This window comes from Diceros bicornis, chromosome 36 (assembly GCF_020826845.1).
Source record: "Diceros bicornis minor isolate mBicDic1 chromosome 36, mDicBic1.mat.cur, whole genome shotgun sequence".
NCBI lineage: Eukaryota > Metazoa > Chordata > Mammalia > Perissodactyla > Rhinocerotidae > Diceros > Diceros bicornis.
This window is the reverse complement of record NC_080775.1, coordinates 29,002,056-29,146,234: the sequence shown is the minus strand read 5'-3', so window position 1 is coordinate 29,146,234 and position 144,179 is coordinate 29,002,056. Positions and strand designations below refer to the sequence as shown.

The following is a 144,179-nucleotide window of genomic DNA, read 5'->3' as shown; positions in this document are numbered from 1 at the left end:
GCCTGTTGAAAACTAGTAGTTGTGTAACACTGACTAGGTAATTTGAAATTTGCCCTTTGGGATCTATATATTTTAATTTCAAGACTTTAATTCATGAGCAAGTTTATTCAATGAGGAACAGGCGTGGGGAATGGTGCAGAGGTGCAGAAATGTCTACCAGGCCAGTTTACCAACTGTGGACCCTTAACCACTCTGGTGCTGGGTGTGTCATGCCTGTAAAAAGTGCTTATCATTTCACCATTTGATTTGTGTGTGTCAGGGAGCAGGAATTTCTGCTTTCATTCAAGTTGATTTATTTTTATTTTCCTTGGTAATTGTTGAAAAACAAAATAAAACCTGCTGTGAGCCTTTCAGAACTTCTGGAAAAGTCTGTTTGCTGAGGATGGCTGAATCTGAGAAGAGCTGGGAGCAGAGCTGGAAACCACTTCTCACAGCCCTTCTTTCCTGGGGTGTGTCTGGGTGCACGTGGGCTCCTCAGGATGCTGTGAGCGAGCAGGAGGCTGTCCCTGGGCAGTCAGCAAAATAAACCAAACCAGATAGGGTTTGTGTTGGCAGGAGGCACAAGAAAACCTTTCTGATGGCATGAAAGGATGGCTACATCATAATGGGAACGGAATTCTCCTCCTCACCTCTAATTACAAGGAAGAAAAAAATCACTAAAAAAAAACATTTAAAATGTCTTAATATAAGAATGCAAAAGCTTAGTATAAGCTTTGAAGGCCAAGTCCTTTGAGGCAGTTTCTGATTGTAACTCCACTTCGGGGGGATTTAAAGTGGTCATGGTGAGGGTTCTGTTCCAGATAAGTGTCCCAGAGTCCTGGGTAGGGCTCATGCTAGGTGGGGAGCCTTTTAAAAATGAAGGACAGACTTTATTGGAGTTGTTTTGATCAGGGTAGAAACTGTCTTTAGGCTCCCTCTCCAGCTAACGACCAGTGTGTCCCTGGCTCTGGCACCATCCTTTTCATTAGTGACCACCGAGGACACCCAGCTGTCCTTTGGGGCTTGGATCCCAGTGCCTGCCTGACACAATTCCTCAGCGACTTGCACACTCATTCTTCCCTACAGCTCTCCGGTTTACTTGGGTGCTGGAAGGGATGAGAAGCCCTTGTGATGTGAGGACAGAGTGAGGACGATTGTGGCCTCAAAGCCTCCCCACACTGGGCTCTCTGTGACCCTGTAGGGTGCAGAAACTTCCCAGCTCTTCAGAATCCTATCTCTTGTGTTTCTATGTTAACTCAGTTGATTGCCTTCAGCTGGACCCTGAGGCGACTGCAGCGGATAGAAGACAGGACTTCGTGTACTAGCAGGAGGAGGACTTGGGGGTCAATAAGGGTCATTCGGCACTGGTGTGGCCCCTTAGGCAGGTAGGAGATCTTCACATGGTCCCTTACGCATCTCATTTCAATATCTCTGACGTCATCTTGACCACCCCAGCACTCTTCTCTTCTGAAGTCCTGCCTTACTGTTGTCATTGCTACCCAATGGTTCATTTTTGACATGGGGACTTGCATTGTTTGGGATCTATGTGAAATCTTCCTCTGAGACCAACCTCCTGCTCATCTTTGCCTCCCCCGCCCCCACCTCCTCAACCTCGTAGGGCCTGGCATAGTCTCCTGCACCTTGAAAGTGAGTAACGAACATGTGCTGAATCGTTTCCTCTTATTTATTTATTTATTTACACCCACCTTCTTCTAGAAAGCATTTAAGGTGACTCATAAGATGTAGAAAATACAGCTAGATGGACTAAATTATTTTTTAACTAAATGAATTCCAGTGCTTTCCAGATCTGAGAACCTAAGAGTTGACACACGCGAGATCCCTTCTACATAAAAATATACACATAAACAGTCCTGAAATATACACGTAAAGAAGCGGTCCTGAGTGCCACACTCCTGAGTCTAATAAGGAGACCCACCACCTGGGGCGTTGCACTTGGTTACCTGGCGACTGACGGCATTCTCCAGTTTCATACGTGTAAGTCTTTTTTACTCACTGGAGTACGCGGCACTTGAAGAGATGTGTGGTCAGTGATGTTTGTGTCCATCAAAGGGCATCCTAAAACTTGGGCCCACAGGAGGTGTGTAATCGAACATTTGGCCTCATTTGAACCCAGCCCTGGAAATAGCTGCCGGTAAAGACTACAGCCAATGACATGATATTTTCATTACTCACCCCACGGTGGGAGCAAGTTGCTACATGCCCTTCAGTCTTTTTAAATGTTTGTAGCCTTTAATGGAATACTCAGTTTCTGTACCAGTTGGAGGTCTGGATTTCAAACACAGAAACTGACTCTGGTTGTTTCTACAGAAAAGGAATTTCATGGAAAGATAGGAGATAACTCACAGAATCTGTGGGAAGTATTGAGAAGCAGACTCTGGAAATGGCAGAAACAAGGGGGTTGGGTAGCAAGGTCACCCTGTGGGGACTTGGTCCCATTGCTGCTGCTGACCCACCACTGGCAGGGCCTTGCCCAGGCCCCCTGGGAGTCACAAAACTGCCATCGCCACACCAGTGTCTCAGATAGCTCAGTGTCTGTGGCTCTCTCCCTTAAGAATTAAGCCCTGGGGTTTCAGACCAGGCCTTGAGGAGCAAAGCTGGTGACTTGGCTTTGTCTTCCTCTCCAGCTGCGCAGTTCCTAACAGCAGCCACCTCACCCTGTAATCCCTGAGTCCTCCATGCCCTGAACACTGTTCTAGGCAGACCCAGTCCCGTCCCCCAAGCCCTGCCCTCAATGAGCACTTCATTTCAGGCTACCTCAGGTAATAATTTAGCTAACTATTTTCCCATTGTGGTTCAGAATCCCATCTCTGAGCAATGGAATCGCTCTGCCCTCAGCCAGAGAACAATCCAAGTTCTGCCTCATTTCCCTTGGTAACCCACTCACAGTTAGCAGTGTCTCCCCTACTAGACTGTAAACTCCATGAGGGCAGGAACTTTACCCATCTTGTTCATTAGTGTGGTGCCATTGGCTGGGACATTACCAGTCCAGCAGCAACTATTTGATAAACGTGTTGAATAAATGATTTCAATAGCATCTGCATCACAGAGCTATGCTTAGGAAATCCTTTCCTGTAATTCTAAAATCCTCCATGAACAGCCAAGATCAGCCACCAAAGAGCCATGTATGGTTTTTCAGGAAGCAGCAGGATCCTAGATAGGATGGTCCTCACTTGAAGTCCCAAGAGTAACCAACCCCAGGTTGTAATCCTCATGCCCATCACTGTTTCAGATCTGTGATGGCACAAGGAATGGGTTTGGTTATTTGGCTCATCCATGCTAACTGGGGGTGGGGGCCAGATCAAGCGCTTCTTCTTGCTTACAGCCCTCAGTGAAGTAGATTCAGGAATGGCTTGGGCCTGTGGGTTCAGGTAGAAACTCCTAGAACTTCATGCTAAGTTATGGCCTCTGAGTATTCACTGAGACCTCCGAGAGATTCAGGTTTGTATTTGAAATAGCAATTATTTGCAGGGCATTGCTTAGAAATTGTTATCGATAAATGATGGACTTAAGTATTTTGATGAGTCTATGCTGAATGATTACTTACAAGGCATTGTTTAGAAATCGTCCAAACAAAATTCCCTCAGCTCTGAACACACATTTCTTTGTCTACGTACTAACATTATAAGTAGTGTTCACAGAAGTTTATTCGTTGGTGTCCCACTCCTTCGTTTCTGAGGATACTAGTGAGCCGAGTACTAGCCAAGGGAAAGTTATTATGTGTTAGTGCGTCTCTGTAGAAAGCTGCTTAATACTCAAATGGATCATAGCCGAATTTGGTGAGTCTTAGAAAGAGCCGACCTGAAAGGGACCTTTGAGATCATCCACTCCAGCTTCTTAATCTAAGAGGAAACTAAGGCCCAGACAGACTAACGTCCTCTGCCAGACTGGAACTCAGATGCACCTCTTCTTAGAACTTGAAGACTGTTGGTGCTGGTTCCGGCCGAGGAGACTGAGAAGTTAGTGACATGAACAGGGTTCTGAAGCCCAGATGGTACTCAGCACTTTCTAATGCTCCGTGGTTTCTCCTCTTCTCACTTGATGTTTGCTTTCTCGATGGCTTTCTTCCACAATGTGCTAATGCTGCCTCGTTCTGAGGAGCCGCACAAGGCTCTCCGGACTTGGCTGGGCCCTCTTGGTGCAGAGTCTGCATCTGGCTCTGACCCACCTGTTCTCCCTCCTGTTTCCCGGCTGACCCGATGAAGGAGGGAGGAGTTCTCCTGGAGTGGGCAGGAGGCAGCCAGCAGGCCAGAAACTGCACAGCTGGGATTCATTCAGTGCAAGCCTGGGGCAGGCAGCCCGGCCCAAAGTGGAAACTTGTTCTCCATCAAACACGGGCCAACTCCATCTGCCCCACACCTTCTTCACACGAAAGTTTCTCCCAGTTTCTTTGGAAAGTAACTTTACACTAGCTTGTCCAAGCTGAGGCAAGGAGTTGAAATTTTAGCATAGGCCCATTGGGAAGCAGGAATGAAAATTAAACAGCTCAAGATATTATCCTTTTTGCCCATTTCAACACTGATTACATGGCCTCCAGCTGGAATGTAGAGCATGTACCATGGAGCACACACTGAAACAGCTGGAATTTATCAGTGGACCCCATATTAACCCATTGGTTCCAGGAGTTGGGATTTCCTGAACCCAAAGCACTAATTTTTGCACAGTTTTAACCTTTCCTTTCTGACTTTTAAGGAAGCAGAGAGCATGTGTAGGCAGAGAGGCCAATTTGGGTAGCAGCGATTGCTTCTCCGTTTGCCACATGCAGTGAACTTAGGAGCTCTGAGAAAGGAAAATACAGTTAGAATGGCCCATTTGTTTATTGTTCCTAGCAGGTGTGCTGAGGTCTCCACACTCCTGTCCAAAGTCTACCTTTGCCTCTGGCTTTTGGAAAACAAGACCCTAAATAACGTTGACCCTCATCACCTCCCCCATGAACTGATTAAATACACTTGGACTGGAGAGGCGAGATTCCCACTCTCCCAGGAGGGACGCTATGAGGTCCCACGAGAGCAGAGTTCCCCCTTCACCAGGACCCAGGAGTAAGGCGAGTCAGGCATGCATGAGCTGGCGGTGAGGGGTCAGACGAGGCCAGAAAACAGCAGGCCAACTTCTTATGCTCTTTAGCTGTTGGCTTAATGTTTCTCTTGTCTCCTCTTCAGAGAGCTGCACGGGGCCCACCCCTGGAAGCCTGCTGGTAGTGAGACTGTAAAAGGAGACTAAACTACAGTGAGATGGAAGGCAAATTCCCAGCCAGTTGGTGTTTCCACCTCTGCGAATCAGCCACAGCACCCCTAGTTCACGGGCCCTGGTAGGCATAAGGGAGCACATAAGTGAGAACTCCTAATCCAGTGCCAGGCACGGTTTAGGATCCAGTCAATGGTAGTTCCTGCTGCCTATTCAAGATCTTCTACATCTTATGCTCGTGCAGAAATTTCCCTACAAAGATCCTCACAAGGTACATGCATGTCAGCCGCCGGTCAAGCAGCTGGTGGGTAAACAGTGCTGGTATTTTCCAATGAGTTGCAACGTTCAGAACTCCGGGACCGAGTCTGTCCATATCCAGCACACATTTGCCCTCCTCTCCCTCTGCTGCCCCTTTCTTAGACGCCCTGACTCTCCCTGGTGGATCCCTGCCTCAGCCCAGATCGGAGGCCTCTGTTTCCAGTTAGCACATTGGCTGGGTGGGACTGCCCACAAGACCCTCCAAACATCCCTCTGAGGCCTGGGGGAGTAGGGTGAGGTGTCCAGGATTTGAGAGAAAAAGCAGAGGCCATGGTTCTGGCCTTGTAGAGTAGGAGGGGAGGGGACGGACAGGTCATTCTCTCACAATGTGTGGGGCCTTTTCTAAACTATTATCTGGGGTCTTAGGGTTTCAGTACCCACATGCTTAAGGGAAGGCAGCTGTCTGAAGACGAGGACTGAAGTGAATGCAGAGGACACCCCATCTTCTTGCTGCACGATGGGATGAGAGGAGAAAGGAGGGAGGGCAGCAGCGTTGGTACCACCAGCTAGGAGAGGCCCAAGGAAGGACACAGGAAGAAGGAGGGCGCAGGCACTGCCCATGGGCCTGGAACAGAGGCCTCCCGGTGATGTTCCCAGTGCTGTGATATAACGGACCCAGGAAACAGCCCCATGCTGCCCTCCATTCTGGAAATGGTACCATTTTTTGGAGCCAGACAGTCTCATATCTTGTGAAATGCAAGTTTCCCCAGGAAGGGTGCACTATCAAGAGTCCGGTGACCATTTTCCTCTAGCACAGGAGCCCCTGGAGTGCTGACAAGCAGGAGGAAAGAAAGAAGAAAGATGAGATGGTTGCCATATTTTATCTCCTTTACAATTATGCTCTGGGCAGCCCAGAGAGCAAAGGTAAAGTGGTCTTTAAAAAACAGTAAATAAGAAAAGGATACAAGGATAGCTAATACTCTTTCCCTTAGACCTGCCTCTCATTTGCTTATAAGCACCCTGAAAGACAGCCCAGATTTATGGAAAAGGCCAGGATGATATATAAAGAGGTGGAGAAGCAGGTGGAAGCAGCAGCTCAGGCAGGCTTGGAAATGAGAAGGAGGAAACCCGACCTCGCAGCTGCTAGAGGCTTTGCTTCTGCGCTGCAGGGACGGGAGGTCTCCACAAGAGGCCTGGAGACAATGAGGTGGTGCCAGGAAGGCAGAGGGCCGGCCACGCCCACAACGCCCAATGCCAACTAAAGAAACAGCACCCTGCCCCCCGTTCCCCGGCTCAGTGTGCTGTGGGGAGAGCCCACGGTGCTGCTCCGGGCGCGCTCTGATCATTAATAGAAAGGAGAGGTGGAGAATATTGAATTTCTGATTAGGACTGCTGCCTGACGCTCATCAGCCCAGCTCTGATTCCTCATGGGCCACGGATCATTTTTATGACTGGTGAAAAAATGATTGCTATCTACATAATATCATTTCCACACAAAGGGCCGTGCCTGCAGTGACTCCAGCGCCATCCTGCGGGCCTGGGGAGGGCTGGCATGCTGCCATTTGGTGCTCCATGGTGGCTCCAGGGCCACCTGGCAAAGCCAGACCTGGGAACCTTGTGAGTGCAGGCAGCCAGGGCCTCGTGTTCCTTCCGGCCAGCCAGCGGGCTGGGCTTAGGAAGGGGCAGGGAGAGGGGTGGGGGTGAGGTGCTTTCCTGTGTGTAATTGGCACTGAGTCCGTTCTGAGCCATCACGGCTCTGCCCACACTCCTCATACCCACCAAGGAGGCAGCAGGCCCCTAGCCTGTTCCCGGAGGAGGGGAAAAAATCCTTGTCTGAATCACCCGTTTCTCCAGCAGAAGCCAGGCCCTCCTTCTAGCAGGTGTCCAGTCTCTAAGGCTGCCTGCAGGCGCGGGGGCAGGGCCTCATCTGCGTTGAGTTGGAGTGATAAGGGGCTGCTTTACTGTTTGGTAAGTGGCTGGGCACGCATCTTCCTAAATGGGGTCCATCACAGCATTTTCTTGTCCTGCTGTCCCTCTGCGCATCATCTCTGGACCCAAGGGCAGCGGAAGGCACAGGCTGCCTGCCGGGGCCTGATAACACAGGCACAGTGTTGCAGTCACGTTTAATTTTCCTAAGCTGTCATGTCTCATGGGCCTGCCACCTTTGGAGGACTCTGCTCCCTGGAGAAGGAGATCTCAGCCTCGCCTTCGTGGTCCCCCTCCTGTGCGCCAAATGGCTGTAGCTCCTGACGTCTGCACCGGCCGTCAATTAGCTGGTGAAGTCAGAGAGTGGACTGCCAGCCCGCCTGCACCCGCTCCTGATCCTTCCCGCTTCCTCCTCAATAGACAATTTCAGCTTCAGGATTCCCAGCGGGCAACCCGATACAAAGAAAAGACCCAGGTGGGGCTTCTAAAGGCCAACACGAACTCCGTGGGCCTTGGCCCCGAGTCGGATGCTGCCTCTAAGGAAAAGCAGGGCTTCCTGGTCCCCAGCCCCCTCCCGGCCTGCAGTTTCCTTCCTCTGGTTTTGTAATCTCCATTAATTGCCAGGCACTTTCCATTGTGTGTGACTTCATCGTGGACAGAAGGCTCCGTCAGTTCTGCAAGCGGGGACTGAGCCAAATAGTTTTCTGATCAACTTCATCCTCCAGTGTGCTCCGGGCTGGCTTGGCACAAACAGGCGTTTCTTTCCCTGCCCGCAGCCCTGGCTCCCCGACGAGCCTGAGGCCCCCTCTGCCGGCGGCCGGCCTCCACGGCAGCCAGCGGAAGGCCTGGGAGGCGGGACCCCTCAGGCCCTGTGTACCCAGGGAAGCAAAGTCAGAAAGTTAACAGGCATCTTTCTTGGCACCTTAAAATAACTGATAACGGGAAATAAAGACAGAATTTGTCCAGCTGGTCATACTTAACTTGGTAACACCTGCTTTCCTAAGCTGAACTACCAGCACTTGGTTGTGTCTACAGTTTAGATGCATTCTTAAGGAGGAGGAGCTATGTAGTCCTGCATCACACGTGTGCCTTCCCACCATGCTCCAATGAGCTTCATTGTTTTAGATCGGTTTTCTCTTTGCTTCCTCACTCAGAGATCCTCCTGTGATCCAGTGTGGAGCATGGAGCCCTGCACACCACAACCGTAAATGTTTCTGAATAAATGTGTGAACGACCCTACGAATGACTCAGTGAGTGGTTTGCAGCTTTGTGGGCGAAAGGTCTGGTTTACTGAAATGTTGAAAAATAAAAAAGGAGTGGTATCTTATGGCCCCCTGGGCCAGTCACCAATTTCTCTCAAAAATTGTCCAACCTGGTACCTCCCACGCAGACTACCTATCACCATTCTCTGACCTCTGTGAAGGGCCCACCAGAATTTGCAAGCTGGACATTCTCAGAGCACTTTGCTGATGCACGTCATGCTGGATGTTGGAGTTCTCACAGGTAGACAGTGGTACAGGCACATAAGCACGAAGTCAGGCCGTGCAGAATAAAAATAGACCAATGACCTGCACGGTGTTCTTTTTTTTTTTTTTTTTGCTTGTCTCTCTGGCCGGATTTCCTGAGGAGTAGGAGTGCGAGAGCTGTGAGCATTTGCTGCTTGCCTCAGGAAATCCTGACTCCCCAGATGGCGGTTAGAGCAAACACCTCTGTAACCTCCCCCTCAGAACCGGGAAGAGGCCCAATCAGAGGCCCTTTTGCTTGTTGTCTTTGGAAGAGGACAATGGCCTCTGTGGTCTTTGGCCCATCTTAAGGGGAAGTCATCAGCTACGACTTCTGAGCAGAGTGGGGCTCAGAGCTGCTGACTGTCCCGGGTCAGTGCTGGGCACACGGGTGCCCCACTGCCCCCTAATCCTCACCGAGAGTTGTGGACATGGTGCCTTTCTCTCATGGCCCAGCTTGTTTGTGATCAGCTAGAACAGGCCAGTTGTGAGGACAGCTGGTGGTAGCCAGTGAAGGCCCCTCCTTCTGTCATGGGGGCCCTGTTGTTCCAGGCAGATCTCCTCACACAGGCCTGCCTGCACACTCCTTCGACCTCCCCTCCCACGGGGACCAGCCCTGCCTGGTCCTCAGGCCTGACTTCTTCCAGCATCAGGTCCACACTGCTCTGACGGCTCCCTGAGGCCTGTGTCCTCTCACCCCATACCCCATCCAGCTTCCTTCCCCCCCACACACACAGTGGGCCCTCTGTCCTCATGGCGCCCCATGCAGGCCCCCTCCCAGCCTTTGCCTCTTGTTCCTCAGTGGCCACACCTCCCCTGGTCTTCCTCTGTCCAGTCTTCCCTTAGCCTGCAGCACCCAGGCCACAGGCCATCTCCTGCCTTCATCTGTCCTTGTCTAATCGGAACCTTATCTCAAATGCCCCCTTGTCTAAACTCCTATGACACTTAAGCATCAGGCACAACTTGCTGGCATTTCTGTCTCTGCAATAAATCCTTTGAGGAGAGCTGCTGTGGTGAAGGAGGATGAGTTACCTGCAGGCAAGGGGCTCTTGGGCTCTGGTCCTTGCTCCGTCTTCCTCATCGGCCCTTTGACAAATTACCCCACCTCAGCGTATCTCAATGGGGGAGCAATTTTGCCCCACACGGACATTCAGCAATGTCCAGAGATGTTTGGCTGTCACCACTGGGATGGTGCTACTGGCCTTTGTCGGATAGAGGCCAGGGATGCTGCTAAGCCTCCTACAGTGCACAGGACAGGCCCCCCCAACAAAGGATTATCTGCCCCCAAACGTCAATAGTGACAAATAGCACCCCTTGCTTACCTTCAGTCTCCTCACCTGCATAAGAGGAAGGTTGTGAAAACTCAACTGAGACGACACGTGTGAAGCAGATGAAAACTGTAAATGCTGTCAATATTCTGCTCTCTCCACCCCTCCTACAGTGTTTCTGTGAAGTAGGGATAGTGTAAGGACAACAGCCAACATCAAACGAATGCTTGTTATGGATCACCTCATTGGCTCCTTGTGGAGACCAGGCTGCACAGGCACTAGTGTGGTCCCTACTTCTCAGAAGAGAGACAGATGCTAGAGCCACGGAGGAAGCAGCCCCAGGGCGCACACTCAGTGGGGAGCTGGGACTTGTGAGCTCACACTTAATCGCTGGTCGCACCACCTGGAGACAGTGTAAGAGCATTGGATGACATCGAAAGTGTACAAATGCGATTGTGATTCTCTGTCTGTGATCCCTCTTGTGCCGCCTCCTTCGACAGCATGGTGTTGGGCATGCAGTTGAGACCCAATAAATACCTGCAGATTAATTCAGCGTGAATTACTCTGGTGAATCAGGAAAGGCTAAAAAACTTAAGGCTGTTGAGTGGCCGGAAAGCCAAATCACCAGAACCTTGGAAAATGCTAGAAGCTAGGAGGAGTGTCAGTGGCCCCTGAGCTGGAGGCCTTGTGAGTAAGGGTGACCCACCACCCCACCCGGCCTGACAGCCATTCTCCGAGGATGTATAGGTCCTGTGCACTTGGCCAGTGCGCTGTGCACTCGCTCATGCAGCTGACAAACGGGGTCAGCAGTCAGGGCAGCAGCAGTGTGTACAGAGCTGCGGTGCTCACACCCAAGGTGGGGGACGGAGAGCTCGCAGGAGCGGGTGGCCCACATCACAGTGTGGTGTCCACAGCACGACTCTGTCCCCTGCAACAATGCCATGTTCTCCAAAATCCAAGGATTTTTAAGCTCCAGGGAGAGGTTGCCAAGTTCCCTGTGGGGACACATGTCCATGAGGATGGAAGGCTCAGCCTCAGCTGCCCACCACCTACTGAATTACCGTTGTTAACCATTGTCTTCCTATACTTAAAGAGCAGAGGAAATCATTGTGGCTTGCCTATCATGACCTGGCCAGCTTTGGGGAACAGATTTACTCATCACCGTTCATTATTTCTTCTTGGTTATTCCATTTGGGAAGTAAGAGATTAAATTTGTATCTGAAAGTCTCTTTCCAAGGTTCTCCAATGAAAATAATTCTGAGATTAGGAATGGTTATCCCTGTGCCCTGGGCCTTAAAACCTTTAAGACTAATGACATTGACAAAATTCTCTGAGCAATATGCAGAAGGCAACATAATCTTTCTGGTAGGAAAAGGATGGTAGTTCTGTGAGAAGATAACATACTGCCCATTCCCCTGTAAATAAAACGGGCCACATCAATTTCTCTTCTGCCTGTGAATGATGAACAATTTATCAAGTATACACTGAATAATGATTTTCCATGGGGGCAGCAGCTCTGATGATAAAGTGTTACTGCTCTGCTGCGTTATTATAAACAACACCCAATTTATGGAGTTAGGAAGCAGAAGCATTTCTCAGTAACGTGTCACCATTATCTAGAACGAGCCATAAAATCTAGGCTGTCATGTATTTTCTGGCTGCAAACTTCAAATAATTAATATTCCTATAAAACAGTCTTGATCTCAAGCCCAATTTAGAAATTAGTTGTTCAATATGATGATTAAATTCGAGAGCTGGAACATGCTACGGCCAAAGTTGAATAGCCAAATGTGACAAGTCTTATCCAACTTTTCAGACGGAAGGAACTGTTTGAGACATTGGGGATTTTTGGTGAATTTCAAATGAGGCACCTTCACCTTAGGAGAGTGCCATAATCTTGCTCAGCCTTCCAGAGGAAGATGAGTCACTGGTATTTTCCAGTATCAAATACTGTGGCTCTTCCCTAGGCCTGAGTCAGTGCTGCGGAGGCGGCAGACCCTTCACCTTGGTGGATGGCAGAATCTCAACAGTGCTCTCCCTGGAAGGTCTTAGATGAGTACTCCCTTGTTCTTCCCCAGCTCAAGGAAACCATACAGAGCTGCAAGCTTCTGGGACCCTAGATGAGAGCTAGGAGACATGAGACTGTGGGAGAGTAAAGCTTCGACTAATTTTTGAAAACATGACCCTAGACTATAGAGTCTATGCCACTGGAGACTGAGTGGAAAGAGTGATGAGCGATGGGGGCGTTGTTTCTGACTAATAGGCTATTTTAAATATACGAGCAAGGCCATGCTTGAAATTTTCATCCGTAATATGTCAGCAAAATAGTGGTGTTCTAGCATTTAGTTTGCAAAACCTATTTTAGCATTCAGTTTGCTTTTAAATATATCATTTGTTTCCTTGGTCATTTCAGAAGTGCTGTCTTGCATGTATCTGTAGGCTCCCCAGGATGGTGATGCATTCTGAAAATGAATTTCACTATGCTGAACATGGCCCATTGCATTTAAAATTAAAGAGCTGAGAAGAAAGCATTCAATGATGGTAAGTGTCTGGGGAAATGGACACTTGTACACCCTGCTCCTGAAGGTACACACTGTTAGGAAACTTGCAAAAGACAATTTGGCAACAAGTATCAAAACCTATATCATTGGACCCAGCCATTTCACTTCCAGGAATTTTTTCTAAGGAAAAGAGCTAGTGGCGAATTGCTGAGCTCAGCATCACTTGTACTTACAAATGTCCAGCATAAGGGGATTGGTTAAGTAAGTGTTGGGACATCTGTGCGATGCAATGATATACAGCCATAAAAATCCCATTATGGAACATGTGATGGACATATTTATTGCTCAATGCACAGAGCTACTTACAAAGCAAAATATATCCTATGATCTCAATTTTGTATAAAAAAGAGTATATTATATATCCTTGGAGGAGAAGAATCACCGAAACCTTAATAACGATTTTCTCCGTATAGTGAGTTAGTGAGTGATTTCCAATTTTTCTTCTGTGTGCTTTTCTGAATATTCTGTAATAAACATGCATTACATTTGTTATCAGAGAAAAAGAACAATGTGATTGTTGAAGAACATTAGGCAGTTAAGTTAGGAGAATTCTTTTAAATACTATAAGAATTTGTATGTTATATTCTATTAGACCCTATTATACTTTAAGTTTCTATTAATCATGAGGGGACGAGTCGGAGGCTTCTTAGCTGTTCTAGTTTTGATCAGGTGATCTTGAGGAGAAGCGGGAAGGGAAAGCCAGAGTCAGTTGAGCACAAGGAATTTTCTAAAGAATATCATTTATGATTATCTCACCTTGGAAAGAATGTGTAAGAAGTATACTGGATATGTTTGGTTTGGAATTCACCATATATTAGAGAGAAAATTGTCAAGTTAAACAGCCCATAAATTATCTTTGAGTCCTGGTAGCATTAATTAATTGTCCATGCAAGAGAGAAAAGTGAAGCCAACACTAATTATGCCCCCACTGCTCAGAGTGGGTCTTGTGCCCTAAGAACCAATAAGAGAGGAGCCTTGCCTGGGGAGCTGGAGTTGGTGATGTGCATCTATCCTGTTGGTGGCTCCATGAGGCCCAGCCCTAAGCCTCCAAGTTTCCCCAGACAGAAGCCGAGGCAGGGAGAGTAAGGACTGATCATCCTCATCTAGGACCACATATTAGCACCACCTCCTTTGCCAGCCACTGTCCATCCACCTGTGACTGTGTGTGTGTGTGTCCCAGCCTCAGTCCATCCATGTGTATATGTGTGTGTGTGTGTCCCAGCAGCATCCATCCACGTGTGCCGGCCATATCCATCTACATGTGTGTATGTGCTTGCCAACTAGAGTCCATCCACATGTGTGTGTGCATGTGCACGTGTGCCAGCTGTAGTCCAGACTGTGAGGGTATTGCTTTGTATTGGCACCAGGACTGGTAAACCCTGGGTAAACCTAGGATGAGGCAGCTGTTGGTGCCACTGCTTTGTTCTCTGTATCTTTTTTTTTTTTTTTTTTTTTTTTTGTGAGGAGATCAGCCCTGTGCTAACATCCGCCAATCCTCCTCTTTTTTTTTTTTTTTGCTGAGGAAGACGGCCCTGGGCTAATATCTGTGCCCATCTTCCTCCACTTTATATGGGACGCCGCCACAGCACGGCTTGCCAAGCAGTGCATCGGTGCGCGCCCGGGATCCGAACCAGCGAACCCCGGGCCGCCGCAGTGGAGTGTGCGCACTTAACCGCTTGCGCCACCGGGCCGGCCCCTGTATCTTTTTTTTTTGGTGAGGAAGATTTGCCCTGAGCTAACATCTGATGCCAATCCTCCTCTTTTTGCTGAAGAAGACTGGTCCTGGGCTAACATCTGTGCCCATCTTCCTGTACTTTATATGGGATGCAGCCACAGCATGGCTTGATGAGTGGTGTGTTGGTGCGCGCCCGGGCTCTGAACCTGCAAACCCCGGGCCGCGGAAGCAGAGCGCACGCACTTAACAGCTGCGCCACCCGGCCGGCCCCTCTCTGTATCTTAATAAACAGCTATTTCCTCTTTTCATGGAATCGAGTGCTCAGTTCCTTAGAATTGTGGGGCTTGTTTAGGGTGACATGTAATGGTATTATGCCCTCCTCCACCCAAAGTGCCTGTGGTATTTTTCAAAAGAGGTGCTATTGGCATTAGAGCAAGAAAAACTTGGGTTGCCTGGGATTGACCCAACACTGAAGCACTTTTAGATTCCCTGGCGTTCCACAGGAGTGCCAGTGGGACTGTTTCTGACCCTTTGATAACCAAGAAGGCCTCTACCACTCTTCCAAAGCCACTGCAGGAGCCATTCTGAAACCAGAGATTTACATTCCGCATAGACTTGGAGGGATTCTCAAAGCCTTTGGACCCAACTCCTCTCTGTCGGTGACCTCTCCTCTAAGAGAGCGACTTTGAATAACCACACATTTGCATAATGGCTCTCCTACTTGTTATTCCCAGCTTCACAATACCCCATCCCTCTGATAAGAACCTATCGCTGGTGATATGTGGAACTTGTGGCCTCGACCTATTTTGTGGTGTCATAAATCTTAGAATATGAAAGGATGAGTCGGGGCCCCAATATTTCAACTCATTCACTCATTCATTCATTCATTCAATCAATATTTGTTAAGAACCTACCTTTAGTTAGGCACTGTGCTAAGGTGCTGGGACACAATAGTGAGCAGAGATATCAGTCAAGCAATCATCATAATAATACACTATTGCAAACTGAGCTGTACATTCTGAGGAAGGGAAAGGATAAGGTTAAAGGGGAATTTATTATAAAGGAACCACCCAGAATGAGCAGTCAGAAGGTTTTAGTGAAATGATGTGTGAGAAGAAATCTGAAAGCCACGCGAGGGCTAACTAGACGAAAGGGTGGTTGATCATTTGATCATTCTAGATGGAAGGAACAGTGTGTGCAAAGGCCTGTTTGAGAGGGCCGCTGGGGCATGGGAGGAATTCAAGAGGCCAGTGTGGCCAGAGCACAGAGAACAAGGGCCGTTTGAATAGGGGCTTTGTAGGCTTGTTAGAGAATTGGTTTTTATTTTAAAAGCAGTGGGAAGTCCTTGGAGGGCTTTAAACAGGGAGCGCTAGGATCAGCCATGCATCTGGAAAGATCACTATAGATGCAGCGTGGGGATAGATTGGAAGAGGTGGTCACCACAGTGGTCCAGGCAAGAGAGACAGGCAGCCTGGACTAAGGGGGAGGCAGTGGAGAGGGTGAGCAGTGGGTGGATTTAAAGATATTCAGGAAGTGAAATGGTCGGTGCTGGGTGATGGGCTGGTTTGGGTGGTGAGTGTAAAGGAAATGACAAAGGTGACTTAGTTTTCTTTCTTGTGTCACTTCAAGGATGGGTTGATGCCTTTTACTGATGTAGAACCTCAGGAGGGGTCAGGGAGGCTGGCAGCCAGGGCTGGGAAGAAATCCTGAGTTTACTTTTGGACAATTTGGGTTTGAGATGCTGAGACAATGTGAGAAGTCCAGCAGGGAAATGCCTTGGCTGGGGGAGGAGTGGGCACAGGGAGGAGACCAGAGAAGACGTTGCAATAGTGAGCTTACAGATCTTTGTGAACATTTATTTTCCTTTTCTTGATGGTTCTGTCAGATGCCGGGGCAGCCATCCAGTGCGACAAGCAGTGAGAGATGCTTCAGAGTCTCACTGGCATGTCTTGAGGAAAACAAGATAAAACTAGAACTCCTCTTTAAAGTTGTGTTCAAAATAAGATTAAAAGTAATCTTTTGTCCTTTGAAAACCTGAAATAATAGCATAAAATGTACATAATCTAGGATCTTTTAATGAACCAGCAATACCTGTATTGATGAATTAGGAATTAAAGTTTTGGGGAAAAAAATGTTTACAAGCATTCTGACTTGTTAGGACCCCCTAAAGTGCTCTAGTGACGCTGGCTCGAAGGGAAAGATGAGCCTGGGCTCTTCTGATATGAGACGAAGGCCTATATATATCTTCTGGAAGGTTCTCAGAGGCTTCTGCCTGGGGCCATTCATTAAGGAGATAGTGCTCGTGAGTCTCCCTCACTTCCTGGGGGGTTCCCGGTCACTTTGAAAGTTTAGATGGTGGGGTGTTTTCCAGTGCCAACAACCAATTCTCTGATTCTCCCAGCACAACTGGGTGTCAACAGTTCAATTCAGTTCTGACACTAAGTACCCAGAGTTAGGGCAGACCCTGCAGGTCAAGGGCTCATTCTCACAGGACTGCCCCCGCTTCAGACGCCAGTCACAAGTCCTGGGCTTCCCACACTTCTGACCGATTGGCTATAATAAGTCAGGGATTCCCGTGATAATTTTCTAGAATACCTCACAGAACTCAGGAACGCACTTTATTTACGTTTATCAGTTTATTACAAAGGATAGGGCCGGCCCCATGGCTTAGTGGTTGGGTGCGCGCGCTCCGCTGCTGGCAGCCCGGGTTCGGATCCCCGGCGCCCACCGCTTCTCCGGCCATGCTGGGGCCGCGTCCCACATGCAGCAACTGGAAGGATGTGCAGCTATGACATACAACTGTCTACTGGGGCTTTGGGGGGAAAAAATAAATAAATAAAATCTTTAAAAAAAAACAAAAAACAAAGGATACAGATGAACAGCCAGATGAAGAGATACCTAGAGCGAGGTCCAGAAGGGTCCCAAGAGCAGGAGCTTCTGTCCTGTGCAGTTGGGGTACACCATCCTCCCAGCACATGGATGAGTTCACCAACCTGGAAGCTCCCTGAACCCCGAGCTTCATCAGGTAGATATGACCAATTATTAACTCAATCTCTAGCCCCTCTCCCCTCCCCACAGGTTGGGAGGTGGGGCTGAAAGTTCCAGGCTTCTAATCAAGGTTTGGTCTCTGTTGACCTGCCCCATCCTGAAGTTATCTAGGGGCCCACCAAGAGTCGCCTCATTGGAACAAAAGATGCTCCTATCACCCAGAAAATTCTGAGAGATATAGGAGCTCTGTGTCAGGAACCAGGGATAAAGACCAAAGATATATATATTTTTTATTTGCTCTAGGTGGCTAGTCCACTCCCCAGGAGGCATTTGCAGCCGAACTTCAGCAGCAACTGCCTCCTGTCCTTTCCTGCCCTGAGCACCGCCCTTGCCTGCCTGCAGAGGGAGCCCATCTCTGACGCACCCACCCCTCGGTCCCAGGTGGGTCAGGAAGCTCCACACCTGCAGCTGAGGACCCGCCAGTGTGGGTGTGGGATGGGAAGGAGGCTGTGTTCCTGCCACAAGTTTGTGTCTCTGGTGTGCGGTCGTCTCACAAAAGTGGGAACTCTTCCATCCCAGGCACGCTTCCAGCAGGAAGAATAGAGTGATGCTCGCCCCTCACTGAGCTTCGGATCTGTGTGAACATTTACACACATTGTTGCTACTCCTCGAACCCCGGAAGGAGGCTTAACCATCTCCCACTTTATAGATGAGTAACTGGAAGCTCAGAGAGCTTTGAAAACTTGTCAAAGGCACAGTTAAGTGGCAGAGGCAGGATTCAAACCCACATCTGTTGGGGGGACAGTGTCTGTCCTGTGCCCTCTCATGATGCTTCTGGGTTCACGTTATGGGGGCAGAAGCCAGACCCAAGAGCTGATCCCTGGAGGCTGGCCAGACCCAAACAACAGCCGGTTGACTTACCCCATAAACTGATTCAGGGAGATGAGTACTCAGAAATGCCCTAGCGATTGGGGTCACGGTTTGCAGCAGTATGAGGTGCAGTCGGCAACTTCCACTGCTCTGGCAAGATGGATTTCCTCCACTATTTCCAAACTCTCATTCTGGTGTCTCCAGGACCCTATTTGGAGGCTCATGTGTGTCTTCATGATGCAAACTTTCTGGGCAACAGAGAGCCCTGGCATGGGCCCCCTTTTCCCTAAGACACAGCCAGTCGGGATCCTGACCCCCATCACATGTAGGTGTCTGGATAGGACTCAGGTGAGAAGCTGGTAGTAAGCCACCTGCTGGGTAGACCAGCCCTGATGCTCAGTATACAAACAGCTTTCCCTCAACTCGTCTCCCATGAGACAGGTAGGCCACCCACTGCTCTCCCTTACACACTTCTCGTCCTACATTTAATAGCATTTAACTCACTTTCTTTGGTTAAAGCAACTGACGGGGGAGGAGAACCCAGGTTGTCCCATTGGGGCAACACCGCTCCCCTATTCAAACCCGCAAATGGTTCCACATTTGCTCAAACACCATCCTCTCCGCAAAGCCTTCCTCTGCCCTCTGCTCTGTACCCCACTCCCTTCTCTGAACCCCTCTAGTTGCATTGTTATCTTTTTAAAACACCAGCTGCTTAAGCAACTTGGGGAAAAAATAACTGATGAGTATTACACTTAACTACTTCCATCCCTCCAGTTCCTTTGTAACCTCCCTGGGTGGCTTCACATCTATTTACCCATCATGGCAAACCGTGTGCACACGCCATCTTGTGACTTCCTTCTGGAAATGTTTATTTCGGAGACTCATGTCCATGTATGGACATCAGTGGCATGCCTGCCATTTCCAGTGGCTCAGCAGTGGGCTATCATGTCACAACAGTTCAGCATTTGCTTAGTCATTACAGGACTGCTGGGCATTTGGGCGGCTTCCAGCACGTTGCTATTATAAATAGCATTGCTGCCTCCCAGTCACTTTTGCATTCAATCACCCACTGCTTAGCTGTTTAGCTGTATCTTGGGGATCATCCTACTTCACCAGAGGAGGGATGTGGTTTCACCTTTTGTATCCGCCTTACTGCCCACAGGGGTGCTGAGCCCAAGGAAGAGCTTCATAACAAAGATAGCCATTTCTTGAGCCCTTGCTGCATGCCAGACACCGAGGTGAGCACTTTCTCATTATCTCATTATTATCTAATATTATCTCATCTAATCCCACAGCAACCCTGTGTGGTAGGTACCACTATGATTCTCATTTTATAAATGGGGAAACCAGCCCTTAAAGTGATTGAGTCATTTTCTCGGACACATAAGCAGTAAGAAGTGGGGCATGGATCTGACCGAGGCGATTGGTCACACACACCTGCTTGATGCCTGTGCCCTCACAGTGCAACTCCTGGCTCGTCCCAGGCTGACATGCAGCTTGGTAAGAATGTTGAAGATTAGCCCCATGCAGGTCATGTGACTGACAGTTACTCATTTGTCTGTGTTGCTAATTCCAGGTAGAAGGCCTTTTGTGGGTGTCTGCCCTGTGATGGCCTGTCTGTCCCACCAGGCTCAAAGTGGACTCTGAATTTCCATTTCAGCTCCTGGGTCACCAGACTGAGTTTTCAGAACCAAAGATGTGGTCTTCCTCTGATTCCTAGGAGCGAGGGGAGAAGGGAGGCAGGAAGGACACGGAATTCTGCTCATGGATCCTTTGCACCTCACATATTTTCGAGGAAGAGAACTGTAGACGTGCCCTCTGCCTAAGAAGGCCTGCAGGCCAGCACCAAATGGCCCTGTGATGAAGCAGAGTTGGCAGGGACACAGCCTGAGAAGAAGAAACAACAGAGCCGGTCCCTTCTGTTCCTGAAGCTCCTGCCCAGAGAGTTAGCTCTGGCAGGCCTGGTCGGGCTCAAGGCAGCTGCAGCCCTTGAATTAGTCCTGTAGTGTCACCTGCTCAGTGCCATGATGTGGAGAAGCTTGTGGCCTCTGTCCTCCTTGTTTCTCTAGACACCCCGTCCTAATCGCATATGTCCGTACTCCGAGAAAAGTGGCCTCACTGAGGAGGCTCCTGCGAGGTCATCAGAGACCAAAAGGCATCAGGGCTGGAAAAGCCTTTCGAATCGCACCTGATTTGGCCCCTGCCTTCAGACAGGTGAAGATTAGTATCCCCACTTCACGGGGGAGACTGCTGAGGTCCAGAGAGGAGAACCAGAGAGCTCAGTGATGTGCTCAAGATTTCACGTCTCAGACACTATGGTGGGGCGCCACAACTATGTAACATTGGATACGCTCTGGAGTAGCAACCTACCAATTATCAAATGTCCTTTAAAATAACATGATTTTTCTTTCTGACTAGAAAAACAGTACATTCTCATTTTAAAAACTGTCAAAAAAGGAAAATCAAAACTGTCCATTATTCCATCACTTGGCGATAACACAATATTAACACTTTGAGATATTATACACTCTTCTTTATGCACATGCTTTTTACATAATTATGTTCATTTACATAACATTTTTGGTAGCATACTTTTCTCACTTAACATTATAAACATTTCCCCTAGTCATTAAGAGATCTTTGTAAATATGATTTTCATAGCTACATACATTTTATTTGATATTGTGCCAAATTTTCTTAACTATTTCCTTATGTAATAGTTGCTTAATTCCAATTTCTTCTATTATAAATAATTCTGCGATTAACATTTTCAGAGTAAGATTTTTCTGTATTTTTGTGAATTTCCATGATACAGATTCCCCAGATGTGGAATGACTGTGTCCAGCGATGTGAGCACTGTGAAGGTTTTGGGAAAAGTGCTCTTCAGAAGAGTTGAGTCCTTTTACACTCCTACCAGCACTGCCTGCTCCACCCCACCCTTCCCAGGTTGAGTGGCATCATTAAAAATTTAAAAATACTTAATAAAATGATCAAAGCCCATCATTGTCTTTAGTCATGATTTTCTTTGTGGCTTCCAGCTCCATCAGTCATGTGACTGATAATGACTACCTTTATGGAGAGTGTCCTATATACCAGCCTCTGTGCTGAGCACCCTACATGTATTATCTCACGTGATCTTCCCAGCATCCCTGGTCAGGTTTTACTATTGCCTTTGCTTTGCAGATAAGAAACCTGAGACACAGAGAGGTTAAGTGAGTTGCCCAAAGCACACAGCTAGTAAGCGGTGAGACTTCAGTGGAAGAGTCTGACTCCTGTTCCTGTGCTCCTACCATCAGCCCTGAATGCCAGGGCTAACCACGGGCCAGGCCTGGGCTGCTCTGCCCTGCACGGATCTCATTCCTGGTTCTGAGTGAGGAACCCATGAGGAGCTTCTTAACTGGTTTCATGATGATGAAGTCAAAGGGTAAACCCACCAGGATCAAACCAACAAAACCAGCAGCAGCCTTCCATTCTGCCTAATATATTCAATTCCACAAAGAGTTGAGCTATTTGTGATGTGTCAAGCTCCCTGCAGGATTTAAAGATCAGAAAAACATCATGCTTTCCCTCAAAAGCTTACAAACTAGTTGAGGGGTGAAGATAAATATGTAAATGACTGTTTTATAAGATGGGATATGGTAAAGGCCTTAAAAGAGGTAAGATTTGAGGGTCTTGGGTATTCGGAGGAGGGAGTGATGGCTGGTTGAAAGGCTCCATTGAGGAGGTACCATGTAAGCTCCCTAAAGGGTGAGGAGAATTTTAGTTGGCAGAGATGGTAAGAGGGGACCCTGGGCAGAAGGCTTTGAGTGACCCAAAGGACGGAAGAGTATGGAAGGAATGATGGGGAGTCCCATGTGGGAAACGAGAGAAGTTGATTTGAAGAGTGGTGTTTGCCAAGTTCAGGGGTGTGCTCTTGATATAGGCTGTGGGACTGGAGGTTGTGTCCACTGTCCAAGGGGACATTGCCATATGCCCATGGGAATGGAGGAGAGATCTTGAATTCAGGCAAGAGATGAAGAGACTTGAACAAGAGAGATGGGTATGGGAATGGAAGTGAAACAACAGACTTGAGAGAGTGTGTAGAGTGCAATTTACAAGACTGGATGATGGGACTCAGAGTCATTCATGATTACTTGAACCCCTGACTCCTCTCTTTCAGAGAGGACTCTGCCCCCACATCAATCCAGTAGCAGTCTCGCTGGCTCCACCTCTATAGCACACTCTAAGGGCATCAGTTCCCTCCAGCTCCTCAGCAACCATCCCATCCAGGACCCCATCATGGCTTGTCCACTTCACTGCATTCACTTCCAACTGACCTCATAGCCTCCATGATGGTGGTCCCCATGTCTTCTCCTTACCGTGGCCAGAGGCAGGGAGATCTTGTGATTGTGATTTTTGTCTGAACCATGACATTCTTGAAAGTGAAAGGAGGTACTATAAATACACCAGGCAAAAGGTATAAACCAGGACTGTCCCGGGGAAAACTTGGACATAAGGACTCCCTAGTAAGAGGGATCATTTGCAAACATAAGTTACATCAGATCTCCCATGCTTAATGGCTTCCCTCTGCAATTAGAATAAAGTCTTGCACATACTCACCCTTGATGTCTGCCTGAGGTCACCCTCCCCCTCCTCTCTCCCTTTCCCTGTGCTCTGGCCACACAGGCCTTCTTTCAGTGCCAAGAACTTACACCTGCCAATCCCGATGGTGATCCTCCCCTAGATCATCATGGGGCTGGCTCCTCCCCACCATTCAAGTCTCCTCCACATGCTGTCTCCTCAGACAGGCTTCTCATGACCTTGCACTAACTCTTTCCCATCTCCACAGTCCATTCTCGAGCATTTCTCACTATCTGAAAGTAAGTTATTTACGGAATTCTGGTTTCAGCTCCAATATGTAGAGCTTGGAAGTTTTCACTCCCATCCTTACAACAAGAAAAAGCTGGACAAACAGAAAATTAATGACTTCTTTTGGACTCAGAGAACTGAGGTTGCTGGGCAAACCACCGCCCTGAAATCTGCAGAGACAGGCAGATGAGAGAACCACAACTGAGATCTGATTATCTGAAGCAGAAGCAGCTGGCCCCATAAACTGGTAGAAACACGTCAATGGTCATTTTGATGAATTGCTAGAGGCTAAGTGTGGACTAGTGTGAGAGCAACAAATTCTTGGGGGCTGCAGCCTTAGGAGGACCCCATATTTCTTTGGGCCTTACCTCCAGGAACCCCACCAGATCATCATGGTGAAGATCTGGGAAAGATCCATGACTCTGGCTGGGGTGAAGGAAGAGTAATCCTTGTGAAATATACCAGCATGTTCTCCATAACAAAGGCCTACCCTCAGGGGAAAGTCTTTACCAGAGCCCTGTCCAGGGCTCCTGGGAAGGGCTGTCTTCCCACCCCAGCCTCCTCTGGCCTTCCTGCCTCACCTAAGCGGGGAGAGTATGACACAAAAAGAAGCACTTATGAAGGTCACAGACAACTGGCCCATGTCCACAAAAGGACAGAGATTTAACTGGAAGATAATAGTATCCGCTCTGTCTTCTATGTAAACCTTTCCACACCAACAGGGCTCCATGGCGTAATGGTGGGTTGCAGCTGAAGGAGCTGAGGAGGAGAACTCTCTGAGGAGGGGTACTTAGGGAAGCCCAAAGTCAAGAGGAGAGACAAAAACCAAACACAAAGACATCAGAGGGATTTAAAGTCTCTACAGAAAACATGAAACAGAGCCAACTCCCAGCCAGACTATTGTAAATCCTTACATAAGAGGCCTATTTACCTCAGTTCCTACTACCGAAGACAGTATGTCCAGCTTTCAACAAAAAATCACAAGTCCCACCGAAAAGCAAGGAAAAATACAGTCTGAAGAGACAAAGCATCAAAACCAGACTCAGCTATAACACAGATGTTAAAAATTACCATTCAAGGAATTTAAAGTAACTATGACTAATGTGTTAAGGGCACTAATGGAAAAAGTAGACCACATGCAAGAACAGATGGGCAATGTGAGCAGAGAGATAAGGGAGACTCAAAAGGAAATGCTGCAAATGTAAAAATCACTAACAGAGATGAGGAATGCCTTTGATGGGTCCATTGGTCAGCTCAACATAGCTGAGGAAAGAATCAATGAGCTTGAACATAGATCGACAGCAACTTCCCAAACTTAAGTACAACAACAAGAAGAATTTTTAAGAATCCAGAACATCCAAGAACTGAGACAACTATAAAAGATGTAACATATACAAGATTGGCATATCAGAGGGAGAATAGAGAGAGAACCAAGCAGAACAAATATTTCAAGTGAAAATGGCAGAGGCAAAATTAATGACGCACAGCAAACTAGAGATGCGGGAAGCTCAGTGAAATTAAACTAGCTCCCTTTGCGCTTGTGTTTATTGCCTGTCCCCCGCTAGTGCGCAAGCTCCTTGAGAGCGTCGGTCTTGTTAATCTCCGTATCTCTGGAGTCCCGACACGGCCCAACACATAGTAGGTACTCAGGAAATATTTACTGAATGAATGAAGGAGTCAAAGTGGTGTTGAGCCTGAGTGCCTGCATGCCGAGTCCACAGCCGCAGACGTGCGGAGGCCCCACAGCTCGTGGGACTTTGACGCCCCAGGGGTCTCTCTCTTGGCCCTGGCATCCTTCATTCAGCTGAACACGAAGGTTTCTGATGAGCAACAGGTAAATTGCATGGGTGGAGGGCCAGGTCAGCCCAGCTCACCAAGTGTCCCCATAGCCGGGCATGTGACCTATGGTCTGTGAGGTTCCCCCATGGTCACCACACCAGGTCCGGCCTCCATCACCGCCTACCTAGATTACAACAGCAGCCTCATGACTCACCTGCCCCATTCTAGCTCTAATCCCTTCAATCCATTTTCCACACTTCAGCTAGAGTGGTCTTTATCAACAAAAATATCAATCCTTTTCTCTTTTCAAATACTTCAACAGCTTCTTATAAAAATCCCAATTCCTGAGCATGGCACACAAGAGAGTTCAGTATTTTACCTGCTGTCCTCGCCAGTCCCGCTTCTTGCTCTGGTCCCAGGACCACGCCCGCCCCCCAACCCTCAGCCCTTTGGAATTATTTGCAATTCTCAGACGGTGCCCCCTCAATGCCTTTGTGCTGATTTCTTCTGCTTCCTCCTTCCCATCCCCCCGACCCTGCACCTGGTTAACTCAACCATCCTTTGGCTTAGGTTGAGTCCATTTCCTGGGGAAGCCCTTGAGCCCCCACAACCCCATCTGAGCTCAGTGCCCCTCTTATGGGCTGGCCCCTGTTGTGGCCTTCGTCACATAATATTTTAACTGCCTGTTTACTTACATCTCTATCCCACTAGAATGTAAGCTCCCCGAGGAAGTATTAATTATCTGAAACTTGGGAGTGAGGCACAGAGACGACTTCTTGCCTAATACCAGTCAGGACACCACTCAAAACAGCCTGCCTGTCTGGCTCTCTAGGGAATGCCATCTTGTCTACAAGTGTGCTATCGATTAGGGCTCAGACGCTAAAGTTACATGTTAACTAGTAGGAAATGGATAAATTGCAAATGATTTTTGTCCAGTAGAGGTGCAAATGATTTCTGACTGGTGGAAAAGAGTAACCGCCAATGTTAATGGTTTTATTACCTTGTGGGACATGAACCAGTTTTGAGCATAGTTGTGAAATCTCATTCTCTTACTCCCTTCCTACCGCCTTCCTCTCTCTATATACATAAACATATATGTGTCTGTGTATATGTGTATTTTTTCTCCTAGCCTCTTCGGAACTAACGTTACCGTCCTGTTGGTTCCATCACTAACCAGCTGTGATTTCCGTAAGTCTTTGGCGTGTGCTGTGGTGGCCATGGAAGTGCCTGCTCAGCATCTTTCAAAGACGGCCTGCTTTGAGGACTGCGGTCTGCTGGCAGCTTCTAGGGGTGGCGCCTTCCGGATCCACCGCAGCTTTCATGCCCCGGTCAGGTCCGGCCAGTGACCCAGCCCAGCGGGGTACTTCTGCCCATGGCCTGGAAGGGGCAACCTCCACTCCAGGCCTCCCCATGGGCTGGCCAAACCCTTCTCGGAGCTGTCCCTCAGTCTGAAGCTTTTTCTTCCATCCTCCTTCCTGCCTCCTCCCTTCCCAGGTGTCAGACCTCCGTCGTTATCCCAAGGCTCTCCCTGCCTCCTCCTGCGCCTTCTGTTTTCCTATCCCCAGTGAATGTCCCTCCCAAGAAATGTCTTGCACATCTGACCCCATCTTGGTGTCTGCTTCCTGGAGGCCCCTAATATGTCGCCTGTGTTCACCATATATCTGTAGGGGGGTTTTGTTTTCAGCTCTCTGAAAATTATGCTTTGCCAGAAAGTCGAAGACAGTCATCTGTCCCACTTTAACATGCAGCTCTGGCATAGAGTTTATACCAATGGCAGATGCTCGGTAAATATTTGCAGAACGAGCGACCGAGAAAAGAACAATTTTGTTTTTAGAGGCTTGCGTGCAAGCACACCACCATGGTCTTGGTTGGAGTGGAGCTCTGATCTGAAGGGAAACTGGGCCATGTTGCTTTGAAGCAACTGGAAATCCCTCTGAATCACCTTCAACTCTGGCTGTTTGGTGCCTTTCATTTGAAAGTGCCCGTGCCTGGCACATGACCTAATTTCTCCCCACGGAGTCCCTTCCAGGGCAGAAAGGGGCAGGCATGCAACAGACAGGACGTGAGGACACTGACCCGAGTGGAGGAGATACTGTGACCTGCCAGGACGGAGAGGAGCTCGGGGCATGGAAGCGAGGCCTCCGGACACCAGGTCCTGGATGCAGCTGCTGGGCTGTGGGCCGAGTGAGGACCCCACCAGGCGTGAGGGTGCAGGTGAGCCCTAGTGGTTACAGCGAATGGGCTGGGTGGGAAGCAAGCCTGTTTCTTCCGGGCCCTGGGAGTCAGGGAGGAATTGGAATGCTAATCGAAAATTCTCTCTTATAGTCCTGACAGGCACAACATCTATGAAAACCTGTATTTAAAATTATGTTTCTGATCATGCCATTTTCTCTGGTTATTCAGCAAGCTGAATAGGTGATTATGAATCATCCCCCAAATGTGGCTGATTAAATATTTGATAAATAGAATTTAGCACTTTTCATCTGCAGAGAGCTTTCCTGACAGGAGCTAATTGATTCTAAGAAAGCTATCACCTTCATTCTATAGATGGCAAAACTGGCAAAGGGAAGAGATTTAAAGAAGACCAAAAAAAAAAAAAAAAGTGTGTATCAAGGAGGGGTCCTTATAGCGAGACATCGGTGGCCCACAGAACCCCCCGATCTTTGGGCAGTTTCCTTTAATTGTGCGATTTCTCATTGCTTTTACCACTGCAGCGCTGGCCTCCGTGGATTTGCTTCTGGGGACTTTCCTGGAGCTCCGGCAGGGACAGAAGGAAAGGAGGCAGCAGGACGAACTCCTGACCCAGGGTCACCGGAGTCAAGTTCTTTGTGCTGGAAACAAATTAGCGAGTGGCGATGGGGTCACTCCGGGTGAGCTAGGGTCTAGCGGGGAAGGTCTTGTGTGTCTTCGTGTCGGTCGTGCCCCCCCTCGCCCCCGGTGCCTAAAATCTGACGCCCGCTGCAGCGATGATGACTCAGGTAGGAGGCGGAAGAGGCTCGCAGGCCCGGCTCCTCGGCTTCTGCCGCTGAGCAACAGCGCCACCTGCTGGCCACGCGGCTCTTCCCTTAGCCTTGCTGAGCCTGGGCCAAAACCCGACATTTTTCCTCTGTGATTTCCGTATTTCCTGTAATTCCTTCCCTGGCCAGTCCCAGCTCTGAGTTCTGGCTTCTTCAGCCGGAGGAATGCAGCTGACAGGTTATTTCAAAATTAATGTAAATCTCTCAGAGGACCATTTGGATATAACAGCAAACATTGCACCCTAACCCTATCACCCCTGGATTAAAATCGGTGTTAAGAAATTTAAGGCTTGATTGACCAGCTAGTGGGAATGAGGTCTGACCCTATACCGGTGGAGGCTGAAGACTTTCTACCCTGGAGGGGCTGGGGGAAGCTCTCTGGCTGGGGGTGGATTGCAGGGGACTTGTCTAGAAGTAGTGTTTGCATAGCAAGCATTGTTTTCTTCCCTAGGCTGTGTGCTTGTTTGGGGATGTCTGGGGAAAGGCAGAGCTGATGGAGATGGTGGGCCTGCACAGCCACTCAGCTTGGCTCTGTGGAGACCCCACATGAGGCATCTGCTCATCCTGCCACTACTCCCACTCAGGCAGCTGTGCGGGTTCCATCTGAATATTTTACTCCCTCCAAGTGAAGAGAGATGGAGAAACCTCCATTTTTTCTCACGAACGGTGGAAACAAGTTCTGAATTACTCCTCAGGCCTGCGCATCCTTTCTCATACAGAGCAAGGTGACTCGGCTTCTCGTTCCCACGCTGCTGCGCAACAGGAGGTCAAACAAGACTCACTGACTGTGGACACCCTAAGGAACCCTGTCTACACAGAAGTCCAGGCAGGGGACTGGGGCCATTAGGATTCTAAAGTGAAGTGAGGCAAAACCCTTCTGCAGCCGGAGTCAGGAGAGAGAGGCTGCTCTCTGGCTTCCACCCGCAGGAACCAGCAGAGTTCAGTCTACAGGGCGAGGGAGTTGGAGCCTTCCTTGCTCCATCCAGCTTCTGGAGAGGATGGATTCTCCCGACAGCTCTCTGAGGTCTGGAGCCCTGCATGGAGGGTCTCGCCTAGAAGCGGAGGGCCCGCCTGAATGGCCCGTGAGGACAGCTGGCCCATTTCCCTCCACCTTACACACGGTGGAGTTGTACTGGAGATGAAGTTGTCAGGGATGCAGCTTTAGACTTCTAAGACACGTCAGGCTGAGTCCTGCAGATGAGGGCAGTGTTGGCCATCGGCTGAGAAACACATGCCACGCCACCAGCTGAGTACCTATGCAGATGATTGTCCCACAGTTCCTGCTGGTGGAGTCCTGGTCCCTAGCCCGAGACCCCAGGAAGCCTGAATGTCTGAGGCTGCTGAAGCATCAGTGGGTTCCCCATCTTACTCCTCTAGTGCATCGAGTGCTCTGCTGACATGGGCCAAAGATTTTCAGGATTGCAGCCTTCCTACACTGTTGAGCAAGTGCTGTGTGGCAGCACAGTGCTTTGCACACATTCTGTTATTCCAGACAACCTCCTATGGGGTGGGCACTGATATTACCAACCCCATTTTATAGACGTGAATGAAGCTGACGCACAGAGAGGTCAAGGAACTTGCTCGAGCTCCACAGCCATACGTGCAGGGCGGGGCTTGGGAGTCTGAGACCCCGAGCCTGTGCTCCATCCTCCCTCCCCGTGTTACTGTATTTGCAGCACCCACAGCCCTGCAGTGATCTCAGCTGCCAACATAGATGGCGATGGGTAGTAGGATGGGTGGGCAAATTGGGACACTTTTCTACTTGAGTCAAACTTTGGGTCAGAAATTGTGAGAACTAGCATCCGCTTTCTTTCGGTCATGTGGAGGCAGCAGGATGAAGTGGAATCAGGCAAAATCACATTCCACCTCTGCCATTTACTACCAGTGGGAGGACGGGGGAAGGAACTCGACTTCTGGGGCCCCATCTGTATCACGGGGGTAACAAGCCCCTCACAGGCTGCGTCTCAGGACAGGATGAATCGCGTGGAGAAAGCTGGTACAGGACCCAGCGCGTGATTCCTCTCCCTCCCTTTCCCAAGTGCGTCCTAATGGAGGAGACGATAATGGGCTTTTTTGGTCTCAGTTATTCAATAATAATCAGATACAGATGGAGCACAGACAGATCTGGGTGCAGTCTTGCGCTGCCTCTGCATAACTACGTCTGCCATCTCAGCCACGTCCCTGTCGTTCTGGACGCCTCGGTCTTTTATCTACAACATGCCCAATCTATCTCACAGAGCTATTGAAATATACATATTTTAAAAAGGACCAAAATTTAAAAAGCACTTACATTTAACATTTAAAATAGCAATATAAGCGCAAGATTCAGAAACTTTAAATGTTTTCAATGCAAGAGAATCGTTTCTTGTCGTCTTGTGTGGCTTCTAAGATTAAAGCCACATTTGGCAGAGCAACCTTGTGGTCGCTGGATATCTGCAAAAACTGGGACTGTTGTATAGAAAACCCTAGGCCAGCCGTTCCCAGGAACTATGCTGTCTGCTAGAGATTTCAGAAATATCTTCATCAGGAGACTAGACTAGAAGGGGATTGAGACAGTCAACACCTCCAGTGATTTGACTGTAAAGAAAGATGGAAGTGTTGGCACACAGTATAAGGTAAGCAGGTAGGATGAAACCAGACACAGACACACTGGGTCACCATGAGAAAGGGGAGCAGCCTGGAGACCAGGGAAGTCAGTCCCAGATTGACCATCCTCATACCTGAATACGTCCTTTGCCCTGGGCCCATCAGCCTGTCCATTTCCAGCTTTGTTCTCCCTTTTCTGCACCTTCACTTCAGCCATGAAGCCCTACTTGCTGTTCCCTTCTCCTGCCTGTGCCGTAGCTAGGAGACTTGCGTGCCCTTCCTCTCCATCTCCCGCTCTCCAAATCTTCCCCTTCGGAGCTGTGGCCTGATGGGCTGATGCCCAGCTGCAATGAGAAATCCCACTCGTCCTTCCAGGCCTTCCCAGATGAGGCTTCCTCCATGGAGCTGCCCTGACTCCTCCTCTCGGTCCTCTCTCCAACCAGAAGTCCCCTTTGCACACTGTGTAAATTTCCTAGAGCTGCTGTGACAAAGTACACAGACTGGGAGGCTTAAAAAGCAGAAATGTATTATCTCACAGCTCTGGAGGCAAGAAATCTGGTGTTGGCAGGGTTGGTTTCTTCTGAGGCCTCTCTCCTCAGCTTGTAGATGGCTGTCTTCTCTGTGTGTCTTCACATGGTCTTCCCTCTATGCATGCCTGTCTCTGTGTCCGAATTTCCCTCATATAAGGACATTAGTCATATTGGATTAGGGCCCACCCTAACGATCTCATTTAACTTCATTACCTACAGACTCTCCAAATAAGGTCACATTCTGCAGTATTGGGAGTTAGGACTCCAACATATCTTTTTTTTTGTGGTGGGGAAGGGTGCACAATTCAACCCATAACAGACTCCCATTGCATATTTATTTATGCTTTTTGGTGCATTATCATCATTCTCTCCTCTCCTGGAATACAAGCTCCTTGTGGGATCAGAGCCCAGATATAACTCATATTTGTATTCTCTGCTCAGCCTTACACTTTGCACACACTCAATAAATATTGAATGAATGAGTAGTAAATACACGCGGTTATGGATGAATATGGACCAGTGCCAATATTGACAGGTCTGGAGGCTACAACACTTATACTATGAACACACTTCAGCAGATGATGTGGCTGCCACTGTGGTCAGATCTGACCTGTGGAAAGACCCTACCCAACAACAAGAAAAAGATATTTCCCATCTGGACCTGAAATATCATTGGTAAATGATGCTCCATGCTAGCTTTTTGTGATTCTGATTTAAAAAATAGAAGGGCCTCCTTCAGGAAGCACAAGTGTTTGGTGGGGAAGGAACCACTGGAGATGTGGATGGAGGAAGCAAGGGAAGACAGGAGGAGGAGAGGTAGGGTACCTATTTGATAATCGCCTCCTGGGATGGCTCTGACACTAACAACGTCTTAGAGTTCCTAAGTGCATTGTTTAGTTGCTTGCTTTTTTCATACGTAGAAACCACTGATCAGAATGTACCAGTTCTGCTTGTCTCTCTTCCCTGTCCCATTTCATGGTTCTTTGCTTCTACATCGGCATAAGGCTCCTGTTCAGTGGTTGTTCAATATTTCTTTACCTTTATGGAGATACATCCTGTTACAACCATTTCAGGACAGATGCTAAAATGGTGTTAGATGGTAAAGTTGGACTTAATAATTCAGTGAGATTTAATAACAGGCAATTTATGCCAATTTCCAGATAATACGAGTCAGTTCCAATATATATCCCTGAAGAGACTTCCAGAGCTCCACGGCATTAGGTGTCAAGAACATTTCCCACAACTCTGTTGAGACTGTGAAGGAACGTTAAGGCTGAGGTATTTGGGACACTGCCTTCCATTACTTTAGCTAGTATTCATTTCTGCTCCTAACAGCTTTCCTTTCAATCTCAGCAGCATGATATAAAAGCTCAGTAGATGACCAGTTCATCATGAGAGATGAGGGACGCTGGTCTGTTAATCTTTCTTCCCTATTAATCCTCAAGGGTCAACATTATGCACTGTGCATTCAAATGGCGAAACCTGTGGGGTGTTTCCAACAAGCTCAACACTCGCAGCAAATCAGGGTACTGATTGTGGGAACAGAAAGTCTGATGTTTCCCCTTGCAGACCATCTTTTTGAACTAACTCTTGGCATACATCTATTGTAGGTTGTCTGAAGCAGCCCTAACATCCTTTCTCTGACACAGAAAGAGCAAGTGCATGCCAAGGCAATGCACTGACTTTTTAAAAGTAAAGTAGGAGTTTTTCTTTGGATCAAATGCCATACCAATACACAGCCATGCGTCGCTTACCGACAGTGACACGTTCTGAGAAATGTGTCATTAGACGATTTCATTGTTGTGCGAGCACCATAGAGTGTACTTACACAGAGCTAGGTGGTATAGCCTACCGCACACTAGGCTGTATGGGGCTGATCTTACGCGACCACTGTTGCATATGTGGTTTGTCATTGACTGAAACGTCGTTATGCAACGTATGACTGTATTCAATTTTCCACTACAGCTGGTCCCCGACTTGTAACGGTTCGACTCATGATTTTTCAATATTATGATGGTGCAAAAGCGATATGTGTTCAGTAGAAACTATACTTCGAATTTTGAATTGTGATCATTTCCCAGGCTAGCAATGTGCGGTCCGATTTTCCCGTGATGCTGGGCAGCGGCAGTGAGCGCAGCTCCTGGTCAGCCCCGTGATCACAAGGTGAACAACTGATACACTGACAACCATTCTGTACCCAGACAGCCCTTCTGTTCACTTTCAGTACAGTATTCAATCAGTTACATGAGATGTGCAACACTTTATTATAAAATAGGCTTTGTGTGAGATGATTTGGCCCAAGTGCAGGCTAATGTGAGTGTTCTGAGCATGTTTAAGGTAGGTGAAGCTAAGCTAGGATGCTCAGTAGGTTAGGGGTATCTTAGACTTGTATTTTCAACTTACGATGGGTTTATCGGGATGTAACCTCTTCATAAGTCGAGGAATATCTTTTGCCTTTGAATCATCACCTTGATCTTTGATTTGTCTTCCCCCTGACTCTTACTAGTCACTCACTGCACTGCTGTTCAGAAAGGCTTTGTACAGAGGCCTGTTTTGAGGCTTCTGGCCTTTACTCTAGATCTGAGATCAAGAAAGGCCTGTGAAAATAAATCCCCAAATCCTTTCTCTGACCCTAGCTTGAGGCTGCCTGCCCTCAGGGAGGAATGTGGAATGGCTGTGGGGAGGGATGGGTGGGGCTGGGTCCCCACAATTGCTGATTTAGGCCTTGACACTGGGCCTCATGTGATCTCAGAACCTCACACACACCCGGATAAACATCCAAGGACCAGGGTCTGAGCCCTATTGTTAACAGAAAAATTTAGATGCCAAAGAACAAATGCAACTTTTCTCTTCAAAAAAATATAAGCATACATCTCTGTTAGTAGGTGTAAAGAAAAATCTAGAAGACTATAAATCAAATTATTGAAGTACTTGTATTTGGAAAGTGGTGACAAAGATGCTCTCCTGACCACACTGTAGTCAGGCTCCTCTGAGCCCGACTGGGTCCTGTCCCTGGGCATGTCTCCAAGAGCCCACTAGTAGCAAGAATTCTGTCAAGTGGGTTTAGCCAGATCCTGCACCCAAGTTACCTGATCACCCTTGTTAGCTGATTGGGTTCCTCCTCCACCACCATCCCGAGGGTGATGTCCGACCCCCTGGCTTCCTTTAGCAAGAATCCTGTTAGGTCAGTTTAGCCAGAATCCCCCCTTACCCCTCACATTTCCACTTAGTAATGTTCCATCCACTGACCCCTCCTGCTCTGCTCCTGGGCTATAAATTCCCACTTTTTCTTGAGTATTTGGAGTTAAGCCCAATCTCTCTGCCCTACAGCAAAACCTCCTTGCAGTGGTTCCTATATCTACTGCAATAGTCCTGAATAAAGTCTGCCTTACTGTCTCAACACGTGTCATGAATATTTCTTTAACAGTGGGAATATCTATATTTTTAATTCCTAAATTATATATCCTTACAATGTTTGCATTTTTCACATAGATCAGTGTTACTATTTTTTTTTTTTGTGAGGAAGATCAGCCCTGAGCTAACATCTGATGCCAATCCTCTTTTTTCCCTTTCATTTGCTGAGGAAGACTGGCCCTGGGCTAACATCCATGCCCATCTTCCTCTACTGTATATGGGAGGCCGCCACAGCACGGCTTGTCAAGCGGTGCATCGGTGCACTCCCGGGATCTGAACCTGCGAACCCCGGGCCTCTGAAGCGGAGCGCGCGCATTAACCACTGGCGCCACCGGGCAGGCCCCAGTGTAACTAATTTTTTAAACAGCTTTCTTAAGGTATAATATATATGCCATAAAATACACCTATGTAAGTGTACAATTCAATTAGTTTTAGTACTTTTATAGAGTGTGCATCACCACAACCCAGTTTTAGAACATTTCCATCACCCAAAAAAAATTCCCTTGTGCTCATTTGCAGTCAACCTTCACTCCCATCTCCATCTCCAGCCACCATTGATCTGCTTTCTGTCTAAATGGATTTGCCTTTTCTGGAAATTTCATATAAATGGCATCAAACAATATATGGCCTTTTATATCTGGCTTCTTCCACTTAATACCATGTTTGAGGTTCATCCGTGTTGCCGCGTGTATCAGTGGTTTGTTCTCTGTATTGTTGGATAGTATTCTGCTGCATGGATGGACCACATTTTGTTTATCCATTTCTCAGTCGATGGGCAAGTGGGTTGTTTACAGGTTTGGGCTATTATGAATAATGTTGGTATGAATATTCGTGTGCAAGTCTCTGTGTAGACAGAAGTGTTACTTTTATAATTAGAAAGAAAGAAAAACAACAAAAGCAAAGGACTACAATGGATTCACAAACTGTTTCTGGAATGCATCTCCTTTTACCCAAATGGGAGCTCTACGAGTGGGGCTGAAGTTTTGAAAAAAGCAGAAGGAAGTGAGCCCCTGACAGCCTTCCCTTGACCCTGACATGGGCACAGCCCAAGAGGAACAAAGAAGGACGAGGGTTCCACTCCTCTGGAAACTGCTTATACTAGTCCGGTTCCTCCAACGCCTCTGAAGACACATGACATCTATCTCATTATCCCACTGCAGCTCTGATGTCAATCTCAGCCCAAACATCAGGTCCCCTCTTTAAAAGTCCTTTGGTTCAAAAGCAGCAAATTAAGGCCACACCAATTACCTGACTCTGCCGTGTTTCATAAAAGTTCACCAGGGCCGTTTGCTTCTGGAGTGGCTCTGGAGAGGGCCTGAAGCTTTGGGGCAACTTATTGGCTGAGTTGTTAAGATTTAGCAATTCAAGTTTTTAGCTGGGTCCTTTCCCAGTATGCAAAGGTCACAAGTTGTAGCCATGAAGGGAAAAAGATCAGAAAATCCACGTAAGAGAAGATCTAATTCTGTAAGTAGGAAAGAGATGCGAGAAACATCACAGAGGAAAAGAGGCAAAAAGGAAAATGGCATACAAGACGGGGTGCCCGGTTTGCAGAGAAGAGGCGAGAAGCAGACTGACAGCAGCCTCTGGGGGACAACGTTTAATGCAAGTAGATACAGATAATTTTAAAGCACTTTGGGACAATGTGGTGGCAATGAATATTGCTGATGACACTCATCTTACCTATTGTCCACAGCAAGCTCTCCATTGGAAGTTCTTATCCCAACCGAAGTTACCTTCTGTGTATATAAGGATCCAGGTGACTCCTTTGAACTGTCACCGATGTAGGCAGCCCTGCCTCTTTCTGACACTCCACTGGTCGCCCTACTGGCTCTATGAATCCTTCTCTGCTCCTCTTTGCTTACTACCTACAGGACCTATACTTTGAACTCCTCTCTCTACTTTTCCTTCTACACTTAGATCTTTGGATGATTCTTCTCATCTTGGTTTAATCTATAATTTCTGAGTATGTGACTACATTCTTTAACTTCAACTCTCATGCTTTCCTATGTCAGCTACCATAACAATATTAACACCAGCAGGTATTAGCACTTGACAGTATTCAAGAAACTTCCACTGGATCCTCACCAAGAATCAATCCTGTGATGTGGGCAGCAGAGCTAGTCTTCACTCCTATTTCAAAAAAGAAGAAATTGAGGTGGGAAAGTGCAGTGACTGCCCAATATCACACAGTCATAAAGAGGTGAGTTACAGGCCCCTGACCCTGGTGCTGTCCCAGGGTGGGGACACACAAGTGACAAAGTTTAAGGCAAATGTGCTATCATGCTATAACTTAGACCAAAAGGGGAAGGGCTAACAACTCATAGTATGTCTATAGAATTTGTTCAAAACCACAGATTTGGGATTTTAAGAACATATGAGCTTTTGAGGAGTTTTCTAACTCATTTTCAAGTTTTCTAAACACCTTATATATTCAATCTTTTTAAAAAGGCACTGAGATCCTGAATTTGAGATGTACATACAGTTGTAGGGGAAAGAGTTTCTGTTGAATGATGATTTGCAAAAATATGTCTTCAACATAGTACTCAGAACTAATTTTATGGGTCGAATATCTGTCTATTTAGTCTTATGACCTTGTACAAAATCTTGCCCTAAATTAAAAGTTACAGCAGTTAATAGTTAATGGTGAAATATTAATACTAAGTTAACATTTACAAGAAAATATTTTTCAGAAAGGAACATGCTTGGAATTCAATGTGAACCAATCAATTACTTGCTGTGTTTATTCTGAAGCTTTTATTTTGGAGTCCTACATCGCAAAATGACATGTTTAATGTTTACAACAGGAATTAGAAATTGAGATGTTTTTTTATTTCTACTATTTTAGAGTAAAATTGTAGATAATGTTCCAAACCACCATCAAAAAATGCAGAGCAAACTTTTCTGTATATAAACTGTACATAAAAACAAGGCACTATACATTTTGGGGCGATATTAAGGTAGAATGGTATATTTGCACAGATTCTTCAGAGCCCATGCTGGAAGTACAAATTCTTTGTTCATTTTAGCACCGGAAGCAGCACTCAGAACAAGCCAGACCTAATGCCGAAGGAGACGTCTCTGAAAGTGTGTGAAGAAACGTGTCGGTGGCAGAGCTAACTCTGTAGAAGCAATTCCATCTACTTTTTAATATTATTTTGACACCAAAAAAAAAAAAAAAGAAATCTTAAAAGTGAATGAATATATATTGCTTTGTTAAATACATATTTGATTTATATGGTGTTTATATAAATATATATATATTTTAGAATTCACAAACTATCAAAATAACACTTTATAAAGAGAACTGCTTCAAAAAATGTAGGCAACGCTTAGCTGGAACAGGAGGGCAGTGCTGGAGTAGCCGCTGAGGAGCTGCTTGAGTGCACACCAGGCTACTTTATTAACATGACCCGCTGTATCGTGGAAGGAGACTTTCCAAAGAGTTCTCTGAAACATTTACAAAATACACAACTCCAGGACAAGCAGTAGAGCTCATAACTTCAGGTGTTGAAAACTCTGATTAAAAAATATTTTTTAAAATACCAGTCCAAAACAATCTCCATTTTCCTGGTCCAACGGTATTGAAAGTGAGGACAGCGGTTCGCCCAGCATCTCGCCCCTAGAACAGACCTTTAGCCTTCTTCAGGTTCGCCTGCTTCCAGGCGGGCAGTGCGTTGTACTCGTCTCTTGTCATGTCGAGTGCAAGCTGGAGGAGCGGGAGAAAAGCCCAGCAGCTGAGTAACAGGACTCTCGCCCCAGCCAAGCGTGCTGCCTAGTTGCTATCCCACCTGCAGAAATACTTACCTCAAAGTCTTCATCGGTGAGATAAATCTCAAGCTTTAGAGGGTCAACCCCCTCGGGCAGTGGCCTGGCGAGGAGATCAGCCAGTGGATAAATGGTTTTACAGAGCTTGGCTAAGACATCCTCCACAAGGGTGATCTGATTCGAAACTTCTGTATCCTAGAGAAGAGGGGGGAGCAGAGAGGAGAACTCTGTGTCCCAGGTCTGGACACATTTGATCACGTGCCTGCAAAGACGCAGCGTGTCCAGTCCCCACCCCAGCCTGGAGCCCACAACTCGGGGGTGAACAGGGCTCTGACGGGGAAAGGAAATGCCGGCAGATCTCCCAACTTCTAGATGTCTTCTCACCCAATCCACCAAGTTTCAAATAAATCTGGTCTCAGGGCTGCCTCAGACAAAATGTCTAGGGACTATTACATGAGTGAATTATTGCATAAGATTATTAAATTTGAACTCTAAATGCCAGAAGCACCCAAATAATGGAATTTGTTTAAAAATATTTGAAAATAATTAACCTTAAAAGGAATTGCACTTCCCTCCTCCCCCAAGACCCCATTTCTTAATCCACAATAAAAAAAGAAGAAAATGCATCTAGAACATGCTGGGGCTGAATCAAGATTTTTTTTAAACTGCTATGTGCGTTTGATTTGAACGGGTTATTTTTATTCCTGGAAAATCATCTTCCTCCATTAACTTGGGATCCCAGATTGGCTGCCTTCCTATTGGGTGGGTGGGTGGGGGAATGAACGGCTGATAGCGTTGCCGCATTCAGCAGCATCTGGTACAGACTAGTGGTCCAGAGGCGGGTGCAGAGCGAGCCTGTGCCTGAAGACCTGGGCAAGCTATTTCACGTGTCTGTGCCTCGGCTCCTTCACCGGTAAAATGGGGATGATAAGACGAATCTTAATGGACTGTCGTCAAAATTAAAGGAGAAAATGAATGACAAGTGCTTGGAGCCGTGCCTGGTGCAGGGAGGGCTCTCAGTGAATGTTAATTATTATTACAACTTGCTGGCGTGGGAGGCCCGCCTGTCCACTGGCTGAAAGCCCGAGAGCCTGCACACGACATTCTACAGCCCGCTGACGGCCCCCAGGGATCTCGATGCAGGAAAGTGGCAGTGATTTACGGCCCTGAACCGAGCCGGCAGCGACGGTGTTCGTAATCTCTAGAGCTCTGAGGTTGGTCGACCACATATTTACAGTGAACATGGCCATCGCACTAGGTCTGCTGGAGAGCAGGCTGCCTTAGTGAGTTCATTTTAACATAATATACATGTTAATCGTATGCCTATGACTGTGCAGAGGCTGCCTTAGCCCCTCCTGTGCAGATCAAGTCCATCCGGCCACAGAGAGAGGTCACCGTCCGCAGCGAGGCACGCCCCTCCACACAGGCTCCCTCCGTTGTCAAGCAGTGCAGCAGGGAACGTTTGTTTGTTTGTTTAAACTAATTCAGACCTCCTATAAAATACACTCATGTCATCTCCCCCAAAAAAGCAGCCCTCCTGCACAGGAAGAAAATCAAACCAGAACAAACCTCTTTCCCACTAAAACCAAAAACACCCCTGGAATTGCTATTGCTAGCAATGTTAAAAACTCATAAATTAAGAAATTCCGCTTAGCTGTAGTAAGCTTCCTTTTTTCTGTGTGGATGGAAATGATAACATTCTGGTTAATAATATGTTTTGGTAAATAGAGATTATGATAAATGCTTCCTGTGCTAATACCAGGTGGTCTCATAAAAAAGAACGTTAATGAGATATTGAGCAGGACATTCTCGGGGTGACTCACAATACATTTGCTCACTGAGTTACTTGAGCAGGTTAACTCGTCACAGGTTTATTCTGTGTCTCCTCTGACACAAGGTGAATGTCTGAAACATGAGGATTTTGTCATGCCTTAGACGGAGCTTGAGAAGCAACAGACTTTTTATATATATTCTTCAGATTAATTAAATTCATCTTTGCTTTTAAGTTTTTTTAATTTGAGCATTATGTGTAGAAAATTACCCCAAGAGTTCAACTGATTTCTCCTTAGGCTTTTCCTCTTCCTAAGCTGATTCTATGAAGACTTGTTAACATGTTGTAAAAGAAAAAAACATTTTCTCACTTCGAAAATGCAACTGGATGCTTCTCCCCCAGGTAAAGTGAACCCACAATCCATAGGCGGGGGAGCCATCATTTCTGTGGACGCGTGCTCACCATTTCTGTGATTTCTGCAATGTCTTCTCTGTGCTCCCAGCTGGGAAACATGTTGGTGAAGGTCAGGGGTTCAAGACCAGCGTGGATAAGGTAAGACTTGGGGGGCGGCCTCTTGATATTTTTTCCTGTAGGTACACGGAATGCAAATGTCAGTAGACCCAGGGTGGGCCTGAAGACCCTGTCTTTCTCTGATTTCCCCTGAAATGTTTTCTTCTTTGTTTGGATCTCTTGACTTCATGCTTAAAACAGAAGTTAGGAGCAGTTCATAACAACACATGGATGATGTTTATATAAAATGTTAATTTTATGCCTATGACTAGGCATAAAATTGCATGTAATCGACCTGACTCTATACTTCCTGAACCCAACAAAATGCTTCTGGATCCCTGGTGGATGGAAGCCTCTCTCTGCAGCTTCGGAGTGAGACATTTTTTCCTCCCGCACTCATGGTAGACGTGTTCCTCTGACTTCCTAAAGCAGCATTCAGTTCAGTGTGAATTAAATAGCTCATGGAGGCATTTTACAAGCCATGTTAGCTTAAACGTGGTGGAAAATTTAAGTTATTTATTACTACAGAGCTTTTCAAGAGAAAATCAACTGTACAAACTCAATGATACTAAACTAATCAACAAAACCTTAAAAATTCAGATAAGAATTAATAACTGGCATCCTCATTTTATATAAAATACCACAAATTTCAGGTGGACAATATAGTACGAATCCATAAATTGACTATAGATCTTTCTTTTCAGATATAATACTAAAAATAATCATGAATGATGATAACAAGGTGGCCGCTGGCTTTCCAGCCCCTTGGGGGGCTTTCCACTCTTCGCCAGTGTGGGTGTGGACGCACGCGCGGGTGAGGCCCGAGTGTCCTGCAGCATGGCCGACCCCGGGTGCAAAAGGATTTTAACCCGTCGGGGGCATCCCACAATGCAGCCTTTAACCTCGAGGCGCACAAGTCAGATGGCCTTGTACTATAAGAGAGAAATGAATTCTCATCCATGCTGGCAGCCGAGAATGCACTAATCTCGAGATTAATAAGCCTCAGAAAGGTAAAGAAAACATAAACTAGTTTCACTGCTGTCTCCCAGGCTTTACCAAGGCTGGTGGCACACACAGAAAGGGCAAGACTGGTCTGGGACTCTGACCAAATCTGCAGAAGACCCTCAGGGCACAGCCTCTGGAGGGAAGCTTGTCTGGGGCAGAGGGGCTCCCGGCCCGCCCCGCGGCCGCGCCCGCTCCCTGCCCGCCTGACCTTTGCAGTACTGGAGCACCGTCTCCATGGCGCTCTTGCGGTCGGAGGCCCAGCGAATGCGGGCGGAACCGGTGATCTTGTTCTCGATGGGCCACCAGCCTTGCCAGAGGTACACCTCGTGGTGATTGTCCACGAGGAAAAGTGCTGGGAGAGAGAGGACAGAGCGGACAATCAGGAGCTCCTGCACGGACACTTCTGGGTCACTCTTCCCAAACCCAGCGGATGCCTTCCCTCCCTGCTGCCTTTGTCCATGGGGCCAACCCCCTTGGCGGTTAAATCAGGGGTGAAGGAGCAAATGAAGGGTCTCCACGACCCCTCAGCCCCGTGAATGCTAAATCAGGAAGAGCCTCTAAGCAGAGAGGAGGTACTGATGATGTGGGCATCTTTCCTTCCCTCCCCCCATCTCCCCTCCAATTCCCTCTCCCTTGGCCCCTCCTCAACCGTCGCCTGCCAGCAGCCCCTCTGGGCATGAGCAGGTGCTAGGAGTGGAACGGATCATGCGATCATGCATGTGCCTCTCAAGGGTCATTAGCCCCATTTATCTCCAAAGCGCATATTCAAACTGGAGGGTACATCACACCTGCCCTCCAGGTGACTGATGTTCATGACCCATGTATGACTGCCTCGCAGGTGATGTAAGTCCGTGGTTCTTTGAGAAAGAAATGGGCTCTAAAAATCAAGTGTTTCTCGCTTTTTGTCTTCATCAGACCGTCAGCCTGACTCTTACTCCATGTGGCACAGGGCTGCTACACCTGCTAGCTCAGCCCGCCCCGAGGCCCTTTTCACAGTCCTTTTCTGAGGACTGTGAAAACCACATACTTGAAAAGCCCTGTGGAGGGTGATAATCATCCTGAGCCACAGGATGGAGAGGGTGGGGAGCAGCCTCTTTTAAGACACTTGCTAATAGTTCCCACAGTATGACAGGTGCACCAGTCAAGCTTTTAAGGAGGTGCCCCGGGCTGCCACCCTAAGGCGAGGTTCCTGGCTGCAGCTCCAGGCTGTGTAATGTGAGGGGGAGAAGCCTTGAGGGCAAGGGCAGCTGACCTCAGACTCGACTGCAGGGAGGGCAAGAGGGTCTACACAGCCTGTTCTCCGGTGACTGTGACTGTCCCAACCAGAACGAGAGCACACAGGTTCTGTCTTGAGGTGGTGGGCTGTTCTAGCGGGACCTTGGGATCAGAAGACACAGGCGAGAGCCTTGGCCCTGCTGTACAGCCTTGGTATGGCAGACACCCTGCAAATACTCCCAACCCCCTGCTCCTCGACCACTTGCTTTCCCAGGCTCCCTTGCAGCTGAGGGTGGCCACGTGACAGAGCTCTGGCCAGTGGGATGTAAGCAGAAGTCTGCTGGGGGCTTCTGGGAAAGCTTTTGCTTTATCTGATATAGGGAGAGACATGGCCATCACTGCCCTTTTCCTATCCCTTTCTTTCTGTCTTGAATGAAAACATGACGGCTGGAGCAGGGGCAGCCAACTGGGGACCATGAAGCAATGAGACTGAGGGAAGGCTGGGAGAACAGCAGAGATGCCAGGCCTGACACTGTTGTGTTCAACCTATTCTTAACTGATATATTTGGTGAGTTAAGTAACTGAGCCTCAGTTTCTTATACTTTTTTGTAACAAGTGGTTGATGTCACCTTCCTTTTGGGGTAGGTATGAGGATTAATGAGATAATATAAGAAAGTGTTCTGGGCAAATAAAAAACTGCTTAATAAATACGAAAGTAAAATAAAAAGGCTTTTTGGAAGGTGTATCTTCTGCTGCTTGGCACAACTACCCGCTTCTGTGGGCTGTACCTGGCTGCGGTGCACTATACAGATCCTCCTGCAGGAAGGGCATAGAATTGACCACAGAGGGGTCTCGGGCAGGATACATGAATTCTGTGGCTAAGAAATCGCCAGAGGAACTGCTGAGGATGAACAGGCGGGGTGTGAAGTTAAAATTTCCAGGATCTTTGAAAGAAAAGAGAACAAAGCTAAAGACAAAATATGAACTGAAGTAAATTCCAGATGGACTGAAGAATTAACGTAAAATCTGAAATAATCAAAGAATTAGTATAAAAATAGGCAGAGTTTGGGGGCCGACTCCGTGGCTTAGCAGTTAAGTGCGTGTGCTCTGCTACCGGCGGCCCGGGTTCAGATCCCAGGTGCGCACTGACGCACCACTTGCCCGGCCATGCTGAGGCGGTGTCCCACATACAGCGCCTAGAAGGATGTGCAACTACGACATACAATTATCTACTGGGGCTTTGGGGAGAAAAAGGGGAAAAAAAGGAGGAGAACTGGCAACAGATGTTAGCTCAGGGCCAGTCTTCCTCAGCAAAAAGAGGAGGATTGGCATGGATGTTAGCTCAGGGCTGATCTTCCGCACACACACACACAAAAAGGTAGAGTTTGTCTGAGCCCATTGGAGGCGGGGAGGCCTTTTTAATTATAATTGTAAAAGAAATCATCAAAGGGAAGAGATTCATGCATAGACAGCATAAAAATGAAAAATTACATTGCAAAAAACAAACAAAATGAAGAGGTGAGTGACAAAATGGAAAATATGGAAACTTGTTAATATCCTTAGTATATAAAGGAATATAATAATGAAAAGATAAATATCTCAATAAAAATGGGCAAAAGGCAAAAACATTCACCAAAGCAGAAATACAAACGGCTAAGAAATACATACAGAGAGTGTTTACCAGTACTTCTAATTTAAAACATTAAATGAAAACAGTGCTTAGGTAGTAGTTTTCCCCCATCAAATCAAGTCTATGACTGTGCTGAGAAATGCACACTTTTGTACATCGCTGGTGAGAATAAAACTTGGAGCAGATGTTGTGTTGACACACTCATTGACACGTACTATAAGACTTTCATAACTTTTACACAGCAGTTCCATATCTAGGAATTCACTCTAACTAGGAATAAATGCAGATAATTCTTATAAAAATTATTCACAACTGCATTATTATATAATAGAGAAAAGTTGGAAATAACTCAACTCTGCACTATAAGGAGACAAGTAGAGAATGGCATATATTATAGAATATTCATAGAATACCTTGCAGCCATTAATAGTCTAAATATTAACAACTTGGGAAATTGTTCACAACAAAGGGAAAAAGTTAGTTACAAAATGGTATGTATAATGCTATCCAAATTTTATTTTTTAAAAATAGCTATGTATATATAACAGATAGAAATGTTCATTTTGGTCATCTTTGAGAGATGTGATTATAAGACTTACTTTCTTTTTTAACTTCTCTGTACTTTCCAACATTCTCCATCATCAATACGAATTATTTTTGAAAAGCTATATAAAAGTTTATAAAAATTGAGAGGCAATGTAAAGGAGGGGTTATGTGTACACTCCATTGTTGTACAACCTTGGATAAACGGATTAACTGCTCCGTGCCTCAGTTTCCCTGTCTGTAAAAATAGTAGAGTGTTGGGTTGTGAGAATTAAATGAGTTACTGTGTATCGGGTGCTTGGACATTGCCTGAATCATCCGAACTGCTTAATAACTGTTAGCTTTCTTCTACGTTACTCTGTATTTAAGTGGATCTGTAGTTTGTGTAAGAAATATGAAACTGACATACTCTCTAATTTAAACTCCACCACTTCCCTGCACCCTGGAGCCTGGCCAAACTGCGAGCATCTTCTTCCATAGGTTCACACCGTGCCACTGCTCATCTGTCTCCTGGAATTTTCTTCTCTTCCCTTCTCTTCAAGTCGTACCTACCTCCGAGGCTCCTCGTAACTGCCGCATCTTTTGTGGAGCTGTCTGTGAATTTTCCTGGCAGAAGTAATCTTTTTTCCTTTTTAATTCTCAAGGCCTCCTCCTGTACCTCTTTTATAACACATAAACTTTTTACTTGGCATTATAAGTAGTCACACATAATATTTAGCCTTATTGAGCTGGAGGCCCGTGAGGACCTAGCCTAGGTTGACTCACTGTGTGTTGTACACAGTACATGCCAATAAACATGTACTGAATTAATTAGCGATGGAAGGCCGCGGAATGTTGCGTTACCTTGAAGCATGCAGTCGTAGGCTTTCCTATCTCTCCTTCCTAACGCGTCCCAGAATCCCAGGGGCTCGGATCCTTCGTCACACTCGTGTATGGTCACTTTGCTGCTACTATGCAGGCCTGCTTCCAGGGGACATCTGCACGGAGAAAGTCCAGTGGTTTTTACAAGCCCGGGAAGTGCTGGCAGCACAAAATCATTCAAGACTAACTCTACAGATGGGTTCACCATCTCTCTTCTACTTTCTAACTAACACAGGTCTTACTAGTGAAGGTAAACAAGCTCGGTAGTTCATGAATGTGTTTGGGCGGAGGCCCGTAGAGAGGAATGTACGATTACATGTGTCATGAAAGTGACATACATTTTTATATATAACATACATATTTTCTATTCCTTGTCCTCTCCATTGAAATATAAGCTTCATGGGGACACAGACTTGGGATTGCTCACTAGCAAGTCTCTACTTCGTATATCTGTATCTGTGCTTGGTACCAAGTAGGTGCTCAATAAATACTGGAATGAATGAATGTGGGAATGAGTGCTTTGTTTTGTTTTTTCTCAGTGGTCCCAGTGAGAAATCTGATGGGCCATGAATGCCTCTGGACACCTCACTGGGCGTCATTTATCATCCTGCCCACTCCCTAGCCCTCAGAACGATGTTTTGAGGGGGAACAGTTTGCTTCACAGCTGTCTACCAGGTGGAAGGTCACTCGCCTTCTCCTCTCCACCCTCTCTGTGTAGCGCTAGGGTACAGAGCGGTCACTAGGGAAGCACGCCCCCACTGCACTGTTTTGGTGCCCAGAAAACGGGTTTTACCAAGTTGCACTTGGGTGGTATGCTGTGGCCCTGGGAAACTCCTCATTTTTAGTGTACAGATGTCACTGAGGTCCTCCTAGGTCTCAGCCTGAGGAGTCTAGGCACCTCCTGAGTGACTGGGTGACCCTGAGATTTCTTTGGCTGCTTGCAATCCCATTTTGCACGGGCTGCTAGGAAGTGCAGAGCCACAGCTGCAGCCTCCTCCATACAGGTGACGGGCAACTACAGCCCTCCTCCTTGGATGCCTTCTCTTTCTCCTTGCTTCAGTCTTACTTCTTCCCCCGAGGTCCTCACGTAATGCTCTGTCCTAGTGGGCTTTCTCTGTGTAAGCGGTCAACCGTGGGTGCCTGCCTGGGAGAGGAACAAGACCCAACACCTGGTGTGCTGCGCCTGAGAACTGCCTGTGGAGGCCAATAACTCGCGGTGAGGCGGCTGCCCTTGAGAATGTGGAAACACAGTTGTTCTCTCAAAAGTCTTACAGTTTGTTACAGTTGGTGGATTCCCAAACTCTTCATTAGCTAAAGTCTTAACATCCCACTGCTCAGACAAAACTAAAACTCTGAATCCCTAAGATATCTAGAAATGTGCTCTCTTTAAATAACAAAGGACTCCAGGCTTGTAATTCCAAAGCTGACTCCGCACCTGAGAAGAAATTAACGTAGTTGTCTGGGTCCTTTCCCTGGCTCCTACTCTGTCTTTTATGGAGGTAGGTGAATCTTCAGAAATGGGGGAAGCCCTCAAAGTGGAGGTTTTGGCTGAGCTGTGTGTCACATCCACCGGGAACGTCAAGAGCGCCTGACAACTTCATAACTACCCCTTGTTGAAGTCACTTTAAGCACATCAGGGCATCCCCTGGGACCCTGGGGTGGCCTTTCCGTCTTAGCCTGCGGGTGCCCCAGGGAAGCCCCTTCCAGGAGAGGTCCTCACACACATACAACACTCACTGTTCTTTGATTTTATTTGCTGCTGTCCTTCCAACCTCCTTCGTGTGGGCTTGGGCTTTGCATCCGTGCCACAGGTAAATGAGGGCTTTATTTACGTTGAGGACGACCATGGAAGTCCTGGACCTCAAGCTACTACAGTGACAGGCCACTTCCAGCAAATTTCCTTCGACGGGCACTTCTCCTCGCACACAGTACAGCCTCCACTCACCTGCAGGGGGCGTCAGCGGCACAGAGTCAGGGGGTGCTGCCCTTCTGGGTCCCCCCAAGGCCGTCAACAGCAAACACCTTCCTGGACTTAAGTGAAGGGCGAGCCTGAGGCCAGGCCATGGCTGAAGTCAGCGGCTGTCTGTCTTACTGCCGGCCCAGAAGGCAAACTCTTTTCGAGTTAGAAGCAGGTTGCAAAAAGTTCATGATGCAGAAAAACCATTTTTATAAAACTTATAAATACCTAAGTAAGTCATATAACAGGCATATTTTAAAACAATCTAAAGCTAAGATTTTTTTTTTTGGACGTTGGCCAACAAAAATCTCATAATTTATAATAAAAGATCTACTAATGTTTTTCCCCTCCTTAAAACAGAGTCACTGTGAGGACTCAGTTTAAGGTGAAGTAATCTTCCAGTCTCCCGCAGGCGAAGTTGGATGTTGAAGTCAAGTCTGCGACAGGGGGAGTTATGAGCCCCCATAAAGCTGATTTATAGGGCGGAGATGAGGAGGCTCTCGGTGGTAAAGCCACAGCGATATGAAGAGAGACGGACTGTAAACCCCCACGCCTATAAAAATACTTTCCAGGAGAGGAAAACGAAAACCTAATCCCAGCAGTGAAAGGACTTACTTTGCGCATTTTCTTCCTCCTCTTCCCGTCTCCCAGAATGCACCACCATTCCCCCCTGGAAACACTGCAGAAAACAGGGGGGCTCCTTCCCCTGGAGGACCTGGACCTTCCAATTTAAACACATTAAAATAAGTAATATGCACTGGTTTTTCAAAGTCATAAAAATAATACATGCCTATTGTGGGACATCTGAAAAATACCAAGAAGTACAAACAATAGCCAGCGATAGTATTATCTACAGAGAGCCACTAATAAAATTCTAGTGTAGAGCTTTCCTTTCAAAGTATTTTTCAGGTATATATTTTTCCCAAACAAAAATAGGATTGTTGTTTTACGTTGCTTTATACCCTGATTTTCTTCACTTAATATTTTTGTCATTAAATACTCTTTTAAACATGAATTTTGGTATTTTAATGGTATTCCATGGTATAGATGTAACATGATTGATTTAAACACATGTTAAAGTATACCTCTTAGCATTGAGAATGACCAATCATTCACTTAGCAATTCTGGGGTAAGAACTGCCTCTTTTGCAACCATTTCAGTAGAGTCACGTGCCGACCACCCTCAGCGCCCCCTGGCCTGTTAACACGCTCTTCCTTGTCATCATAAAGTTAGGGTGGGGTCAACTCACTCTCCCTTTGGCAAGACATTTTCCCTTAAGGAGGAAGCTGTGAGCCTGTGGTCAGGGAGCTGTGAAAGGCAGGAAGCATTTCCCATCATGAGTTAATTTATCAATCTCACAGCCCATTTTGTATAATTAAGCGCCATTTTGTGGAAGTGTTTTAAATGTCTAAAGTGATTTTCCATCAGTTGGACTGATAAAAAATGAAATGCTCAAACTAGAGAGATTAAGACTCAAAAACTCAGAGGATGATTTTGAAGGCATGATTAAAATATTCATTCATGGTCTTTACCAAAAAAAAAAGGCAGTTGAAATTACCCACTATTAGGAATAAATGAAAATACAAGGGTCAGTAACAACTATTTGTAAAATACAGCCCCTAGTAGAAAATATGCATGAAATATTTTTTAGGGAAGAGGACTGGTCTTTAGAAATCTGGAAGGCTGTGAGTGTTGATCCATTTCTGAAGAAAATTCCTCTGCTCTCTTCACTCATGCTATTGTGAACTATTCATCCAAGACAGTAAAAATATTTGCACGTGGTGTCATGTTTTCCAAAAACCCCAGAGTCAACTCTTTATCACTGGTGCTAAAGGATGGGACCTGAGGCACAGATAATCCAAACGCTAAAAAAGAAATGTTTACACAACCTTGGATTGGGGTAGTAGTACCTGCCAGGCATTATGCAGGCCCTGAGGTTATAATGATAGATAAGACCAGGACAGACATGGTCCCTTTCATGCGTGTGAGAGAAGACAGATAATAAGTAAACAAAATGTATAGGAAATGTAAACAAAATGACAAAAGGCATTGTAGTTGTAAGTAGTGGTAAATGCTATGAAAAAAATAATGCATAGGCAAGGGACAGAGAATGGGGAGGGATTTGGAGAACATAGGGAGGCGACCTTGAAGAGAAATCTGAATCATATGAGGCTGAGAGTTACACGCGGATCCAGGGGAAGTGTTCCAGACAGGGGAAATTGCACAAAGGCCCTGCGGTGGGTGGAAACAGGTATGTTTGAGGAATAGCAGGAAAACTGGAGCAGCCTGGGCAGGGGGCAAGATGCGGGGCTGATCACGAAGGTGCTGGCAGACCACGAGGAGACCACTTAGATTGCAGTCCAAGTGTGATGGAGAGCCAGGGAGTGACACGATCTGACGTGTTCTAGAAAAGTCACTGGGGCTGCTGTGAGGAATGTAGAAGATGGGAATACTGACTTTTACATTACTCTCTGATATTTCTTTAGGATAGATTTGTGTAAGTGGAATAACTGATCAAAGCTTATGAGCTTTTTAAGGTTCTTGAGCCAAAACTGCTTTTCAGGATGGCTGTGTAAGTCACACGTCCCGATGGAAACATGCGTGCTACCCATCCTCCTGAATCCTGGCCAGCCCCGCATCCACGCTTTAAAAAACCTCTACCAATTTCAGAAGAGGAAAACAGCATCTCTTTGTTTTATCTACAATTCCTTGATTATTAGTTAAGTGGAAACTTTAAAAAAAGACTCATTGGCTCTTTGTCCTTGTTTTGTGGATCTCCCATTTGCAGACATTTTGTTTAAGATCATGTTACAACAAGTGGCCTTCCTGGCTGAGTGGTGGGGAGCTGAAAGGGGAGGCACAGCCTGAAACCTGGAGAAGCCAGACGGGGACTAAAAGTGCTTTGGGTGACTTGTCTTGGTTTATTAGAACTGGGTCTCCAGGGGACCAGGCCACACACCCTACGGCTCCCCAGAAAGGACATTTCTCTCATTTCTGGTGCAGCAGCTGTCTAGGACTTACCTGGGCACCCCTTTCTTCGTCCAGCTCCACCGTCATCAGAGCCGACGTGCCCTTCTCACTCACAGTCGACTGCCGGCCTTGCCAGAAGAAGTAGACACACTTCTCCTTGCCAGCCACCCTGATCGGATGCTCTCCCTTTTGCCGACTTCCCACTGCAAACACACGACAGCAGAGGGCTTAGGAGGAGGCGGCTGAGAAACCAAAAGAAGAGCAGATACACGGCTCCCTTCTCCAGGCTCTCTGAGGACAAACTGTGAAGAAATAGCTTTTGGGCACGGGGCTGAGGAGAAATCATTCACTACTGGAGGGAATGTAAATCATATCACAGGAGAAGGGAAAAACCACCTTTCTTCCAGTTAACTGATCCTGAGCCTCCGAAATGGAGAAAAATGATCTGAAGGGCCCTCTGGATACCCTGAGAAAAACACCTGTCACCTCAGAGGAAGGTGGCAGATCACTCCAAGTGTGTGACATTGAAAGATGGGACCACCAGTGCAGGACCAGCGGCTCCCTAAGACACAAACGCGTTTTCCATATGACCCCACTCTTTGGCAAAAGATTAGCTGGTAGAGAAAAGATATTGAAAACAACAGCTGGGCCAGGTTTAAGCATAAAGGGAGAAATTTAGTCTGTTAAAACTATTCTAGTGAAAAAACACTTTGAAGTTTCCAAGTTCTGTCAGAAATGGAAGAGAAATTGCTGCCATGTCACTTTCATAAAATAATCTGGGATTTAAATAGTATCTGTCGCCAGGGCTGTACTCAGGATTAAATGCTGATTATCCGTACTGTCCAGCCCCTTGCAGGCACTGGATAAACTCAGTAGCACACAGAAGATGGCTGTCACTAAAGAGCAGTCACAGAAGGTTAACTGGTCAAGTGGGTCATTTCAGACAGTATTTCAGACTTCAAAATTGCTTCCTTTAGGAATATATCTCACTCTAGACTTCTCTCATCCATTCGTTCAACAAATATTTATTGAGCACCCACAATGGCCAGGGACTCTTCAGGATACTGGGACTACAATGATGAGCAAGACAGACAACTTCCCTGCTTTCGTTCTAACAAATAAATATAGTCACGTGCTGCATAACAAAGTTTCTGTCGATGACGGATTGCGTATACGACAGTGGTCCCATGAGATTAGTACTATAGAGCCTAGGTGTGTAGTAGGCTATAACGTCTAGGTTTGTGTAAGCACACTCTATGATGTTCACACAACGATGAAGTTGCCTAACGACGCATTTCTCAAAACGTATCCCCATCGTTAAGTGACACGTGACTGCAGATGAGCAAGATACTGTCAGAGAGTGATGAATGCTATGAGGGAAACAGACAGGGGGATGCAACATGTGGCAGGGCGAGTGTTGATGGGATTGCCTTCCTGCAAGTTGGCTGAGCAGGGACCTGAATGACCTAGACACAGTCTCTTCTGGGCTGAGTGAGCGTCAGGAAGCCAAGTTATTGATTCAAATGCCCCGGTGGTCCCAATGGATCCACAACGGGTGGATACAGGTCTGTAACACCCATGCACCTTAAAAACCAATGATAATAACTGGATTCAATGTTTCTCAGCTCCAATCCCATTTACAAAATCATGCTTGTCTTGAGGTTTGAAGGCAAGAAGAAAGTTCATTTGTTTTAAGTTCTTAAGAGGTTAGGGGCCATATTTACTTGACTTCTTTGGCCCTTTAACAAAGTACCCTAGGGCTGGCCCCGTGGCTTAGCGGTTAAGTGCACGCGCTCCGCTGCTGGCAGCCCGCATTCGGATCCCGGGCGCGCACCGACGCACCGCTTCTCCGGCCATGCTGAGGCCACGTCCCACATACAGCAACTAGAAGGATGTGCAGCTATGACATACAACTATCTACTGGGACTTTGGGGGGAAAAATAAAACAACGAAGTACTCTATGACAGTTTCATAAATGATTATAATAATTCTTAAAATATTTTGACTAAGCACAGCCTTGAGTGCCATCTACTGTGGACCTGAACTGGTCAAGTTTGTGTATTTTTAAGTGGGCAAAGTGAAGAGGAACCATCAGTGACTAGATTATAAATATCCACAATTAATTTGGAAGCCACTCAATTGAGATTTCTACTAATTTAGATAGGAACAAAAGTTTGCCTTTGATTAGCCATCCCCTTCTTCAAAGTAGTGAAAATTAGTCATGTCAACTAGATTATTGGGAAAAGACATACTTAAAATAGATCACAGCAGTTGATACATATCTTGGGATTTGTTAGCACTTAAATACACTGTATAAATATATATCCACACTTAAATAACCAATGTTTACCTCCTAACATTCTAAAATGGACTTGAGTGTATATACCTATAATAGAATTGTATTTCCTTAAAAATATTTCATAAAACAGACTTTTCAAGTGATTTTCCTTGCAATTTTCTTCAACATACCCAAATTTAATCCTATATACAACTTAATTTTAATTCATTTATTTATTTTTAATTTTAGCAAAGATTAAACTTTTATTAGTAAGAACTTCTGGATGTAATCTTTATAGCCTTGGTCTAATTTAAAGTGTTGATGCATCATGAAATCAAAATACCTCCCAGAGTAACCAGTTACCAGTGGTGTGTTTAGGAGTAACAGGACTGAGGTTGAGGAACTGCTCGTGGGCAAGTGGTCTTGCAGCAGACCCCCATTTCCTGAGCCCTACTATAGCAACTCGACCTGTAGCATGCTCCGGAGTGACCTGACCCAGCGTCACTGGGTACCTCGAGCAGCTTGTTTCCTGACCCTGTAGGGGCACAAGCCATGCCCTGCCACACCTGAGGTGGTCACTAGGGTGGGACACCACTGAGGCCTCTAGTCTCCCTTCTCTGGAGGCCACGATTCACATCCCAAGGAGCCAGCTTCCCTGTGTGCCTGTGCAGGCTGGCCAGCGTCCACCAAGAGGATGGCTGCACTGTCTCTACAGCTGCTGATTTCTGTCCTCTCTGTCCCAGAAGAGCATCCCAAGCTCTGAGTTCAGGCTGTCTGCAGGGTATGAGTGCTGAGGAGCTGGCCTAGCAGTCACCAAGGGGCCAGTCTTCCACGATGACCACGGAGCAATTACAAATGCCATCCGGTTATGCTTTTCTGCTCCCAGAGGGACAGTCTGGAATCTGAGTGCTCCCTGCTCTAATTTAATTCTCCACAGCTGGACTTGTTCATATTGTAACTTTGCTCATAAAGATGCTGCTGGATCTGGCTGTGAAACTGCGTTTATGGGGAAAAAATATAGAAAGTATTTGCCTGGGGCAAATCATTATTTCTTAGGGACCTCCAAGTAAATAGTCTATGAAGTCTCAAATCTTATATTTATTTTTTAAATAAATTCATTTTAATATCATTTTATTCATTTATTCACTTACTATTACTTCTCTTTTATAACTAACAGCTAAGGTAAGGCAACGATGAAATTTCAAACTGTAGTGTCCTCGTCCTGTTTTATGAAACATGCAGCTTCCTTTCTGTATTTTAAGAATGGGAACTACGTATGCCTTCAAAGGTTGTTCCTTAAAGTTCCCACAACTCCAAAGGTGAGTAGATTTTTTTCCCCACTAAATTCCCCGTTATTGTCTTTACTGCCAACCAGCAACACAGATGATTGTTTCAGCTTCCTGACTCTGCATCAGATCCTGGAGTTTAGACCTACAGTAGTGACTCTGGGAATTGCTATTATTTTGGGTAGATCCACGTTACCCTCATCTTCAAGTTAAATACAGTAATTACGCTGTTGCTGCCGAGAACGGCAGGGACGATTATTTCCTATGCTAAGACGCGAACACGTGCCAGGCCGTGCTAAACACCACACACACCAGAGTATAATATTCTGTGAGCTGGGTACTATAATCTCTATTTTCCAGGTGAGAAAACTGAGCCTTAGACAGGTAAGTAACGTTACCCGACTTGCATCACTGGCATGTAGGGTTTGAGAGAAGATTCAGACCCTGGCTCTATGGCCCCAGGGCCTGTGGCCTTTCCTCCAGGGGACGTGGCCTCCTTAGAAAGGGAAAGGGGTGTTTAAGGGTCCAGCTCTGCTCTCTGCTAGCTGTGTGACTCAAGTGGGTTACTTAATCTTGGTGTCCTGTTCCTTGTCTGAGAAATTAGCATAAGGACAGGACACGTCCCATGGTCCTCCGTGAGGCACTCAACCAGAGCACGCAGGGGAGCCCCCAGTGTGTGCCTTGGGGCAGGGTGGACCTCTAGGCCCGAAGCTGGCTCCACGCACAGGGCAACCTGGCACAGCCCTCCCGCCCTTGCCAGCAATGACTGCCCATTGGCTGCCCAGGTCTTGGTTTGTTGGGCTTTTCCCACCAGGGACAGATGCAACCTCAGGGAACGGAGCTCTCCTCCTCCAGCACGGAGTAATTCCCTCCCCCTGGACTTGCCTTATTGTTATTTATGCCATATGCTTCCTGAAGGCACCGTCTGAAATATTTACTCAACCCTTTTAGAAAAACATGCCTTATGCATAGGGCAGGAGCTCAATAAATGCGGTCAGTTGACTAACAGACTTATTTTTGATAAATTAGGATAGAAATCAAATGGTTCCAAGCCTGCAGGTGTTTGAATCATCAAACCTGGGGTAGCCACACCTGGATGGCCAGGGGGCTGTGCACAGGTGAATCACTTCTCTTGGGAGTTGAACATTGAAATCACCGAGTTGTCACACAAACTCTCCCCAGTGGGCAGGGATGAGGGGCACTGTGGATCATCTGGATAACAGCTACTTCTGGGCGAGGAAAAGGGATTCTCTCTCCAGAGGTCACTCACTCTCCCTCACTGCTCTAGTGCTAAGCATACAATTGAGTGTTTTGCTACAAACAGTATTTCACTGACAGAAACTATGAGGAGTTGTGACTGTATTTATTCTCCCAGATCCATAAAGCACTGTTAGTGCTCTCAGCCTCGGAGGAAATAGCTTCGTTCATTTTTCATAAATCTTTTGTGCATGTATTTACCACACCATTTGGTTTCTCTTCTGAATCATCCAGAAATGCTTTACTTAGCGACTTTAATTGAAGCAGCATACAGCCATGTGGTAAATACCATTTGGAGGCAAATCATCACTTTCCTAGAAAGCCTCTGGGGACAGGGCAGGGGAGGGAGTGAGGGCAGTAGAGAAGCCTTAACATGCGAGTTTAGCTTCTATACGGAAACATACAGATGTTAGCAAGGCCAGGCTGTTAGGAACCTTCATCTGTAAGGTTTATTAAGTGGTTCTCAGAGCGAATGACTAGACTGGCCCTGCACCTATGCGGCCGAGGGGCAGGCGTAGGGCACAGGGCATCCTGCTCTGGCAGCGCCGCAATGCCCAGATGGAGCTGGGGCTGGGCGCGTCTCAGTTGGAAGAAAGGGGAAGCGCTCACTAACCTGCGGTGCTCACCATGTACTTCCACTTGACCACATAGGCATCGCCCTCATGGAACTGCCCGATGCTCTGCTTGGGGAGCCTGCTGTAGTCGAACTCGAGGATATGCCAGACATCCACAGAGACACTGGCAATCTCAAACTGCCGCTGGTCGTCCCCTTCCACCAGGCCGTAGCCGCGGCCCACGTTCACCCCGTCCAGCACGGTGCCGGTGGTCGTCTGGGGCACCGGCACCATCCGGGTCACGTCGTACGGCTTCACGTCTGCCCTGGGATCTTCCTGCGAGGGAATAGAAACATGTTTCTTCCGTTGCCTCTGTGTCTATAGCGTTTCTTGTCACGCTCAATGCTGTTCCACTGTTAAGGGGACAGCCTAAAAGTACAGCTTCCACGCTTTGTCTCAGGGCATCTAACTGCATTTAGGAAAAAGCTGCATTTAGGCGAAAAGGCGAAAGGTTCGGGAGGCCTGAATACCATCCCACAACAGTGAACGGGATGTTGAAAACCTGGAGGCGCGCACAGAGCTATCTTCACCTCCTGGAGGGAGAATATGATTGGAAACCGGTTTGCTGTTCTGCTAGTAAACCCTAGGGAGGCTTTTAGCTTCAAGGCCACTTTTATTGGGACCCCAACCAAGCCCTGAGGTTTGAGGCCTAATTATCCGGAATACCTTCTGCTGGGCAAGTTCTCCGGCGTTCTTCTCATTAGGTCTCTTCAGTTCGGTCCAATCGAGAAACTTCTCTTTGAACAAAATCGTCTCATTGTGTTCTGTAAGTCTCCCAAATATTGCCCAATCAGGCCGCCCCTGTCCTTTTCTGTGGGGGGTCGGGGAGGCAGGGCGTAAACAGGAAAAGAACCAAGATTAAGCCATGCTAAAACCAAGGAAAGGAACATGTGGCTATTGAAAAGAACTCAGAATACATAAGTGGAACCTAGAATGAATGGTTTATTTTCACTTATTATACCAAATAGGTGACATTTTACTATTTTAGCCAGAAAACTTGCAAGGCTTTGTGTCCAAGGAGTCGACATGCCTGAATGCGATGTGAACCACGTCAGGAACGGACTTCTCTTGCTTTCTAGCAAATTCTTGTACTTGGGATCCCCTGGGGGTGGTGCACTAGAGTGGAGCTCAGCAAAGGCAGGAGCCACATGCACTCCTTCCCCGCCCATATAGCCGCCCACAGGCACCTGCAGGTGCCCACCAAGCTTCTGTCAAGTTAATGAATATGTGGGAGGAAGACGGAGCTCACCCCGAATTCCCTACATTTTAAGACATGTTACAGTGAAGCTCTAGGAACAGGGGAGATTCTCCTGTTACTAAAATGAACCTACTTTCATATATCATAAAGTGAATTTCTGCATATTTATTTCTAGGCCACTGGACAGGACAGCAGGCAGGGACAGCCCAATGACCCAGAAAGAGGAGCAGCACAGCCCAACTGGAAGTCTAGACCTGCCTCAGGATCTCAGAATGGAAACTGTGCTGGGAAAACAGATAACTTAAGCAGGTAAACCCGAGAAAACACATGCTATAGAGGGTTCAGCCCTGAGGATAATGTGTAGGTGTTTCTCATCCTTCCAAAGCAATCTTTGGGTGTGAATTGGGACTGGGATGCACGTATCCCATCAGACTCCTGCTTCATCACTTCCTGGTTGGTCAAGACCACACTTTCTGACATCACAGCTAAGGCACGTCAAAGAGGCTGCCTGTGTCAAAGGAGCTTGAAAGGATAAAGCACAGGATACAAACACTTCCTTCCACCTCTACTCTCGAGGGACTTAAGGAACCAAATATCAGCAACTATGGGAAACTCAGGATGACCGTGAAAGGCTGGGGTCTTTATCAGAAAATATCTGAATGACTGTCTTTCGTATAAATTCTACTCTGCAGACTTGCTAAGACGCCTAGAGAAGGAGCACTTGGTTTCAGCTGTAGAAATGTCTCTTTTACGTTGTGAAGTTGAGCAAATGTGAGGGGCTGAAACCGGGAGCAGGAATGGGCATGCTTCTCCCCTCCATGCTGACTTACATGTGTGAACTGGGCCCAACCTTGACACCTCAGTGGTTCAGCCTCCTCATCTGTTAAGAAGGGCTGGTTGCCTAATCTTGGCTGCACCTGAAAATCCCTAGGGAGCTTTTAAGCCCATGAACACATAAGCCCCACCCCATATGAACTGAAAACACATCTCTGGGCCTGGGCCTGGCACATGCATGTTTTTAAAGCTTCTCAGGTGATTCTGATCTGGGAGACGTTGAAAACCAGTGGGTTAGGTGCTTACTCATCCACTTTCAGATCCGTGATTATGTCACTACTAAATATACATTGTCTATCATACAGATTTTATGCTTCAGTATTTTTTCTTTTACTATACCAAGTAAAATATTTTTAGTCTTAGCTTCAGTCCTTAAAAGACTAGTTGTTATAGTACTAATTTTATGCTAAATATGCATTTGTTTAAAAAGGATTTGCAAACTTTTCACCTACACTGACAATTTTTAATTGTTTCTATGATATTAATTAATAATTAAATTGATAATTCAATTCTAAAACAGTAAACTAGGTAAGAAAGTTAAAATCTGTATACTTGTTCAATGGAAATATTAACATGCAGTTGCATGATACCCAATGTTCTATGCTATTTGGTGGCACATCAACTTCTAACCTATTACATGGCACACATAATTTAAAAGCACTTTTTTTTCTGGTAGTTCAGACAACAAGAATCCTTTGCAAGTTAGAATTCTTTTTTCTCATGATCATATTTGTTAGAGTTTGTGCATATTCTGATTTGCCAAAATTACTTTAAAAAGTCCAGTACACTGTAGGAAATATTAAAATTACAATCATTTCAATACCATATCCTCCCCATACCCCGCCCCCTAACTCACCCCAAAAGGCATAAACATCATGTAGTGCCAAATAAATGGTAAAACCTGGAACTCAAGGGCTCTGCTGGGAAGGTGTGAAATTAGAAGGAAATGGGTTGCTTTTGCACCTTCAGACCAATGGCTGAATTCCAGAGCCTGGGAAGCTTTTCAGATCAGCATGTAATTTGTTTAAACAGTTGCTGCCGCAACAGCACCTGGAATGCTGCAGGTGGGAACAATTTGTTCAATTTAAGGAATGAAATATAACACAAACTTCTTCCAGAAGGCTACAACATCCATATTGCTGTACTGGGTAAAAGCTAAAGAAACGTTCTTTTTGTGAATATTCATGGTACTGCATGTAATCATTTACGAAAACAAAAACCTGTGAAGAGTGATAGATGACTGTGGTGAGAATCTGCGGAGGGAGCTGCTGGCTCTGCAACGCCATCAGCAGGCCACAGGAGTACCTGGGAATAAGCGGGTTGCATTCTCCAGGATCCAGTGGGTTGATGTCACAATTCTCGTAGTCAAAGGTTCCATTCCATAAGTGCTTTGCCAGCTGGAATGCTATTTTCCGTTGTGCTAATGTGACTTCTTTTCCATGCCACACGTACACTTCACTCCCAAAATCAAACACGAGTACCTGGAAAATGGCGCAGAAGAAGTGGTTAATTTCAAGGACACGCTCCATTTGAATCAGGATCTCTACTGATAGTGAGTCAAACAGGTGATGATACAAATCCTAATGGAGCAGTCAGTCCAGACACAAAAGGGTCACAGGATCTGACCAGCTGGCACTGCCAAGCCAGCTTCTGCCCCGGGGTGTGACTTCCGTCTCATTGTCCTAAACACCCAAATTAATGTTCCCTCCTCTGAACTCTCAAATCATCTAAAACTTCTGATTCATAAGAGTTATTTAAGTACTTGCTATCTTCCTTCCTTCCTTCCTTCCTTCTTCCTGCCCTCCCTCCTTTGTTCATTCATTCACACAGCACATACAGGCCACTCACACATGCCAGGCACTGAGGACCCAGTGATGCCTTCTCTCCTTCTACAATTCCAAGGCCCTCAAGGGCAGAGGCCATACCATACTTACATCTACAGTAGGGTTCACTAAGTGTTTGCTGAATGAATACATGAATGTCATGCTATTATTTCCACGCCTGTGCTTTGTTCTACTCTTCCTTCCTAGAATAATTTCTTCCTTCATTTCCAGTAATACAAATTCCACTTAACTCCAAGCTTGGCTCATTTCACCTTCTCTTTAAAATAATTCCTGATTATTTCTTTTTGTGACACTTTTTCCCCATTTAAATGCCCATACATATCCTATAATCAATCTACCTTTAGATTACATTTTTCTAATACTCTTCTCCCCAACGAAATTTAAGGTGCTTTTGTGTCTTCCACTTTTTTCTCCACCCTTAGAATACTTCACGGTATTGGAAATATATATATTTAATAAATACTGGTGTGAGAGAAAAAACCCAGCACGTTACTTGGCAAACCAATACATTATATATACATGGATCTATTATTCCTGAAACTTAAGGACTGAAAAATGTTTAATGTTTATATAAAAATCAAGAGATAGGGCTAAGTAATATTTACATTTTGCCTACAACAGAAAAGCCTTCAGCGATCCATGCCTCCTTTGAACAATATTCTGAATGCTATATTAGTATTTAAGATGGCAGTAACGGTTTGGAATTACAAATAAGTATCCTTTAAAAAGATGTCACTGTTGATGATGAGTACTAATACTGGCTAATGTTTACCAGGCACTCACTATCTGCTTTACTGGGCAGCCCTGTGCAAAGTGCTTTCTTGCTAAAGGAGGGAGCCCACTCACTGTACCTCTTTTGATTGCAGAAGGGAGCATTTGGGAATTTTCCCCCAGTAGTCGTCATCAGGAACAAGTTTGTCCTCCATCAGACGGTAAATACAGTTTGTTTCTATGATGGCTGTTTCATACAGTTCATCTTCTTTTGGGTCTCCAGCAGCTTTGGGATGAGAACAATAAGACGGAATTACATTTATACTGAAAAGTGGCTGGTTAGAATTAAGTAGGGGAGAAGAAAGGATATTCAAGTCTTGTCATTCCCTGAAATACAGTAAAAGCTTACATTGGTAACTGGTTTGGCCACCTAGAAGCTTCCAGAAGTCTTTGGCTGCATGCGTGTGTGTATTAATTCCTTCTTCGATAGTCTGGATATAAGTAGCTCTACATCCAAGTTCCCTCTTCGTCTGAATTAAAGTTGCAAGTTCTGAGGCCTGAAAAAAGGGAGTAACACAATTACCTGGGTAGACAAGCCCAGGACTCGGTGGGGTGGCACGTGCTGGAATCAAAGAAGAGAAATGGTGTGTCTGAAGGAAAACTTGGTGACCACAGGGCCAGAGGCACTGGTTGTGGGGTATTTTCAACAAAGTCAAAAAAATGTAACTAAAGGACCAGGGGTATCAGTTCTTTAGAGCAATAGTTCTCAATCTTCAAATTCAACAGATCACTCGTGAAGCTTTTAAAAATTACCCATTTTCTGGGCTTTTCTCCATGATAGTCTCATTCAACAGGTCTGCAGCAGAACTTCATAGGTACGTGGGATAAACAACTTCGAAGCGATGTGCCAGGAGTAAGAACAAACCCAGGACTTAAAAACTCGAGGTGGGGGCCAGCCCGTTGGTATAGCGGTTAAGTTTGCGCACTCCACTTCGGTGGCCCAGGGTTTGCAGGTTTGGATCCCAGGTGCAAACCTACACACCACTTATCAAGCCATGCTGTGGCGGCATCCCACATAAAGTAGGGGACGATGGGCACAGATGTTAGCCCAGGGCCAATCTTCCTTGGCAAAAACAAAAAAAAGGAGGAGGATTGGCAATGGATATTAGCTCAGAGCTAATCTTCCTCAAAAAAAAAAAACCCCACAAAAAAACAACTTGAGGTGTAAGTTATAATCCTTCTAAAACATCCCACTTAAGCATTTAATGAAAATCTGAGAGACATTCAAGATAATAAATACTACCTTATCCCCTCTTGCTTGAATGAAACACTGGACGTTTGAGAAGCTTTCTAATGATCTGGCAACTGGTAGAACATTCTATTGGCGTATAAAGGAAATGCTTAACTAAACTATTTTTATTTTTCAGATACCAACCTTCGCCTTTTCTATGACATTTGCAAACTCTCCTACCCACAGGAAGCAGTAATGGGGAGAGAGCAGCAGGAAGCAGTCTCCACTGTTGAGTGATGAAGCTCGAGGTTCAACCAGCCTTGTCTGCACGTGTCTTCTTCCTGAACACGAGGCCAAGAGTCACCATCTTCCCAGAGAGAACTCTCCGAGTCACAGAAGGACCAGGAAGCACCCCACATCTGAAGCATCCTGCTACAGACTCTTCCAGTTCTCAAGAGTCTCGTCTACTAACACTAGTTCCCGTGACCCGGAGTGGCGGAGGGGGATTTACAATGACAGCATTACAGACTACTTTCCCTTGTCAGTGCTTTTCCAAATGTCACCATGTTTCTTAGGATCACCATCGGCATCCTTTTACAGCATGTATATGATGGATTAACTAAGGTTCCCTCCTCCAGGTAAGTTGGCAAACATGCTGCTTTCCGCTCCCTCACTCATCTCCTGGTCTCTTTCTCTCCACTCGGCCCACCTCCTACATTTAATAACCTCTACTGGCCATGCCGTGGGGGAGGGCAGCCCTTCCTATAGCACCTGCTTCCCTCAGGAGTTTTCACTCTAAACCGGAGTGAGCCTTGAGAAGAATCAGCTTACAAGGAAGCAGGCCCTTGTGCTGCTTGCAACAGCTTCTCCTAAATGGTGGTTGATTTAGATCTTGCCACAATCACACCGACAGTGTAGTCTCTGAGTTAGAACAGGGGACTAGAGGTTGGTTATTTGCGCCTGTCATGGTCTTTCAAATGCACTACAAAGGACAGTAGTTATGCCGAAACACACTGGAAACCCTCTCAGAAGTAGAGGATGTTTCACCCATCCTTCTCTTGATGATCAATCTATAGCATTGCCATTGGGAGGCGGCTAAGTCACTGTCCTCGTAGCTCAGAGTGTCCCTGGTTGTTGGCTAAGTCTCCCTTGCTACTGAGAGAAAGGTGTTGGAATGGAACCGGGTCCACTTCACTTGCCTCTGCTTTCCCTTGATTCCTTCTCCAGGAACGCGCATCTCTCCCTCTGGACTGCACTGATGCTGCTTTACCTCAGTGAGGAGAACTGAGTGGCGAGAACCACTGTGACGACTTAGGGGGCATCTGGTAACTGCATGGCAGTGTTGTGGCAGGGATCACGGGGCAAGAAGCTGAGCTTCTGGAATGGGAGAGACCTGGTTCAAATCCACTCTGCCACTCAAGAGCTGCTGTGACCTCAGGCACATCACTAACCTCTCTACACTTCAGTGGGCATCATATTCCTCCCTCAGCGGATTTTGTGAAGCTTTACAAAGCTTCTGTGAGAGGAGGTACTCTCACAGTACTCAGGAGGAGGTACTCAGCTCCTGGCACACAGAAGGTTCTCTTAAAGCATTTGTTCGCTTTCCTTTACAGGCAGTTAAGGGGCAGGCAGGCCTCCCGATGTTACAGACCGAAACCCCCGGTCTGTGTGTAACTCCTGTCTGCTGCTCTGAAATACCTTTAACCTGCAACAACATCAGCTTCTTATAGGGCACCGCGCTGTTGTTGGAATTCTGCTCCGTCAGATTGATGCTCCGCAGGCTGACATTGCTGAAGTTTTCTTTACTGGCTAAGCCTGCCAGGGTGACTTCTGAGAAGCTGGAGTTGGAGGACACTGGGCGGGTTGAATAGGGAAACACAACGAGGGGGAAGCCAGATGGTCAGGTGAAATGACAATGCTTACAATCAGAAATTATTCCTAATTGACTCACCACCTTTTTAAGGTTAATCCTGAGGGGGAGAACATACGCAAGTTTGACTGTCCAGTTCAATGAAGAACCACTGTGTTAGGAATTAAACACAGTATTCAAAGTATAATTGTCTTGTTGACACGTGTCAACTCATCATGCAGAGACCAGAACTGAGTGACAGTGTGGACCAGCGACTGTGGTATAAAATCAGGAGCTGGACTCACTTACTGCAATTCCACTGAAAGCTGTTATAATTCCCAACGATGTTTAGATGTTGAAAACACATCTCCACAGAAGACTGTTAGATGTCTTTCATCACAAGTCTCTATATGCAGAAAAGCAGGCACTCTGAAAGGCATGGTGTAGTTCTAATCTTTTTCTGGAGGGAAAGTGATCAACTAGATGATCCCTTGAGATCCTTTGCTCTCAGACTTAAGATTGTGATAAGATGCTGGGTTTTCAGCGTGGACCAACAAACGTATATGTGTCAGGCATCACAAAGCCATCCCCCCAGCCCCCAGAAAGTGGAGGTAGAGTCAAAGAACATAAAATTTGTGCCAAGACACCTTTACTTCTCCAACTCATCGTTTAAAACAATGTATATGCTGGAGAGAAATTCAAGAAACTTATTTTGCTGGGATTAGGTTCTAACACTGGAGAAATGTAACATGACTTGACAATTCATATGGCATAGTGATTCTGAAACATACTTTCTTAGTAAACCAGTTATAATGAAAAGACTCAACCACTTCATCTAAATACTATATTTCTAAGAAAAACTTTAGGAAATAGGTTTATGAGTGCTATTGGAAAATAAAAATTATAGCAAGAACATTCAAAATAGCAAAATTATGCATGCCATTGTCTCCACCAAGAAAACCACTGTTTCAGAACTATGGAACCCCACATTATTGGGCAGATATAAGCGGAATGGCTTAGCCTGAAGTAGGACAGAGACCCTGGAGCCCACCTCCTCTCTCTCCATTCACCACCACATCCCAACTCCCCCATCCACCCAGCCCACATCCCAACTCCAAGGAGGCCGAGGATCCCGAGGATGTTGTCAAAAACAACTTGAAAAGCACTGGTTTTTGTATTAATTAACAATATAAAAGTCTGTGGTTAGGCAAAGCAGTGATCTGAGACATTTTGCCATGAGAGATCAAATGATTTCCTCTTGAATAAGCTTTAAGTGGAGAATTATTACATTTGGGCTCTACAGAGCTGAAAATGGATTGAATCACGAAGCCCAGACACATCCTTTTCCTCCAACCTCTTGAAAGAAAACTCAGCAAAACAGGATAATTTGAATTAACCAAGTGAACAGATGCTCCAGCTGTAAGAATTTCTGTGAAAAGCCTTTAAATTCCAGGCAGCTTTTCTGCAGGTGTGCGTGTTCAAACTTACTCATATTTGTTTAATGAGTGTCTTTTGAGCACCATTATTGGCCTTTGCAAGGCAGAAAAAGGAGAGGCTTAAAATCACCTGACCACCAGGTCCAAGCACAGAAGCAGGTGGTGGTCCCAAACACTCACTCTTCTCTACTTTCATCCGCTTTGACTCCATGAAGGCCACGTTTAGTCTCTGCTCAGTGTACTCCTGAAGGAGATCTTCTCTGGCCGCCAGCATCTTCAACGGGTTCTTGGAAGCCTGAACCCGGCGCTTGGGCCTCACTGCGCGCTTGTGCTCGGCCACAGAAGACGTCAACCTGAGGGACAAAGCAGAGCTGCGGCCTTGGTGCAGAATCCCCCGCTCCTGCTTTACGTGTGGGGCTTTGACCTGCAGCAATGGGCTCCACAATTTTATTTCCTGATTTCATTATAAATCTTACATCTCCTCCTCCTGCCCTCCACTCCCCTGACGTGGAGTCATAGAATCCTGGAGATAGAAGGGAAATTCAAGATCCCAGCCAGTTTCAGAAGCCCCGACTCACACCTCACCCTGGGTCTCTGCCAGGAGGAGCTCTAGTGTCTATTGGGCAGCTCCTTTCACTACTAGACAGCTCTTCCCTATCCTCATCAAACCCCTGCACGCGTCCTAATTCTCCCTTTGAAATCATACGCTCGTCTACTTCTGTTACTAGCAAGCCCTTCAAGAAATTATAGCCAGGCACTGCTTCTCAATTTAATCCTCCTTCCTCCAGATGAAACTTTCTCTTCACACAACAGTTTTTCTGTTCCCTCAACAACTCCCCCATAACTAGCCTCCTCTCAACCCACTGCCCTCCTCTGAAGAATAACCACTATTTTGAAGAATATATTGTAATAAAATAGGCACACAAAACCAACTATGATCACCATACACTGACAGAACTCTCTGGGTAGGACGACTAGACCTAGGAGGTGGGCAGACCCAGTCACGTGATTTCCCAACAGATTCCGGCTGCTGCTCTCAACTTCCAATCACAGACCTCCGTGCCTGAAAGTCTTCATATGTATCATATTATCCTGTGTGTGAGTGCGTGTGTGTGTGTGTGTGTGTAAACACACATATATACATTTATATATAATGATTTAAACAATGACATTTGGGTTGGGAGAAGATTGAGAAATGGTTAAATAACCATGAATGCAAATACCTAAAATACTATTTAAAGGTAGGAAATGGCAAATTGTTCATTTTTTTAAGGTAGCAAATTGAAAAACACTGAACAAATTCAAATATGCAAAAAATGTATCAGTGTGGCTTAAGAAAAAAATCTACGATGACTACACAGACTTCTGGAAGAAAATGTCACTTTGATAAATTTGTAGGAAATAGATAAATGTGGTTGATAGCTGTGGCTTTAGCCTGCCCAGCATGTTCTCCCCTGCCTCTGGTAGGAGCACCCGACTCTCCTTTGGGGGAACCACCTCACTCCACTCCGGTCCCCCAGCCCAGCTCTGGAGGGGATCCAGAGACCAGCTGTGGCCAATCAGCATCTTCCATCCCCTTGGCCACAATGATTGCATTAGGGATGGACTCAGACCCAAAAAAATCAAGCCTGGAACTTCTGCTGGAATTACTTGGAAGAGAAGCTACCTGGGCTGGGATGGCCATCTTCCACCACATGGTTACAGCCTGACTGAGAAGGAGCCAGCCCAAAGGAAACTAGCCAAGAGAGAGGCCTCATTTCAATGAGCCTCTGGACCTGAGTTCACGCCTGTCCTGTTCAATGAGCGAACCTAGACTTATACATAAATCCCCTACACCTTTCTTTTGCTGAAGTCGGTTTGACCTGGATTTGTTTCTGGCACTTGCAACCGAAGGAATCCTAATACCATAATCAATCACTTTTCTTAGGTGGTTTAGTCATATTCCTGTGTGAAGACAGACCCTTGGGCATCACTGAGAAAACCCTCAGATCTATTGATTTTCTAAATTATTGGAAGCTGAGTAACATCCTTTACTGATTTTCTAGTTAGTTGTATTAATTTGAGCCCATGTGATCCAAATATTTTTCAGTCATGAGTAAGAATTCAATGTACAATGAAAGACAGATATAGAAATCTCTGCTAAACGACGTTAATTCTAAAAACCTGCAAAACCATATTTGAGTTACGTGAAAACTATTTTTAGGAACATGACAAACATCTGGGGCACGTGCTGTGTAGGCAAGACTTTCTGCCTGAACGCACATCTGTTCTGGACTACACGTTTTATCTACACATCTGGCTGTAGAGGCTAATAACGTGGCTATAATGAAGTTCCATAGCAGAGAAGATAACACAGTGAGAGAAGATCCTCGTGAAAGTATTGTGTGGAGGCCAATGAAGGAACCCCCTCTCAGTGGGTGAAAGATGGAGACTGAAATAACTCACTTGGGTGCATAAGGATCGAAAATAACATCGAAGTCCTCGTCTAGCTCCACAGGGCTTCTTGGTACAGTATAATCCATGCTGCGGTAAAATTTGGCAAAGGTTTCATCATCGTCCAACTTCATCACCTCTTTAACAGATTTGCCGGTGACAGTGAGCACAGTTTCTTGCGTCCCACCAACTATCAACAAACAAGCAAATAAATGACATAAGAGTTGTGTAAAAACATTACTCCAACTACTCCTCACAATAACTTAAAAATTATTTTCCCCCTAAGTTCCAGGAGTGAAGAAAACGTAACAGTGATGCCCAGGGTCCTGGGGATGCTTCCTGGGCCTTATGTGCCTTCTCACGGAAGAACTTCCCGTCCGAACACAGCTTGTGCCAGGAAGTGGCAGGAGAGAGGGAGGCTAGCCTGGCTGCACACAAGCCCACTGAGCATTTCTGAACTTGTTCCTTTTGCCAGTGGAGGCAGAACTAGCCTCAGCCTCATTCTAGATCAGGGGTTGGTGAAATCTTTTCTGCAATGTGCCATGTAGTAAATCTTTTAGGCTTTGTATGGGAGGCTATATGGCCTGTGTTGCAACTACTCAAGGCTGCTGTTGGCAAAAGTGACTACTGACAGTACGTTAACAAATGGGCATGACTGTGTTCCAATGAAACTTTATTTCCAAAAACAGGCAGAGACCTAGATTCTTTTGCTGACTTCTGCCCTAGATCATGGTTACATATATATAATAAACTTTGAATTGTTTGCATTCCTTGCCTTGCCAGTTTAGTTATTATATTACACTTTTATATTTCTGGTTTAAAGGCATTGTTTGCATTATTCTCAACCTATTAGGGGTCACTGTCAATAGCAGGGACTCCCAACACTTAGAATTTGATAAGTTTCAAGTGGGAATTTTTTTTTTTTTTTTGTGAGACAGATTAGCCCCGAGCTAACATCCGATGCCAATCCTCCTCTTTTTGCTGAGGAAGACTGGCCCTGGGCTAACATCCGTGCCCATCTTTCTCTACTTTATATGGGATGCCGCCACAGCATGGCTTGATAAGCGGTGCATCAGTGCGTGCCCGGGATCCGAACCTGCGAACCCTGGGCCGCCACGAACTTAACCACTACGCCACTGGGACGGCCCCCTTCAAGTGGGAATTTTTATTAAGAGATGAGGCTGTTTCTATATATTATTCTTTTATTTTGCATACTTTATTGACTTCTGTATTGAAATATCTATTTCAACATTTATTTACCAGAATTTTCTTTTAGAAATCATTTGTGATTATAAGATATAATATCAGCTGCTACCTTATTGTAAATTGACATACACAATTTAAAGTTCAACAGGCCCAAGATCGTGTTGATTTTGTATAATAACCTGCTTTCAGGGTTAAAAGCAAAATTACTGAGTTCATGACCCTGACTGGATGATATGCCAAGGGTGTAGATTCAGGAACAAATGTTATTGGGGGCCCCCAATTTAGTACATTATCAAGTGGATCAGAGCTCAGTAATCCAATCAGTCTTGACCAGTAACTTCATTTTTTAAAAGATAACAACAAAGACAATACTTACAGTATAAATCGGTGAAATCAAATTAAAAAAAGACAATTTAGCTGAGGAGAAAAAGCAATCACAATAGGGATTTAGAGATTTTGAGAGAGGACAAAGTACTTTTTAGGTTTCCTTAGCTACTCATTGAAATACGAATCACAGTGTGCTATAAGCATATCAACCAGGGCTTCCCTCTGGCTTCTGGTCTGTACCTTTGTTATTCAGCCTTCTCAGAAAGGTTTCCAGCCTGTCCAACTTCAGGTCTGACTCTAACTGCATGTCTGGTCTGGCTTCTATATCTAGGCAAGTAGAAACCAACAATGAGAGAGCGCCACCAAGGCCTCTTCTGATCACAGACCCATTGGCACATGGGGTGCCACGGTGGCTTACCTTCCAGGGGTTTGGAAACTGGTGTTGTGCCCCTTGTTTTACTGCAAATAGGGGACGCTACTGGCGTTATGGCAGTGGGGGATGCCAAACCTGCAGAACAAACAAAGGAGCTGTTTAGCATCTCAGGATCGTTTCCGGAAATTGCCAGGACCCCGATGGATCTCCCTTAGTCCCAATGTAGATTTTACAACTTACAGAATTTACACACACGCATACATGTGCACACACGCTTGTGCATTTGGCAGGTACCCTGGCCACGTAGGACAACTGAAAATGTAGATAAGATTTTATTGTTTCTAAGGACTGCAGTAGCTGACTAGCTGACATTCCAAAATGAACAATGAAAACATGTCCGTGACATGTGAATGGAATAAGAGAGTATATAAGGCAATCAGAATAAACTTGAACAAATGGAGTTGTGAGTTCTGAGGTCCTTTGGGGGCTGGAGGTAGGTGAAGAGAAAGCATATTTGCACCATCTCCCGCAGAGGAAGTGGAGAATGGGCTGTGTCACTCGCTGGCAAGTGGCCCTGGCACTGGAGTTTTCCTTCAGGCTGGGTGAGGTAGGGACAGTACGGCCTTTGGGACATCACTCAGAGTGGTCTCTTGAGCAATAGCCCAAGGAAGTGCTAATGTTTTAGAAGAAAGACCCAGAAGAGTATACGTTTAAGTTGGTTTGTGATGTTTTGAGGGTCTGTGCATATTGGGTGTGGCTGGAACTGGTGTTACCCTCTCACTTGTCTTTATCAAGACGCAGGGTGGGAATCTTTAGAAGGGCAAATTGTAAGGAACATATGAAAGGGAGAGAAAGGAATTCCAGCACAGAGAAGGGATCTGGGCCGAACAAGAAACCTTAATAAAGACAAAGAGGAGTATTTTCTTCTAACCTAAGGGATTGGAAAGGGACATAATTAGTGCATTTACAAAGAACAAAATGAGATGTTAATGTTCTTTGCATTCATTTTTAATAAATGTGAAATCATCAGAGGACACCGCCACTTTAAGCAACCCTCGAACAATCTTCAGAGAATATGTAAATCACTATTGCTCACAAACAAAAATAAACGAATGAATCGCTCTGTTCCTTCCTCCTGTGAGCTGGAGAGGGACGTATTATGGCATAAAAATTTTAAGGAAAAATACTGAAATGTAACTTAACACTTAAGTTTCAGGTGATATTCTAGAAGTACTTCTCGACATGTACATATATTTGCTTGATGATTTTTAAAAATTTATTTCAATTACCAGAGCTGAAAAGGGTTTATATCAGTGACAAAGTAAGCTTTCTTGAAAGATAATAAAAATAAGTAAAATTTGGTATCACAGGCTGGGACGGTAAATCATGACCTACTAAGAGGATGCATAAGAGATATCAAAATCCAAGCTCATCCGCACAGAGGCCACTAACTCGGAAGCTAAGGAACAGGCCTGACTCAGAAGGAACCAGGAAACCTGCCCCTCTGTGCTGCCAGGGCGCCCCCTGCTGCCTGCTCAGGCAGCAGCACGCACAAGAGCTCCTGAAGGCGGGACATCTCTTTCCCAGCTAGAGATGATGATTTTTCCATAATCGGGGAAGGTATATATATTCAAATAACACCATGTTAAAACAAAATAAAGCACTCCCCATCCCTCTTTTCAGTGAATTCTACATGCAATAACCAGTCATCTACTCTCTTCGGGAACATTTTCACATCCCTCTAACTCAAAGGCATACTTTGAGTATTTTTCTGCTGGGAGAATCCTAGAATACCGCAGAAAACTTGTGGAGTACTAATTGTTACATAGAATCTAGGAATATCAAAAAGGGAGAAAGTCCTAGTGAGGCTAGGGGAGAAGAGAGTTTTCTAGGGTGAGAGGATGAAAACCAGGGCACACAGGCCTCTCAGCAACTCGCTGATATGGTAACTTGTGGCCATTGTAACCTGATGGGATGGGAAGTCTGCATGGCTGTAGTGAAGAGCTATTTTATTCTGCAATGAGTGTAAATTGGATGCCATATTATTGCAAATCAAAAAGAGCTGAAGACTCCAGTGACACATACAACCTAGTAGGTGGTAACAAATAGAAAAGTTTTTTCAATAGATTAAAAGTACAAGAAACTTATTTCCTGAGCAAGCCATATAGCACCTGTTAAATAAAGATCCTTGATTTACTCAGGAAAACGTGACGGCAAACTCAACCCCTAAGGGATAGGACCTTGCTCTCCGAACCTGCCTGAGAGCAAGTCTCCTTCCTCTGATGTCACTGTGGACAAGGGCAGTGCTATTTGGCAGTAAGGGCCCGCTTACAAATAAAACGTGATGTTTAAGATGGAAGAAGAAAAAAGAAACCAAAGTAAAAAGTCATTGGGAAAATGAAGTCAGGGCTAGAAGTCGGAAGATGGGAGCTCTGGTTCAAGTCCTCAGCTTGAGTTCTTCTGTAACAATGTGGCCATAGGGTCTGCTTGTTAACACAGGGATGGGGCTCATATAAAGAAGTTAACAGGATTATACAGTTCTGGGATTTGATGTAGAAAATACTCAAAGGCTACCTCATTCTGGGAGAGTAAATTATCTTCTGTTATCCTTTGGCAATTCCAAGATTAGCTAAGAATAGATTTGTTAGAAGGGATTCTTCCACCAAGATCTGAGTTAATCACAATTCAGGGGTTTCCATGCCTCCCTCCCCACCTCCTTCTGCAAATATTTATCATGAGCCTACAATGAGTTAGGCACTATTCATGAGTGAGGATCATCAAAAGTTTTGAGAAAACTGAAACATAAATCTAGAAAGCTGATGACAATATAAGTTAACTCTAAATGAATGTGACCACTTTTATCAGGAAGTTAGGAAATTTGCTTTTAAATAATAGCTTAGAAAATGAAGGTATGTGCACATAGGTCACAAGGGGACCCCAAATTTTAACCATTTCCTATAGGATATGGAGCCTCAAAGCTCTCTGGTGACTTTACTAACCAGATGATAGGTCAGTCAATTTCATAAATCTTTGGATACAGGCTTTGAATCAGGTCCAAGAGCTCAGATGCAGGGAAATGACCCTCTGCAGGGAAATCCAACTTCCTTGGAACTGGACATATCTTTTAGACATCTATTAAAACTTATCTGGAAATCGGGCTTTGTAAGCCAGAGAACTCTGGTTTGATGGAAAGGGACCTAGGAATTACCCTAAAAGGGAGAAGAGAGAAACTCCTTCTTCATTGAGAAAGGCTTCTTTGGGTTAACTAATTGCCAGATGGCAAGAAAATGGAAATAATTTAAAAACAATTAAGGGAAAGGACTAAGATTTGTTAGCACATTCGCAATTGCTTTTGAAACTTGTGCTCAATTTCCAAATGGCTAAGTTTTGAAATGGGACTAACTGAATTATGCTTCTGACATTGAAGATGACACGACTTATGAAGAAAAGGTATTCAGTAGGAATATCTCACAAAACCTACTCCCAAAATCATTTACACAACTTAAGTAAGATTAAAAACTAAAGACCAGGGCTTGATTTTTTTGATTGAGCTATATCACACGCCACCCTCCCCTCCATGGGCGACGGAGCGTGTGCGCACCCACATACAAGCACACATGCACGCAGGCACGCACGCACACACACTCTGACCTTTCTTCACCATCCTGCCGGCCACTGTAAACTGGGTGGAGTCGTTGGCTGCTCCTTTGCCCTTTGTCTTCCAGGCTTCTTCTCTCACTGTAATGAGGTGCTTCCTCTCCTCGATAGACATTTGGTTCTCTCGACTCTCTGTGACCCGCTGTTTATAATGTGTACCAAGGAGAAAAGAGGAGAGGGAAATGGTAGAGATGTGAATGTTAGCCTATAGCATCTCGTGAGCTGAAAAGCAGGCAAGCAAAGAGAAGTACTACATTGTCCAAGACCGTCCATCACTGTTCTATCTGAAATCGGTTTGGCTTCCTCATTTCCAGCTTGAGTTAGAGATCACCATCCACAATACTGAAACTTGAGGTTAAAATTTTGTTTTTTTTCACTTATTCGTTTGGAATGCTGGAAGACCCAAATGATACTTTGTAAACGTAAACAAAAACAGAGAGATTATCTTCATGCCATGAACTTTACAGGGTTTTAAAGTTGCTCTGTTTAACCTATCTAAACTCAGTTGATTAGGAAATTTTATCCATAGAAGCTCACAAAGAACATGGTCAATCTAGAAAATCTTATCCACTAAGTTCACAAGGAACATGGTCAATTACAAAGGGAAAGCTGATGAGGAATAAGGTGTGCTAGAACAAGGTTTTCTGGAACTCAGCATGCTTTTTCCTAGAGCAAGTGTTACAGCGGCAGGTAGGCAACCAGGTCAGCCCATGGACCTGACTTTAAGTCATAGTATACGTGACACTGAGGATGAATCGTGCTATCAACATAACCTACATATATACTAACATTTCCCCCTAAAAAATGCTTTCACAATTTTCTAATTAGGGTTCTGGAGACACTTGCCTCTTCAATTTCTAAGCCATTGGTGACACTCATTTGGCCTAAAGGGAAGAAGCTGGAGGGGGCTGGAGGGAGATCAGCAAGGGAGAAGGAGCTCAGGTCAGGATGGGGACAGGGTGAAGGGGCTGAGATGAGAGGATGAAGAGCAGGAGGAGGCAGAGGACAGGGCTCCAGGCACTCAGGGCATCAGAGGGGAAGGAGCTGGTGGGGAGAAGGGGTGTGGAGGATGGCAGCGGGTGATGGGGGCGTTCCTCAAATGTTGGTAGGACAGTTTGCTTTCCCTCCTCCTTCAGGCCATCCCTCCTTTCACTACAAAGCCCCTCTCTGCGGCGGGGCATGGGACAGGGTGAGAAGTGGGGAGAGGGGCAGGTGCTGTGGGAGCTACTGTTGCAGAAGGAAGAGAGGAAAAGCATCCTCCCCGGAGCATAAAGAGCCTCCCTCGGCTGTCCACCTAGAGGTCCTTCCTCTGAAACGGGCTCTAAAGATGGCGATGATCTGGGGGTCTGTCCTCTTGCTTTAACCTCAGTCTTTTCTTAGAACTGAGCAATGCCCTTTCTGCTGCGGCATTTGCTTTCAAACTACAGATGAGCTCTCCTTAACCACTTCTGGCAGTGTCCCCAGCTCCTCTTCCCTCATAAGGAGTTTTTCTTTGGATAAGAAGTCAAGGAGGATCAAAGTGATCCTACAGCCTTCCACTGACACAGTGGGAGGCCCAGGAGAGCCCTGGGGGGTAAATACATCCAGGGGGCTCAGGGATTCTCTTCCTCCACAACTGTCCACTAAGGCAAGTGACCTTCCCTTAATCGACCCACAGGAAGTAACTTCCAGATTCATTCAGGGAGAAAGTGGAAATGGACACAGCTCATCTTCTTAAAGCCCTGGGATGATGGAGGGAAATAGAGGAGAGAGGGCTTTCCTTCCTTTCCAGCCGCATAAAACCACGTTTGCACTGGTAAAAGTCAGTCTAAGCCGCAAACATGTACTTCTCCATCATCTAGTTCATGAATCTTCCTTTTACAGAATTCTTCTACTGAATAATCATAGTCAGAACTGATTTTGAGATTCTTCGTAATTTAAATTAGGTTAAAAACCATTTCCTAAAGAGACATGACACTAAACGCAATGCATGATCCTGGCTTGGATCCTAGATGTGGTGGGGATGGAGGCTAAAAAGGACATTACTGGGGGGAAGTTGACATAATTGGAATATGGACTATGGATTAGATAAACATTGAATTAGTTAAACTTCCTCATCTTGACCACTGTACATGGCTATGGAAGGTTGCCATAGACTGAATGTCTGTATCCCCCCAAAATTCATGTTGAAACCTAATCCCTAATGTGATGGTATTAGGAGGTGAGGCTTTTGGGAGGTGATTAGGTTATGAGGGTGAAGCCCTCATGAATGGGATGAGTGCTCTTTATAAGAGACCCCAGAGAGCTCCCTTGCCCCTTCCACCCATGAGGACACAGCAAGAAGATGGCCACCTATGAACCAGAAAGTGGGCCCTCACCAGATGGTGAATCTACTGGTGCCTTGATCTTGGACTTCCCAGCCTCCAAAACTGTGAGAAATAAATATCTGCTGTTTATAAACCACCTAGCCTATGGCATTCTGTTAGAGCAACCCAGACTATGTATATATTCGTGAGAGGGAAGGGGGAAGGGGGAGGTCAGCAGGGGGTTGGGGGTGGAGCGAAGAAAGGAGAGAGAAGTAGGGGAGGGAGCAAAGGCCAACAATTGGCGGACGTGATAAAGGGTATGTGAGAGTGCCCTATTACGGCAACTTTTCCATAAGCTTTAAATTTTATCAAAATAATTAAAAAGCCGTTTTCCTTAACTTTCACACTCATGGTTGGTGAGATGACCCTAATTCCAAGTACCTCTCAGAATCACACACCCTATTAAATAAACTATGAGGTTGATCTGCCAGGAGGACCTCATCAAAAGTCAAAAAAAAATGTTTTCTTTGAAAATGAAGTTTTAGGAGTGAATTTTAATCAAATCAATATGGCTTTAAGCACTTGGCTCAAAATATTTTGAAAAGACATATAAAATGCCAAGAAAGTTTGCTTCTCCAAAGATCCAGATATCACTAGCTCCACAGTGAACTAAGCAACACATCTTCAAAGTCCTGGGTGTGGTAGTGGATGTGGCTAATGATGCAGATAAATGGCATCCCCAAATCAACAATTCCATCTCCCCAAGCACCTGGACTCCCTTGGAGCTCCCTTGAGAACCTGATAGATATGAGCCTGGGATGATACAGCTGTTTTAAGAATTAAAGCTTCCAGTAGTTTGCCAGATCTATATTAAGGAGGAGCATTTTTTTATTCCTGTCTAAATGATAATATTAAATATAAAGGTTTTTGCTTCTCTAGAAGTTTTACTTTAACTTTGCTCCTTATTGGGGTTGGTTTAGGGCCCCCTAATTCCTCCTATCTGACTTTAGACAGCTCTATAATGGGGGAATGAATAGACAGCTTATTTACTCACTGAACAAATTAATAAAATTTATCACAAGTTGCTATTAAATTTTAGAACTCAAAATGTGAAAACAAGTAGGATGGACAAGTAAGATCTTTGTCCACTGACTATTTTTTTTAGCTTAAAACTTCATTATTGTCGTCTTGTTTTGCCCTTCTAAGTTTTTCTTTCCTCGTTTAGAGAAGGACATAATCCATATTATGATAAGTATCGTGCCATTTTCCAGGTTTATCCAGGTTTAGCTGATGATATTTAGGATCGAATGGAATAGTGAGTGAGTTAGGGCAGAATATGAATGGAAGCCCTGCCCCATCTTCCTTCACTCTTCCAATACAGACCCCATGAACGAGGTGCAGAGAGACGGAGAGGGAGGGGAGGGAACAAGAGTGTGCAGACACTCGTGTGTGTGTGTGTGTGTGTGTGTGTGTGTGTGTGTGTGTGTGTGTAGAAGGCAGTGAAACGGTTGAGAAGAAAGACGGGTTTTAGGGATGGACAGAGACTTGGGAGGACACAGTTTGAAACTGTGCAAGGGATCAGTCTGCAAGAATGTTTTCAGGTTACCACATGGTTACTGATGGGTCTGCCTCTACACTTACTGAGAAATCAGTGTGGAAATCTCACTAAATGCTTCTGACACAGGGAGGGAATACAACAAGAGAGAGCAGAACTGACATGTCTTACTAGGATTCATGCAGATTTAAGGGCAAAATTCTTCCACAACTGGAGAGCTTTAGGATAGAAAAGATTGTGATCTGGCTTTTAAATTTTTACCTAATTCACATCTAGTTAAACTAAATTATAGGAAGAAATTATGAAAGCACATAGTAATAAATAATAGAAATAAAGCAAAATGACAAATCAGGACTTCTCAGTTTTTAAAAATGCTGTCACCATTTAGAATTCTGGGGACTGTTAAAGAAATTTAGCTTTGCCCCCTCATTAAGCGATTTCAGGACATCATCAGTACACGTAGCCTCAAGTGGCCAGAACAAAACATGAAAAAAGATCTCAACTAGGCTTAGAACTCAAAGCAACCATAACCTGATCTTGTCAACATCTACTAGCAACTAAGAGGAAAGTAGAGGAGTAAAGGAAAATCTTATTCTGGTACAGCCCTGAGGCAGGTGAGGAAGAAGAAAACGTGTGTTCAAGCCTGACAAAGAGAAAAACAGTCCTTTTAGACAGAGCTGGTGTGCTGTTTAAATGTTCTGCTTTCTTCTTTGAGCCTCTGCATTATTGAATATTGACACCAGGACTGCTGGAGGAAAGGCGTCTCGAAGGACACTGGTGAGCCAGTGCTACATAACTGGTATATAAAAAGTTTATCTGGGAAAATTCTCAAGAAGTAAAAATATAGAATTTTTAAGCCATTTTAATTTTGAAGAAATAAAACATAGATGGCCTCTGGTAAATGCTATTTTTCTTTAAACTTAAAGATATATGGAGACATATTCCTTGTTCATGAACTGGAAGATGCAACATTAAGCTGTCAGTTCTTCCCAACTTGCTCTATAGATTCGGTGCAATTCGAATCAAAATCCCAGCAAGTTATTTTGTGGATATTGATGAACTGATTCTAAAATATGCATGGAGAGACAAAAGACCCAGAATATCCAACACGATATTGAAGGAGAACAAAGTCGGAGGACTGATGCTGCCTGACTTCCAGACTTACTATCAACTTACAGGAATCAAGACAGTGTGGTATTGATAAAAAATATACAAATAGATCAACAGAACAGGACAGAGAGCTCAGAAACAGACCCACTCAAATATACTCAACTAATCTTTGAAAGGAGTGAAGGCAACACAGTGGAGAAAAGATAGTCTTTTCAACAAATGGTGCTGGAATAACTGGATATCCACATGCAAGAAAAAAAAGAAAGAAAGAGAGAGAAAAAAAGAATCTAGATACAGACTTAACACCCTTCACAAAAGTGAACTCAAAATGGATCATAGACCTAAACGTAAACACAAAACTATAAAATTTGTAGAAGATAATATAGAAGAAAACCTAGATGATCTTGGGTTCAGTGATGACTTTTTAGATACAACACTAAAGGCATGATCCATGAAAGAAATAATTGATAAGCTGGACTTGACTGAAATTAAAAACTTTTGCTCTCTGAAAGATACTGTCAAGGGAATGAGGAGATAAGCCACAGACTGGGAGAAAATATATGCAAAAGACACATCTTATAAAGAACTGTTATCTAAAATATACAAAGAACTCTTAAAACTCAACAATAAGAACACAAGTAACCAATTAAAAAATGGGCAAAAGATCTGAACAGATACCTCACCGAAGAAGATATACAGATGGCAAATAAGCAAATGAAAAGATGCTTAACATCATATGTCATCAGGGAAATGCAAATTAAAACAAGATTGTTGTTGCTTTACGAGACAATGAGATTGCTACACACCTATTAGAATGGCAAAAATCCAAAACACTGACAACATCAAATGCTGGAGAGGTTGTGGAGCAACAGGAACTCTCATTCATTGCTGGTGAGAATACAAAATGGTACAGCCACTTTGGAAGACAGTTTGGCAGTTTCTTACAAAACTAAACATACTCTTATCATATGATCCAGCAATCACGCTCCTTGGTACCCAAAGGAGTTGGAAACTTTTAGCTACACAAAAATCTGCATATGGATATTTATAGCAGCTTTATTCAAAATTGCCAGAACTTGGAAGCAACCAAGATGCCCTTCAGTACGCAAATGGATAAATAAACTGTGGTACATCCAGACGATGGAATATTATTCAGCACTAAAAAGAAATGAGCCATCAAGCCATGAAAAGACATGGAGGAATCTTAAATGCATATTACTAAGTGAAAGAGGCCAATGTGAAAAGGCTGCATACTGTATGATTCCAACTATAGGACATTCTGGAAAAGACAAAACTACAGAGATAGCAAAAAGATCAGTGGTTGCCAAGGATTTGGGGGGAGGTAGGGATGAATAGGTGGAGTACGGAGGATTTTTAGGGCTGTGAAACTACTCTGTATGATATCCTAATGATGGCTACAAGTCATTACATATTTGTCAAAATCCAGAGAATGTACAACACCAAGAGTGAACCCAAACATCAACTATGGATGTTGGAGAATAATGAGGTATCCATGTAGGTTCATCATTTTTAACAAATGTACCAGTCTGGTGTGGGATGTTGGTAGTGGGGAAGGCTATGTGTGTGAGGGGGCAGGAGGTATATGGGAAATCTCTGAATTTCTGCTCAATTTTGCTGTGAACCTAAAACCGCTCTAAAAAATAAAGGCTATTTGGTGGACACTGACTGGCTCTGTGGGCTGGGCTCTCACAGAGCAGCATTCCTAAGTTCAGAGGAAAGGAGCCACAGAAAGCGAGGGAAAAGGCCACCTTAGGGAGAAGGAATGGAGAGTTTCCATTCGTGAAGATGTGAGATGAATACAGGGGGACCCACCCGCCACCTCCCTCTGGCAGCACCCTGGCGATTTCATATTCGAAACCCTGCGCCTCTCCCTCGAGAGCTGTTTTGTCACTACTGGTCCTAAACGAACAGTACAGTCATGAAATTTTTAGTTAGCGCCACCTTAGAGGTAACAAAGTCCCAGTGCTGATGAGGAGATAGAAGCCCTCAGAGGTAAGGCACTGGCCAAAGTCCCACAGACGGAGGAGACTATAACCTGGGATTCATGGCAAAGTGGATGCAGCCACTTTTCAAAGCTATTTTGACACCAGGGACATTCCCAGGGGAATACAAAACAATCATCGACATTTTTAACTTTAAAAATTACCGCATATTATACACCAACAGAGTCACTCAGCCCAGGCCAGGTCTCCCCTCTGGGGTGGGGTTCAGACGGGGGGCAGTGAGGATGGAGGGAAAGGGGCAGGAGGTCTGTGGGTTTTCATTTAAACAGAGCCACTGCAAGCAGCTCATGTCAGCCCGGCTCTTCCTTGCTGTATCTTCCTCCCTCTCCCTTCCACGCCCCAGCTGCCTCCACCGCACCCTCCCAGTTCATCAGGCTAAGCAAGCAACCTCGCCACTGAGCCGGAGCAAGGAACACTCTGGCGTACTTCTTGGGCTCCTGACTCAACTTAGGATGTTGGAGCTTGGAGATCAAAAGGGGAAACTTTCCTCTTAAACCAGTTTCATGATTATGAGGTGAATTAACACCATCAGGGCTACCTCAAAGTCGGAGCCAAGGATGCAATGTGTGTGACTGACCCCAAATATACAAAGAACTGATTAAACACACACACACACATACACGCACACACACAAACGCAGCACAGGAGTTACTTCCCCAAATGAAACAAGTTCTTCCCTGCTGCTCAGAAATTGCAATGAGGCTTAATACACGTAGGCTTTTCCTCACCTGATTAATAGATACAAAAGACAGGTATTTATGGGCAGCAGGTATAGCAGGAGAATAAGTAGAAGCATATACAGGTTCCTATAGAGCAAAGCAAGAGGATTAGAGGTGAAAAGAGAAGATTCATCAGAGCAGGGTGGGGAGGGAGAGAGACTAAAACAATGAATTCTCTAACAATGTTAATCTACTCATTGCAATTTCAGTTCTCTTTTCAAGAGAGTCCTTCCTATTTGATTATTTTTTTAGAACACTAAATAAATCCACACAAGCACAGTAAATATACCCGAGTCAGCTTTGTGCAGTAACTAAATGAGTTAATGGCAGGATTACTGCAATTTATATAAGATATTCAGTTACAGAAAGGGGAACCATGACTTTTCTCGGACAGTTTTAACATTTAACATAAAATATCTTCTTTAAAGCCTTTAAAGTTTTTTCATTACATCATTAAAAAAGAAAATGTAAGGAAAGAGGATAGCTCTCCACTCTGGATAAAGGTAGCATCTCACCTCGGGATAAAAACCGAGCAGAGGGGGCCGGCCCGGTGGCGCAAGCAGTTAAGTGTGTGCGCTCCGCTGCAGCGGCCCGGGGTTTGTCATTGTTCAGATCCTGGGCGCGCACCGACGCACCGCTTGTTAAGCCATGCTGTGGCGGGGTCCCATATAAGTGGAGGAAGATGGGCACAGATGCTAGCCCAGGGCCAGTCTTCCTCAGCAAAAAAGAGGAGAACTGGCATCGAATGTTAGCTCAGGGCCGGTCTTCCTCACAAAAAAACAAAAACAAAAAAACACTGAGCAGAGAACAAAGGGAACCATCAAGGTTGAGAATTACCCGTGAACAGGTGTAACTGGCTATAATGTGGAGAACACCTACGTTCGAGTCAGGCTTACCCAAAGCAGATTAGAAATGGCACTATCATCTGTAAATCCTCCTTCTTCCTATAGGTTAAAACAAATAGGAATCATTGCCAACTGTCAGAAGAGCAGGGTCGAGTTAGAGTGTGACCATCATTTTCAAGCATTCTGTGCCTGAGTTCAGTGAGAAGCATGCACATGCTCACATAGTCGGGTGGCACACACACCAGGAAACTCATACCCCATCAACAGGATGATAAGCTTTAATTTGGAGCTCATCCCATCAGCCGTTCTCTCTCTCCTACCCTTGCTCCTAAAATTGACTTCCTTCTCCTGAGTTGTGATTTGGAATTGCAATGACAGCAGGCAATTTGAACATGAATGTGGCCGATTCATCTTCCCTGAATTTTCAAGGACTTGTTCTGGGGACATCATAGATCTTAGCTTGATTCACTGACCTGATACTACTGAGCACAGTGGACATCAAATCCTAATCTGCGACTCAGAAATAGATGCAGAGTTGTAATGGCAAACCCTATAAAGGGTTTTTATTTCCTGGAAAAGTCTGATATTCTGGATGATTATCTTAAAAGGACATGGGAGTCCCTGTATACGCCTTACTGGTGAATATGCCAAAATGGGGTTGGAACTTAAATAATTATTTGGTGAAAATAAATAACTGCAATTTAGTTGTAACAACAAGACCTCTTGCCAAATCACTTCTTTAAAACTTCGCTTCATTTCCTTTCTCTCATTCTTTCGACAGAATGAGTTACTCTGGAGGAAACTGTCCACAGATCATGCTCAAGTGCACACATTCCACAAGGTGTGGACCAGACCAAATCTACAAACCAAATGGCTTTCCCATCTTTAGAACGAATTTTATATGCTACAAAAGCAAAAATGTTTAAGTCAGGTGAGCAATGCCCTAGATTAAACCAAGAACAGGAGAAAGAAGAGAAGACAAGAAGGTGTCAAGGGGGAGAGAGAAAGAGAGGAGAAAGAACCCAAACTCTTTGTCACAGGAAATGACAGAGTCAGCTAGGTAATGACTAGTGCTCTCATGGTCCAAATCATCAATCTTAATTCGGGGGCATAAATTTAAAAAGCAAGGAACTGCTGTTAAGTTACATATTCTTGAAGACATGACAGATCTTTCAGTAGAGAAAGGAAAACTGTTAGTTTCCCAACTCTATTCATGGGCCAAAAGAATATCTTCTTACCATATAGGACCCAAAATGAGATGCTGGTAGAACACCACAAAACTGTCTTGTTTTGGGACAAATCCTTTGACAGAAACAAAACAGTTATACATTTTCAAGGCATCCTTTATATCTTTTTTAATGTGGCTACTACACAATCTAAAATTACTTATGTGGCTCACATTATATTTTTATTGGACAGTATGGATTTTCACAGGGGCAATGGAAATGATTTACATCGAGTCCGTCTCTATTTCCTGCCTCCTCTGCATTCCCACGGCTACAACTCTTACCACACACAAAAGCTTGAGGAGGACAAGCTGTAAAATGTTTGGTAACAATGAATACGGTTTGCTGAATTGAGAAATTGTGCAGGAAGTGATGATCTGACTATAAAACCACCTCCTTTCTACCTTGGTGGAAAAGATGGAAGGTTCCGGAGCTTGTTCCCCTCAGTAGCTCTTGATCAGCAAGTCTACACCCAGCCCATGCAGCAAGATCCCATCTGCATGCACCACATGTCATGAATGTCCTTCCTTCTCCAGGGCGGCATTCAGACACCCAGTAAGCAGTGGCGTTTCTTGAGCACTCCTCCTCAGCTGTTTGGGGGCTGTCTTAAGACAGATCAGGCTTAAGGCACCTCACCTACCACCTCTGAGCACAGCGAAGGTGTGAGTGAAATATACTGCCGGCCTTTGGGAAGAAAGGAAGCTGAGGGCTTATCACAGGCCATGTGAAATCCACTTGACCGCAAGAGAACTTGACATTTCCCAATCTCTGCTACAGAAGCCTAAAATAGATGGGCTTATTTTAACTTCAAAGAGCTGGCTGTCTCAGGCCAAAGTGAAGTAGGTCACTGAGGAGGAGCAGGAAGAGCGAGTTCACCATTGCTGCAGAGTCTGCAGCTTCCATCAGCTCAGGGACATCACTGCGCACTCAAGCCCCGGCCATGCTCAGAGCACGCGCGCTTCCTTCCCACCCCAGGGGCACCTGCAGACACCTTCTCCCACTCCTTGCCTTCCAAAAGCTTAGCCAAGTGTTAACGCGTTCAGATCTCATCCTCTACTCACAGCCTTCTGGTTTTCACAGCCTCAAATGATCCTTCAGTCTTCTCAGGGATCCCTCCACTATTCAGGAGGAACCTATGTAGCTTTGTGCTTTGTAGCTTTATTTTAATTTTCACCTGGCCATACGGGGCTGTCAGCTCCTGAGGCTTCTTTGCCTCTTCCAAAATGACCAACAAGAGGTAAGTGTTAAAGTTATTCTTGAACTAATGATTTCAAGCCCCTTTTAAATAAAGTTTGTGGGTAACAGGGATAAATTATTTGAGGGACCCAGTTTTCTTTCACTTCAAGATCTCATTCTTGAAATCCCAATTTCACACATACACTTTTTAATATCCAATTATATTTGAGAACTTTACAAATGGCTGAGGATTAAATGTCCTTAGTCATTATCTTTAACATCGTGTATGTCTCAAAATAGAGAATTCAAATGGCTGTTCCAATTTAACCTATGAAGACACAGAAGGACCATATAAAATAGCGTCAGAACTTCGCCTCAAGTCCTAGGTGCATATCTCCTTTTTATGTAAGTTTCTTAACGCATAAAGATCACATTCATAATTTCTCTCTTCTACAGATGCTTAAGTTGTTTTAGAACTAGAAGGGGTGATCATCTGGTTGGAAGTATTTTTTTTTTTCTTTTTTGTCTGGAGAGTTTTGATCCTAGAAGTTGGCCAGTGGATAAGTCACAGGTGTCCACCTTGCCTCCAGCCAGCAAGAACATTTGCAATCAGAGGGTCACGCAGCAGGAAAGTCACCATCAGCTTTGAAAGTGTGCACTAACTGGTCAAAAGCTGGTCATCATTACATTAGTAATTTAACAACTCATCAACACTTTTGCATAAGAAATGCTTGCCAGTATTGATAACAATGTATTACTTAATTTTATTTAAACTTGTAACATATTTTGCTGTCTATTCTCAATAAAAGGCATACCTGCTCACTGTGAAACACACTTACAATGCTGAAGTAAGGATTCACTGACCACAACTATGTCCTTATTTTGTGTATACTTGGGTTTTAAATCTCAGCATAGGACATTTAAGTCCATATTTTATATGCAAATTATGAACTGCGAAGGGTCAATTAATGTGTTTCATTATAAAGGCTTTATTAACACTGTAAAGTCAGACTTCATTTAAGAAGGTTTTAAACCGAAGTAAAAGTACACCCTTCAAAATTTGGCAACTTGCTTGCTGATGCATTATGGATGCGGTGTAGTTACCAGTTTCATAACATGTCAAGACTACCTTTGATCAAGGGCAGCTGCTGTGACAGACTTGAAGTGTGTACCTTAACGGCAAGAGACTGCTCACGCTTCAGAGTGGTGATTAGTTAAGTTATGCATGCTGCCTATCTGATACACTTCAAGCGTGAGGTTAGTTAGAACGCTTTTTCCTCACAGGGAAAACGTTACCTTCTTCTTGAGTGACTGTTCCACTTCTTGGATGTGCAGGCTGCTGCTGACAGATGCCTTGCCATACTCCTGCTTTCTGGAAAGTCTGTTTTTCCAGTCTTCCTCACCACTCTTCTTCAACAGTGCTAATCTAAGGGGAAAACAGGCCAACCAAAAAGAGTTCAGCACCAAACTCTTACTTGTAACAGAACCATAACTTAGGTAAGTTACAACTTTTTGGCCAATAAATGACCACAGCGACCTAATTTTAATCTTTCTGAATTTCATTTTCTCTGAAAAAAGTATCTCTGGAAAAATAATATAGGAGTCCCTTTTCTAAGATGGCCCCAAAGATCTTACGTTGATTGAAATGCAAAGCTGAAATCTGACTTGCCAGATAAAAGATGCATCATCATTCCACCATAGGAATCTATTTTTCCCTGGCCCTGGGGCTGAGAGCAGGAAGGAGGAATCACCCCCAGAGAACAATGTCTTCTACTGACCCCTTCTGGTCACTTGGTGAAATAATATTTAATGATTATAGCTGGATAGTACTTATTTGCAGAAAATATAACAGAAATGAGTTTAAAAACTTAAAGCTATAAAAAACTGACAATCTCTTAATATTATACCTTTAAATAAAGGCAAAAGATGACGTTTAATATTGTTTATCTTCCTGTGTCCTAAGCCCTGTTCTTTTCTTCCAGATGAACTTGGTCTTTCCAATCTATCCTCTTAATACAGAAACTATTATCTACAAACCCATTTTTAAAAATTATTACTTCAGCTTCCCTCAGGGGAAAGCTATCTACAAAAAAAGAATCTAATTAATGGAGATTTTTACCTAACCTACTTTAGTTCAGCTGTGGTGTGACTTGATATAAAGTTGTTTGGATATTATCTGTGAAAGGTGATTTTTGTGAACATGAGGCTGTTTCAGCTAACTCTATTATAACGAGTGAAGAAATCTTAGGCATGTAAGTTGGACAAACAGACAAAAGATAAAACGCAAAAAAACCGTGATCATTAAACTCATTTGAGTTGAAGCTCAAACAATTTAAAGATTAGGAAAAAAATGATTACAGCCCTTTCCCTCTGTGCTGAGCCTGTTGGGCTGGGTCTTTTAAACATCATTAATGCAGGTCCATAAACAGTGTATTTTTAAGCAGCACATCAGCTCTAGTTTGGCTGTTAACTCCAGTCAAGTGGCCTGGTCTCCTCTCCTCACTGGTCATATTGGGAACTGAACTAAGGGCCCTTCTAATAAGTTTCCTGACTCGATTAAATATCTGAATTGGAGATGGGATGAAATATAGCATACTGCTTAAAGAAGAATCCACTTACATTGACGAATTTATACATAATCACACCTTAGATTTATCTATTCGTTCAGTCAAATAAAGGAAAGAAAGCCACGAAGAAAAGAACTCCCCAAAGGGGACAGGATCTTTGAACTCTGAACCTATCCCCTCCCCCCACCTCTTTTCCTTCCCTTCCTTTCTGCTATGTGACAGCAGATAAGACCTCAAATGCCCATTCTATAAAACTGGTATAATGCCACCTTATCTATCTGTGATATGCTGATTTTTAATAAGAAACATATATTTGGTCTTCACTCCCTTTCTTGGCACAGTGCTCCTAAAACCCTTGGAATTTCCAAAGTGATGAGAGCGATAAAAGTGTCTTGTTATATTAATGAGGTGACTTTTGGGAAGCACTTAAGGATGGGAGCTGGTTGCCAGGGGAGCTAACCATGTGATTAGAGGATTGGAACTTTCAGTCCCGCCCCCTGACCTCTGGGGAAGGGAGAGAAGCTGGAGATTGATTAAATTATTGGCCACTGGTGATTGGACTTAATCATGCCTATGTAATGAAGCCCCCATAAAACACCCCAAAGGACAGCGTTCAGAGAGCTCCTGGGTTGGTGGACACATGATGTGAGGAGAGGGGTGTGCTCAGAGAGGGCACAGAAGCTCCACGTCCTTCCCCCATACCTTGCCCTATGCATCTCTTCCATCTGGTTGTTCCTGAGTTATATCCTTTTACAATAAACTGGAGATCCAATAAGTAAAATGTTTCTCTGAGTTCTGTGAGCTACTCTAGCAAATTAATCAAACCCGAGGAGGGGGTTGTTGGAATCTCCAATCTATAGCTAGTAGATCAGAAGCACAGGTGACAACCTGGACTTGCAACTGGCATCTGAAGGGGGGAAGGGCAGTCTCGTAGGGCTGAACCTTTACCTGTGGGATCTGATGCTGTCCCCAGGTAGATAGTGCTAGAATTGACTTGAACTGTAGGATACCCAGCTGGTGTCAGAGAATTGCTTGGTGGTGTGGGAAAAAACCCACATTAGAAATTAGAGTCAGAATCTTACTATCTACAACAGGCCCCATTTGGCTCAACATCCCATTTAGCTCTAAATTTTATAATCTATGATGTTTGAGAATACTCTGCATGCTACAAGGGCTAGTTCATGTACTTGAAAACAAATTCTAAATTCCTTTAAGTGTTTTCATATGAATGTCAGAATGACTAAGAGTTATCTCTTATCCAATTATTCTGAATGAGTCAGTTTTATTCTAGTAAGAAAAATAATCTAATAAAATCAAATCACGAAAAGAAATAATTAGTATTTCCATGTGTAGAAGAGCTTTCAAAGGATTCAAAGTGTCTATAAATGAGACATTCAAAAAGTAAGCACGCCAGTATTTTTACACCCAAATGAAGACGTACTTCCAATTCATCATCTTGTGACGAGAGACGTTCATCTCGTCGATGTTTCCTTGCAAGCTGGTCTCAGAACCAGCTCTGTCTCTTACTTCATCTTTGACCCAGACCAGTAGTTATTCATTTTGCCCATCTACCTTTGTAGTCAGACTGGATTCCAAATGATTTGAGAGAAGTAAAAAAAATCAAATTCATCCTCATTAAATGGATTTATTAAAAATAATGCACTATAGTCTTTGAGGATGTTCTCAAAAAGAAGCTGCCAAATGTTTGGAGCAATGACATTATGTAAATAATCATACGGTTGCCCTGGCGGATGCTTTAAGGAACGTAAAACTGACTCAGAAAGCAACAAACGTAGAATCTGTAATCACTTTATAGTCCAACTTATACTCTGCTGATCTGTACAGCAACCTGAGAAACTGGATATTGTCATTCCCAATGTGACAGACCAGGCACGGGCGCACCCACAGGCCAAGGATTTCATTGACCGAGGTCCCACTGCATGTCAGTGGGATAGGAGATATGGTCCCCACACAGGCACACCCTGCCTCGCAGCGCATGGCTTGTCTTACTACATTAGTGTGTTAGCTGGCCAGACACATTTTCGCCCTAACGTTTTAGGCACTGCATAGTATTCTGGGTTCTTAGCTTTTTTCCACCACCCTGGAATGGCCTTCAAAGAATTCCTCCTTTCCAAAAACCTGAAATCTTACTTCTGGATGTGTTGGCAGGGTCATCATCAGGGACTTCCAAAGACTACAGAGTAACCAAAATAATATGGAAGGAACTGTGCTTCAATTGAGTCCACATGGTCCTTGGCCCCAGCCCTAGCCTCTAGAGTGCAAATGATGGATAACTTAAAAATACATGCACTGGAACTTAAACGTATTATTCCTGTCCTGTTAGATTTCCTACTTGGTGCTCAACAAGCTGAGGAGGTCAGACCTTTCCAAGTGCATTCTCTCCTTCTGCAGTCTCACGACCCTCCTGACTCCCTGCAGACGGCCCTGTGCTGGAGAGGGCCAGGATCAAAGCGTCTGGTCCTATACGTGACATAAATTACCGCCTATGCAATTCAAACAACTGTCGACACTTGGAACATCGGCCAAGTCCCCGTGCTATCTGCAGGGCTGTGCTGTTGCAAACCTGGGCATCTGCTTGGTCTGAGGCTGAGAACTCAGTGAGTGGCATGGCCTTAGCCTATTAGCCCCAAGGCCTGGCCCGGGGCCACCGTGCCGTGTGCTTGCCAGGCCGCCGGGGGGAACGTCCACCCCTCCTGCCATAGCCCACACTTCTTCAGCAGGGGATACTGGCCTGAGAGGGCCGTGTCAGCGCCACTGATCTGAGAGCCCTGCCTGATTAGAACAAGTTCTGCAGGCTCATAGCAGTCACGGCCGGGTCAAATACGGGACAGGCAGACCACGTGCTCCTCATCTTCACTGTTTTTTTTCTTCCCTCTTCTCATTTCAGAGAATCACTGGCACCACACTGATCTCGGACTGGGCTGAGCAGCACCGATTAGTATTTATATCAGATACTGGCCTTCGCTAGTTTGCAGGCTGGGAGGGTGAACTAACATGTCTTTTCAATGTGGACAAATAAAAGATCAGAAAAAGAGGCTGCAAAGGGAAGTGACATTTCTCTCCCTAATTCTTACATGAATCTGGTGGCCCCTCCGGTGGCTGAAATCTCCTAGCTCCAAGGTAGAAACCTCAAGTCTGTCGGGGAAGCATGGACACAGCCTCTGGCTGGGTGGAGAGCAGAAGGGTGGATGGAGAGGCTGCAGGGAGCGAGGGAGGACCCTAGCGGCCCCTAAAAGGCAGAAGTCTGCAGGCTGCCAAGAGGCTGGGGGCGGATTCTTCAACATTTCCAGGGAGTTCAACTAAGTCCTTACACTCCATCAATTTCCCAGTGAAAGGATGGCTTTTTTCCCTTTTTTAGTAATCTTCTCCCCCAAATATGAAAGCACAAGATTCAGTTGTTTTAGTAACTGTGGAAATTCGATTTCCAAAAGCCTAGTAAACTTTTAAAGAGATACCAAAGTTTTATTCCTAAATAACAGAAAATTCATTTGATTTACAACGCTTTTCAAAGAAGTACCCAAATAGGGATAATTTAAACTCAAATCATTCAGGCAGTTACGAAACAGTGATGTCACTAATCCAGTGGAAAAAGCAGATTGTATCCTAAGTTTTATGCCAGTTATGGTTCAAACTTGACATTCTAGATGTCAGAAAAGATGAAAAAAGAAAAGAACTTTTAGATATGTTTCCTTGAGCAGCAAACATATTCTAAAAGAGGAACGTATTGAGGATTTCCCGTAATTTCTTAGTTGCTACACTTTTCTAAGTCTTAGCTTACATGTACGAAATGGGGATAATATTGCTTCCTCCTAAGGGCTGTCTTCAGCACTAAATGAGGTAATACACGAGAAATGCCGAGGGCAACACAGGACGCTTGTGGTCCTCAGGCTGGAGGACTCAACAGCTCAAGTCCTGAGCAGGAGACAGACAGACGCACAAGCCTGGGGAAGGCAGAATCGCATCCTCAGGGCTGCAGCTATTTAGAAGAAATGATGAAGGTAATCTGCAAAGTCCAGTCTCTAGTTCTTAATCTGAAATGTGAAAGTGAAATTTGAAACAAGCCACATAAAGAACACGTAAATTGAGAAAATTAACACAGGAGTAGGGCAAAATCTTTCTAACACTACTATTTAGCTAAACTTTCTGCCCTCTTATCAATTTTTCCTGATGAGAACTAATGTCAGCTGCTAAAACACTAATGTGAACACTGCAATCTGGCCACACGTGCCAAGGGGAAGAGGTGGAGACCAGCTGCTGGATCGGTTCTACTCTCCACATGGCCCTAGTGACCACTGGAACTGTACCTCTCCTTTGCTAAAAATGAGGTAGTCAGAGGAGGTTAGAATAAGGTTTAAAAGTTCTATTTTCCGTGTCACCACAAAGGGAAATGTAAACCCCAAATATAGTTGGCCCTCTCTATCCACGGTCCCCATCCGCAGACTCAACCAACTGCGGGTGGAAAGGCTTAGGGTCCTTGTGTCTGCACTGAACGTGTATAGATTTTCTTTTTCTTTTCATTATTCCCTAAACAATACAGCATAACAACTATTTACATGGCACTTATATTGTACTAGGTGTTATAAGTCATCTAGAGATGATTTAAAGTCTACAGGAGGATGTGCGTAGGTTACATGCAAATACTATGCCATTGTACATAAGGGACTTGAGCATCCGAAGGGGTCCTGGAACCAGTCCCCCTCAGATACCTAGGGACAGGACAACTGCAAGGATATGAACAGCATTCTTATGTTAAATAGGCCAAGTTTCATTATCTCATTTTAATAAAAGAGAGAGATTGTGAGCCCCACTTAGGGAAAAGCTATCACAGATGGATTGTAAATATACGTAGTTTTATTTCAGCAAAGCACAAATAAAAGTATTATTAAGATAAGAGGGAAAGATCACTGGCAATATGTTTAGTATGAACATAATTTATCACAAACAGAGCAGCTAAATAAAGTGCCCTCCTCCTTTTTTAACCGTATATTTTAATAATTAAACTCAATAGCTCAACAGTTAACAAGCCTTCCTTACTATCACGGCTCTGAACAGACTGTGCTCAGGAGCCTCCTGGAGGCTGTGAGAAGTTCTGTCTCCCACCAGCCAGAAGGTGCGTGTGCCCATACCGTCGATTCTGAACACGCTTCTGGACAGTTCACAGAAACCATACAGCTATCCTTGAACTCAAATGTCCACAAAGCCTGGGTTAAGAAGCTGTGCCTTTATAGCATCTCACATTTTTTAAAAATGACAATTTTACAGTAAAATTTAAATTGCTTTCAGGAAGATAAAGAAAAACTAAAATTTACTAAAAATAGGCAAGTAAATCAAGAATTATTGCACAGTAGGTAGACACAAAACTTCTTCATCAAAAGTCCTAAGTCCCAACAGACAGAATATACCCAAAGATGGGGAATCTCCTTTAAAAAGTTTTCAAAGAAGAGGGTATATTAGTGTTTTCCACTGGAATTTTACCCCAGGAATATTTTCTGATGTACAAAACATCAGAACTTGTGTGTATAAGTGATATTTATCATTAATTCCCTTAAATGATATCTCTTCCTTGGCACCTACCCAGTTATCAAAAGTTGGATCTCTGGGCTCAAACTCTCGTTCAGCCACGCTTCCGTGGAGAAGGACTTCATGCCAGCACAGGTCAAACTGCTTCCCTGATTTAAGACATCTCTCTTGTATTTAGTTTACCCTTCGGTCCTTCACCTATGCTTCAGTCTAGTAGGTCTAATTTATTGTGAATTTTAAATAAGAAAAGGCAAAAGAAAATATGCTATAACAATCTTATTAATTTGTCAGTTGAAAAAGGCTCCATCTATTCAATATTTTATGAATAATGTTCAAAATCTTGGCTTGGAAAACAGAATGAAGAATTTGCATCGTAATTTCATAATATAGTCTTAAGTAGTTTGAAATGTACCTAGACAAACAAGAGTGGCCGGTGCCTGACAGAGCAAGAAAACTTCTGAATAGTGGGAGGTGCTAAGGAAGGGTCCAGGTGGGCAGAACCGTAAAGAGCAGATGGGGAAATAGTTCTGCCAATCATACCAGGAAATCGACGAGACCTTTCTTCATCAGTATTCCTATCACTGTTACATCTTTTGCTGCTTAATTCCACAGTGGCTAAAGGTTAACGAGGAAAACACAGCCTGAAATCTTTAGCTCCGATTCTTTGTATCTGTCCCATTTAAATATATCCTCTCAATCCTCCATCATTCTTCTGAATGAAATGAGGTTACAGGGTAATTTGATACTTAAATGTAATCTTTCATAGCTATTACCTGATATAAAATTTCTAAACACAGTTCAGAAAGTCATCCATTTTACTTTCTGTAAAATAAACAAAACCTAGATTCTAATCCCAAAGATTTATATCCTAAATATGAATTTATCTTCATTCCCTCCATGTATAATTTACATAGACAAATAGTCACAAGCAATGTGTGTGCACTTAATTTGAAGCCATGTGTATCTGAAAGTGAAAGAGCCAAGTTCTCTGCTCCCATCACTGGATAGTCAAAGAATTTAATATAAAAAAGAAAACGGAACCACAAATAAATGAAGCAAGCAAAAGTCTGTTTCTGTTTATTTCCTCGTCTGAGTCAGGAACCGGCGTCTTCCGGCACTACCAAACCCGGCACTGGGGTGAATGCACTTCACTCAAATAACTTGACCTCTCCAAAGAATTTTAGTATAACAGCACATCCACTTATGTAGTTGGAATCATGATTTCATCTCTTTGCCCATTACCAGATCTTTTTCTAAAAGCAAGTTGTAACCTCCTTCCTAATAGAATTACTTTTCAATCATTAAATCCTATTACCTTTCTTTAATGGACATGGTTTTGCTGGGCGAATCAAGGATGCCCTCCACCGTGGGTGCTTTGATCTCTCCAGTGGCAAACATCGCACATGGATTCTTAAAGAGTTTCTCCTGTGGCTGTTCTGAAGGATCCTGCTGCTTCCAGGACACTGGGGTTGCCGTCTGAACAACAGTTTTCTCGGCAGCTGTGCCTGTCTGCTCAGAAATGGGCTCCCCGAACTCTGCTGCTGGGAAGGAAAGGAGCAACGTCAGCAGCAGTCAGCACTTAGTCCTCCAGGCGAACATTCTTCCAGCTCTTTGCCCCTCTACCGTCCTGCACTCGGAGTTCAATCCGTGGGCGTGTGGTGGGCCACCCAATCCACTTGGATTTATGTCAGTCTGGGGCACGCTATATTCTGTGAGAAAACCAAACTTCCCAGTGGATTCCTCCACACAGCAAGTCGTTTTGTGACAATTGGTCTCTTCTTCTGTGCAAGACACAGGAAGTCAGCTTTAACTATACACCACAGAATGTTTCTGCTCCTCTAAAACAATACTTTCACATTTCAAATGTGCCATACTCACAAACCAAAACCACTATTATAACATACACACTATCATTTTATGTAAATGTAGGAAGAGAACTAAAGTCCTATGCTGCATAGCTGGCTAGTCTGCATAAACGGAATGTAGAAAGAGAGTCTGGAAATCCACAGACCAAGTTCAGGTCCTTATTCCCTGTGCTTAACCAGCCCTGGACTTTTGGGATCATCAATTTATCAGAGGCCAAGAGAGCTAGCAGTTCATAAGGCTGTCATGTGAATTAATGACCAAAGTCATCCAAAACCTTATCAAGATGTGTGAAAGAGCGTCAGGTATTTTATTGCTGAGAAATTGATTAATCCACTGAACAAGTCAGATTCACGGGGAAGAGAAGTCTAGGGGAAAGTCGGACTCACGCTGGATTTTTAATCAATACTAGTTACAAACTGCCTTCATAATTAGTTACAAGCAGTCACAAACACATGCAACCAATCAAGCAGAAACTAAAATCCCAGCTGGGATCTAAAACAGCAGCAGCAGTAACTTACCCCTTAGGGAAAATTTCCTTTTTGTGACATTCTCCATGTTCACTGTCTCTTCAAAGGGCTGCCTGTCCTTCGAATCGGGGCTCCCCTGTACAGAGCTTTTAGCAGCAGGAAATTCCTTCAGTTCCTCACCAAGATGAGCGAGGGGAGGATTAGCTAGTTCCAGGCTTCCCTTTCTCAGAATAGCATACTTGGGTTCTTTATGGCTGTCTCCTTCCCGGACTCTGTTAAGGATGGGGTAGGATGGCTCTGCTTCCTCAAAGGACCCGTACTTTTTAACACCACCATCTACAGCTGTCGAGCCTCTCTTGCTTTCTGTCTCTCCAAATTCTCTCAACATTCCTTTGTTCCCACTACCCTCTACCGAAGGCTGCCAGACTTGGGATTTCAGGATGCTTCTAACTGGAGAGTCTGAATTTTCTATTGAAGAAGGAAACCTATAGTCAATGGCACTTGTGTTGTCATCCACAGATGGCTTTGTCCGAAGATTCCCGGCATACATTGGAGTGACTATGGATGCCATGGTGGACACCGATGTGTTAACAGTAGGTGAAAAAGGTATGAGCTTTCCACTTTGCACCTGGGAGGGCACAATTAAAACGTAAAAAGGTGATTGAAAAATACTATCTACAGAAATCCCAGTGTATGGCTTGACAAAGACTGAAATACTACATTGGGTGCACTTTCACTGCTTATCTTAGTGGAAAAGCAATCCCATAGTTATAGAAAGCATCTCATGAATCAAAATCATCTGGGTGAAAAGTAGACTGTGCATCATATTTTTCTCTCCAAAATGGACTCACCCCAGATGGTTTCAGTAAGCAAATTATGAAAACAAGAAAAGAGAAACATACTTGGCCTGATTATCTTTCTTAGGAATGAAGTTATTACCAGGTGACCTACAGGTTAACACAGTTCACAGGTAGATCACCTTTAACCTAAGAGCAACACTTCGCTCCTATATTTTATGAACATACCCACAAACTGGAATTAGATGACAGTGCACCCACCTGCTCGACCTCTCCGAGCGTGACCGGCTGAGTTTGATAGCGAGCATTCATTCTCCTCTGTCTCATGTCTATTCTGTTTCGGGTAGAAATAGCTTTTGAGACTGGCTGGGACAATTTGTTAAACAAGGCCAGCTTCTCGGCTAAGCTGAGAGTGGAGGAATCAGGTTCACCTTGTTCAGTAGAATCTCTGCCCTCATTTGCCTGGTCTCTGGCTAAAGTCTTTTGGTGAGCAGATGCCTGTAATCTGAAGGGATGAAAAGTCGGTAACAGATAAAAACAAACAAAAGCCCATGGCTAATTTTGTATATTAACTTTCTTCAAAGTGTCACTTAATTCTGAAAAGGGCTTACTTCTCCCTACAGGAATTTAAGACAGGTGCAGGCAGCTGTTTATTAACAAGACAGTGAAGAGCAGAGTAGGCTGGGGACGTAGCTTGATCAATTTCACAAAAAGCAGATTTTTAGCTCTAAATTATTTCTAAAAATTGAATTTCCTATTTAAGGAATTGAAACTGGCTTGGATACACCTTATCTTAGAGAGAGAAGTTGTATTGTTAGTATCAACAATAAGTAAGGCTAAAGGGAGTCCTTATCTAAATATGTGGCTCAGAGGTGATCTTTTCATTGTAAATAATTAGGGAATGATATAGTCATTCTGTCAACAACATCATCTACAACACACAGTTTTGATTTTTCACTGGCTAAACACAAATGGTTTCATTTGAAAGATCCTTTCACTCCTTCAGCCTAGCCTTTTCTCTCCTAGTTTCTACCAGTTTTCTAAAAGGTGCTTAAATCTGTAATTCCCAGTAACCCGACAAGTGAAGAAAATGTCAGGGTCCTGATAAATCCCTCCTACTTCCAGGTAGAGGAGAAGGCTCCCAGGTACCTGGTCACTGGGAATCTTGGGAGGTTTAAGACAATATACCTTGTGCCACTGGCAAATCCAATAAAAAGTATATTCTGCCTTGACTCCAATTAATCACCACTTCACAAGTTGCCCCAGACAAAAGAGCAGTGTCAGTGTCCCCGGTATAATGAGGATGGTAAGATAGGCGACCTGAATCTCAGAGTGTTTCCTGAGGTCTCACAGCCCAGGGGGAAGACAACGGCACCCTACTGCCCTGGAGAGATCCGGGCTTCTGGGCTGTGCCAGCTTTCTTTCTGCACTGTCATTTGACTTCTTTTAATCTTATTTTTAGCCTTTGTGTTTGGCCCATAACAGTCAAATAGAGGGGACATTTACAGGCTTTAAGAACATAATTTTGAAACCCAATAGTAATACATCTAAGTTCAGACACTAAATTGTTACTGTCCCAATCCCCAAACATAACAGCATTGTGTCTCTATACATTAAAAACAGGTAGGATTGTTTTTTTGTTTTTGTTTTTTTTTAATGCTATTGATTTTTATTTATTTTTTTATTTTTATTTTTTTGGTGAGAAAGATTTGCTCTGAGCTACCATCCATTGGCAATCTTCCTCTTTTTTCTTGCTTGAGGAAGATAAGCCCTGAGCTAACACCTGTGCCAATTCTCCTCTATTTTGTATGTTGGACACTGCCATAGCATGGCTGATGAGTGGAGTAGGTCTGAGCGCAGGATCCGAACCTGTGAACCCAGGCCGCCAAAGCAGAGTGTGTGGAACTTGAACCACTCGGCCACGGGGCTGGGTCCCGGTAGGATTGTTTTTAACATGTATTTGTGTCTACAAGTGTTTAAAAAAAATCTAGGTATTACCAGAATTTTAATATGCATGTTAACTCCCCATTTTTCTATTAATCTTTATTAATTGCTAGTATTTTAGATGAAGAATGACATTTTTTTAGGGATGACCATGATTATGAAAAACAGAAACAGAACAAACGGATAAGCCGAGTTAGTGTGATCCTAGTTCCAACACATAACGTAAGCAGGTAGACGAGATGTTTTCTCATGCAGGCCTACATGATGTCTTGCACCATGACAAAACAAAATGCCGTACATTCCCGGAACCACTCATTGCACTGGCTTGTTTGTCAAGCGAACAAAAGGCATTCGAGATTTGAAGATGCATCAGCTGTCTGGCACCTTTGTTCTCAGTGCCATATGCAGCTGTTTCTGTCCAGTACCTGGCAGGCTGTACAGGGCTCTTAGCTACAGTGGGATTAGGAAGTCTCGTCATTACGGGGTGGGTGGCCACAGAGCAGGAAGCAGAGATAGGTTCACTTTAAAAGCAATTGCCAAAGAAGGAACATTCATAAAGAGAGAGAAGAAAAGAGGCATTAAGGAAAGCATAGTTTTCAATTCTGAAACGTTAAATCAAATATTTATCAAAATTATTTGCTAATTACTTTAGGAAAATCACAAAAGAACTTGAAAAGCAATTACAAACTTAGGAAATAAGCGACAGAGGCTACCCAAATAAATGGAATAAGAATAGGTTTTGAGAGCTTGGGAAGGATTTATCCCATCTTTAGAATAAATATCCTGGTTTAAAAACGTAACTTGAAAAAAAGCTAATATCAATCACTAGCAAATCAGTAGATTATATCCATGTTTTAGAGTATTGCTCTCAATCTATTTTTTAAAAAAAACAGTGTCCTCATATAATCTATAAGCACATCAAAGTAGATTCAGCGAGCCTGATAAGGTGCTAATTTTTGCTTATATTTACTGTTTCACTCCCATGAGTAGTTGCTTCTTATTTTACAACAGCCATTTAAATAATAAAAAAAAAAAAACTGTTTTGCTAGGATTTCCTAATGAATACAAGATGTACTTATCCACAAATATACCAAGACGTTGAGGAACAACTGGGGGAAGGAAGTGAAGGCAGCTGATCTAACAGCAGGTGTGGGCTATGACACGGAGGCCTCTTAGGATGTCAATGCTCTGAATGAGATGAACTTCATTTTTTCAGGGAGGGTGTGTGTGTGTGTCCAGGGGCGGCACAAAAATAATTTTTAAAAAACTAATAAAAGTTTTCACTTGATTGAAGCAATGATCTCTGAATGAATTACTTCTGGAAATTCATTCTGAACATATTAGAACATACTGCTCAAAACTGACTTCCCACAGTTTGGAAAGTAATCAAACTTCCAATTAATTAAAAAAATTTTGGGTGATTATTTAAAAACCAATAAAAAGAACCCTTATCTTTATGAGATATGTACTGAAATATTTATGGATGAAATGATCTCTGGAGTTTGCTTGAAAATAATGCAGGACGAGAGGGGAAGTAGGTGGGGATACAGGTAGAGCAAGACTGGCCAGGAGTTGACAATTGTTGAAACTGGGTGATGAGTACATGAGGGTTCATTATATTACTCCATCTGCTCTCATGTTTTAAATTTTTCATTCTAAGAGATTAAAAAAATGCACGGACAAAAAAAAAATTTTTTTAATTCCTCTTTACGTTTTTCTAGGAGATACAACAGGTAATATATCCCATTACCTGTTCAGTAAGTTCAGAGAGATCGCAGTAAGGAAAATCCCTAAATACCACCAACTTAAATACCACCAACTTCTCTGTGGCTTCTAACTAAACTATCTCCCAATCTACCTCGTTTTTATTTAAAAGTCTTTAAATCTTTTTTTAAAAAGACGACATTAGAGCCAAGGCCAACAGGTCACAAGGGAGACTCACGTGGCCGCAATGACCACCTCCTCGGTGGTGACGGGCTGGGTGTGGGACCTGTCCTGCAGACGCCGCAGCCTCTGCTCCACAGCCGCATTTCTTGAGCGTCGCTTCGGAACATTTTTCTCATCAAATGACTTCTCCATTTCCTAAGATCAGAAACATTGTGGAATCCTTATAAATCCAAGGAAAGGAAATGTGGGCAGCAGAATGTCTCTACTCTGCTCCCCTCCAGCACCTACAGGAGGGATGCCCCTGAGAGGCGCAAATCATTATCAGAAGGTGCATTCGTGCTGTGTCAGCTGGTGGGCACACCAGCCAAGGGCTCGGAGGGAACCACAGGTGGGCAGGAGTGAGGTGGGCTGCAGGGGCCCATGTGTGGGAACCAGGCTGGAGCAGTGGGAGCCCTCCTCAGGAGGTGATGGTTTTTCCCCAAGCATTTCAGCACACTTTACCCTGAAAAGCAGCCTCTTGGCAGCCACACTCAGCTTGGCTCGTTCATCTACGTTTTCTTCATCTGTAAAAAACCACAAAATAAAAACTGAACATCATTAGAAAACGTGGGTAAAGTTAAGTTCCCAAGTCTGACACGGAAATTCTTCGAATAGAAGAAAAGATATACTAAAAATTACAATTGGCAATACTTTCCCCTTGTGGGGAGCCCATTCTTCTGTTCAGTTAAAAGGTGCTAAGTTCCATTGCAATTAAAACACAACCAAACAGGGGCCAGCCCGGTGGCGCAAGCGGTTAAGTGCGCACGTTCCGCTGTGGCGGCCCAGGGTTCGCCGGTTCGGATCCCGGGTGCGCACCAAAGCACCGCTTGTTAAGCCATGCTGTGGCAGCGTCCCATATAAAGTGGAGGAAGATGGGCATGGATGTTAGCCCAGGGCCAGTCTTCCTCAGCAAAAAAGAGGAGGATCGGCATTGGATGTTAGCTCAGGGCTGGTCCTCCTCACAAAAAAAAAAAAACACAACCAAACAAAACTCTGTCTGGACAGTAATTTTCTACTATAATAGTTAACGAATTGAAATTTAAAAATAGATTTTATGGAACCAGCCCTGATGAACTAGTGGTTAAAGTTCAGCACGCTCCACTTGAGCAGCCCAGGTCTGGTTCCTGGGCATGGAACCACACCACTCGTCTGTCAGTAGCCATGTTGTGGTGGCAGCTCACAGAGAAGAACTAGAAGGATCTACAACTAGAATATACAACTATGTACTGGGACTTTGAGGAGGGCAAAAAAAGAGAGACAGAAAGATTGGCAACAGATGTTAGCTCAGGGCAACTCTTTCCCAGCAAATAAAAATAAAAATAAAAATAAAAATAGATTTTATGGAAGGAATTTCTCTTCTTAATTGTTAAATAGCAACAGTAACAACAAAAATCTGCTTCTTCAGTTCAAATCAGTTGTTTTAATATTGCTCACTCTGCAATTCTCTAACTCGCTCAAAAATAAGGGAAAGCTCATCCAAAAATCTCAACTAGGTTTTATTATGTTCACAGAAGGAAAACCTGCAGTAAAGTAAGAAATTGATATGCACCATAATCTCATTCTTTTAAAAAGCAAAAATCTTATTATTTAAATCTGATCTGGATGAGATGATAAAGAAGAAGAAAAAGGAAAAGAGATACTTGCCCTCAGCAGTTGGCATTTCTGAAGTAGATGTAGACCTAGGAAAGACATTAGCAAATAATAATAACAAAAAATTAGCTGGTGGGAGAAGATTCAAATAAAACGTCATATTAAAAGTAAAATTAAAATGCAATTATACTCTCTTAAAGAATATCCTCCTGGTAGCAGTTCTAGTTGTGAATACGCACATACAGTTGTTAATGGACGCTGGAGTACATGTGCACACAACCCAGCCAAGTGCATACCTTGTGGAGACAAACCAGGATCAAGTATGACTTATTAAACACACCTCATAATTTTTTAGACAAACCTTATCATTTCTAGGCATAAACATATGATAATATAAAACTCAAATACAAGAAGTAGGCAGACATTTATAAAATGAATATGTAAAATCTGGTGAATACTCAATTTGGATTCTAATTTAACAAGGGTATAAAAAATTAATAACATTAAATGAAGAAAAAGAACGTTTCTTACTTCTGACCATCTGAATGCCATTTAAAACCATGTACTGTGATACTGTTGTCATGTAATGCATTTAAAAATACATTTATACCAGCCAAATAAATAACCCTTATAGATTAGATAGAAGAATTAAGGAATCATCACATCCCATTTAGACAGCATCAGGACCGCTGCTGTGGTAAAAATCCCGCACGATTTCTTTTACGTTCCTAGACTACGTAACTACGCACACGCATGCCTACCTATCCGATTCCTTTCGTTCTGCTGAGGTTATAGGTTGAGTTCTAAATCTCTCAGAAGTTTTTCTACTTTCACCAGGAGAAAAATAGCGTCTTGGCTTCCGGGACCCTCTCTCCCGTTCCACACTGGTAGGCAAGCCAACTCCTTCGGTTGACCTCTCAACCCGTGGTTGGCTTTTAGAATCATCGAGAGAGAGAGAGAATACAGAAGAGAAACGGGGAGACAGAGAGAGAGAACAAAGCAAAGGTTTATGCATCTCAGTGAGTCAAGGCACAGACACCGCCAATCCCACTGCATGCCTCTACCATGCACGTAAAGGACGTGGAACACTCTAGCGACCCAGTACTGAGCTCCCCATTAGTAGGCGGAAGCAGAATGGTAGTTTTGAGCCATTTCCTGTATGGTCTGCTCTGCACACACTGGTGAGCTAAGCTAATACGACTCAGTGCGGGACACAACACAGGTTGAGAAGTGAACAATTCTGCCAAGGACGTGCAAGTGACACATCGGAAGGACGTTTGAAACATCACCTACAGTTCGGGTTTCTTGCTGGCACTGGCAGATTCCAGAAATGCATTTCGGAGCTGGGCGACAGAGACCTTTGTGTCCAGCACGCCAACTTCTGTGTGCAGCCCCTCCGTTTTGGAACTCTGCGGCTCTGGCTCTCGCTTTGAAGCCGGGTCCTTACATTTCAGGGCCTGGAGCTGAGGGGGGCCGGTGTAGTCAGACAGGGAGCGGGTGAGGACCTTGTGCTTCCTCGTGGATGCTTCCTTTTTGTGACCTGTCACCCTGGCATCCTGGGACACAGGCTCGCTCTGAACATACAAAACCATTTCGCTCCTGCCGATTCTCTCAGTGGGCTGGTGCTGGGCTTGAGGTGGGTGTGGCAGACTTGCTAGTTCCTTCTGAGGTTCTAAGGTGATTGTGCTAACAGCTGGCTTACCAAAGTCCTCATTTCTAGAGGGGTCTTCGTGGCTTCTAGCGAGCCCACGATCCTCCAAAGCCAAAGGTGTTTTCTTGCTTTTCTCGAGAGCTTCGGTGAAGAGCACATCTTCTTCTGCTTTTGATTCACAAATATGGAGAACTGGGGTATCTCTTCTCTCATCTTCTAGAACCTTCAAGGTGGGAGGCTGTAGGACATTCTGAGTGGCTGATCCCCCCCAGCTGCACTCAGATTCATTTTCTGGGGTTTCTGAGGTCACCAGCTTGGCAGTGTGAACGGGGTCTGCCGGCTGGACATAGCCACGGATCGGCTGTCGTGCGGAGCTGGCTGCCTTGCTCGAGACCCTATCAAAGGCCGAGTTTTCTGACTGAAAGGACAGGTAATGGGCTGGCTGATGTCTCCTCTGAGTTAAGGACTCTGAGGCAAGTTCAGGGCTGCTGCGAGCACTCTCCTCTTTCACCAATTTTTCTCTAACTTTAACTCTTTAAGAAAGAAAAAGGATTTAAGTTGCATGGTGAGGTAACTGGTCAATGGAAAGAAAGCATACGTGGATCACAGATTACCAGTGAATGGAAATCAACCCAAAGAGAGAAGCACTTGTGAAAAAGCATTTTTGGTGGTTAATATCAGAAACCCACTGCTTGCTAGATGAATGATTTTGAGCTGAGTTTCCGAGTGTGCATACGTTATGCCAGTGTGGTACAAAACTAACTCTACCCTCCACCAAGCCGAGAGGGGTCGGATGCTATCCTGGGAGACAATAGATGCCTTCTGACTTAATGACCACCCAGAAGCCATAGGAAAATTCACTAATAGACAGCAACAGTATGCAGGAGGGCACCCTGAGGCCGTTGCTGTGAATCGGTAAGCTTTCCACACGTACTAGCCTTGTATATGGGCTGTGGGGGTAGTTTCCAGGTACATATACACCCAGTGACCAAATGTAATTTCACTGTCTCCTGGAAATGTAAGAGCATTCGTGATTATTTTTTCATTGAGCTCAAGACACAACAATCACCTCTTTTCAAGCACTCAAGTAAACATTCACAAGCTTTTTCATGCAGTGCAGATGACATTCATTCATTTGTAAGACATGTGACCAATGTGAACATCATCACCACTAACAATTGTAGCACCAAGAAGAATGTTAGAGAAAGATATTTGTTGAGAGAATTCATGACCTGAACATTTTCTCCCCTCTGGAATTGCTGTTAGGCCCTTAGTTGAAAACTAATCAAAAAGGAGATTGCTCTGTTGTTTCTAGAGCTATTTAAATATCTGAGAGCAAAACTGAAATCCATTTTAAAAGCTACAGACCTTTTTCTATTACTGCACTAGCAAAATAGCCAAGAGCTCCGGCTGTGGGGTCCCAAGAGACCTCTGATCAAAGCCTGGCTCAGCCAGTTCTAGCTGTGTGGTCTCGGGCAACTTACCGGCCTCAGTTGCTCTACTTTTTAAATGGAAATAATAGTGACAAAATGTGATGTTTGCAAAGCACATGGCTTACCACTTAGCAAAGAGTAAACATTTTAGTGCTAGCTAGTTCTTATTTTCACTTTTTGAAATACCATATGGCGAGAAAGGAGAAATCATTCAAGCTGTTTAAGAGTGGATTACTGACTCAGGATAATCTTTAAAAAGTAAAAAATGCTTTTGGAATAGGAAAAGTGATTTCTTAGAGAATGTAAACCATCCATTTTCTTGAGATTAGTCAGCAAAAACAATTATTTATGATATATATTTTTGAAAGAGACTCTTTCCTTAAATGTCAAAGGCACCTTGCTAAATTTGATATAAACTCCTGCAAGTTTTTCCATGTAAAATGAAGGATATCTATGCATATTTCATTAAAGAAAACTCAAAGACACACATAAAAGGCAGTCATCATGAACAGTTCAGGGGAAAAAAAGCATTCTGAGTTGTTATTTTTCCCAGAGACTAGCCAGTGTTGGAGGCTTTCATATTTATAAGCTTTGTTAATCAAAAGAAGACTGAAATGCGGTTTAAGTTCTCCTGTGGAATGTGTCCTTCTAATCAGAGACAATCTGAATGTTGTCCTCAGCCAAGAACAAAGTGACTGTTAGAAACTCAATATATGGGTGCTTTGTCCTGCCAATGACTTATTCATTCTTACTGCTTCCGCCTCTCCCTGCCCCCAACCTTAAAAATGAAATGATAGAGGTTTTTGTCTGCTTTTAAAACCACATGCCCTAAATATAACTGTTGAAAATTAACTATTGGTTTAGAGATGAGGAGACATGAAAAGAAGGAGACTAGAAGTGCTGGGTGGAGGGGCGTGTGGACAAGATGGGACACCAGCTGGTTAGTCTGACTCAAAGGACAGGAACCCAGAGGGGCCGGTTCAGTCCTCACTCCCGCCCCTACCTGGCAGTAGAGTTGATGAGAAAGGAGAAAGGCAAGTGGTGTGATCAAAAGATTTTCAACAAGAGGAAAAAAGAAGAGTGAGGAGAAATACTATTAGCAGGAATTAGGGCTATTGCAGGAGAAAAGCAAATGAGGAGAAAGTAACTTTCAGCGGTCCCTTTCTGAACGTGTGACTTTCAAGTGCACAGCCATTAAAAGGAGGAGAGTTAGCATCTGGCTAATGTGTGGAACAGCAAGGCAGGTCAGTGGGTAGAGAGCACTCACTCAACATAAGCCAAGGGATTCAACTTGGGATATACCTGGAAGGCCAGTTGATAAGCGAAGGTGTGTCCCCTTCGGAATCTTTCTGGAGAAACCACTCATGTTTGGGTTTCCCTGTACTATCACGTACAAGAAACACAACTTCAGATACTTTTTATTAAAATGTCAACATATACACAGATGTAATTGTAATCTAAAAACTACAGGCTGATTTTTGTTAAGTAAAGAATAATTCTGGCTTTTGAAAATGTATAAGCACATTTTGCCATGGGGTTTATATTCATTTCATGTAATTTCCAGAATATTTGGCTCACTACTAAAATCAAGAGAGAGAAATAAATACGTCTAAAGCCACCAAATAAAGTGTTTTTCAAGTAATTTGAAAGTATTTAGGAGTCTGTTATAGTCACACTCTGCCCAGACAATTTTCTTGTAAGAAGTTGGATTAAAAATATAAGGCAACTTATTGTCCATAAGTTTTGTTAAGGCACATTGGTAAACAGGCAAATATAAACATAGTGTCCATGCAAAATAATACATATAAAATAAAGGAAATAAAAAGAAATTCATTAAGATCATATCTTTAACTGCTATTAAACATTTTCCTTTTATATTTATCACTGAATAATGCAACCAACAGGACAATTACCAATACTACTTCAGGCTCATTCAACAAATGTTTATTGAGTTCCCACTATGTACAGTCATGCACTGCATAACAATGTTGTGGTCAACGACTGACCACATACACAACAGTGGTCCCATAAGATTAGTACCATACAGCCTAGATGCGTAGTAGGCTGTACCATCTAGATTTGTGTAATGATGTTTGCTATGATGTTCGCACAACGAAATCACCTAACGACACATTTCTCAGGAGGTATCACTGTCCTTAAGCAACGCATGACTGTACAAAGCACTGAGCTATGCTCTGAGAAGTAACAAAGAGGAATCAGACATCATCCCAGCCATTAAAAAACTCACAACATGGTAGGCAAGATAATATATGACTTACGCATTCATTTCTCAACGCACAATCGAATATAATGCAAGGTCGAATGTGACAAAGTAATTATGCCAGGCTGAAAATATTTTAGAGAAAAACCATAGACAAGGAAAACCTTGTGGTAACTATGGAAAACAAGACACAGGAGGAATAGTCAAGCTATGCACCTGTATCCTCTTACAATGTAGAAAGAACAAATGGAAATTCTACACGCTAGTTAAAATGTTTACCAGCTCAAAACCTTACCAACCTATTTGCAAGAGTTCTTCAAAACCACGCTGGAAGCACATTTTAGCTGAAAACAATTTCCAAAAGAATAGAATGATAATTATAATAAACTTATCTTAATTTTCTAAAATCATTTTAGTTTGAGTTTTAGTTCAAGCTGGCAGGCACCTGTCTGTCACCACTACTGTACATTTTGCTGTGACCACTGAAGTCTGTCACCGTCTAGGCTTGGACCTATTTCTCCAGTAACATCCCCCCATCTTTCTACATCCAAATGTATCACCCCACCTCCCTATCCCCAGCAGTACAGCTATTTAGCTTATAGCAAATAAAAAATCCAGATGTGTGGAAAGCCATTTTATTTCGAACTATGAAGGGTCTAATTTCTCAACGCTTATTTAAACATAGGAATAGTTTAGCATATGAGCTGCAGCTAAGAAAGGAGGCAATCAACGTAGCACAGGATACAGCGAGAGAAGATGGAACAACGGATATTTGCTTTTGAAAACCATCAAGTTAATATACAGTCATGCACCACATAATGATGTTTTGGTCAACAATGGACCACATATATGATGGTGGTCCCATAAGATTAGTACCAAAAAGCCTAGGTGTGTCATAGGGTAACACATACCATCTAGGGTTGTGTTAGTACACTCTATGATGTTCACACAACGATGAGATTGCCTAAAGACGCATTTCTCAGAACGTATCCTCGTTGTTAAGCGACGCATGACTGTAACTAACATGCCTACCTCACAGAGTTATTTTAAGATGCTCTTTGTATAATAGAGTACTTTGTAAACTGTGAAGTGCTATACAACTTTCTGAACATGACCTTCATTGATAAGACTAAAATCTGATCAGCATCACCATAAAAAATTACCAGAGGCTTGTTTAAGAATATGTCTAGTCAGCATTTGCAAAATGAAAATCATACACAGACACTGGGGGACTTGCTGGGCTCCATTTATTCATTGCAACATAGGTATGGAACTAGCCAAAAAAACAAATAACTGCTACCATGGTAGACAATACTCAAAATTTTCATATATAATGAATACAAATGTAATGAGAAGTAAACAAACATATGTGAAGGCATCGTGCCAAGAACACAGCAAGCCCTTCAAAATGCTGGTCTCTTCCTCTTCTTTCTTCTTCATAGACAACATACGGCTGCAAGTTTATGAGTTACTGTTTTTGTATTTTAAAGAGATGATACATATCGAGTTCCAATTCAGAAGTCACGTGATTTTAAGGAACGTGGGTCCAGCCTCACCAGGAGGGCCTGAGTTTGTCTTAAGTAAATTTATAGCAGGAGTGATTTAGAACAGTATTTCTCAAAGTAAGGCTTTTAGGATCCTTGAGGTTGGCTAAGGCACTTATTTGGGTGAAGTTTTCTGCCATCAAAACCAGAAAATAAAGAGACGGGGGTGGGAAGACACTTAAATTTAATTAAACACTTATTGTTCACAAGGTTGTCCCAGGCACTTCATATCCGCTATGAAGCAGAATATGGTCATTTCTCAGTCCTTCTCTTACTCACCTACTAGCAGTGTTTGACACAAGTGATTACTCCCTCCTGTCTCACTCATCAGCCACTTTTGATGATTCCTCCTCACCATCTGCACCTCTAAAGCTTGGGGGCCCCACAGCTCTGTCTCCTTTCCTCCTCCACCAACAATCAAGGCCTTGATGATCTCACGCAGCTTTCACTTCCATGCTGACGATCTTCCAATGTTTCTCTCCTTTGAACTCAGACTCTTGGATGCAACTGGCTACTTGACATTTCTATTTAGACATCTGACAGACATCTTAAATTTCATATGTCCAAAAAATGAACTCTTGATTTCCCTCCAAACTCAACTTGTACTGGAATCTTCCCTATTTCAGCAAATGGCAACTCCCTGTTTTGGGTTGCTCTGGCCAAAAAGTTGAGATTCACCATTGACTCGTCTGTTTCTTTCATACCCCACATCTAAGTCCATCAAATTCTACTGGTTACCTTCTAAACATAACCTCTTCTCATTGCCTCTGCTGCTATCTTTCTAGTTCAAGCCACCACCATCTCTCACCTAGACTATTGAGATGACCTCCTAATTACTCTACCTGTTTTCATCCTTGCCCACCTACAACCCATTTTCAGCTTAGCAGTCAGGAAGGCAGATTGGTCACCGCTCTTTTTGAAACCCTTATATGGCTCCACACAGCATCGAGAGCAAAACCCAAAGCCCTCACCATGGGCTACAGGCAGCTCCCCGACCTGCCTACCCCTCCTCTCTCCCAACCTCACCCTTACCTCACCGCCCCAAACCCAATGCGCCTTCCTCCCTAGTGACTGGGGGCTGCCTCAGACACTCCACACAGTATCTACTCAGGCCTTTGCAGGGGCTATTTCTGCCTGAGATGCATTCTCCCAGGAATGCTGCCTCACTTTATTAGGTTTCTGCTCAACTATTATCTTAGCAGAGAGACTTTCCTAACCACTTTATACCAAATAGCAACCCCCAGTGTTCTCTTTTCACCTTCACTGAATTGCTTGAATTTTCTTCATATCACTTATCACACCTGTCTCGTTACACATTTATTTGTTTTTTGTCTCTCTTCCCTCACCAGGATATATAAGCTTCCTGAGAGAAGAGACTGTTGCACCATCAGCACTCAGAACAGTGTGTGGCAAATAGCAGGTCTCAATAAATCTTTGTGGAATGGATCAACTGTTGAATGACAATCTCTACAACAGCTCCCCCAGGTATTCTTATCTTCATTTCATAGATGAAGAACGGAAGGTGCAAAAAAAAAATTAACTGTCCAAGACCACAAGCTGGTTAATGAAAGGATGGGGTTTGAACCCAATGCTGTGGGACCCCCCAAGCCTATGTCTTCTCCTCCAGAACTATAGGCTTCTGAATTCTGGAAAATGAATGAGTACTGAATGAGTAATGCCTCCCTGGCTTGAGTGAGTAATGATGTAGTTGGGATGTTAGTGTTCACGTGCTCGAGGGCTAAGCAAGGAAGCCACCAAAGGCTTCCTGGTCACGCCCACAACCCTCACCAGATGTTGCTCTCAGCTGTGCCTGTTGACCTCCAGCAGAGAGCCACCCAGTTACCTGTAAATCCTGCAAAACCCAATCACCTTCTTCCTCTGTTTCTCCCAATGTACAACATGAAATCAAAGGAGTCCGGCAGTGAAGATAATTTAGCTCAGAGGGCACTCACTGCTGAGGTGAGGTGGGGATGAGGGTGGGAGGGGGACGCTGGGGCCTAGACATGGCAAGGTGGGTGAAACCTTGTCTCCTGCCCCCACCAAAGCAATCTATAGTAGAAGACAAGTGTAAGAATAACTATTTGGAAATGAGAAAATTCACGAGAGGAATGAACTCAGAACAGATGATACTGGATGTTATGAGGGAGGAATTATAAATACTCTGAGGACTGAGGGAATATTTCAGCTGAACTGATCTCTCAGCTGGCTCACCTCCTCCAGCACAACAAAATGATAATGTGACATGACACCTAATTCATGAAACCTAATTCCCACTTTCATGGGCACTTTGCAGACTCAACATCACAACAGCTAACTATTAACTGTTCACCAATAAATATTCCTGTGTTGGCTATGACACGTGTAATGCCAGCGTCAGAGAAAATAATTTTGGCACGCATACCTGACTTCCTTGTGTCCTGAGTATTCACTACGAAGTCTGAAACTAAGAATCAACTCTGGGGGGGCCAGCCCGTTGGCACAAGCGGTTAAGTGTGCGCTCCGCTGCAGCAGCCCTGGGTTCGCCGGTTCGGATCCCGGGCACGCACCTACGCACCACTTGTTAAGCCGTGCTGTGGTGGCGTCCCATATAAAGTAGAGGAAGATGGGCACGGATGTTGGCCCAGGGCCAGACTTCCTCAGCAAAAAAAAGAGGAGGATTAGCATTGGATGTTAGCTGAGGGCTGGTCCTCCTCACACACACACACACACACACACACACAAAAAATCAACTCTGTATAAACTACCTTGTAAATTTAAATCATAACCACTTAAGATGGATTTCTTTCTTGAGAACGTTATAAACAGTCGACATTAACATTTCTCCTATGATTTTAAAGAACAATTTTATCAAAATCTTACATAACTTCTTTCGAATTGACAAAAACAAAATATTCAAGGAATTTGATTTTACATGTTAAAAAATCTGAAGCTATAGTGCAGAAAGCAGATTACTGGTTGGCAGGGCCTGGTGGTGTTTGGTGGTCGTCGATCAAAAGCTGCACAAGAGAATCTTCTGGGCTGATGGAACTGTTCCACATCTTGTTGCAGTGATAGTTACACAACTTTACTTACTTGTCAAAGTTTATAGAATTGTACACTAAAAAGGGTGAATTTTACTGCGTGTAAACTGTATCTCAATAAAAATAATATTAAAAAAAACTTCTAAAAACTAATTCAGCCTACCTTCATAATTGACCTAGATAATAGTCACAGTGAAGGAATTTACTTTGACATAGACGTTTAGTGCAAATAATGGGATTCTTAAATTCAAATATCGTTTTTTGTTCTTTAAAAACAAAAAAAGTAAATAATAAATGAAAAATAAATAAAATGTGGACCACACACAGTCAATTCCTATTTTGTATCTTTTTTCTTTCTTTCCTTCAAATTTTCTCCCCCAAAGCCCAAAGAGACTGAGAAATCTGAGGAAAGAACTGAGAAGATTTCAGAGTGGTCACTTTAAGTGTTTACATTGCTGGGAAGCCAAATTCTTCCTTTGGAAAGCTGATTAAAAGCATGCCTTGGCTCCCAAAAATGGTGAATCAAAGTACAGAACTCATCTGGCTAATTCACAGGCAGCCCCAAACTATGGAACATAATGGAAGTTCTTTAGACCCAGTTTTCCACCACAGAGTACAGCCTGATTATAATACTGTGCAGTGGCTAAGGGACGCCCAAACTCGCATTTAAAAATACATCATTTCATAACAGTACAAAATTTACTTCATAAAAGTACAAAATTATTTCAGATTAAAAAAGATACCATTTCATAACAGTACAAAAATATTTCATAAAAGTAAAAAATTTAAAATGGTGCCCTAGGGGGCACTGTTTTGAAGTAGTATAAAAGCAAGTGAATTTTAAAAAATATGAACAAAAAAGAGACCACATCCGAATCGTGGCAATGATGTCTCAGGATTTTTTCTCTTTATTTCTTTAAATCTTGCATGGATGCTGTTATTTTATGTAGCATTCCTTAATGTTATGCTTAACTATTTTTAATAATTAAGGCTTGGTAAAAAATTAACAGTGGGAAGGACTAGTTTATACAACATAATGAGTATGTGAGTGATACTGTCAGGCTACAACAGCTAAGTCAGGTCCTCACAAAGGGAGTCAAGAATCTTTTGGCGGACAGAGGCACAGCGGTGATGGAACCGTTTTCTATCTCACCTAGGGTAATGGTTATACATTTCCCAAAGCCCTCCAACCTGCATCCTTAAAATTATGTGCATTTTGACGTAAATTATACCTCAATTAAAAAATACAACACTGTTGGAAAATAGAGTGAGGACTTCTTGAGTAATGAAAGGACAGAAATGCAGAGACTTCTTGGGGCAGAAGCAGGATAAATATGTGAGATAACCAATTTCTTCCAGTCTCCCTCCGAGCTAATCTCAGCGCTGAATGCCTAAACACTGCGACCTCAGCCAAGAAAGGGAGATGGCAGAAGGCACATGCGGACAGACAGAACTGTTGGAGCAAGTGCTGGAATCTGAGGACAGTATGTGGTGGGCCTCCCAAAGTGGAATGAGTTTCCAGCTCCCAGCTACAAGTGGATTTCCATGTCTCCTGCTGGGATTCTAACCACTCCTCCTAAAACAAAGTAATCCAGGGACCCCTGCCTTAGTCATGAGGCCAGCATAGAATCAGCCTTTTTTGCTTACCATGATTCCCACTCACAGTTCAATAATATTTATGAGCACACTGACTCAAGACCACATACAAGAATTCCAACCTCAGACAAAGTGAAAAGAGCCTTGCAGTATAAACAAGCGCCACTCAAAGTGTGTTCTGCTGATGGGTGTCACTGGTCCATGATGAGATAAAAAGCCTTGCACCAGAAGGAAAATGAGCAACATCACTCAGCGTGTTGTTTAATTCAGCTGACATCTTGTTCACGGCGTGACTTTCTTGATGAAGGAAATGACCCACGACTTACACGCAGGTGCGAGTCCATCATAGGTTGTGGACTGACCGACAGTCTGCAGATTGGCTATTTCAAGTAGCATTGCTATAGTTTGGTGACACTTTAAGAAAACATGGAAAGCAGCAGAACATTCATTCAAAAATGACACTGAGCTACCTGGTATGTGCTAGATGCTGGGCAGTGGCAGGGAGGGAGATCTGAAAACGACTGAGACACGGTATCTACTCCTCTCGTATCTACTTCTACTAAAGTAACACTCTCATTGAGATCTTCCTCACCAATCTTACAGATTGGCATAATACCAAATTCATGGCGCCATGCTTGGGGGAATCCGGACAAAATTGCGAAAATCCTTTTCTGGGTATGTCAGCCTTGTTGCAGGGTGTTGGTCACTAAAATGTCCTTCTTCCTACAACAAGAGGTGCCGTGAGGTTGTATTTGTGAGACACCTCATTCATGATCTCCTTCTCCTCTTTTCCCTTTTGGCAGAACCATCATTAACCAGAGCCAGACTGATAACATTAGGGCTCCTGATGCCAAGCCAAGCGTCAGCTTTATAACTGCACTGGGAAGATGACAATCTGATAGTGAGAAGAACAGACTGGTTTGAGAGTCCAAGCACCACAGAATGTGTAGGAGACTCCAAACATGATTCTCGCTTCCATTAAGACAGGGAGAAGTTTATAAAACCTTGGAAAGGTCAAGAAGGCAGGGCAGATGGGAAGGTAGACTCTCTGGACATGTTCTCATTTGTCACCAGCTCAATTAGGAGGAGATACCCAAACGTAATCTGACCACTGCAGAACACAGGTGGACCAGGACTACCTGTGCCACTGACAGTCCACTTTCAATAAAGTGCCCCAAGATTGGACTCGCCGTTTTGGCAGTCATATAAAGAACTTGCTGTCATCTAAAACTCCCAGGTCTGTTTCCCACGAACTGCTGTTAAATCAAGTTTCCCCAATCCTGAACTTGTACACTGATTCTTTTCCCCTCTAAATACAGGACTTTATTAAATTTCATCTTGTTAGTTTCCAACCATTATTGCAGGGACATGTGCTCTCTTGCCTCCATGCTCCACTTCTCTCTTCTCTCTCTCTCTTGCCCTCCTTCTCATCTTCATTCTCCCTCCATTCCTCTATCCCTCTCTCCCCATTCTCTTTCTTTCTATCATCAAACTTATTTACACTCTCTCCTCCAGAAATCTGATCACATCATCGACATCTTCCAGATTAGCTAATGAAATGGCAAATAGGACCAAGTTAATGACAAAGACCAACTTGGAACCAGAGACTTCATTATCTCTTGCTTGGGTAACTGCAACACCAGGTCAGTGGCCATCCTGACTGGAATCAATTCTCTTTCAGACCAACTCTCCACACTCCTCCAGACGGAGCTTTCTAAAATACATAATTAATCATTCTTGCTTTAAAATCCTTCAGGCACTTCCCATTTTCCACAAAGCAAAGGCCAAATGCCTTGTCGTGTCCTCCAAGGTGCTCGTGATTGGTTCCCACCTGGCTCTCAGCCTCATGCTGCCCCTCTCCTTCTAGGTCTACATTGGACGTCTGTGCCTTCTAGCCTAGAGCAGCTTCCCCTGCATGTCCAGCAAACTCACCACATCATTAAGGACTTGGTTCAACTATGACCATTTCTCCAAGGGGGAAAAATTAATACACCATCTTGGTATTCCCATGGCACCCAACTTTGGTCTCTAGAACCTTATTTACCCCATTGTGGTGTAGTTATTTCCCACACTTTTTTTCTTTTTTAATGATATGCCCCTCTAAGAGCACAGTGCCTGGCACACAGAAGGCTCAATTTAATTTTCTTCAATGATTAGCTAAACTACCTTAGAGTTGAAATTAACCCATAAATCAATACCTATGAGGTATGGATAGACAGATGGATGCCTACTGAGTTTGAATCCTCCTAGACTACAAGTTTTCATTTTGTTTATGAGGATAAGGCTTTTAAATACCTCATGTAAATCCATATAAACTGTTTCTATAACACCTCTGATCATCTTTCCTAAAATTTCTAACCTTCAAAAGGCAAAAACAGCAGACTCTCTTTTCCACTATGATGGAAAATAGAACTGATAAAAATAACAAGAGCAGAGTGTAATGGAAAGAACTCTGATGGATCCAGAGAACCTGAATGAATGAATGAAAGCATATGGATAATGGACTCGGTTTCATCAAAGTAGCTATATGGTCTTAATTCAGTTACTTAGGTTCTTTCACCTTTAGTTTTTTCATGTATAAAATAGATTTTTAAACTAAATAATCTCCAGGGTTACTTCTTGTTCTAAGAATTTAAAATTCTCTGACATCAAGTATCTATTTTGTGGAGTCTTGGGGTGAGCAACTCTCCATATGGCAGAAGTGACCTCCCTTGGGAGAGGGCTATATGGTTACTGGCAGAGAATTGTATTGCCAGGAAAGAAGTCACCGTAAGTTGCCCCAGAGGACAGCAGTTGCTCTTCGTTTGTACCCCTAAGTATACAATGACATGCTTTAGCTCTCTATACCCCTAAGAGACAATAGACTAAAAATTGCCTCCTGCTACCAAAACGAAGCCAGATCCAGCACAGGAAAATTAGCTTCACCTTGTGGGTGTCCAGCTCCAATTATATAGTAGCTTCTAATTATAAAACATTATTATTCAGTTTAAGAAGAATGGCCATGAACTTCAGCCTCTCATTAAAATTAAGAGTTTATTTGCTTAAAGTTGCTTGTTTGGAAAAACTGCTAGTGATGGCTTTGTTTATACGCACAACCGTGTATTAACGTGCAAAGGCACACGCTCACAGGCAGAATGTTGCATTTAGACTCTGGCAGACATTTGAATTTTTAGGACATAGTAGCAAGTATTTTGGGTGACATATTCATATTTAATTCAATGAACTGAAATTCATGCTTGCCAGTGAGAAAGGAAAAAAAAATGGGAATGAGTTAATCAGACATGAACAGCCCAAAGGCATAGAGCAGAGTGAGGAGAGTAGATGTATGAGGATACAGGGACTGATATGTGGAAATGATTCCATGCCAATATTGGAACAAATCTGTGGGGGTACCTAGAGGTCTCTCCTTTAGAGAGTGGATCCTCAGAGATCTATGTTTTCCACGACATTCTGCCCTAACATGGAGGGTGTGTTAGACAACCTCCCTGCCATGGGACAGATGGGAGCTGAGACAGGACTGCCGATGGTCTGGGAGCAGTCATCCCCCTCCGCATCACTCGCTGGTGGACATTTCTATCAGTGCAGGTCAGCAGACAATTAACAACTAAAACAGTGAGCTTGAGCCTCTGCAGAGGGTTTTTAGACTCAAACCTCTCATTGGGAGACAAGCAAATGCAATCAGAATTAAACTATAAGAGCACAGCATAAGCCCCTTCCTTTCCTTCCTAGTTGGCTAAGTCTGCATGTCACAGTGATGCAGAAAAAGTTCATTCTGGAGGATGCACTGGTCTATCTTTCTGAGCCAATCCACAGCTCTCTGGCATCACGGGGAGCCCTGTCCAAACCGTGATTTACCCAGGGCAGCTCTCCCCAGGTCAAATTTCAGTGTCAGCTCTGCAGGAAGCCGCCACAATCATTTTCCGGCCACTAATGATAAAATCTGCTAAGTGGGAGAAGGAGTGGTGAGGACTGCAGCAGAGTAATAAAAAAACAAATGAACCAGGGTTTTCTAGAATGGATCACCAGTAGGGAATTAGGTGTAATTCTCCTCTCTCCCAGGCGCGTAGTTGACTGAGAACAGGGAGCGACAGCTGACGCTGGGGAAAGCAGCAGCTGTGGTGTGTTTCTCCACTCACAGAAGGAACCAGTATGGTGCATTTTGGTTTTTTTAGAAAATAAGATACGCGCAATGCAGCAAATTCAACAAGAATCTTGAATTCAGGATTTCTAGCAGTAGTAGCAGGAGCTCAGATTTTTTTTTAATTTGCATAATCCAGAGGTCCCAGATCTCTGAATTTTATTCTAAAATTCACAGTTGCTGAATCAACAAAGAATGGTTCATATCAGTAACACCACCTTCTCCAAAAAACACTTGTTTCTGAAATTCCAAGTTTACGGGGCTTGGCAGGATTGGGGAATGGGGGCTGGGAGGTGTCGTATGCTTTATTCTGTTACTATGTGTATTCTTAGTTTGATTAAAAACAGTGTGCTCACCTGATTCCCAGGCAACAGTGTTTCTGAGCTAAAGAGCTTGTAACACACATACATACATAAACATCTTCTTTATCATATAAACTGAATGTTAAATAATTCTAAAATAGATTTATTACAAGCTAAATACTGCCCCAGAGACTGTTACTGAGCTTATGATTGACAACAGTGTAGCACAGTGAAGTATAAGAACGAATGATTGTTCTGTGCATACATGTGTTAGTCTACATGAGCACATACAAAAACTATGCATTTGATATCTGGCTCACATTTGAATTTTTAGGACACCATAGGTAGTCTTTTGATTGTATATTCATGAGCGATGCATTCATATTTAATGAATGAAACAAAAACGGCCTTTTGCTAGTCAGCACAAAATGAAATGATGAAATGAGAATGAGTTAATTCGGAGATGAATAGCCAAACAACCTGGCAGAACTAGGTGGATGAAAGAGTATAGGAGAGTAGTGAGAAAAACATTCCATTTCAATGATAGAACAAATCCACGATTAAATGTGGTATTAAATTTGGTTATTTGTAGATAATTTTTTTGTCATTCCTTAATCTTCTTAAACTTTTTTTTTTTGTGAGGAAGATTGGTCCTGAGCTAACATCTGCCAATCCTCCTCCTTTTGCTGAGGAAGACAGGCCCTGGGCTAACATCCATGCGCATCTTCCTCCACTTTATATGGGACGCTGCCACAGCACGGCTTGACAACTAGTGCGTCGGTGCGCGCCTGGGATCTGAACCGGCGAACCCTGGGCCGCCGCAGCAGAGGGTGTGCACTTAACCACTTGGGCCACGGGGCTGGCCCCAATCTTATTAAACTTTTTCGTTACATATTTCCATATCAGATGACATCTTATTTTCATTTATGCTTATTGGGTCATGCAGGTTTCTTTGGTTATTATTTTAGTACATAAAGTATTTTTTGTCTTTCTTCCTCCCAAATGGAAATCAGACAACAGTGACTTTGTGACACTTGAATTTCCTGACTCTAAGAGAAAGGACCTCTAGCAGAATGTTAATCCACTTTAAATCCATCTTTATAAGCTGAACAACTAGAGTCATTACAAAATAAGTCTTAATTATTTTTTAATGAAATATTTGTCACACATTATTTTCTATCCTTTTTAATGTAAATATGATTCTCAAGTATTTTATATCTATATACACACACACACACATATATATGAAACGATTTGTGTTTCTTTGCCTATCAGTCATAGAATTGTGTGCCTTATAAAAAAATAAAGTATGTGCCTCCTCAAGAACTCTTTCACAATTTCTTAATTCTTTTAAGCCTTTCTTTGTGAAAGTAAGGCACCGTGTGGCTAAGGCTAGGCTTATGAAGACTTCTAGGTAATACGCCTCTTCAAATAACCTATAAAGAAACGGCTCTTAAGATCTTAAGTTATATGTATTTTTGAATATTAAGATTTTAACACATAAAACTATTTAGTATTCCATCTTTTTACCAGGAATACTCAACAAAATTTTAATTACTATTACAACTGCTTCAAAATCTCACTGAGGGGGCCGGCCCCGTGGCTTGGCGGTTAAGTGCACGCACTCCGCTACTGGCGGCCCGGGTTCGGATCCCGGGCGCGCACCGACGCACCGCTTCTCCGGCCATGCTGAGGCCGCGTCCCACATGCGGCAACTAGAAGGATGCGCAACTATGATGTACAACTATCTACTGGGGGGCTTTGGGGAAAAAAAAAGGAGGAGGATTGGCAATCGAAGTTAGCTCAGAGCCGGTCTTCTTCAGCAAAAAAGAGGAGGATTAGCACTGATGTTAGTTCATGGCTGATCTTCTTCACAAAAAAAAAAAAAAAGAAAAGATAGGGAAATCAGAAAAAAAAAATCTCACTGAGAATCTATTATATGTGATCTAGATGGCTAACCTAGATACCATAGTAACAACTTAAACAGTTTTCATAATATGGCAACCAGAAATGAGATTCCTCATTATTTTTTAATCCATGTAATCGTAAGTCTCTAATTTTCTTTCTAAATTGGAATGTTAGGTTTCTTTGTCCTGCTCACAAAGCACATGGAAGAATTTGTTTTGATATAGAGTAACTAAGCCAACACTGTTTCTACTATGAAATATGAATTTCCCCCAAAACAGTTTCATTTCAAAATATGAGACAACAGGTCACAGTCCCTAAATTTCAAGTAGTTAAGTCTAAAGGCTGAACAAAGGCTCTCAAAATACAATCTCAGGATCTATACTATTTAATTCTCTTAGAAGCCAATATCTCTAAGTATTTTATTGTGGATGATAAGTAAGTAGTGACAGGTCTTTGGCTCAATAAACTGCAGTAACTAAAATGATCTGTTTTAGATGTATTAATGCCACTTTTAAAGATGACCACATTTACTGCTCTGACCCAGTGTGAAATAAACAGGGGTATTTTCCAGCATCTTTTTGTTTTTTCCAGAATAAATTTGCTGAACCTTTGGTTCTCATCCCTCCCCAATTCACCTGTAAAGCTAATGCTTGTCTGAACTGAAAAACACACTTAAGAGTCAGCCTAGACAATCACCCCAAACCTTCAAGAAGGATGTGTAAATTGCATAAATTGCATTTTAAATATGGTCATCACACTTATTAAATTTAAATATTTAAATTTAGAAAGAAACACATATTCTCTTCTGGCATTTGAATTTCTGATTTTATTCCTTTTCTGATTTTTCGGAATGGGAGCCCTTCTTGTCTTTGGTCCATCCTATTACACAGTGATTTCTCTTAACAGCTGATCTTTTTAATGAGGTGTTCTTATACACAGCTGTTTCCTTGGGGTGTTGTGTTAATATACTGACATAACTATATGTTACAGTTACATTCAGTGTATATTGCAGTCAGACTTCTGCACCCTAAACTGAGACCCTTCCACTGGTCAACGAGGGGGTCCTTCTGCTTTGTGATTCTCAACCACAGCAACAAAAACAATCGTCAAAAAGTCTTGGGTAGGATTACAAAAAAACAGAGAAAAAGACAACTGTTCAAGACAGGTGAGAAACACAGTAAGAAGGGTCCTGAAGTGGGGCTTCCATGAGAGTGCCCCCATGACATCTGATTTATTAATTTTAAAGAGAACATACCAAAAAAACAAAAAAAAAAGAACCTGAGGCTTCCTGCTTCCGTAGAACCTGTTTTGATATTGCGGAAATTAAAAAAAATCACAGATTATTTCTGCAGTGAGCTGAGACCTCCAGAGAATGCCAAGAACACCCAGACTCTAAGTCACGGGGCGGCAGAGAAGGCTTGCAGGCGGCCAGCGCCGCGCGAACGCTTACCTGGACCGAGCCTCGGCGGGGAACGGCGAGCCCCCAGCGGCGCGGCTCGGGGAGGCGGGCTGCCGCGGCGAGGACAGGGGCGCGCCACGCGCTTGCTTGGGGGACCGTGGCACGTCACCGGCGGAGGCGTCTGGCCCGGGGCACGGGAAGCACGGGGGGCTCTCCGCCGCGGCGGCGCTCTGCCCCTGGGCGCGTCGCTGGTTCTCCACGCCGAGCAGCACCTCGGCGCCGGCGACGCCGTGGCTCCCGCGGGCCGCACAGTCCCTGCATTCCGCCGCGCCCGCCCTGAGCCCCGCGCCCTCGGGCCTGGAGCAGAGAGAACTCGGCTCCTGGCTCCACTCGGCCTGGCGGTCGCTTTTTCCTCCCCTTTTCTCCACAGCATCAGGCTCCTTCCTGGACTTGATGTATCGAGATGTTGATTCGGAGTCGGCTTCAGAATCCAGACTTAGCCCATATTTTTCCGCCAACTGCCTTCTCCTCTCCGCCTTGTACCTGGCGATCCTTTCGGCTTTGGACTCCAGACTCTGTGTGTCCATGATCCCTGAACTGTAAGATGAGTCACCATGGACGCCTGAGGTTTCTGTGTAGAGTTTAGATCGAGTCGGCTTCTCTACCGAAGAATCAGAAGTTTCTTCCTCTTCATTTGATCGGCCTACAAGAAGAGCACACAGATAATACACACAGATGTCAAGTCAAGACACACATTTACTCCACTCTGTTCTGTACACAATACACGCGTGAGCGCCCACGCTGTGAAGGACCGATTTCTCACACAGGAGTAGTTAGCTAAGATGATTTACCTGGGATGCTGACGAACTCGGAGATCTGCCCTGAAACACGGGAAGGCTGTGAATGCTCCACCAGCTCCACAAACCACCTAAAGCATGGCCGCCACTAAAGCCCAGCTCCTCCCTCCTGAGAGCTCTTCAATCCTTGCTTAGTGCTTATTTCCCTTGGTTATGTACTTTTTTGTTTTTGAGTTTAATATTTCATGTGTGAGGCCAGAGGACGAGTTCAGAGTCCTCTAGAAAAGATAACACATATTTGAACTGCTGTAATTTGACAAGTGACGGACTGTGGTTCCACAGGATCTGATAGTAACCATAACGATAATGGCTCATATCAATATTCACCAGGTTGATGTTGAGTTTGGTTTTTTTTAAACAGAAGTGGCTTTTTCCAATTATAGTACACATGTTTGATGTAGCAAATGTCTACCATGAAAACATAGGAAGGTAAAACCCCAAATCACCAATAACCACTAATCTATAATAATCAATAATAAATTGATAATTTGTCAAACATTTCTATATATTCCTTCTAGTCTTTTACATATTTGATTTCTTCTTTATTGCTATATAAAATAATTCATGTTTTATATAACATTAATGTTCTATATAAAACATTTTCCTATATTTGAAAATCTCATTTTGAAGACATCATTTTTTAAGGCTTTATAATATTCTATCCAATAGGCATTCTATAATTAATTTAACCCTTCTCATATTACTGGGCATTTAAGTTGTTTCTAACCTTTAATCAGTCTGATTTTCTGATTATCACAATAGATAGACTGGTAAAAGTCAAATTGCTTTATCAAAGGGTACATCATTTTAAGACACTTGATAGACTGTCAAATTAATTTCTATAAAGTCTAGATTGATTTACACTTGCAATCTGCAATATATGCTCTCTTACAAACCTTGAGTGTTAATTTTAAAAATTTCCTTTGATTGCATACTATAAAAACAGAAGATATGCATTTTCCAATTATTTATTAGTCATTTGTATTATCTTTTTCTTCTCTAGAATACCTGGTCGGGCTTAATGATCTATACTCTATTGATTCAAGTGTGATTTTTATCGGTTTGTGTAAACTTTTATAGGAATATGAGCCTTCATCTTATTCATGTTTTCAAATTTGCTTGTTTAATTTTTTGTGAAGTCTATGTATAAGATTGTCTTTGGAGTATAGATGTTAATTGTTATGTAGTGAAGTCAACTGACCTGGCCATGTGTGATTTCTACAGCTGTTTCTGTGTTTTGAAAGTCCTTTTCCATTCAACTTGGATTAGATATTCATCTACATTTTCATGCTTTTAATTATTTTCTTAAAATTAATCATGTGATTCATTGGAACGTATTTTAGTGCTTAGTGTGAAGTGAGAAGAGGACCATATCCCCTCCCCCACCCCACTATACCCCATTTTCCCAATACCATTTTATTAAGTAATTCTTCCTTTTGTCACTAACGTGTGATGCTTATATTATCATATAATACATAGATTAACATCTTATAGACACTAGGTTTTATTTCTGGCTATACATTTGGGTTCTCTGTCTGTTCTTGATTCTTTATGTACATAATTTTTAAAAATCTTAGTTCTCTAGTTTTCTGGTCATAGAAGATCAGAAACTGTAGAGACAAGCAAACTGATCACATCATGAAGTGAGAGCAACAGCCCTCTCTGAGGAAGAAACTAGAAAACACTGGCTATAAAAAGCAACAGCACGGAGCCACAGGGGGTGAAAAGAACAGCTCTGTATGCATCATCCTCTCTCAAGGTCAAGTTGAATATCTGATGCCCCTAATAAGACTGAGTAATCAAGGCAAAGCTAGGTCATGTTTGACATGCTCTTTGATATGAAATAAATATGCAATACATTCAAAATTGCATAAATAGAATGTTTGTTGCATAAACACGTAGAGTAAGAACCCTAATCACTCGAGGTCCAGCTATACATTTAACGCTCCCTGCTGAGAGCAGCCGTGCCCTGTGCTGGGCACCTGGGCATTCTGTTTAAACGTGTCTCATTCAGTCCTTTACCAAACAAACTTTTACTGAGGTTCTCCCACAGCAAATCCGATGCTGGGGCCCTGAGGGTGGGAAGAGAAAGACACACACAGTTCCTGCCCTTGAGGGGTCCCAGGCTAGAGGAAGAAATGACTGGTCATCAATTACCCAACAGTGTGCCAACGGCTGTTGGTATTTTTTACTGCTGTGACACCTGAGGACCACGCCTGTGAGGCAGGGCGGAGCTGACATATGTGTTGTTGCTGTTTTTAACAAACACACATATTTAGTAAATAATTGCATCTACACAATTCACTTCTGTGGAATATCCCATTTTCCAACACCAATAAAAAAGGCTATGTGGAACATCTCGGGCAGCCTGCTTGCTGACGGGCCAGAAGGCGTGCACACTCACCGATGTGGGGGCTGGCGGGGTCTGTGGCTCGCATGTACCGGGGCGTGTCTTCCTCCAGCAGGCGATGAGTCACAAGCCCTGTGCAGCTCTGCAAGAGGATGGGCTGGGTGTCAGTTTCAATCCCTTCCAAGCGCCTGGCAATTCTCTCTTTTCTGTGCAAGACACCAAAAAGGGCATAGTGAGCAACGAAAATCAATTCCAAGGGAAAACTGAATACTGGACTGCCAAGCTCGTCTACTTCCTAATTATGTACAATAAATATCTTACCTTTTCATTTCTAAAAATTCTTTCCTCTTTGGTTCAAAGATTTTTCTTAATTCTGCAACTAAAATAAAACCAAAAAGAATAAAAAGATAGTCTAGGATTTAGTAGTCATGCATTCATTTTATTCATTCATGCAACATACATTTATTGAACTCATATTTCTGTTCTTGGCTCCCACGCAAATGTGAGATACAAAACTGACACAGTTCCTGTTTTCATGGAGATTGTCTTCTAGGGGGAGAGGCAGAGGCCAAATGAGAAGCGTGTACACACACACACACACACACACACACACACACACCACAGGTTGGGCTAAGAACTAAAACCATGAGAGTAAGAGATGTAGTAATAGCAGCCAGTCTGTTTCATCCAGGGAGTCAGAGGAGGCCTGAACAGAAAGATCTTTCTAGCAAGCAGAAATCTCAATATCTGTTTTTAACTGTTATTAGGTTTAAAAAAGTATTTTAAGCTCTTCATTATGGGAAACTTCACACATTTGAAGAAGTAGAGACTAGTACTACGAACCCCTCCACGCTCATCAGTAAGCTACAGCAAGCATGACTCACAACACTCCTATTTCATAACCTGTAAATACCTATAACTACCTGATGGTTTCCAGCGGTACCTAAAGCAGCATCCCCAGTTCACTACAGTTTAGACTAACACAGTTCCCAAGCCTCCCCTTACAAGCCTTCACTAGAGGAAAATGTTAATTTTTGTTTCTTTGCTATAATTTAGGTGAATGATGGATAAAGTAATTACCCCAATTCTGGCAACACTGGATGAGCAGACAAATGTTTTGCTGAGGTTGGGAGGGTCTCATGTGTACTGACTACAAAGATATTCCTAAGATGCCAAATAGTGGTTTCTTTGGAGAAATGGCTCAATTTGGTGGAGAATAAAGGTCTCTCTTCCGGCCTCCCCCTCAATCATGTGACTTCACAAGGGCTCATCTGAGTGTTTCCTATTGAGGACCCAGGAATGGGCGGGAGAGGAGTCTCGGATAGCCCCAGGGCCCAGGAAAATTTTGAAAGGCTGAGTCAAAGAAGAAACTCAAAGGAGGGGGTATGAATACATGGAATTTAATTTCCAGTGCTTCCATTTGCATTCTATTTTTTCGAAGTAGTCATTTTTAGTAATGAGTCAAAATCACACACATACACACATGACTTTTATATTGTCCTTTGTGTTCAAAGACACAAATCTTGTATTTGTTATTTATTTGTATAGTTTTTTAAATGATAGCCACTTTAATATTTTAGTTGGCTTGACTTTTTTAAAGACAGTTGGCTTCAAAAAAAAGTCTCTCTCTCAGTTAGCCTTCCCAGGAACCAGAGGAGCTGGAGGCAGAGGTGTGCTTGCTCTGCAATGTGAATTATGTTCCTATTTGGAAGAAAAGGGTATAACGATAATGGCGCATCCTGTGTGCTACCTTTTGAGGAAGCTCGGCCAATAATAGCTTCCCATTTAGCAAATTAGCTCTAGTGAGATTATGGTGATAAAAATGTAATGGCTGGTAGTACATATTTTGAAAACATTTTGAAGGATGGTATAAACCAAAGAGTTTCAATTAATTATTTAAACCCCAAAGAAGAGAATAGGGCCCTATTTTTCATAAGACTGCTCAAGAAGCTATTGAAATCAAATTCCAAGTGCTCTGAAATATAGGTCTTAAACGCATGCTTCAAACCCCTACCTGAGAAATAGACTATATTATTAGGGTACTTAGTGGCATAATGAGCCTTTTCTCCTCCAAAATTATTCCAAGTAGGTATGCTGAGGTCTGAATGTTTATGTCCCCCCAAAATTCCTAAGTTGCAATCCTAACCCCTAATGTGATGTATCAGGAGGTGGGACGTTTGAGAGGTATTTCGGCTCCACTCTCATGGCTGGGATTAGTGTCCTTACGAAAGAGGCCCCACAGAGCTCCCTGGGCCCTTCCTCCACGTGATGATATGATGGGAAGACGGCAGCGTGCAACTGCAAGAGCTTCCTCACCAGGACCTCACCATGCTGGCACTCTAATCTCAGACTTCCAGCCTCCAGAGCTGTGAGCAATACATTTCTGTTGTTTATAAGCCACTCAATCTACGGTACTTTGTTACAGCAGTCCAAACAGATGAAGACAGAGTATATGTCAAAATATTAACGTAACAAACACAGAGTGGCATATAACTTCCATTGGGAAAAGTTAAGATATACTTTTTTTGTCCTAATTTGAGACGGAAAATCTCCTTGCATTTCATTAAATTTTTAATTTTTAAAATTTTCTATAAAAATTATGTAACTAAAGATATTGAAAAAAGTTCTAGCAGTACAGTGAAAAAGCTAAGCAACAAGTTGCTTCCTGACATTCTTTTTTCCCATATTCTAGAAGGAAAGATCAACTAATTGGGAGACTATGCAAACGTCCCACCCACAACACAACTGTCCTTTCTACTGCCATTACCGCCCTGCTTAAATATTCCATGAGGACTAAGATAATACAAGAATGGGGCAGGCTGATGGTCAGAATAGTTGTTCATCACAGAAACTGAACCCCCAGAAGCCTGGGACAGGGAGAAGAAAGAGAAGGACAGGGCAGGCAATCCAAGTTATCCCACTGTCCATGGTGATCTCTGTCCCTTTCTGGACAGAATAGGGTGGGCAGCCACCAGTGAACACTGTCATCTGATTGCCATGCACTGCTGGATATAAGAAGTCTCAAGATAGCATTGAGCAGGCACCCAGGTGCCCCTCCTCAGTGTCACCGACACAGAATGCTGGCTCTGGACGAGATCACAGATCACCATGAGGGCACTAACAGCCTTCTGAGTGGGAAATGTCTTTGTGGTGAGCCCACACTGCAGGATGTTGAGTATCCTGGATTCTCCTACTCAATGCCAAATCATCCCCAGTTGCTATGACACAAAGATGCTCCCATATGTTTCCAAAGTACCCCCCTAGGGATGGTACTGTCCTGGCCTGAGAACCATTGAACTCAGTACAAAGATTTCAAATAAGGCAGCCTGTCCCCTAGACACCCATGTTCTAGGTTACACCAAAGACAGACACCACTAGCCCATCGCTGCAGTCTTCAGTCAAGCTCAGATTCAAACGCAAAACTATTCCAAGCCTATAATCTTATAGTCCTCTCTGATCATTTACTGAGGAATGAAATGAGGTCATGTATCAAACTAAATGTATCGGTGAGCTTATTAATTCGTAGTGGAAATCTATAATGAAACTTTTAGGAAAATAAAAACTCCCTCCAGGAAATAAATTAGCACTCGGTCTATTCTTTCTAATAAATATATTTTTAATTACCAAGATTTGCTTCATTCCTATAGACATGAGATTATAGGGGGAAAGAAATGATGTGGAAGACAAAAAGAAGTATCAGAGACATATCTTGAGTCTAGCTTCCTTTCCCCAAATTGATAGTTTAAAAGTAAAATTAGTAAAACAAATATGTAATATAATTACTCTAGTATATCTATCCCATGGGAAAACACTTCTATTCTATGAAAGAGAATGATGTTTTATTTGAATTGCTGATGTGTGTGTAATTTTTTTGTTTCTTTCCAGGAAAAAACTTCATATGGGTACTTGTAATCCTAATCAGGCCCTCCAACTGAATTTTTGTCAGATTTATTATAAAGCACTGAAAAAAACCTAATCCTGAGAAATCTCGGAAGTCACCCCAGCTGCGGAATCTATGTTGTCACTCCATCGTTTCATTTATCGAGACTACCAACAGCTCCACCAGAGGTATCTTCTCACTGATGGTCTTGAATATAGTTTATTATTCTTTATGATCTACCAAGAAAAACTTTCTTTCCTTTAAAATTTTTATATAAATTCAGACTTATAGAAAAATTAAAAGACATCTTCCATAATATGTTAACATTTTACTCCATTTGGTTTATTTATTTATTTTATTTTTTGGTGAGGAAGATTGGCCCTGAGCTAACATCTGTTGCCAATCTCCCTCCTTTTGCTTGAGGAAGATTGTTGCTGAGCTAACATCTGTGCCCGTCTTCCTCTATTTTATATGTGGGACGCCACCACAGCATGGCTTGATAAGCAGTGTGTAGGTCCGCGCCCAGGATCCAAACCCGCAAACCCCGGGCTGCCAAAGCAGAGCTCGTAAATTTCACTACGCCACCCCAGGCTGGCCCCCATTTGATTTATGTTTACCTTTTTTCTCTCTATGTATGCATATTTATGTGTGTATACACATGCACACACATTTACATATAAACTTTTCTGAACCATGTAAGAGTAAGCTGCAGCAGGATGCCTCTTCATGGCTAAATTCTTCAGTGTATATTTCCTAAGAATAAGGAATAAGGATGTTCTTTAAAATTAGATTCGACAGCCATAATTCAATTGATTGTATGCCGTGTCATATGTGTATAATTCATAACTGGTCCAGATAATAGTAATACTAGTAATGCTACAATCCAGATATAAACAAGCACAGCTGATCTAACTTCTGTGGTAATATTTTCTACTTTGCTTTCAAGTACATGAAGACTTTTACACATACTAAATTATCCCTTATTATATACCTGCTATTTCAGTCTGCTGCCCATGTCTGAGCAATATGGATTCTATGAGTGTATTTCTTTAGTTATTTCTGATAGGAAATGGTTGGTTATTTTCCAAGCAAGGCAATTTAAGGAGATTTGACATCAGGGCTATAATACTTTATAAAGTTATTTAACTGCCTAATATACTTTGTAATAACATATAATACCAATACTCAGGGTAATTTGGGCTGCTAGGCACTTTTCTTGGGAAGCGTTTCTTCGAATAGCTCTGAAAAATAGGCTTTCTGGTAAAGTTATTGTTGAGTTCAGTCCTCCAAACCCGAGTACAGTAGAATCTTCCAAAGAAAGGTAAGTGGCAGGGGGGCTGCCAAGAAGACTTCTCTCCTCTCCTGCATGTGACAACCTAAGGGCAGCGGCCAGATCCAGAATATTCTGAATACTGATCTTAATTCCCACAGGAGTAATGCATTTAAACTTTTACACTTGGATGGCAGCCACTAATATAAAGACAAGCAGCTTATAAAATGAGTAATTATAAAACTAGAGCAATAAGGAGGAGCGGTGAAGGCTAAGAAGTGTGGGGTTTCTTTTCAGGATAATGGAAATGTTCTAAAATTGACTGTGGTGATGGATACACAACTCTGTGACTATACTAAAAGCCACTAAATTGTATACTTTAAATGGATGAATTGTATGGTATATGACTTATAGCTCAGTAAAGCTGTTTAAAAAAGTAGAGTAATATATTTAGTCCATTTCCTAATTCCTAAATGGAAAATCTATTTTAATATGATAATCTTTACATAGGTAAAGGTTTTTAATCCTTTGATTACCTGTTTGTGATACACTGTTAAAGGAAGTCCTTTAGAGAAACATCAATGATCATTTTAAAGCTGAATTTCACAGAAGTAAGAATCCCACACTAAATGAACAGACAGAAACTTCTGTAAACTTATAAACAAACATAAAACTCTATGCCATTAGAACAGTCATAATCAATGCCTATTTTTAACATTATATAGCAAAGAGCTGATAAAATCATTAACACATCTGTTAAGATGGAGAAATGAAAAGCTTGCCAGTAACACACAGGTCTTTCCAAACACGCCTGCCCAAATTCAGAAAGAGCAAAGATTATGAAATTAGACTATGGGGAATTTAGATGAAATTCAGGGAAGGGGGGCTCTGATACTTTTTCAGCATGTTTTAAAGATCTTGTTAATTTAGAAACATAAATCTGGTTAATACATAAATTTACCATCTTCGATTTGTGAAAATTATGTTTTAACCAGTAACACTGGTTAATAAGCTTATGTGTTTTTAAGTTTTGTTATATACAGAGTTACAAGTTGTTGAACATTAAGGAACCCAGCATCTCTTAATTTTTCTGATCCTAATATTGTCTATGGTATGATTTATCAAAAAAAGGAATTGGGGTAGAGACTGGAAGAGGGAAGCAACTTTTGCTATATAGAACTTTGCCCAGCCAGTCAGATCTTCTAAGCTATTGCTAAAAATCAATTTGTTCATTCTTATACTTTGTTTTGATCATCTTCAAATATTTTTTAAGTTTGGCTCAGATTTAATTGAGTTTCTTTGGCTTTCACAAAGAGTCTTAAAAATTGGAAGGACCCTTCCATTTCACACCTGGTCCACACACCCATCCAGGTGGGAACCCTCCACAGCATCTGCCCTACCCTTGAAGACATGGCCGTATGACCTTTCTTGAATACTAATGAGGAGAGCTGATGAGACTGCAATGCAGTCCATTTCACTCCTAGGTTCTAGAAACTCTCAGAATTTTCTTTCTTATATGAAATCTCACCCACCTCCTTGTAATTCTACACATTCTTCTTATTTTTGGCCTCTAAGGCAACATAGAATAAGCCTACATTCCAGGTGACAGTTTTCTAAGTACTTGAAAATTGCAAAATGTCCCTATTTAAGTTTTCTCCACCAGGCCGAATCCCTGGGGTCCTTGAAATATCCATCCTTTTCAGACCCTGTCTAGGCATATCACCCATTCGACTCCTGGGGATGTATGCCAATTTGTCAGTGGGCCTTTTAAACTGGGTTTAGTTTCTATTACAAGAATACTTTTTCTGGTCTAATTTCTTTTGGGCTTGATCTCATGGTTTTTTTTCTCTATCAGAGTAGGAAAAATAATCTGACCTTCCACCAAACCTGTTTCTTCTGAAGTGAGGGCGACACAGCTCATTCGAGATGACAACAGTTTGTGAGCTGGTACCACCCCGTGCTAGTGTTCCACTTGGTGGAAACAAGATCAGGCAATGTTCACATTATTTCACAGGCAAAACTAGGTGTGGTCGGCTGATAGATGCAAATATTTTACTGCACGAGCATCTTTACCAATGAAAATACTAATTCACCGACCATGTGAGTGCTTACTGGGGGAAGAAGAGAGATGATGAAGATACAATCTCCACTGGTAGCCCAAACTGTAGCCCAGTAGGGAGCTACAAGATAGTAAGTGTAAATGCTATAAATACTGGCAAGCATCAAGAGGCTGGAGGGTCAGGAAGGAGTGGGCGGAGAAGAAATGGGTGCATGAGCGGAACTCGCTGACCTTAGAGAAGATGAAGGTAGGAAAGTGATGAGGAAGTGATTCGGGGAACCTTCTCTCACCCTCCCCACCAGCCTCCAGTGAAAATGAGGGTACTCAAAACGAGAGGGAAAGAACATGCAGAAAGGTGGGGATTACAAATACAAGGAGAGAGGGCTTCAGTGGAGGTTAATTCTGGGATGAGGCAGAAAAGGAGACAAAGGAGACTAGAAGCTGGAGGTTAGTGTGAGAGTCTCCTCAAAGAAAATCAGATAACACAAAACGTATGCCTCTGGACACTGCTCACCATTTAGAAGGAGTCTTACCTTTAGGAAGCGCAGTTAAAAGCTTAGCATCAATTTCTTTTTTGTGGTTAGCAAGTCGTTCTTTATCTTCAAGCAAGAATTCTTTCTGAAAGCTAAAAATTATTCCGTTAATAAAATGTTTAAGATCAATTTAAACCAAGATATATAATGTTAAGTGCAAAAAAGCAGAAAATAAAAATTACGCCTCTGCTATACATGGTTAAATATGTACATGTAGATTACAAGTAAAAAGTTTTATTTGGGGGAGTTAATTGGTAGCTTTTTGCATTTACTTACAGTTATGTTAACAATTTTTTTGTGTAACTAAATAATTACATCAGCATAGGCAGGGGGTGTGGCGTACGGTGGTCGAAACATCACTGAGCAAACTCGAATTAATCACTCAACCTTTCTGTGCTACAAGTTCTTCCTCAGAATCAGCAATTTGTCTAAATGATCTACATGCTTTCCCCCAGTGCTGAAATTAGGTTAAAGGAACAAATGCCTTCAAACAACCAAGAAATCAAAGCATGGTGAATAGGTCTACAAGGCACATGAAAACTGTCTTGAGAAAAAAAGGAGAAACAAAAGGGGAGAAGAATAAAGAAACTGAGCCCTCACTAGTATGTTTCTTCTATACTAAGCATATCCCAGGAATTACCTGAACTATCTTCACAAGACCCTAGGAGGTGTGAACTTCTCAGTGCTGTGCTGGTAAATGTTTAACACCTGGCTCCTTCCTCTTGACTGCCCCCCTGCCCCCACAAGCACCTGCTTTGCAGTATTGGCTGATCCTGTAAATACTCCCACCATGGCCGATTTCAAGCTACCCACAGGACTCACTGAACTCAAAGTTGAAAGAGAGATGCATGCTTGCTCTCACAAGTCGGCGCCAGCACACCACTGGAACTATTACCATCCTCGGTGTACAGATTAGGAAACTGTTAAATGATTTGCCCAAGGACACATATTTGGCAAGAAGAGTACATGAAATTCAAATCTAGCTCCTTCTCCAACACTATGCACAGTTGCCCCAAGACTGCTGTACACACAATTCCGTGATCTTCCATGGGAACGTGCCTGGAGTTGGGCAAAACAGACAGAGCTGCTGCCTCGCGGGAAGAAAACAAACCTAGGGAAACAGGAAACTAGTATTCCCTGATGATATGATCACCTCCAGAGAGGTGAACACCCAGCCTGAACACATTCAGTGCAAAGCTGACCTTCTCCATGTACTGCAGGAGGACATCTCCATAGAGGCCCAAGACGAGACTGAGGAAGGTGCTGTGCACACTATGTAAGTGGGACACATGAGTAATTTATATGCCACATATACAGGCATACCTCATCTTATTGTGCTTTGCTTCACTGTGCTTCACAGACACTGTGTTTTTTACAAATTGAAGGTTTGTGGCAAACCTTCATTGAGCAGGTCTACTGGCACCATTTTTCCAATAGCATTTGCTCACTTCATGTCTGTGTCACATTTTGGTAATTCTTGCAATATTTCAAACTTTTTCGTTATCATTATATTTGTTATGGTGATCTGTGATCAGTAATCTCTGATGTTACTACTGTATAATTATTTTGGGGTGCCACGAACCACGCCCATATAAGATAGTGAACTTGGGGCCAGTCCCCTGGCTTAGCAGTTAAGTGTGCGCGCTCCGCTACTGGTGGCCCGGGTTTGGATCCCGGGCGCGCACCGACGCACCGCTTCTCCGGCCATGCTGAGGCCGCGTCCCACATACAGCAACTAGAAGGATGTGCAACTACGACATACAACTATCTTCTGGGGCTTTGGGGGAAAAAAAGGAGGAGGATTGGGAATGGATGTTAGCTCAGAGCCGGTCTTCCTCAGCAAAAAAAGAGGAGGATTAGCATGGATGTTAGCTCAGGGCTGATCTTCCTCACAAAAAAAATAAATAAATAAGATAGTGAACTTAATTGATAAATGTTGTGTGTTCTGACAGCTCCACCAACCGGTTGTTCCTCCATCTCTCTCCCTCTCCTCTGGCCTCCCTACTCCCTCAGACACAACAATATTAAAATTATGCCAATTAATAATCTTACAATGGGTTCTAAGTGTTCAAGTGAAAGGAAGAGTCGCATATCTCTCACTTTAAATCAAAAGTTAGAAATGATTAAGCTTAGTAAGGAAGGCATGTAGAAAGCCAAGAGAGGCCGAAAGCTAGGCCTCTTGCTCAAACAGTTAGGCAAGTTGCGAAGGCAAAGGAAAAGTTCTTGAAGGAAATTAAAAGTGCTGCTCCAGTGAAGACATGAAGGATGAAACAGCCGTACTGCTGATGTGGAGAAAGGTTTAGTGGTCTGGATAGAAGATCAAACCAACCACAACATTCCCTTAAGCCAAAGCCTAATCCAGAGCAAGGCCCTAACTCTCTTCAATTCTATAAAGGCTGAGAGAGCTGAGGAAGCTGCAGAAGAAAAGTCTGAAGCTAGCAGAGGTTATTTCACGAGGTTAAAGGAAAGAAGCCGTCTCCAAAACATAAAAGTGCAACGTGAAGCAGCGAGTGCTGATGTGGAAGCTGCAGCAAGTTATCCAGAAGATCTAGCTAAGATAATTAAAGAAGGTGGCTACACTAAATAACAGATTTTCAATGTAGATGAAACAGCCTTCTATTGGAATAAGATCTAGGACTCGCATAGCTAGAGAGGAGAAGTCAATGCCTGGCTTCAAAGCTTCAAAAGACAGGCTGACTCTTGTTAGGGGCTAATGCAGCTGGTGACTTGAAGTTGAAGCCAGTGCTCATTTTCAATTCTGAAAATCCTAGTGCCCTTAAGATTTATGCTAAATCTACTCTGCCTGCGCTCTGTAAATGCAACAACAAAGCCTGGATGACAGCACATCTGTTTACAACATGGTTTACTGATTATTTAAACCCACTGTTGAGACCTACTGCTCAGAAAAAAAGATTCCTTTCCAAATATCACTGCTCATTGTCAATGCACCTGATCACCTAAGAGCTCTGATGGAAATGTACAATGAGACTCATGTTGTTTTCATGTCTGCTAACACAACATCCATTCTGCAGCCCACAGATCAAGGAGTAATTTTGACTTTCAAGTCTCATTATTTAAAAAATACTTCTCGTAAGGATATAGCTGCCATAGATAGTGATTCCTCTGATGGATCTGGGCAAAGGAAATTGAAAACCTCCTGGAAAGGATTCACCATTCCAGATGACATTAAGAGCATTTGTGATTCATGGGAAGAGGTCAAAATATCAACCTTAACAGAAGTTTGGAGGAAGTTGAATCCAACTCTCACGGAAGACTTCGAGGGGATCAAGACTTCAGTGGAGGAAGTCACTGCAGATGTGGTGGAAATAGCAAGAGAACTAGAATAAGAAGTGGAGCCTGAGGATGTGACTGAATTGCTGCAATCTGTGGTAAAACTTTAATGCATGAGGAGTTGCTTCTTATGGATGAGCAAAGAAAGTGGTTTCTTGAGATAGAATTTATTCTGGGTGAAGATGCTGCAAAGATTGTTGAAATGACAACAAAGGATTCAGAATATTACATAAGCTTAGTTGATAAAGCAGTGGCAGGGTTTAAGAGGATTGACTCCAATTTTGAAAGAAGTTCTACTGTGGGTAAAATGCTATCCAACAGCATCGCATGCTACAGAGAAATCATTTGTCAAAGGAAGACTCAATCAATGCAGCAAACTTCATTGTCGTCTTATTTTAAGAAATTGCCACAGCCACCCCAGCCTTCAGCAATCACCACCCTGATCAGTCAGCAGCCATCAACATCGAGACAAGACTCTCCACCAGCAAAAAGATTATGACTTTCTAAAGGCTCAGGTGATGATTAGCATTTTTTAGCAATCAAGTATTTTTTAACTAAGCTATGTACATTGTTTTTTAGACATAATTCGATTGCACACTTAATAGACTACAGTATAGTGTAAACATAACTTTTATATGCACTGGGAAATCAAAAAATTCCTGTGACTTGCTTTATTGCAATGTTCACTGTACTGCAGTGGTCTGGAACCAAAGCCGCAATATTTCCGATGTATGCCTGGAAATTAAATTTCAAGGAACTTCTACACATTCCAAAATATGGTACCCCCTCCCATCTTCCCAGAACCAGGCTCATCTGAAATCTTACTTATTGCTTATAAATGCGGTATGGCTTATATTCATAAATATGAGTGCCATGTATTCACATTATTTAATAAAAAGACTCGAGAATAAGTAGTCTCTATAAACCACACTCCAGATGACTTAAAGATCCTAGGACACCTGCTTTGCTCAGAAACTTAGAATTAGCACTGACTTCTACACAGTGAATTGTTAACGCAGTGACAGTTCTTTTCAGTGTTTTATTCAGATGTATGATTTAGTATAAACCTAAAAAATTAAATAACCACAGAAACACACCCTACTTAAGGAATGGCATGCGATTTTAACTGATTATTTAACTGCTTGTTTACACATCTTGATAAAGTTCTTTACTTTCTTTGGAAAACCAAAATCTCAGGAAAAAATTCTATATTGAAGTGAAATGACGCAATCCCTCACATATGCAGCTTCTTAGGCCACTGACCTCAGGGCACAAATATTCTCTCATATGCTCAGAAATGAACATCTGTATGTTTCTATTTTCCCCCTTTTCTCTGCTTATCAAAAAGCTCACTGAAGCCACTAATGAAGACTAAGAAACTACCTCCTAAACATTTTGCTGAACTCTTACAGAGTGGGGTTGACAAGTCATCCCCAACACCCTCTGGCTCCATACGTACTTACTTTTTTTTTTTGAGGACGATTAGCCCTCAGCTAACATCTGTTGCCAATCCTCCTCTTTTTGCTGAGGGATATTGGCCCTGGGCTAACATCCGTGCCCATCTTCCTCTACTTTACATGGGACGTCACCACAGCATGGTCTGACAAGCAGTGCGTCGGTGCGCGCCCGGGATCCGAACCCGCGAACCCGGGGCCGCCAAAGCGGAGAACTTGAACTTAACCACTACGCCAAAGGGCCGGCCCCTGCACTTACTTTCTTGAAACAAGGGACACATAGTGTCAGCACTAATAAAAAGTACAGCCTTTTCATAATCAGTCAGAAACCAACGGAAAACCCACCTGCTCTTAGGAACATCTCTCATGCCTCTTAACATGGTTTACTGTACATGCTGTTCCCACCACGTGAATTCTCTCTTCTCCAGCCTCCTTCCATCCCAGCTGAGTCTTGCTCCTGGTCTGAGCCTCATTTAAGGTCATTTCCTCAAGGAAGTACCCCTGACCCAGTGCCCGTCCCCCCTGGCACCGAATCTATCTCACGCACCTCTGTTATTTTCTCTCATGGCATCCTGTTTTCCTACTTGTAGAACACAGTATAAGTGTCTTAGATTTTTTTTAATTATTGATTTTTAAAAATCAATAAATATATGTTGAATGAATGAATGACCACAATAAAATACTTCTAACGCGAGCTACAACTCACTGTGATGTATTTTACGCGTACACTTCATACGCTGATGATGTGATGGGGCAAACAGCATTACAAACACTGAGAATAATCAGAAAGGCATGTATTTAAAAATATCAGTTATAAGCTTCCTTCCTCCCTCCCTCCCTTCTTTTCTGTCCTTCTTTAGAATAATATGTAATGGGGAAAATATCTCTCCTCATTACGTTTGCTCACCTTGCATACACGTATGAAAATACTACTATATTTGCATCTGTTCATGAAGTATTCTATTTTCAAAGTCTCCATCTTCAACGTCAGCTTTTGTTATTGGAACCCACACGGCTGTCTTTACATTTTGTTCTTGCTTCTATTGCCTCTCTCTCCTGCTCCCGCTAAATGACCATCCTTCTGAGGAAGCTATAGAACAAGGAGACTGGGGTGGACAGTGTCACAGAAGCTGTGACTGATGCAAGACCCCTCAAATCAATATAAAACCAGGTTTCGAAAAAAGTCTCCTCTCTTCCCTGGACTTGCTACCCCCACGGGAAATAGCCAGCAGTGAAAATGCAGGCAAGACCCCCTAGTAAAGAATTCTGCACCATTCGTGAATGAGTGACTCCTTCTGATCATCTATGGCTGATGAGACACTTACCAATACCCAAAAGAGCTCTAACACGGCCCTCCTCTCACTTTTCCAAGTCAGAGGCGCCAGAGCAGCATTACTGGGAGGGCCCATTCCTAACTCAGACCATTGGTAAGGCCAGAGCACTGAGCTCCAGGTGCTGGATGGTGCTCTTCCTCATCGCTCACCGTCTCCGGGATGAGGGGTTCCTGCCCAGACAACCTCTGCAGGTCCTGGTGGGTTGCCACAGCTCAAGCAAAGGTATGATCCAATATTTCAATATGAAACCACCCCCCATATATAACTAAAGTAAATGCTACAGTCTTAATTTTTTTTAATTATAATTTTAAAAGCTTCTAATATTAAGAAGCACCTTTTGTATTTTTTACCCAGCTATCTTCATTGCCTCTGAAATAGTGCTCACTCTTTACGACTAATTTATTCATACTTCTCCCCTCTTCCCTCTGTTTCAATAATCTAAGAAGCAACTGCTCCCTGCTTCCATGATAATTTTTTTTAATGTGTCCCATTAACCTACTTAAATGCTCTGAAGTAGGAACAAGGGGAAATTTTATTAAGGTGAGAGCAGGATATTCTGCAGTTGTTGCCTTCTATCTTTTATAACATGTGGGATATACTGTTGCGCTGACCGTGCACCCACGCTGTGAAAGGCTCCCCTGCAATCTGTTCACTCTTCCACTGAAGTTTAAATTACAAGATATGGGAGGCGAACATCCATTACCTCATATTTTCACCTCTGTTGTCTGGCTGACTAGACTTCTTTGAAGAAGGCAGGTTCTCATATCTTTTTACATTTTATACTTAGTACTGCGGGAAAGGAGCCATCATTTAAATAAGTACACATGAAATAATACCCACAATTTTAGAAGAGCTGTGTCCCTCTCAGTCCCTCTCCACTGAAGTGTCTGACCTTCACATATCACGCTTTTCTTATCTTCAAATAAGCAATGTCTGTCTCCCTTTCGTTTTCTTCCTTTTTCTTAGTCACTAATTAGCTCTATTACAGCTAAACCAATGTGCTAGGGACATATTGGGAACTAAGCTGCTAGGGTCTGAATGCTTGTGTCCCCCCAAATTCATATGTTGAAATCCTAACCCCCAAAGGTGATGATATTAGGAGCTGGGGACTCTGGGAGGTGATTAGGTCATGAGAGTGGAGCCCTCATGAATGAGATTAATGCCCTTATAAAAGGACCCCAGAGAGCTCCCCAGCCCCTTCTGCCAATCGAGGACATAAGAAGTCAGTGGTCTGCAACCTGGAAGAGGGTCCCACCCGAACATGCTGCACCCTGATCTCAGACTTCCAGCCTCCAAAACTGTGAGAAATAAATTTCTACTGTTTAGAAGCCACCCAGTCTATGGTATTTTGTTATAGTAGCCTGAACAAACTATGACATAAGCCTTAGATTCTATTAAAAATACGGCAAAGATGAGAAATACAGGAGATTGTGTCAAGCACTAGAAAAGTAAGATTTCATGAGTCAAATAAGACAACCTTACTGATGATCCTGGCTCAGTACTGCCCTAGTTACCTGATACTAAGACGTGGATGGAATTCACAATGCTTTATCCCATCTCGTGTGTTCACAAGATCAATTCTGCCATTTTCAAATGCAGAGCCAGGCTTAGCCTGACGAGGACAGTGGTTAGACAACTGTTTATTCCAATGCTACTGAAACGCAAACGCTTTTTAGTAAAGAAACAATGTCACACATAATACATTAGGAACAAGAGATCTGAGGGAAATGAGGGGTAGACGGGGGCTGGGCCTTTCTAGCATAGCACAGTGTAGGCTGAGATCTACACTTCCGTGTAAGGAACAATAACTGTGCCTCCACTTGAAAATCTCACAGTCTATTAGGGACAGTGATCTACTAAGCAGCCCCTGAGATACAGATATCTTGTCTGGCACCAACTTTAATTTTTACTTTCTCTTATATCAATGATGATATACCACAGAGTTTTAGCACATTAGGTAAATCAAATTAGTACCCAGAATATCTTGCAGCCAAGGGAACTGAAGTGTAGAAAGGTTGAGAGACCAGGCATCAAGAACTCACATGGACAGATGGGTGGATGGGTGGAGGGACAGAAGGAAGGAAAGAATGAAAGATGGAAGGAAGGATGGAAGGAAGGGCGAGAGGGAGGAGAAAAAAGGCTAAATGCTTTCTTAAAAAATCAAAAGCTCCCTTACTTGATGAACAGACTGCAAAAGGATGTCCCATACTTAGAGGAAGGTATGAGAAAGAAAAGATAAGAGCCCTTTACAAGTACGCAATTACAGAGACACCAAACTCCCCTTCTGCAAATAGTTCCCATCAACCCCAGGAAATACAAAAAGAATCTTTGTTGGTTGAATGTATTGTTAAGTCAGCTTGCTTCATATATTTTAATAAACCAAACCCTAAGGAGAAAACATATTGCCAAACATTTAAACTCATGAATTAGGAATTTAGAAGAACAATTTTAAAAGCCACCACAAATCTTCAAAACTTAAGATTCCTTGAGCAAAGACCACTTTACCTTGGGACTTTTCTTTGATGTGGAAATCCAATGAAGCTTAAGTTTTTCTTGTTGAAATCTAAGGGGAAAGAAATAACGTAACATTGAAATAGCTACAGACAACAAGTCAAAACAAGTTTAAAAAAAAATCTAACGGGAAAACAATTCTTCAAAGTCCCTTTGAATGTATAATTTAAGAAAAAGGAAATCATTAACCAGATAAAAAATATGAATACAAAAATGATACCTTCTAAGAATCAAATTCCACAACATACATTTTACAGAGGCAAGTTTTTTTGTTTTTCTCTTGTGAAAAGCAGCCAACTCCATGGGCAAAAAAAAAAAATCCTGACATAGTTCAATGCTATCATTTAAATTCATAATTGCCACAAGAACAACTCAAAGCAACTAAACACTGAATAACATAGTTACATACTTAGAATAAAAAAATTAAATGATTTTGGTCAAGGTAACCAGAAATGCTGAAAGTCATCACTGCCTGATATATTTGAGATGCCTTTAAAGAATGCATGCGATGGGGACAGTTGAGGAAGTGCAGGGGAGCTCTTCAGCTGTGTTTTTATTGCCTTTATTAAAATCTAAACAATAACAACACATCAAATCAACCACTTCTTTATCTATTTTTGAAGGTAAGTTATGTATTATGTAAAGACAGCTGGTAAAAATCCCATACAGCACAAACACACATCCTAAGTGAACCGGTTAATCAAAACCAAGCACAGACACATTTATAATCAGTCTAATGGCAAGTAATCTGATTTACAGCTTTTGGCATAGTAACCATTTGTCCACCAAGAAAACCAGAAGTAGACCACTTACAGAAACCTCCTCCCCTAAGGAAGTGCCTTTTACTGTTTAACATGTAGGGGCAGAAGCCTGAGGAAAAGGAGGGACAAAATATACCAGATGCTGACATGTCATTTTCCATCAAAATACATCCTAAATCCTGGAATTTGGAAATTGTGACCAACTAGTGAAATACAATAAAATGAAAGGCATAATGCCAATTAGAATCTATGCTTTTCTTCTAATTATATGAATATCTTGTTATGTATTTAAAAAAGAAAACTCACTTCAAAAAGCTATCAAATTATAGAAGAAATTCCTGAATCTGAGGCCTGAATTGTTCAAATCACTTCCTAACAGTGCATTTGTACTAGAAAATACTTTTATACAGAATGGATGAATTTCAAATGTGATACTCAGAATAACCTCAGCATTTCATTTTTGTTCAATTAGTGAACTGAATCTGTGATATCACTTCAGTAGTTAAATTGAAAGCATACATTTTCCTCTGGGCATGAAAGGAAGCCACTACAAAGACAACATTTTGTTCCAAACTGTCTCACATGAAGATTTAATAGAAAGACAAACCCTCATCGCTGCCTACTGGAAATAATTTAGTACACATAGCATTTGCTTTAGAAAAATATTTTAGTGAAAGTGCAGCACATCCAGAACTTGATCCAAAGTGTGAGCACTCCAATTTAATTTGCAATTTTTCCTACAGAAAGGCTTTAGTGGTTTAGCAATATCTTTAACTTATAACAGAAAAAAAAAAATCATGTTTTTCTGCAATCACAAGACAAGCTAATTTATAAACTCAATTAGATATTTAAAGTGTCCTTTGAGAAAACCGTATAACTAACTGGACACAGGAGAATACAAGGTAAAATGGAGGAGCAAGGCATTCATTACGTTATACAATAAACACATAAGGGCATTTTCTATTTCTCTTGCCTTACCTTGTTTCTCAGAGAACTTGAAAGCTCCCAGATAGCTGGACATCCCTGGGCTTCTGAACATGATTGCACATATAACGTTCAGTAACAGAGCCTGCTCTACAGCTAATTCTCAACCAGCCACGGCCTTCCACCCGTCTAAGCAAAAGTGGGTTGAGATTTTCACAGTACGGGGCCAGAGCAAATAGGCACTTGTGTCCTTGAGAGTATGTAAACGCAAAGCAAGAGACTGCAGGCTGGAACAGCTCAAACCTCATAATCAGATTACAAGCAGAAACTAGGCCTGTGGATGCTGAAGCAAACTGGATCCCAGTGATGGGACAGTTAGGATGCTTCAAAGCAATGGCTGAATCACAGCTTATGCTTCAGCCAAGTAGACAATGCTGCAACCTCCCCATCATCGGGGGGACCAAAAACAACTCCTCCTTTTCCTAAAAATAAACAAACAAACAAACAAAAAGAAAGCCGTACAGACACTCTCGATGTGCTGAGAAGAAGGGAAGCTGCTTAACTATTCCCAGGCTGCTCTGAGTCGGCTTTGGCTAAGTTAAATGAAATATTTTACCTAACACGGAGCCAAAACCCCAGAGTTGAGAGTTAAGATTTATGAACAACATATGAGTGAAATTGTGGGAAAAGAAAGGCAGATATCACTAGAGGGTCAAAAATTTTAATTTGAGACAGAAACTCTTAAGTATTACCTACTTGACTGCCCCCTGTTTATTATTATTTTTTAAAAAGACTTGATTTTTTTAGAGCAGGTTTAGGTTTACTACAAAACTGAGAGGAAAGTATAGAGATTTCTCATATACTCGCTGCCCCTACATATGCATAGCCTCCCCCATTATCAACATAACTCACCAGTGGTACATCTGTTACCAAGGATGAACCCACACTGACACATCATAATCACCCCCAGCCCATAATTTCCCTTAGGGTTCATTCTTGGTGTTCTACATTCTATGGGTTTGGACAAATGTATAACGACATGTATCCATCATTATATCATACAGAGTATTTTCACTGCCCTAAAAATCCTCTATGTTCTCCCTGTTCATCTTTTCCCTTCTCCCCCCAGCCCTGGCAACTACTGATCTTTTTGATGTCTCTATGGTTTTGCCTTTTCCAGAATGTCATTTAGTCGGAATCATACAGTATGTAGCCTTTTCAGATTGGCTTCTTTCACTTAGCAATATGAATTTAAGGCTCCTCCATGAATTTTCATGGCTTGATGGCTCATTTCTTCTCAGTGCTGAATAATATTCCACTGTCTTGATGGACCACAGTTTATTTATGCATTCACCTACTGAAGGACAGCTTGGTTGCTTCCAAGTTTTGGCAATTATGAATAAAGCTGCTATAAATATCCATATGCAGGTTTTTGTGTGGCTATAAGTTTTTAACTCCTTTGGGTAAATACCAAAGAGTGGAATTGCTGGATCATATGGTAAGAGTATGTTTAGTTTTGTAAGAAACCGCCAAACTGTCTTCCAAAGTGGCTGTACCATTTTGCACTCTCACAGCAATGTATGAGTTTCTGTTGCCCCCCCATCCTTGCCGGCATTTGGTGGTGTCAGTGTTCTGGATTTTTGCCATTCTAATAAGTGTATAGTGGTATCTGTTGTTTTCATTCACATTTCCCTGAAGATGTATGATGTGGAGCATCTTTTCATATGCTTATTTGTCATCTGTATATCTTCTTTGGTGAGGTGTCCATTCAGCTTTTAAGCTCCTTTTTTATTCAGTTGTTTGTTTTCTTTTTTTTTTCCCCTCCCCCTCCCCTTTTTTTTTTTGTGAAGAAGATCAGCCCTGAGCTAACATCCATGCCAATCCTCCTCTTTTTGCTGAGGAAGACTGGCCCTGGGCTAACATTCATGCCCATCTTCCTCCATTTTATGCGAGATGCCACCACAGCATGGCTTGACAAGCAGTGCGTCAGTGCGCACCTGGGATCCGAACCCGGGCCGTCAACAGCAGAGAATGCGCACTTAACAGCTATGCCATGGGGCTGGCCCCAGTTGTTTGTTTTCCTATTGTTGAGTTTTAAAAGTTCTCTGTATATTTTGGAAAACAGTCCTCTTTCCGATGTGTCTTTTGCAAATATTTTCTCCCAGTCTGTGGCTCTTCTAATTCTCTCGATATTGTCTTTTGCAGAACAAAAGTTTTAATTTTAATGAAGTCCAGCTATCAATTATTTCTTTCCTGGATCACGTCTTTGGTGGTGTATCTAAAAAGGCATCACTATACCCAAGATCATCTAGGTTTTCTTAAATGTTATCTTCTAGGAGTTTATAGTTTTGCATTTCACATTTAGATTTATGAACCATTTTGAGTTAATTTTTGTGAAGGGCGTAAGGTCTATGTCTAGATTAATTTTTTTGCATGTGGATGTCCACTTATTCCAGCACCATTTGTTGAAGAGACCTCCTCCGCTCTGTTGTATTTCCCATGAGTCTCGGCTCCAGTACACCGCGACTCCCTGGACTGGCCTGTCTGTCTGTCCAACCTTCGGGGCAGCAGTTTGCCCTGTGACCTCTCCTCTCTTACAGACCCAAGAAGGGTTGTAGATTTTTCAGTCTGTTCAGCTTTTTACTTGTTGGTGGGATGAAGTGATAACTTCCAAGCTCCTTACATGGGGAACCGGAAATCCTGGAGACCAAATTTATTTTTAACTGCAACATGTAGTTGGTGGGCCCAAGCAGTGATAATGCAATTCCAAGAAAAATATGCAATAGAGACTATAAAAACAGCTAAAAGGGACATTAAAGAGAACCTAGGAAAATCCTCTTATTTACAAGGTGAGGAAAGAGATGGCTAGAGAAGTAACTTGCTCATGGGTAGATACTTGGTTAGTGATGGAGCCACAGGATCTTGGGGAGGTGGGATCAA

At 43.6% G+C, this 144,179-nt stretch overlaps 1 protein-coding gene across 3 annotated transcripts; it reads right to left on the bottom strand.

The window, feature by feature from the left end:
- Positions 1-37,138: 37,138 nt before the first annotated feature.
- Positions 37,139-130,995, bottom strand: SVIL (supervillin). Of its 3 annotated transcripts, XM_058532717.1 has the most exons (36): positions 130,965-130,995; positions 123,544-123,601; positions 123,277-123,428; positions 120,067-120,718; positions 105,190-105,270; positions 102,097-102,987; positions 101,565-101,735; positions 100,858-100,892; positions 99,676-99,737; positions 99,230-99,369; positions 97,713-97,808; positions 95,605-95,848; positions 94,598-95,174; positions 93,529-93,754; positions 85,402-85,531; positions 73,160-73,307; positions 69,554-69,643; positions 69,376-69,462; positions 67,615-67,792; positions 65,350-65,522; positions 63,583-63,738; positions 62,089-62,225; positions 61,063-61,210; positions 60,794-60,939; positions 59,404-59,579; positions 56,733-56,877; positions 56,066-56,342; positions 50,683-50,834; positions 48,276-48,381; positions 47,441-47,648; positions 45,686-45,819; positions 43,458-43,613; positions 41,663-41,806; positions 40,402-40,526; positions 38,208-38,363; positions 37,139-38,109 (listed from the first exon to the last, which is right to left on the bottom strand). In XM_058532717.1, the coding sequence occupies exons 2-36, from the start codon at positions 123,549-123,551 to the stop codon at positions 38,023-38,025; spliced, it is 6,594 nt and encodes a 2,197-aa protein (XP_058388700.1). In that variant the 5' UTR covers positions 123,552-123,601; positions 130,965-130,995; the 3' UTR covers positions 37,139-38,022. The 3 variants fall into 3 exon arrangements, with proteins under 3 accessions (XP_058388700.1, XP_058388697.1, XP_058388698.1); XM_058532714.1 differs by lacking the exons at positions 97,713-97,808; positions 102,097-102,987; positions 105,190-105,270 and having other exon boundaries at positions 93,529-93,751; XM_058532715.1 differs by lacking the exons at positions 97,713-97,808; positions 101,565-101,735; positions 102,097-102,987; positions 105,190-105,270.
- Between the last annotated feature and the right edge of the window lie 13,184 nt (positions 130,996-144,179).

Coding starts and splice junctions, on each gene's coding strand:
- SVIL (XM_058532717.1), bottom strand. Junction 101,736..102,096: donor GCCAGCAAGAAACCCGAACT/GTAGGTGATGTT, acceptor TGATTCTAAAAG/CCAACCACGGGTTGAGAGGT. Junction 73,308..85,401: donor AACAGTCACTCAAGAAGAAG/GTAACGTTTTCC, acceptor CATTATAAACAG/CGGGTCACAGAGAGTCGAGA.